The sequence below is a fragment of the Prunus avium genome, chromosome 6 (genome assembly GCF_965620075.1).
Source record: "Prunus avium chromosome 6, drPruAviu1.hap1.1, whole genome shotgun sequence".
NCBI classification, from domain to species: Eukaryota; Viridiplantae; Streptophyta; class Magnoliopsida; order Rosales; family Rosaceae; genus Prunus; species Prunus avium.
Genome location: NC_142289.1, coordinates 9,560,473 through 9,701,480, shown reverse-complemented (window position 1 = coordinate 9,701,480; position 141,008 = coordinate 9,560,473). Strand labels below are relative to the sequence as shown.

General features: G+C 38.8%; 12 protein-coding genes, 2 long non-coding RNA genes and 2 pseudogenes across 27 annotated transcripts; 7 read left to right on the top strand and 9 right to left on the bottom strand.

Annotated features, from left to right (window-relative positions):
• The first annotated feature begins 3,797 nt into the window (after positions 1-3,797).
• WIH1 (cysteine-rich TM module stress tolerance protein) lies at positions 3,798-5,226 on the top strand. Of its 2 annotated transcripts, XM_021974932.2 has the most exons (4): positions 3,798-3,951; positions 4,073-4,181; positions 4,322-4,499; positions 4,972-5,226. In XM_021974932.2, exons 2-4 carry the CDS (start codon positions 4,130-4,132, stop codon positions 5,015-5,017), a joined length of 276 nt encoding a protein of 91 aa, XP_021830624.1. In that variant the 5' UTR covers positions 3,798-3,951; positions 4,073-4,129; the 3' UTR covers positions 5,018-5,226. The 2 variants fall into 2 exon arrangements, with proteins under 2 accessions (XP_021830624.1, XP_088110201.1); XM_088254075.1 differs by lacking the exon at positions 3,798-3,951 and having other exon boundaries at positions 3,958-4,181.
• A 4,425-nt stretch (positions 5,227-9,651) lies between these two features.
• Positions 9,652-19,698, top strand: LOC110746285 (putative amino-acid acetyltransferase NAGS2, chloroplastic). 3 transcript variants are annotated; one of them, XM_088254367.1, is made up of 10 exons: positions 9,652-10,138; positions 15,324-15,411; positions 15,679-15,887; positions 15,993-16,144; positions 16,304-16,718; positions 17,161-17,258; positions 17,876-17,987; positions 18,077-18,236; positions 18,863-18,935; positions 19,297-19,698. In XM_088254367.1, exons 1-10 carry the CDS (start codon positions 9,782-9,784, stop codon positions 19,445-19,447), a joined length of 1,815 nt encoding a protein of 604 aa, XP_088110493.1. In that variant the 5' UTR covers positions 9,652-9,781; the 3' UTR covers positions 19,448-19,698. The 3 variants fall into 3 exon arrangements, with proteins under 3 accessions (XP_088110493.1, XP_088110491.1, XP_088110492.1); XM_088254365.1 differs by lacking the exon at positions 9,652-10,138 and adding an exon at positions 13,054-13,657; XM_088254366.1 differs by lacking the exon at positions 9,652-10,138 and adding an exon at positions 14,496-15,109.
• A 960-nt stretch (positions 19,699-20,658) lies between these two features.
• FRO1 (NADH-ubiquinone oxidoreductase-like protein) lies at positions 20,659-23,499 on the bottom strand. Its single transcript, XM_021949856.2, has 5 exons — positions 23,185-23,499; positions 22,802-22,890; positions 22,077-22,206; positions 21,593-21,622; positions 20,659-20,961 (listed from the first exon to the last, which is right to left on the bottom strand). Exons 1-5 carry the CDS (start codon positions 23,341-23,343, stop codon positions 20,902-20,904), a joined length of 468 nt encoding a protein of 155 aa, XP_021805548.2. The 5' UTR covers positions 23,344-23,499; the 3' UTR covers positions 20,659-20,901.
• Positions 23,500-24,214: 715 nt separating this feature from the next.
• Positions 24,215-27,790, top strand: TRB2 (Homeodomain-like/winged-helix DNA-binding family protein). Of its 4 annotated transcripts, none has more exons than XM_021949840.2 (8): positions 24,215-24,445; positions 24,586-24,641; positions 25,083-25,280; positions 25,488-25,702; positions 26,053-26,137; positions 26,437-26,520; positions 26,840-27,182; positions 27,605-27,790. In XM_021949840.2, exons 3-8 carry the CDS (start codon positions 25,131-25,133, stop codon positions 27,631-27,633), a joined length of 906 nt encoding a protein of 301 aa, XP_021805532.1. In that variant the 5' UTR covers positions 24,215-24,445; positions 24,586-24,641; positions 25,083-25,130; the 3' UTR covers positions 27,634-27,790. The 4 variants fall into 4 exon arrangements, with proteins under 4 accessions (XP_021805532.1, XP_021805530.1, XP_021805531.1 ...); XM_021949838.2 differs by having other exon boundaries at positions 25,076-25,280; XM_021949839.2 differs by having other exon boundaries at positions 25,067-25,280.
• A 232-nt stretch (positions 27,791-28,022) lies between these two features.
• Positions 28,023-33,950, bottom strand: DG1 (Tetratricopeptide repeat (TPR)-like superfamily protein). Its single transcript, XM_021949836.2, is given in 10 exon segments — positions 28,023-28,251; positions 28,253-28,975; positions 29,276-29,713; positions 30,586-30,743; positions 30,827-30,920; positions 31,717-31,830; positions 31,928-32,119; positions 32,216-32,297; positions 32,975-33,166; positions 33,273-33,950. Coding segments are annotated over 10 exon segments (2,619 nt in total). The 5' UTR covers positions 33,857-33,950; the 3' UTR covers positions 28,023-28,209.
• A 1,808-nt stretch (positions 33,951-35,758) lies between these two features.
• Positions 35,759-38,783, bottom strand: ARLA1D (ADP-ribosylation factor-like A1D). Of its 2 annotated transcripts, XM_021949843.2 has the most exons (7): positions 38,547-38,783; positions 37,509-37,590; positions 37,382-37,414; positions 37,124-37,245; positions 36,326-36,487; positions 36,023-36,188; positions 35,759-35,863 (listed from the first exon to the last, which is right to left on the bottom strand). In XM_021949843.2, the coding sequence occupies exons 1-6, from the start codon at positions 38,582-38,584 to the stop codon at positions 36,071-36,073; spliced, it is 555 nt and encodes a 184-aa protein (XP_021805535.1). In that variant the 5' UTR covers positions 38,585-38,783; the 3' UTR covers positions 35,759-35,863; positions 36,023-36,070. The 2 variants fall into 2 exon arrangements, with proteins under 2 accessions (XP_021805535.1, XP_021805534.1); XM_021949842.2 differs by having other exon boundaries at positions 35,759-36,188.
• Positions 38,784-54,470: 15,687 nt separating this feature from the next.
• On the bottom strand, positions 54,471-72,923 carry LOC148293610 (protein NUCLEAR FUSION DEFECTIVE 4-like; annotated as a pseudogene).
• A 554-nt stretch (positions 72,924-73,477) lies between these two features.
• Positions 73,478-77,187, top strand: LOC110749692 (uncharacterized). 2 transcript variants are annotated; one of them, XM_088254383.1, is made up of 9 exons: positions 73,478-73,895; positions 74,178-74,374; positions 74,771-75,046; positions 75,228-75,286; positions 75,366-75,402; positions 75,490-75,561; positions 75,794-75,944; positions 76,053-76,217; positions 76,627-77,187. In XM_088254383.1, the coding sequence occupies exons 1-9, from the start codon at positions 73,716-73,718 to the stop codon at positions 76,984-76,986; spliced, it is 1,497 nt and encodes a 498-aa protein (XP_088110509.1). In that variant the 5' UTR covers positions 73,478-73,715; the 3' UTR covers positions 76,987-77,187. The 2 variants fall into 2 exon arrangements, with proteins under 2 accessions (XP_088110509.1, XP_088110510.1); XM_088254384.1 differs by having other exon boundaries at positions 73,758-73,895; positions 74,194-74,374; positions 76,627-77,186.
• A 10,983-nt stretch (positions 77,188-88,170) lies between these two features.
• Positions 88,171-92,444, top strand: LOC110759127 (Arabinanase/levansucrase/invertase). 4 transcript variants are annotated; one of them, XM_021961162.2, is made up of 3 exons: positions 88,171-88,581; positions 89,296-89,795; positions 91,292-92,444. In XM_021961162.2, exons 1-3 carry the CDS (start codon positions 88,539-88,541, stop codon positions 92,141-92,143), a joined length of 1,395 nt encoding a protein of 464 aa, XP_021816854.2. In that variant the 5' UTR covers positions 88,171-88,538; the 3' UTR covers positions 92,144-92,444. The 4 variants fall into 4 exon arrangements, with proteins under 4 accessions (XP_021816854.2, XP_021816853.2, XP_021816852.2 ...); XM_021961161.2 differs by having other exon boundaries at positions 89,211-89,795; XM_021961160.2 differs by having other exon boundaries at positions 89,190-89,795.
• A 1,062-nt stretch (positions 92,445-93,506) lies between these two features.
• On the bottom strand, positions 93,507-97,734 carry EMB1220 (pre-mRNA processing ribonucleoprotein binding region-containing protein). 2 transcript variants are annotated; one of them, XM_021961155.2, is made up of 9 exons: positions 97,525-97,734; positions 97,209-97,261; positions 96,998-97,063; positions 96,726-96,863; positions 95,280-96,172; positions 95,136-95,206; positions 94,517-94,619; positions 93,944-94,019; positions 93,507-93,828 (listed from the first exon to the last, which is right to left on the bottom strand). In XM_021961155.2, exons 2-9 carry the CDS (start codon positions 97,209-97,211, stop codon positions 93,721-93,723), a joined length of 1,458 nt encoding a protein of 485 aa, XP_021816847.2. In that variant the 5' UTR covers positions 97,212-97,261; positions 97,525-97,734; the 3' UTR covers positions 93,507-93,720. The 2 variants fall into 2 exon arrangements, with proteins under 2 accessions (XP_021816847.2, XP_021816849.2); XM_021961157.2 differs by having other exon boundaries at positions 97,209-97,252.
• Positions 97,735-100,816: 3,082 nt separating this feature from the next.
• On the bottom strand, positions 100,817-101,999 carry LOC110759131 (uncharacterized). Its single transcript, XR_002527057.2, has 3 exons — positions 101,895-101,999; positions 101,379-101,481; positions 100,817-101,247 (listed from the first exon to the last, which is right to left on the bottom strand). It is a non-coding gene; the product is annotated as an uncharacterized LOC110759131 (long non-coding RNA).
• Positions 102,000-110,475: 8,476 nt separating this feature from the next.
• LOC148293609 (uncharacterized) lies at positions 110,476-111,683 on the bottom strand. The gene is made up of 2 exons (XR_015836689.1): positions 111,490-111,683; positions 110,476-111,394 (listed from the first exon to the last, which is right to left on the bottom strand). It is a non-coding gene; the product is annotated as an uncharacterized LOC148293609 (long non-coding RNA).
• Positions 111,684-112,527: 844 nt separating this feature from the next.
• On the bottom strand, positions 112,528-114,618 carry SHR (GRAS family transcription factor). Its single transcript, XM_088255452.1, has one exon. It carries the CDS (start codon positions 114,355-114,357, stop codon positions 112,831-112,833), a length of 1,527 nt encoding a protein of 508 aa, XP_088111578.1. The 5' UTR covers positions 114,358-114,618; the 3' UTR covers positions 112,528-112,830.
• A 3,319-nt stretch (positions 114,619-117,937) lies between these two features.
• On the bottom strand, positions 117,938-121,993 carry PUB49 (plant U-box 49). Its single transcript, XM_088255352.1, has 11 exons — positions 121,659-121,993; positions 121,475-121,537; positions 121,255-121,358; positions 120,659-120,750; positions 120,471-120,560; positions 120,290-120,365; positions 119,813-120,180; positions 119,395-119,651; positions 119,011-119,299; positions 118,489-118,596; positions 117,938-118,401 (listed from the first exon to the last, which is right to left on the bottom strand). The coding sequence occupies exons 1-11, from the start codon at positions 121,784-121,786 to the stop codon at positions 118,192-118,194; spliced, it is 1,785 nt and encodes a 594-aa protein (XP_088111478.1). The 5' UTR covers positions 121,787-121,993; the 3' UTR covers positions 117,938-118,191.
• A 2,943-nt stretch (positions 121,994-124,936) lies between these two features.
• LOC110759124 (uncharacterized) lies at positions 124,937-126,508 on the top strand. 2 transcript variants are annotated; one of them, XM_088254225.1, is made up of 4 exons: positions 124,937-125,192; positions 125,384-125,540; positions 125,975-126,042; positions 126,153-126,415. In XM_088254225.1, exons 1-4 carry the CDS (start codon positions 124,995-124,997, stop codon positions 126,177-126,179), a joined length of 450 nt encoding a protein of 149 aa, XP_088110351.1. In that variant the 5' UTR covers positions 124,937-124,994; the 3' UTR covers positions 126,180-126,415. The 2 variants fall into 2 exon arrangements, with proteins under 2 accessions (XP_088110351.1, XP_021816845.2); XM_021961153.2 differs by having other exon boundaries at positions 124,940-125,192; positions 126,148-126,508.
• Positions 126,509-133,135: 6,627 nt separating this feature from the next.
• LOC110746957 (cytochrome b561 and DOMON domain-containing protein At5g47530 pseudogene) lies at positions 133,136-134,301 on the top strand (annotated as a pseudogene).
• Positions 134,302-141,008: the final 6,707 nt, after the last annotated feature.

Sequence of the window (141,008 nt, the reverse complement as noted above, 5' to 3'; positions counted from 1 at the left end):
CTACCTTTCTTCTTCTTTTTTCTTCCTTCTTCCTGTCACACGTTTTCTTCCTGTCTATAATCACAATTCATTCTGGTTGTTGCAATGTTTGTTTACTGGTGGAGCTTTGGTTGTTTAATATTGTTAATAAAGTTTTAACTGTCAATTTACTCTTTGAACTTGTACACTATTTTCAATTTGCACCCTCAACTTTTTTTCTAGAAAATTAGGTACATGAACTAATTTTTATTGCCAATTCCCCCTACCGTCTAAATCAACAACATCTCATCTAATAATCCCAGCGGTTTTCTTCTCCTCCCATTCCCCCTGACCACCACCCTTCCCTCCTCCCCCCATTCCCCCATGACCACCACCTGCAAACTCCAACCCCCAAACGAACCCATAACCCACAGACCCATCCCCCTCCCTTATCACAGACCCCCCCAGAAACCCCCCAAATGAACCCAGAACCCACAGATTGCTTCTTCCTCAATATCTCCGACGCATACTTGTAGGCTCCTTAAGCAATATCCATGTCCATCAGTTTCTAAAGCACCATTTCCAATGTTGTAATCACCCAACTCAAGCATTTTAAGGAAATCAATTTCTGATTAAACCCATTTTAAGCAATCAAAAATCCAACTCGTGAAACCTAACTTTAGTAATATACCACCACATCTATCAACCAAACTGTTTAAATCTTGAAAAGTCAAATTTATTGCATAGTCAAAATAATGATCCAAAAAACTAACCAAGGTGGTTGGTGTGAGTGGTTCGGCACTCTCATTCCTTAAGAGAGGTCAGGGGTTCGATCCCTGCTCTTGTACGGAGTCACCACTTTACCCCTTACAGGCCGACCCGGTGTGAGTGGGGATTAGTCTGGGTTGTGGTTAAGGCTTAAAGGTGTCACCCATAGTTGGGGCCCATCTAGGACCACCTCATGGTTCAGACCAAAAAAAAAAAATAATGATCCAAAAAACTAGTTCTGATCCCAAATCTTAGCCGTTTTCCTTGACCTCGGTATTTCTTTTGCTCCTCTCTCTGCGGCCCCCACCCCAGAACCCAAGAACCCCAGCCCGCAACCACCCATTTTCTTCTCCCCCATGACCACCACCGCAAGCCACTCTCCACCCCAAACCCATCTCCCCCCACCAACAGACCTTCCTCACCTTCCACCGCCGTCGCCTCCCTTTTCGCCCTTCTCTTCCTCTCTCTCTCTCTCTCTCTCTCTCCCTTTCGATTCGAACTCCCCCCTCCCCTCTGTTTTTTGAATTACAACAGAGGGGAAGGCAGAGATGAAGTGGGCGGGCCCCTCTGTTTTAAAAAAATGATTTTTTTCATTTATTTTTTAACAAATAAAATGACCAATTTGCCCTCATATTTAACGGCAAATTGGATGAAATGTGTTGATTTAGACGGTAAGGGAGAAATTGGCAATAAAAAATAGTTTATGTACCTAATTTTCCAAAACAAAATTGAGGGTGCAAATTAAAAGTAGAATACAAATTCAGGGGGTAAATCGACAATTAACCCTTATTAATATTGAACTCGATGCCACCAGCTATGCTCAAGTGTGTCATCAGAGTCGACAAATATGAAGGAGCTCCTCCAATGAAATGACCAATATGAACAAGATGGATCCATAAAGAAAAAATCTCTCAACTATTTTATGTAAAATATATATTTTTTTTTTCTTTCTTTTTGTGTGTAGAAGTCCTCGTTTTCTTTATTCTTCTTCGTCCTGCTTAAAGGCGTGGTAAGATGGCATCTTACGTAGATATCCATGGAAAATCCATTGCAGGTCATGTTCCCATCTATCAAAAGAACAAAAAGCAAACTTATTTCCCCATATCCTTTGATGTGACCAGGCTGGTTGAAGAAAAAAAAAATCCTTCGTTGTTTTCTTGGATAAAAAAAAAAATTACCTTTCAAGACCTGGACATTGGGATTGTTTTGTAAGGTCTATTGATTGATAAGTTATGGTTATTTTCTCAAACCAATGGATATGGAAAGATTTTTATTTTTTATTTTTTGGATAGAGGAAAGAGAAGGGATTGTGATTACAAAATTTTTGGAGAAACGAAAGCTTGGTGAGAGATAAGATTTTGGGGGCAGAGGCAGGAAGAAGACGTGCTAAAGTAAGAAGGTAGGAAAAAAAGGGGAGACGATGTTAAGTTTGATGTTAGTTGGGTTAGAGTATTGTTATTCTTTTTTTAATTAGGTGTAATTTTTTGTTTGAAGAATGATGTGTCAACTTTTAAGTCATTTAGATTAAATGTTAATGAGGTGCGTGTGGAAGACAAAAAGCAAGCAAATCATAGTAGAGAAAATCAGAGCAGAAAATCTAAGTCCATGATAGAGACCACAATTGACTTTTGAAATTGAGTTACTTGAATGTGAGATAAATTCAAAGAATTTGTATATAATGAGAATATCATGCAAAGAATTTGTATCTAATATGAATATCATTGTTTTGTTATTCTGACCAATTACATTCCCGCTATGGGGGAAAATTATCACATATATAATGAAACGTTGGAAATAACAAAATAGGTATATTCCCACAATATAGAAGTTTTTATCCTTTATGACCGAAGCTATTCTATTTGTTTTCATCAATATTCTCCTACTCTTTGTTTAGATGGAGGAAAATAATTTGGAATTTAGCTAAAAGTCAGAAATTGAAAAAGAGAAATTGATATTTCCGTTGTTTGGCAACTTAAGCATAAAACTTATTAAATGACTAGCACAAAAAATCGTGGAATTTGGGGATCAAGATTTCTGAGTTGAATTTCAGCCAAAAAAGACATCATTTGGCAATTTATACTGAGCGTGAATTTGTTTTTTTCCCGTAATTTCTTTCATTTATAAAATTTGACATACATAATAAATCCAAACACTTTAAATTATTAGTTGTCAGAAATTTAAACGATGGAGATCCAAATTCTGTAATTTAAGAATTCTATACAATTTTCAATTCCTTCATCCAAACGCATTGCTAGTTCTTATCTTCCATTATTTTCTTCATTAAAAAAAGAGAGATTCACTATTATACCAAATATAGGGGCCCAAATTAACCAAGGTGGTTGGTGTGAGTGGTTCGGCACTCTCATTCCTTAAGAGAGGTCAGAGGTTCTATCCCAGCTCTCGTATGGAGTCACCACTTTGGCCAACACTTTACCCCTTACGGGCCGACCCGGTGTGAGCGGGGATTAGTCTGGGTTGTGGTTAAGGCTTAAAGGTGCCACCCATAGTTGGGGCCCATTTAGGACCACCTCGTGGTTCAGACCAAAAAAAAATATAAGGGCCCAAATTATAAAAATACCATATATGAAATGGACTTTAGAAACACACCAAAAGCCCATTTACAACATAACAAAGAGGTTTTTAACTTCTTATTAATTACAAAACTACCATCGATTTCTTAAAACTTGCCCAACCCCAAAAGCTCATAAAAAATTCAAAACACTCAATAGGGCATCAAAGTAATTGAATAATCAAAATTACATTCAATGATGCCAGCTATTATTTTTGGGTTTGTTTATAAATTTTAAATGGTGTAGAATTTATTTATATTTGTTGGTATTTGACTAAATATCTCTTAAAAAAATTTACCATTTTCGTATAGATTAACACCAAACAAGAATCTTTTATCTTATAACAAGAAACCCCTAATTTTTCTGATACAACCAGTGTAAAGGACTCAGTCGAGTTGTTGCTGTTGTTAGGTTTATTTATCTATTTATTTGTTATAGAAATTAGTAGAACGACGGTAAATATTTGGAAAAATAAAAGAAAACATTCTTTCGAATCCAACCACTACGAAAATTCGCAGTATTTATACTTCTGGAAACTTTACCTTTCTCTTCGCCTTTTGTGTGCTGTTAAAGCAGCGTGGAAACCGCGTCCCTCACCGCCTCTAAAGAATCCGTTTCTTGAGCTTATTGGTTTTCGGAGGAAACTTGGTTTCAGGTTCAGTCCTCAAGCTTTAGCCGACTCTCAAAAGTCTTATAAAATCTCTTAAATCTCTCAACTTTTTCAAAATTCAATCAAAACCCAGTTGCTAATTTGTTCTCAAAGTCTTAAAAAGCAGGTCTTTTTGGTTGTGAAATTGACTCAACAGAGAAATACAGAGAGAGATTCAGAGAAGATGAGTTACTACAATCAGCAGCAGGCTCCAGTTGGTGTTCCTCCTCCACAAGGTCTGTATCAAGCTGCATGTTGTTTGTTCCTTTGGGATCATTTGATTTTGGTTTTGGTTTCTTCAATTTTGTTTTTCAGTGATCAGTTTTTTGTTTTGGTTCTTTCATAATAATACTAACAACTATTGATCATCAAACAGGGTATCCTCCAAAGGATGCTTACCCTCCAGCAGGGTACCCTTCACAGGGTTACCCTGAGCAGGGGTACCCTCCTCCACAGGGTTACCCACAACAAGGGTACCCACAGCAAGGCTATGCTCCCCAGTATGCTCAGCAGCCCCCTCATAGGCAAGAAAGTGCCGGCTGCCTTGAAGGATGGTAAGGCTCCTCTCTCCTCGCTCCTCTCTTAGCTTAACTTAATAAATTGATGTAGACTCGTAATTATGAGATGGCACGATTTTGGTGGTTAAAGATTGACCCTTTTGTTTGTGTGTTTGATTTTTAAATTTTTTTTTTATTAGTGATTGTTGCCTAATAGTCTAAAATAAGGTGTAATTTTTATGCCTGAAGAAATTGATATTTGTTTTGATGGTAAAAAATTTCCTATTTTGTTTGTTTGTTTAATTTCTTTGTAATTTTTTTAGTGAGTGTTGTTGCGTGACAGTATAGGAAAGTGCATTTTATATTCCTGAAGAAATTGATGCTTGTTTTACATGTTGATTTTGAATTGGATATTTGGTGGAGCTGAAACTTCAACATCCCGTTTTTGTTTTGTTTTAAGTTGAAGCCTCATAAGGACTTTATATATGATCCTTGACATAGTTTGTTTTGATCTGAATGTCTCTTGCAGTTTAGCAGCACTTTGCTGTTGTTGCCTTTTGGATGCGTGCTTCTGATGGAAATCTTGACGGTTTAAACTTTGATGATTCGTTCGCGATTGCTTTACGTTGGGGTAAAGTCTCATTCAAGTTTAGGATAAGCTGTAGTGTCTGCCAATATGTTTAACAATGCTGTTTAGTTTGGCAATATGTAATGCAAACTCCAGGAATTATATGATGGATTTATGTAAGGATATTTTCTTTCTGAATTGAATGTTTATTTTCGACGTTGTCGTGCTATTGTTCATCAGCGAAATGAATTTACTACATTGTCTAGAGTTAATGGTTCAGATTCAGAGAGTATGTGCATTAAGTCTCTGAGGATTTTAGAACAATCCTCATGAACAAAATCTGAGAATTCTATGACTTTCTTGTTTGTTCAGAATTCTTGTTTTTGGATTATCTTTTGGGTTGGATTTCATGATTTGTTGTAAAATGGATGTAGCATTCAATTTCTATGGATGGCCCTACCACTCGTGTCATTGGGATACAGCTCATAGTCGGCAAGTATAGTGCTTTGCTAATGTTTAGAGATGCTTTGGTTTGGTCTCTTTCTCCTTTATTGTTAATTAAAATCGATTAGAGATTATTTTAGCCACCTGGCCACTCCACCATACTCGCTAATTTGGGCTTAATTACAGTGGTTGGGGAAGATTTAGGGTTTCTTGAGTACTGTTTATTAACGGGAACACGTCTTCCAATTTGGTATGAGCTCCCAAACATTAAAAATGTGTCAATGTTTAGTCAAAAGAGTGCGACAAATTTGGGCGTAAGCTGTAAAAGTTGGCAGCTTTAAAAAAAGCCAAAAAAAGAAGAAAGAAGAAGTCATATTCGCGTGTATCTATTTTCCGTTATTAGAAATATCAACTAAGCTAACGGTGTCTAGCATGGTGAAAAAGGGTATTGACTTGTATATTTCTGGTCTAAAATTCAAATCCTCATGACATTTTGATAGCTTGTGAGAAACACCCTCCTCATGACATTTTGATAGCTTGTGAGAAACACCCTCCCCTTGTAGTTTAGACTATCACCTACATTCAAAAGCCCATTTGCGACCTGTATTAAAAAACCTATCTTCGCCCTGCCATCCAAAGTCCAAATCTACACAACACCCCCTTTACTAGTAAAACAAAGCAAGCCTAAAAGGGAAAGAGAGACATGTCCAAGGTTGGAACAGGCTCAAAGATCTCAAAGAGGGCTTAGGCTATCCAATTCATTATGCAAAAAAAAAAAGAAAAAAAAGAAAAAAGAAGATGATAACCTAAATAAAAGTTATTGAGTTATTAATGATTAACCTTGTCATTTATTCAATAAGTTTTTATAAATAAGCCCATTTTGGCATGACTAAGCCCTACACCATCCAACAAAGTAAGGAGAAAGTTCCTTAAATCAATGACTAATTGGCGACACCGGACTCTCCCTTGGATGGGAGGGAGCCAATGGAACTTAAAAATTTAGAAAGCCAATGGGACTTTATCTTATCACTCACCCACAATAGGCCTGAAAATGGGGATCTAACAGAGGAGGCCATTAGAATTTTTATCTCGTTGGAATTTGAATTTTTTTCAATTTGAGGGATCTTTCAATCGAAGCTCTTTATATATCAATCCCATTCTATTGAGGGACATCCTTTAGGGTCCCCTACGAATTTTTTTTCTTCAAAGATCCAAACCATTTTTTAAGTCTATATTCATAGATCATTCTTGCAAAAAATTAGACAAATCGCAAACCATTTTGACATCCATAGACGGCTTGGATTAGTAAAATACAATGCAGAGTGGACCAACACAAAGGTGCCCCTCAACGGTGGGTGATCACAATCTCTTGGACTCCTGTGGTCCAAGAGATCAGGACTGTTCGAAGGATTCCTCAACCAAAACTCTGTGTGTATATATATAACACAAATTAATTCAAAAAAGTTATAAAAATTAGCACCTAATTAAATTATTGCGTAAAGTATTACGACACTCCAAATTTAGCAACCCTAGTGTAACAGAAAAACTTGTATGAAATTGGGATAGTACTGTTTTGCTATTTTCAACTAATTATAAATTGCCATGTGAAAAAGTTATCACGCGTTGCATGCCGTGATTGGTCATAAATAGCAAAATAGTGCTATCCACATTTCACACAAGTGTTTCTCCTAATGTAGAGTCCTCGTTGGAGCAAATATGCATTTGTTAGTTTCTAAAGGGATATGTAAAAGTGGTGATAGAGAGTGTCCCAAATTAGAGGTTCATGATAAATAAATAAAAATTATAATTTATAGTTTTTTTATATATATTTTCCTCTCTCTTCCAAATTCACTGCTAGGGCTCGTCAATGGGCCGGGCCGGGCCAGCCCGGCCCAAATTTAATGGGCTTGAGCCGGGCTGAGTCGGGCTTTAAAGAGGAGAGAGAAAATAACGGGTCGGGCCGGATCGGGTTTTTTTAGAAAATTCAAAGCCCAAGCCCGACCCATGAGCCGGGTTTGAGAAAGCCCATCGGGCCGGGCCAGGCTAAGCCCAATGGGCCGGGCCAAAACGGGCCTACTTCAATCGAAAAAAATCATAAACTTAATCATAAGGGCATTTTAGTCCAAATTTGAGATTAAACTCACTTAATTCCAATATTTTCACATCAAACCAAATTCATAAAACACCTAATAAAGTCACACAACTTAATAAGATTTTCTACAAAAATAATAAAACAAAGTATTGTTTTTGAGGTTATTACATAATTAGACCGTAATACGTTTTAAAAAATAATTTTTAAAATTAATAAGTATAAATTTTTATTTTTTTTTAAAGGATGGTATGAATAAATATGCAAATGTTTGGTGATGTGTTCAAAAAGCATGATTATATTTGGTGGTACGATTATGTTTCGTGATATGATTATATTTGGTGATATGATATGTTGTTCATCTTATTTATATATATATAATTGTTGTATTAATAATTGACACAAATTAAATTAATGTGCTAATCATCCAATTATAAAACTAGGAATGAGTAAAGAAAAGTAAATGAAATGAAACAAATTATATATGTGATTTAAGTGATATAAACCTAATCCTAAACTCTTATTTATACATAATTATATATGTATACGGGCCTAACGGGCCGGGCTTTCTTGGGCCTAATCGGGCCGGGCCTATGGGTCGGGCCGGGCCTATGGATCGGGCCGGACTTCAAACACTCAAGCCCAAGCCCGGTCCTGCCCAAGGCGGGCCGGGCCATCTCAAAGCCCATAACGGGCCGGGCCGGACTTTTTTTCGATGGGCTGGGCGGGCCCCCATCGGCCCATGAGCCCGCGGGCCAAATGATGAGGCCTATTCACTGCCAACAAATTGATCTGATTATTTTTCACCACCACAATAAAACATGTACATTTCTTTTTCCATGATTAACAGGAGCACCATTTTGGGTTGCCTGTCTTGTCTGAAAAAAACAGCGAGTAGGCTCAGCACAATGATGAAACCAGTGGACACCTGCATGTATAGATAGCTAAGTGGAGAGGTGTTCGGTCCCAATTGAATTGATGATGAAAGGACTTTTACTTAACTTTATTCTAGAGATATCAAAATTAATGAAGATATTTACTTAACTGGGTCCAAACAAATAGGACATATTCCAACTAATAATCATACGAATTAAACAGATACTTATTATATGCCACTGCAATCTGGTCTCATAATTCCATGTTCCTTCCTCATCTTTCTTCTATTCTGTAGGATGGTTCAAACTTCATCCTTCTCTGCAGTGACAAAGCATATTCCTTAGAAAAAGGAGAACGACAAGAATCGAACTTTCGTACAAATGTACGTAATGAAAAGTAAACTACCCACGGAGTCACCACTTTGGCCAACATTTTACCCCTTACGGGCCGACCCGGTGTGAGTGGGGATTAGTCTAGATTGTGGTTAAGGCTTAAAGGTGCCACCCATAGTTGGGGCCCATCTAGAACCACCTCATGATTCAGACAAAAAAAAAAAGTAAACTACCCGTTGAAGTATAAGTACTAAAATAGTAAAAATACTTCCCTTCTCTAACTTAAGCATAGCATGAGGAACTCTATGCTAGATGTATATGAACAAAATTGAGGTGACATAAATGGTCCCAGTGCCGGAACCACATGTGACAATATATAATACAACTTTATTATTATTTCCTGGCCAGGTGACCAATTTACTGTTATTTCAAAATATCTGCATTGTTGAACTTTCCCACAATGGGGGCCAAATGCAGTGAAGTTCAAATCTCATGTAAATTTATCACTTAAAGCTTGATAGAAAGAAATATCAAACATGTTAAAAGTGAACATGTTTGTAATTTTACAGACATATATAATTCCTTCGGGTTTATATATCTTCATTTAGAAGTAGGAAAATCACAATTTGATACGTATATAATTTTTTTAATATTTTTAATAAATTATTGTAACATGTCAAATTGTGATTTGCATAAAGGACGAAAATGACGAGCAATGACTGAAATACGAATGAGATTTCCGACAGAGACATGAGAAGACAAAAATTCCAGCCATTGAATAATTAAAAAGAATTGAGTTCCTTTCAACAAAACCTACTGTTCTTGCAACAGCAGGGCCACCGCGTCCTCTTGATATAAAAAGGACAAGTGTCCTTCAAACTACCGAGTCCAAACTCAACAGACAAATTTTTATTATTTTTTATGTTAACTCTATCGTTTTGCCGCGTTTCTGCCCTGTCTCTGTAACCAAAATATCTTCTGTTTTAAAAACTTGGGTTTTGTTTTGAACCAAAAAGAAGAAGAAAAGAAAATGGCTGCTTTAAGATCAAGGCCATGGAATTACCACCAAACTTTGTGTTCATGTCACTGCAAACCCAGAATTTTCAATTACAATTTGAAGGTGAAAAATCAAAGGGTTGGGGTTATTGGGTTGGCTTGTTTGTGGCAGGGAATGGGAAAAAGAAAGAGAAGGTTAATGGAGGCCAAAGGGTTTGGGTGGGAGGGCCATGACTTGGGGGCATATGTTATTTCTGAGGAAGATAATAGATTTGTGGAGGCCCTGAGGGAAGTTCAGCCTTATATTTTCTTAAACAGAGGCAGAACTTTTGTTGTGGCCATAGCTGGGGAGATTGTTGATATACCTATTTACTTCGATGCCCTACTGCAGGTACTCTCTCTCTCTCTCTCTCTCTCTCTCTCAACTTGTCTTACAGCTTATTATTAGGATCCGTCGGTCGGTGCATAATAAGCTTCTTTTTTATTAGCATTCATGAGATGATAAACGTGGATATGTGGGTCATAACAAAATTACATACTTTTACGTGAATTGATAAACGTGGATTAATAACACTACGTTGTAACTGTAACACTAAAAACTCTTTCAAATTATTAAGTGACGTTTAAACATGTGACCGTTGAGTTCAACACGTTAATAGTATTTCATAAACTCTTTTTGCCCCATTCATGACGATCAAAACACAAGACTTATTTCCTCCTCAAATTTTTTAAAATTTCCTCTTGCTAACATCAATTGATAATAAGAACGTCCTAACCTATAGACACATGAAGCACCATGGGTACCGCGGCTTATCCTTCATCCTTAAGCCAAAACAATTAACAACTTGCAATTTAATTAACTTGTGCCAAAAAGTCAGAGCTGGATCAATTCTAAAGAAATACACAACAAGAACACAGGTAGGTAAGACAAATTTGATGCTTGCATTTCCTATGGCTATAGGGTTGCTGCAATTGGTTCTATGTCATGTCTAAAAACAGTCATACAATGATACAATATCGATAAAAGTAGTATTAATTTCTTATCCTAATTGGTGATGAAACGACCTTATTGGAGAGATCAAAATTAACAATTTTCTTAACTTTCTTTGGTCGAAAAAGAGATTTCATATCTGCCTAAAGGCCAAAGATGCAACAAGGGAAGCCCAAAGGCTAAGTACAACAAGATATAATTTTGAACCAAAAGAATAAAAAATAATAAAAATTGTTGACAAATATCTCTCATGAATCAACTGTTGTATTTTCATTAGTGAATTTATATATCGGATATCCTCTGTGGGAGCACAAAAATTCTTCTATACGATAAAAGAAAGCTCTTGAAACTAAAATTTTATACTTAATTCCACAAGTGTTGCTATTTGTACCACATTAAGTGAAAATGTAAGAAGCACCATCACTCAAATATAAACAATTTTCTTAACTTTCTTTGGTCGAAAAAAAGATTTCATATCTGCCTAAAGGCTACGATGCAACAAGGGAAGCCCAAAGTGACACATCTCGAGATCGGCTCCGCCGTAGCATGATATTATCCGCTTTGAGCCCCCCTCACTACTCTCACGGTTTTGTTTATAGAAACTCACGAGCAACTTTCCAGTGGGTCACCCATCCTGGGATTGCTCTGGCTCCAGCTTGCTTAACTTCGGAGTTCCTATGACTTCGAAGTCAATGAGCTCCTAAAAGGCCTCATGCTAGATGGAGGCGGGTATGTACATATAATGCACATCACCCCCTCTTCGTTGGTCAATGTGGGATGTTACACAAAGGCCAAGTACAACAAGAGATCTCATAATCAAATGACTATATGAGGAAGCAAAGATTTAACAAAGATATAATTTTTCTTAACTTGGTCCAAAAAATAGAACAGATTCCAACTGAATATGCCACTGGAATCTTGTAATCTAATTAAGCATCATTATTTGTACCTTCTTCCATAATTATGGAGGATGGTTCAAACTTTATGGTACACTTTTCTCTTGGAGGATTACAGAGTATATTCCTTAGCAATGCCTTGTAAACATTTGTCAAATTTACTCCATCCATAACTTACATGAGGATATATTTCAATGACCCGACTGTCAATTTTTTAAAGTTTCACTGAAAAGCAGTTCGAATTGTTGAAAACAGTCTTCATCAACAACGTTTCAGAAAAACAATGCCAAGTGAGTTCCACAAAGTGTCAACGAAATAACATTATTTAAAAGATCTTTCAATAAGATAGGACTCTATTTATATATATTTATGGTGAAATATAATTCGTACTTTTTTTTATATAGTTGAAATGTCTAAACTCATATGGAAATAATTAACATGGCACATTTTGCTAAGTGGTAATCACTCATTCTAATTTGTTTATTTGTAGCACAAAACCTAACAGATAAAATAGAAGGAAAATGACCAGAATCAAACGTTGCCATAAATATATAATAGCTAATTTTTTTTCTCTCTATCTTAAGCAAGCATCAGAAACTTTAATGGTCCCATGAATCTTGCGTTAGATATATCAGGGTTTTCTTGTTTCTCCTTTTTCTCCAATCAAACAACCACTTGGATATGTGAACAAAATTGAGGTGATTGTTGTGGTCCCTCCGCGTGATACATCCATGTCACCAACCAAAGGCACAACTTTTTTAAATCACCTGTCCTATGAGGTACTGTTACTAAATATATACTCTAGTTTGAAGCTTTCTTGTAATGTGAGAAGAACTTACGTGCAAAAAGATGTCGATATTTCAAGTCGAACGTATTGTCATGTGAGAAAGTTAAAACTTATGATAGTAGGTGATTAGTTTGAAATAAGATGTCATTGTGGCGATATCTCAAGTCAATCACGCACTGTCATGTGAGAGAGTTAAAACTTATGACAATGATGAGTGATTGATTTGAAATACCGACACAATGATATATATTTTTGATGTAGCTAAGTATTTTCTCCTACAATGAAGGCCAAATGTAGTGACACATTCTCATGGTGTATATTTAATATGTCATGCATACCAATGAGGTCACATATAGTGCTGCTGGTCATAAACTTCGAAACAAATCTTTAGACAAGAAAAATCCCATGTAGACCTGACAGCTTGATGGAAATTACAGAAATGTCATGCAGAGCCTTCCCTTTCATCTTTGATCATAAAATAGTCGAGACGCATCTAACAAGTTCTCAGAAGATAGATTCTTAGGACTTCCCAGAGAATAACTATTTATGAAAATTATATATATATATATATATATATATATATATATATAGAGAGAGAGAGAGAGAGAGAGAGAGGGAGAGAGAGAGATAACATAAGAAAAAGCCACTCGATAAGTGAGAAGAATGAGTTCCTTTTGATTTCACAATCTACAGTTCTTTGTTTCTTCAACAGCAAGTCCACTACCTTTTTTGCTTGATATAGAAAGGACAATATCCTTGCCCAGTTGCTTTACCAATCTCTCTACACCCTCCTCTTAACTCTGTCGTTTTGCCGCGTTTCTGCCCTGTCTTTGTATCCCCCTGCAAGTTTACAGAATGGCTACTTTAAGATCGCCGCCATGGAACTACCTTCAAAATTATATGTATGGTCCTGTTCAAACTTGGTCTTCATGTCCCTGTAAACCCAAATTCTTCAATTACGGTTTGATCAAAGCAAAAAATCGAAGGGTTGGGGCTGTTGGGTTGGCTCCCCTGTGGCATGAAAGACGGAGAAGGTTAATGGTGGTGGCTAAAGGGTATGATGGGTGGGAAGGTCATGACTTTCAGCGATGTGTTTTTTCGGATGAAGACGAGAAGTTTGTGGAGGCCCTCCGGGAAGTTCAGCCTTATATTTTCTTGCACAGAGGCACTACATTTGTTGTGGTCATAGCAGGGGAGATTGTTGCTAGTCCTTACTTGTTGGATGCACTACTCCAGGTAATTGCAGCTTTTTCAATCTCTCTCGGTCTCTCTCTCACTCACTCATAACTACGTCATGTGATATTTCTAATTTACGTGTTATAATATGAGTGGGCTACGGATTTATACCATAGACGCATTTCAGTTGTGTTCAAGTGGACATGGAAAGTTGTTAATCTGCAGCTCTTTTAAGATGTTGTTAATGGCGGGTATTAGTGTTAACAACTTAAGCTCCATTTTAGTTTTTACCACCCCTGGATCAATAACAGGGAAACAAGAAAAGAAAATCCGAGCAAGATGTGAGTCTGTGAGCAGAGCTACCAATCATTTTAGTGTGTCCACTGCCACAACACACCTTTATCTAACTTATTGGACTGCTGCAGTCAATCCATGAGTCTTCAATGATGCACCATGGTAGTGACTAGGGGTGGGTATTTTAACCGAGGGCCGACTTAAGTTGAAAAAAAACCTTGATTTTGACAAAAATTAGGTCCAAAAACTGACTCGAACCGGTCTACCTATTTTATTCATTATGTTAGGCTTCTTAAATTATTTTTTTAAAATTTAAAATTATTTCTTTATTGAGTACAAGTGATAGTCTAAATTATATTGAAGGGATTTCTCACACACACGACTTGTTGTGATATTTATCCCTAATTCTAGGTGTGATGTTTTTCTTACACGACTTGTTGTTGGGCATATAAACCACGTATTCATACAGGAATTAAACTTATCAAATCTTTTAGATTCATGATCTCACAATCAAACAAAATAATTATGTATTAAAATATTAATTTTTATTAAAGTAAATTATACAATAAAGGACATTTATCAGAGATAGTTACATTAAAAGTAAAATATAAAGAAAATTAAAGTATTCTTCTTACATGCCGCGCATATAATCGGTGCGGAATCTGGGCCACAAAATCCGAACGACCGAAAATAGTGAACCGGTGGGCGAGTATTCAAACGAAACTTCTGTGTGGGGTCAGCTTCGGCCATGGCGTCTTCCCAGTTTCACACCACTCCACCCTGCAATTCCAGCATTTCTTTTTGAATTAGGTCACGATTTCTGTGTCTGTCTGTGTGTCTCTCTCTATCAAACCATCAATGGCCGCCACGTACAGCTCTCTAGGAACTCACAGACGACTCGCCGCCATAACCACCAAGCTTCCCTCTCCCCACCACTGTTCTCTAACCATCGCCGAAAAATCCTCGCGGCTAGCGATGGTGAATAACGGAAGAGCGAAGGGCAGGATGGGAATTTCGCTCAAGTGCAGCAATGCGTATGGCCCTGTGATTGAAGAGAGTGACAGCGATTGTGAGAACTACAATTGCATGGAGGACGAGCAGTTCGTGCGGTGGTTTCGGGAGGCTTGGCCCTACTTGTGGGCCCACCGCGGCGGCACCTTCGTGGTGATCATATCGGGTGAAATGGTGTCTAGCCCTCACTTGGGCCCAATTCTCAAGGCAGGTCCTCTGCCTTTCGTAATTTTCTCTTTAACTGTTTGGTTGCTGAGAAAATGCAACAAACAATGTCAATCGTGGGAAATTAACATCTTTTTATTTCATCTCTATTGTTAGACTAGCGAGCCGCCTTTTCGTTGAAGCAAACGTCTTTTTTGTTATGATTTTCCCTTGCAATCGCTATCGTATATTTATTTATATATTGGGTTTTGTGCAGGATATAGCTTTTCTCCATCACCTGGGGATCAGGTTTGTTCTTGTGCCAGGGACCCATGTGCAAATTGATGAACTTTTAGCTGAGAGAGGTGAGTGTTTTATTGTATGCGTTTCTTCTTACTGTATATTCTCAATAAGCATGATATCCTAGAGTGGAGCACAAGATGTAATTTTGTTAGTTTGTTAAAATTCTTTATGTCCTTGGAATTATTGGTATTATTTTTTGGTTTGGGCTTCGGGAGGAGAAGACTGAGTTCTGAATGTGTACTGTAATTATTGGTATTTTTTTGTTAAGCCATTTGAAGTGCTATAAGGCTGCAACTAAGCAGGTACATGTTAGTTGTTACTTGTTGCAGGAAAGAAGCCAAAGTTTGTTGGTCCGTACAGGGTGACTGACTCAGACTCTCTAACAGCTGCGAAGGAAGCGGCTGGGGCGATATCTGTGATGATAGAGGCAAAGCTTTCTCCAGGACCCTCCATATGCAATATTCGTCGACATGGTGACAGTAGTCGATTGCATGAAGTTGGTGTCAGTGTAGAGAGTGGTAACTTTCTTGCAGCCAAGGTAAGAATGTTACTCTTTCAAAGGCAACATTAATTACTCAGTTGTCTGCTTGAGTTTCGATTGTTACCAAATTCTTGAAAGTATTGCTGCTGTTTTGTTTTGCAGAGAAGAGGAGTCGTTGCAGGCGTTGATTATGGGGCAACAGGCGAAGTCAAGAAAGTTGATGTTTCTCGCATGCGTAAGAGGCTCAATGATGATTGTATTGTGATTTTGAGCAACCTGGGTTATTCCAGCTCTGGAGAAGTTTTAAATTGCAAGTATGCTATATAGACACAACTTCTAATATTTTTTGGTCTCTCAAATAAAAAGTTTACACAATGCTTATTATCCGGTGGGTTTATTATTATCTGCTCCAATTATTCTTATATATAGTGTAGTGCGTAGTAGCTGATGATTTATGCTTTTATGAATTTCAGCACATATGAAGTTGCAACAGCTTGTGCCTTGGCTATCGAAGCAGATAAACTTATCTGCATAATAGATGGCCCAATTCTTGATGAGAGTGGACGCCTTATTCGCTTCTTGACTCTTGAAGAAGCAGACATGTTGATTCGTAGGCGTGCTAAGCAAAGTGAGATAGCAGCTAGTTATGTGAAAGCTGTTGATGAAGAAAATTTGTCTTTGCTTGGACATGATGATCCTAATGCTACTAAACAGAATGGAAATGCTCTCAAAGGAAAGTACACCACAACGTTTCACAATGGTGTTGGCTTTGACAATGGGAATGGCTTGTGGTCGGGTGAACAAGGTTTTGCTATTGGAGGTCATGAGCGGCAAAGTCGATTAAATGGTTACCTTTCCGAATTGGCTGCTGCAGCCTTTGTTTGCAGGGTAAGCCCAGAATATACCCCCTTTTTGTTTCTGGTTTATGAACTTCACTAACTATGATTGTTGAAGGAATTTTTTCCCCAAAAACGTTCTTGGAGTTGTAAGGATGTTTTACTTATGTTTTTTTGCCTCTATTTGGCTAAATTGCAATCTAATCAAAAGTTGAGAGGTTTCAGAGCTTACTTTTGATACAGTTATATATAATATTATATTATATTTCAAAATCCAAATTTTGAATCACATGAGCTTTTCCGATGCAAGTCAACAAAATTGACCAATTGCTGATTTACATTTCAATATGTGCATGCACACATATAACTATGAGAAATCTCAGGTCTAAGGAGACCACATCACATAATCTGTGCCTGCATAGTTTGAAGTTTCAGCTGCTTTATGTGTTGAGTCTCAAGAACTCAGACAATGGTAGTTTCTGATTTATTTCCAGGGAGGTGTTCAAAGAGTTCATCTGTTAGATGGCACTAAAGGGGGAGTTTTATTGTTGGAATTGTTTAAAAGAGATGGAATGGGGACTATGGTGGCTAGGTATGCTATTTTTTGCAGTAAATGTCTCCAAATTTTTGTAGTAAATGTCTCCGAATTTTTGTATACTTTGGTGGCTTTCTGATGTCAGATGCTGATCAACTATATGGTGATGATAAGCTATGCTGAGAGTCCCCTGATTGCTACGCTTTTTATCCTTGATGTGATTATCTTCTATTTACATTTTCCTGGTTGATGCTTATTTCTAATTTTGTGCCTGGTCAGCATTTTAGTGGAATTCCAAGTGGCATTCTTCAAATCACGCTACAGTTATAAAGTCATTTGGTAGAACTGTACGAGTTATTAGATCCCATTTTGGTCTCATCTGACTTGGTTTGGGCATAAAGTTTAAGTAGTAACCATTCCTGGATTTATATTTATCTTTTGTATCTGCAAATCACTAGTTCAAGCATTTTTTTGTGCCAAAGAATTCTCATCATCATGGCTAATCGTGCTAGGATTGGATACTAGGTATATGGGGCTAGCTTCTTGGTTTCAATTAAAGTCTAGCTTCAAGAATGACTTTACAACAATTATGAAGGATAAAAAGTTATAGTTCTAAATATGCATAAGTTTTCCTCCATCTATCCACTCACTTGTGCATTAAATGTTATTTTTAGTGACCTTTATGAAGGAACCCGGATGGCGAGGGTATCAGACCTCTCTGGAATAAGACAAATTATACTACCTTTAGAAGCATCTGGCACATTGGTTCCGAGAAGTGATGAAGAGGTTTGAATTGAAAACTGATCAGGATTCTTTTTGTAATGTTTTCTTAAATTGAACTGAATTTTATGCATTCATTTTTATTTGTTCGATAGCTACTTCAAGCTTTGGATTCCTTCATTGTGGTGGAAAGAGAAGGCCAGATCATTGCATGTGCTGCTCTTTTTCCTTTCCAAGAGGATAGATGTGCAGAGCTTGCTGCTATTGCAGTTTCTCCTGATTGTCGCGGTCAAGGGCAGGGAGATAAGTTACTCGGTAACATACTGTGCAAACTTGAATAAGCATGGATATAGCTATGCACTTGTTCCTTTTGTTTTTTCTTTCTATAATTTTAATGCACGTCTACGTGAACTTTTTGAAAGGGTTTAATTTATTAACAATAGCTGCAAAATATGCATTTGTTCTCTTCCTCACTGATGCGCCTCAAATGATTCTACTGTTCTTACGGGAAAATAAAATGATTTTACCGTTTCTGAAAAGTTCCACCTTTTTTTTGGTTGCGATATAATATATTCCTCAAAAGTTGCACTGCATATTGAAATAGATTTACATAAATAGGATGAAATATCAGTAACAGTTCAGGGCACACATCTCTGGCCTCAGCTACATATCATCTTTTCTTTTTCTGTTTTGCTACTGAACATCTTGGATTCATTTACTCCAAGATGTTTTGCAACTGAAATTTGGAACCCAATTGGAAAAAAGAAAAAAAAAAAAGAATTTGACATAATGCCAATTGACCATGGTCATTCCTAGTAAGAGGTTCTGCTGAGTTCGTGTTAAATACAAATTCTTTGTTTATTTTAATTATTTGTATATCTACCAACTGTATTGTCCTTACATGTGCACTCCATAATTTCTTAGAATTTTAATATCTGCAGATTACATTGAGAAGAAGGCATCTTCTCTTGGATTGGCGAAGCTTTTCTTGCTTACAACCCGCACTGCAGATTGGTTAGTTCCTACTACTTGAAATACATGCTATATATGCTCATGGATAGTTCACTAGTTAATGGAGGATCGTTGCAGATTCTTTTATATGGAGGGAAAAAAAAACTGTAATGTAGTTCAGGTTTTTGGTTGGGGAATCAGTCCCATTTGTTGTAGTTATGTGGATGGTTAAAACTTACTTAGGTTTGTAGCCAGGAAGTCATCATCTGTGGACACAAATTGTGGAGGGTTAGAGATGGCTAGTGTACATATTTCTTGGGGTTTATACTGGTGCTTTATGTCCATTTTCTTTATTTATTTTTTAAAGAAAAATAAAGGTTCAATGATCAGTATTGAAGAATGACGCCTGTTGTTTGTCACACAGGTTTGTGAGACGCGGTTTTTCAGAATGTTCAATTGAATCGATACCAGAGAAGCGTCAGAGGAAAATTAATCTGTCTCGTAAATCCAAGTATTATTCGAAGCAGTTGTTACCTGATACCAGCGGAATTACTGTTAATAGGGCGTTCACTTGAGGTTAAAAATGATGCTGGCAACTTCCCCTCAGGGGGTTAGCAGCTGAATTATTGAAGTGTTTTTGAGTTGCGAGTTTTGTATCTTGACTAGAAGTCCGGAATAATTTAATAGGGCGTTCACTTGAGGTTAAAAATGATGTTGGCAACTTCCCCTCAGGGGGTTAGCAGCTGAATTATGGAAGTGTTTTTGAGTTGCTAGTTTTGTATCTTGACTAGAAGTCTGGAATAATGCAAAATATGATTTATCCTAATTGTTTATATTAAAAACGGAAAAAAGAGGCAGTGGGTTTGTGGGGTTATTCGTGCTTCTGATGGGGATTGGGTCAGTGTGTTTGTTGCGAACCTAGGGAAGGGACAGATCCTGGAGGCTGAAGTTTGGGGGTATTTTTTTGGGTTGAAGCTTGCGATTGACAAAGGTATTAGAAACCTTGTGGTAGAAATGGATTCTGCTATGTTGTTCACTTTATTCAGAAGCCTTCTTTGCTTGCTCATCATCCCCTTGCTGCTCTTCTCTCTAGTTGTTGTGAGATGATGAACCAGATTGGTAATTGCTCAATCTTCCATGTTTACAGAGAGAAGAATGGGGTAGCTGATTATTTAGTCAACTGGAGTTATAATTTCGATTTGGGGCTTTGTGCGTTGGAGTCTGCTCCTACTTGGATTGTTTCAAAACTTGTTGATGACTTGCTGCTGTCCCTAGAACTCGGATGGTTTGTTTAACCCATTCTGAGTAGTTTGTTTTGTTTGGGGTTTTATCTCCCCCATTTCACCAAATAAAAAACGGAAAACAGAGAGTTGGATTTGATTCATTATAAAGCTGCTGCTCTAACTCGAATCTGGAAAAAATCAGAGGTGCCATATTTTCTTTGTTGAGGATAGTCTGGCTACGTGGATATTGTTTGTACCATTTTAGGTTAGTCATGTAGCAAGAGGCATCGAAGCAAGTACATTTCTTTGTTTCTGTCTCGTCTTAATTATTTCTCACCAGTAAAACGGTAAAACTTATTATATGGTATTAGAACGCGACTAAAACGGGAAATTTTTTTATGCGGTATTTGGAACACTGTCACATGGTATAATGATAAATAAATAGGCAAAAGCGAGGGAAATGACAGAATTTTGAACTGCACCACCACATTGTAAGCAAAGCTATCCATTCTAACGCATTTCTCAAATGGGGCTGGAAGATACATAAAGGGAATACAATGAAATACGATGCAGGAATACGAAAATTGTATAATAAAAAAACAATCGATGGATGCAGGGAATACATATGTAACGTCATCTAACAGGCAGAGATACTTTACAGCATGAATCCCGTTTATTATCATAATCAAAGAGTTTCATTTGGATCAAGTGACTTGTTCAGTGAAATATGACAGAGGAAACTGCAAGTTCTGTTGCACAATTTCCCTCTTGAGACAGAACCAAGAAACAAAACCATCGAAACAAAATCAAGCCTCCTCAGTTTTAGGGAGGCCCTTAAACTTGAAGTTGTCTGCATATGCCTTCACCTGAAACATGAAATACGGTTAGATACTTTCTTAAATTCAAGGGAGAAAAAATAAACCAAATTATTATATAGAAAATAATCATTTTGTGCATAAAACATTCCAAGAATGCAAAAGGGAATTTTAAAAAAAAAGCCCTAATAGAAGATAAAAAATATCTTGAGGAAGCTGGTCACCAACTAAGAAAATTTCCATCTCAAGGACAGGAAACTCCTCATTACTCCATTTTTTCCTTGACATATTCCGCGAAAAGAGGGAAGTAGCCAATTTCCAACTACTAAACTTGCAATGGACTACACCACTCACATTTCTGTCAATGCCATCAGAAAAAAATTATCTACTATTCCATACACAAAGCTTGTGCCAAACAAGTTTGATCTGTTTGGCCAAGAAGGTAACCATGGCATGAATTGGCAGAAAGAAAATGAGAGAGAACTGTACAACTTCAATTAAACATTTCGTTTAGGAAAATGATCACTTAAGGTCGCTAAAAATCAACGGAGTCAGAAACTAAAATTTTTTACACAGGTCCTTCAGGAAAAAGCTAAAAACGAAAAAGAAGGAAAATGAGAAGAAACTGTTATCGCATGAGAGGGGAAATAGCTTCAGAAAATATGAAGAAAGAATCACATACCCTCAATAATGGCGTTTGCCGCTTTTTAACCTACAGATGAGTTCAAGAACCGTAGTTAATAAGTCAGAGGGAAGTCAAAGTTTAAAATTTAGAGATAAAAGAACTTGCCCCCATCATGAAAAAAATGATATGTTCTGAAAGTAAACTAACAGTTACAGTGCTACTAGTCTTCTCCAATAACAAGATATGCAAGCACAAAACCATTTAGAGCTGGAAGGTAATATCTGTAATTGACTGGATATATCATATATGCCTAGCTCTTTTTCCCCCTTTTGGAGGATGAATATATGCCTAAGTTCTCAAGAATCGAAACGAAGGCCTAAAATGGTCAGTTTCTGTTTGTGTTATACTAAAAATAACTCGGACAAAGTGAGGACAACTGCATGAAAGTCAAGCACAAGCTGGGAAAAACTACAAAATATATTTAAGTCAAAAGACAAGGAAATTCATTTAAAGCAGCATAAAGAAAACAAATAATACATACCACGTAATCCCAACCATGTCTCTCTGCAAAGGACTTTGCAGCTTCTTCGCTGTCAAAACCCAGTGTTGAATCGCCAACATGGGCATATGGGTCACCAGTTGAAGTCCAGCCCATCAATGGATTCTCCCACCTACAAACATATCATGAAGAGGAGCTATTAATCATCTAATTGTGGTAACAAAATAATCATTGAATAATTAAGTGAGAACAAAAATAAGTTTATTTCAAGGCTTGACTGCGAGAAGACTTGAAATATCAGAGTCCAAGAAAGACACCACCTAGCTAAAGCAACACAATTTTCAGGTTTTACAGTAGGACTGCTCACAAAAGGTTCAAATTTTGAAAGAAGTGTTATCAATGAACATAAATTCACTGATAATCTGAAAATCATTAGCTGGTTATTATTGTAATTTATGCTTTATAAAAAAATAAGTAGCTTGGTTTGATATTAAATTTAACAAGATTAGTTTAAGTCTTGTCAAGGTGCACAATTCAACATGAAACCATTAGCATAAGTATCACTTCCAACGCAAATTCACATTGTTCAGCGAAAAATCCTGGTGCACAATATTACACTCAGTAGAAACTACATAATATAAAACCTATCTACCCACTATGAAAAGATACAACCCAGAAAACTATTATAATCAAAAGCAAATCCAAAGTCTATAACCATGAACACAAATCTCTTTCATTAGGAACTATAACAATGAAAAAAGCCATACTTTTGTGTGGACACAAAGTTGATTTTCCACTTCCCAACTTTCCCTGATCCTTGCTGACTCGCAGTTCTTGCAGGTGAGTATATTACAACCTGTCATGTATGCCCACAAACGAATAAATTCACAGCCATGATCAATTTAAAGTAGAAAAATACTTGGTAACCATGTAAAGCTTGTGGCTTTCAATAAAAAATAACAAACAAAAAGTCCAAGCCTCAAAATTTGCTATTTTCATACAAACTAATGAAATGGACATATGCCCGGTGCCCTAAGTCGATTGATAAACCAAAACTTCAATTGGGTTATGTGCTCCCGTTGAGAAATTACTTGAAAATTATGAAAATAATCCAAATTGAATTTCAGAATGAAAACGAAAAGGAACGTACCCTCCTGCGAAGATGCTCGTCTGGAATGCCAGAGACCTTCCCGATCTCGCCGGGCATGTACTCAACCAAAGCGTCGGCCGAGAATGGTCTGGACCCTGAGGCAACCGATGTTCGGAGAAGACGAGCATGGCTCGATAAGCGTTGCAGAGAGCTCGCCATCGCCAGTTAATCGAATCTAACGGAAGAACCAAACTCGCGCGCCCTGTGAAATGTAAAATGGCAGCTGAACAACGAACACAAAAATGAAAATAGAATGTTTTATTGACAGTGTTGTGTTGTCTTTCAACTATTTTGATAAAAATTGCTGCTTCACTCCTCTAGTTTTCAGTATACAGAAACTACCCATAGCTTTATTGAATGGTTGTATTTATGGGTACCCCAACATTATTTTGAAAATGCTTGTGCCATGTTTGTGACTGTTTTTTCACAACTAAAAGCCTAGTATTTGATAGAAAACTTATAAGTGCTTAAGAATTACAAAAGTTTTTTTTGGATTTAATAAAAATTTCAACATTTTTCTAATTAAAGCGCTTCTTTAAAAGGCGCATATGAGCATGAGTGTTTTTATAAAATATTCTCTCATTCTTACAACTTTATATGGCCCAATAACATCACATTTACAACTTATTTTGACCAAATTTATTGGGTTCCTATTTTTCAAAAACAATTTAACTTTTTTATTTATTTATAACTTTTATACAAATAACACAAAATTTACATCAGCTAAAATATGAGACTTATGTTTGTCACGTCATCAAATAACAGAAACAGAAATGTAACATTACTACTAAAATATATGCTTGTGTATGACATTGCAATGTCTTAAAGATCATATACCAAACCAAATCAACGCATGGTGCAAACTTGGATGGTGTAAAATGTGATTTGATAAAAGAAATAACACCACACACAAAAAATTATAGGGGTGTAAACCTACACACTGTGGAAACCCGGGGGTCTAAACTTAATTTCCAGAAACTGAAGATCCATTGGTATTCCCTTAGCATTTACCATTTGGTGGGTCCCATCCCCGCAGGTCCGTCTGTCCATCTCTCAAAAGGAAAGGCCGAGGCACACAAATCCAATGGAACTTAACAATTTCTTCTTCTAATATTCATTTTCAGACAATATCTACACTTGAAGAACAAACAAAACAATTTATAAACTCCGCAAAATTCCCAATTTTCGAACTTTCGAATAATTCAATCATTCTCGGCTGCCCACATTTCCGGTCAGCTTCTCAGTAATTTTCTCCGATCCGGTACACCTCTGCTACCCATCTCTCTTTTTTATTTTTAGTTTATGTTTATCTGCGACTTGCCATAATTTCAAATTATAAAATTTCACACTCAATTTATTAAAGGAATGATGAGCTTTCGTTTCTGTTATTTTTGGGTGCAGGATTTGCCGATATGCATTGCCAATTCATTTCATGGATTTGATGTGAATTTGCTTAGGTGAGGGACTTGAAATTGAACTTCATTTACAAATTCAGAATTTCATTTGATTTACACAAAAATAAGAAGATACAATTGAGGATAGCTTAATATGATCAAGTTTTAAGCTTGTAATTGAAATTTTGTTGGATACCCAATTGGAAAATGTGTTTCTTTTTTGTGTGAGTACATTGATAGCTTGTGTGAGCATATATAGGCACTCTCTGAGTCAAAATTTGAACTTGAACATGTGGTGCTTTTTCAAGTAATGGAATATAAGTTAGTGAGGAATTCAATTCAAGGTAACCTAAAGCAGGGCTTTTAAATTTTCTTATTTTGTTTTTTGTTTTCTTTTGAGAGAGGTGAGAGAGGTGAGAGAGGGGGGAGGCGAAATTACGGTGAAATGCTATTTTGTTGGTCTCTTAAGCATTTGATCATCTATGAAGTGCTGACAGGGTGCAGAACTTAACTGGGCAGATATCCTTCTGGAAATATTTTGGACTTTGATTGATGGGTGCTCCTAAGCAGAAGTGGACTGCGGAAGAAGAAGCAGCTCTTAAAGCTGGAGTACTTAAACACGGGGCAGGCAAATGGCGCACAATACTCACAGATCCAGAGTTCAATTCTATCTTGCATCTGCGTTCAAATGTTGATCTCAAGGTATCCATTTTCAAAGCTTTAGCTTAGCGGATGTTGTCAAGCTACTATAGAAGAAAATAGGATTGGAGGGTTTATTATTTGATCTGGTTAAGTGCTTCTGTTTGTTGCACCCTAAAACTGTACTTTACAGCTTCACGCTTGATTTGGTTGCCAATATTAGATTTTGTATTTTTGTTTATTCATGTTTGTAGTTGTTTCCTTGGATAGGACAAGTGGAGAAATATAAATGTGACCGCAATATGGGGGTCTAGACAGAAGGCTAAGCTTGCACTTAAAAGGAACCTACCAAATCCCAAACATGATAATAACCCTTTGGCCGTGAGCACTGTGATTCAAAGTCATGAAGAAATTGTTGATGCTAAGCCTCTTGCCATATCTGGTGGAAAATTGCAGACTACTGAATCAAAACAACCAATTGCCAGGTTAGATCACCACTGGTTATATGGATATTGTTGACTTTACTTCTTTCATTCTACGACAATAATTGGATCTGAAAACTCTTGAAGTAATTGGATATCGATTAAATAACTGGTTAGCACTAAGTGAAGTATCGATGTGGTTGTTACATGAGGATGTTCCGCATACTATTTTGTGTGGCAATATTATGATTGTGTTAATTCCCCCTACATTTACAAAAATAGATTCCAATAAGAGTCCGTATCTCGTCCTTAATTTAAAATGGCCAAAAATATTATAGTGATGTCATGCTATCATCTTTTTCTTAACATGGTTATTGACTAGTTCTATTGGAAACTCCTCTGGTTGGTTGTAGGTTGGATCACCTTATATTAGAGGCTATTACAAATTTGAAGGAGCTAGGGGGTTCTGACAGAGCTGCCATTGCTATGTACATAGAGGTATATATATACATTTTGTGAATTCTTCGAGCATAGTTTTGGAAAGCTTTCCTCATATTTGCTGTATTATTTATTATTTTGTTTTCAATCTCAACTTGCTGGGATTTGAAACTCTTTACATATTCCTTTACATCAATAACTTATTTACTTGATCGTTATCAGTCTTTTAAAAAACAATGACAAAATCTCACCCAACTGGACAAATCAATGGAAAACTGGGAGTGTGTGTTGTGTATGTATTTGTTATGTTGCTTTGTTGTCTTTGGAGACATTTTGACGTATCATTTTTAATGTTGTAGGAGCAATATTGGGCGCCTCCAAACCTTAAAAAGCTACTCTCATCAAAATTAAAGCATATGGCAGCCAACGGAAAACTGATTAAGGTAATTAGTCTCTCAAGTTTAGATATCTTTTAGCACATTTACTGTAGTATGTGTGGACTGGACTGAGATCTTATTTATCTAATTGAATGAAAAAACGCCTGCGAGCTTGCAAATTGGTTCATTTCATTATTTGTTAGCTTTTAAATACTGAAGCTCTATTTAATATGACAGAGATATTTAGGTGATAAGACTGACAATTACGGATAATTAGGACTTGAGAATATTGGTATGTGTACTAAGGTACTTAATGGGAGAGAAGTTTATGATAAGGAATATATATCTCAGGAATGGATCTTATTTTTTGGTCTGTGTGTTGAAGGTAAAGCATAGATACAGAATTGCACCGAGTTCAGCTTCTTCTGAAAAAAGAAGAAGCTCTTCAATGTTGCTCTTGGAGGGAAAGCAGAAGGATTCTTCAAGAGCAGATAAGAGCAATGTCAACATTCTTACTAAATCTCAAGTGGATGCAGATCTAAGCAAGATGAGAAGCATGACTGCACAAGAGGCTGCTGCTGCTGCTGCCCAGGCTGTTGCAGAAGCAGAAGCTGCCATTGCAGCAGCTGAAGAAGCAGCAAGGGAGGCAGAGGCGGCAGAAGCTGAAGCAGAAGCAGCACAAGTTTTTGCCAAAGCAGCAATGAAAGCATTGAAATGTAGAAGACTTGGTAAAGTTCTCTTGTCCGATTTCACATCATATGTTGACCTTTAACATACAATGTCAATATACTCCATGAGTTTTTCTTTTAAGATGCTATCCTTGCATCCTGTGAACTTGAATTTTGAGAGAGCTTGGCCAATATTTGGACACATGCCCCTACGTAAAGGTGGTAGTTGCTCTGTGTAACGTCCCCGCCAATGCTTACTGTGCAGATGGATTTTTCTTCTACTATATATTGTGATTTAAGTTCAAAAATTATATTTTTCATGCTAAAATACTTCAAGATTCATAATTTCTCGCTTATATTATCATATAAGGGATTCATGTCAATCTATATGGAGATTTATTTTGGTAAAGCTTCATCTAATGCTCCTATCCATGCCTTTTTATACTTGTAATTCCTATTGACATCTTTGCAAATTTTTGCAGACCTTGACATGAAACTCGCACATGGGTAACTTCTTTTTGAGCAAGAACTGTGCATGGGATAACGATATGCTGGTGCAGCAATGGCTTCATGTGTCAGTTAGTGTAAATAGGTTGTGTTTGTAAATGCGGGACATGAGAGCTCCATCTGTGAATTTCCTTTTTTACATTTCCAGGTATCATTTTGTACGGAGCTTATTAGGTGTCCTGATATTCAGAATTAAACAATGAGGTAAATGAGTAAAAACTGAAGGAAAGAGAGATTTTGCATGCCAAGGTAGGTAAAAGTACGCTTTGCAATTGTCGCTGTTATTTGATTGAAGGGAAAAAGTGCTTGGGCAAATGTACTTCAATTTTCATGGCCATCTCTCTCTCTCTCTCTGCATAACATCAAAATAATACACAAGGAAAAAATAACATCAAGTTTAAGTTGTTGACTTTCTTTGCGACGTATTTTGGTATTTACATTAAGAGGCATCGGCGGCAAACGAGACACAGCAGAACCTTAGTAAATACTTTTCCTATATACACAATGACAAAAAGGGGCTAAATTGGAATATGAGTTGCTTACCCCTCTAAAGGGATCTGGCTGAAAAAAAAACCTCAATTTACTTCGGCCCAAGTTGAAAGAGGAAGACTATCCCTTGCTTATTTCCTTCTTTCCTTCCACACTTTCAGTATTTCGGGTGCTGAGGGCAAATCAGAGTCATGAGAATCATCAACATCTTTATAAATCAGTGCTTCAATTTCCTCATCGATTTCTGTTGAGTATTCACCATCTTCATCAGAAATATAATCTGATGACCTAGACACTGTCCTTGTAACAGCATCAACATCTCTTCTGGTGTTAGCGTGATTAACAGAAAATGCATCCAAAGGAACATTGGTACTCTTATCAAGAGGCTCCCTCCTAGGGTTATGGCTACCATCAATCGATTCTAAAGAATGATTTGGCATAATTCCATTACCATAAATTTCCTCATTATCACCATGCAAGGATGATGTTTCTGTGGCTCCACTGCCGAAAGGGGTGGAACTTGAGAAGCCTCTTGATCTGTAAGACTGACAAAGACGAAGCAATGATCTTGATAAATTTAAGACGGTTGCTTCCGATCCTACATCACTATTGTGTAAAGCATCCAACAGTTTCTCTAAGCCATCCTGAGTGATTCTGTCTCCATTTTTCTCGAAAAGGTCTGTCCACTGTCTTTCGCTGACTTGAAATGGAGCATGAGCCATGGCATTGACCAGGGTTACAGCTCTCTTATAATCATGTTGAGCTGTAGCTTGAAATACCATTTCAAGAAAGATCAATGTATGGGGAATTTCTCCAGCTTCCAAACTCGTGTCAAATGCATGCTCTAGTAGATAAAACTGCATCAAAACAAAATATGAACTATAATAAACTCTGCTGACTCATCCTATAAACATTTGTCTACGTATTTTCTTTTTTGTCCCCCAACAGTTATTATATTTACTAAATACCTTACCAAGTTCTTGGCTTTCATTGGAAACAAGGTAATTTAGCGAAAGGATGAACACTATCACTGGACACTAGCAAAAATATTTAACAGATATACTCTTTTGATCCTAAAGAAAGAAAAGGGTTCCAGTACAATACAATAGGTGGATGTAAGAAGAAGAAATAAAAAAACTATTAGCTATATAGTTTACCTTCCCACATCTGGATGCTTTCACAAGTAGCGATGCATGTTTAGTTTGATCTACTTGATATCCAGATAGAGCCATCTCCTTGTACACATATTCAAAGTATTCCCATTGCAGAGCGCTGGCAGATGCCTTGAGCATTGAGGTATATGTGTACTGATCAGGGGCAACCAAAGTACCACCACCTTCTAGTGAAGAAGCAGACTCAGCTCTAACAGTCTTGATTTCTTCAAACAATTCTTTAGCTTTGAAAAACATATCACTACGTCCAAAGACTTTCAGCATTGTATTTATGGTCCCTATGTTGGGGGCACAATGGTTTTTCATGTGTTTAAATATAGATATGCAACTATCAATATGCCCACCCTCCATGGAAGACGTTATCATGCCTGTGAAAGTGACCTCCAAAGGTTTAGTGTTAGATACATTTTTCATCTTCTCAACCTGCAGGCAGATAGGTCCACCATAAGTACAAATTCCAAAACAGCTAGATAGGTCACGACCTAACATAAAAGAAACTATTTGACCCAAAAATATGGAAACGTCAGTGGCCTAACCTTTGACAATTATCACAACATCCATTACTATCCAAGTTCAGGACAAGAAACAAGTAAATCAAAAGAAACAAAAATACTGAATTCTGTTTTGGACAACTGCAAATTCATGAATAACCTTCAAATAATACAAGTTATCTAATGCCATTTCTTTATGCCAATATCTAGCTCAATAAAGTTTGAACGCCTCACTCCACAAATGAAAACTTGTTAACAAGGTAGACATTGCTTATGATGTAGAACGACATATTTCTAATTAAGCACCAAAAACCTCTCTTTGTAACTCACAAAATGATCACTATTATAAACATACGTCCTTTAATAAGAAAATTAGAAAAAATTGGTTACAGGGGCAAGTCCACTTAAGAATATTCAAATTAGGTACACAGGAATAACAAATAAGTCTGACGGGTAGGTTTCCTAGGCAGCTCCTTAACTTAAAATACTAAATGCAACAAAGTCAGCTTAAAGAATGGCCATCAACTATATTCATGACAACTATGTTATAAATTGATTGTCCATGCTTTAATTCTTGATTCTCTGGAGAGCATTGATAGTTGATACAAACATGTATGAGTTGATACAAGCATTGATAGTTGCAATAAATCAACCATATGGCAGGAAGTGAAAAGAAAACAGGACAGGAATGATGCAAGTAACCGAAGACTCTTTACAGATTGAATCAGACATGGTTAGTATACCACACCTAAACAAATCAAGCCAGTCACAGTAGATCCAAACTCCATAGACAAAGACACTTACCTCTACCAGAGCATCCTGCCACCTACCATTGTTGCAAAGGCAGCAAGCTAACTCATAATATACACTGCCTGTTCCAACCACTCCCCTTTGTTCCATATCTCTAATTGCTTCCACAGCTTCGTTGACTTTTCCTTCACACCAAAAAGCTCTGACAAGAACTGGGAAATAGCGTACCGTTATGTAAGAGGGACCAAAAATCATACATCCATCTCAATATGAGATGATATACTAACATAATTACCTTTGTAGTTAAGAGCTTTTGGAGCTTCACCGCTGTTTTTCATTTTCCTGAAGAGCTCGTGCACAAGGTCATACTTTCCAGATTGCAGCATTACCTTCAACAACAAGCACCTAATGTTAGAGTCGAATACAAATATCATTTGAGGACACAAAGATACATGTGTGGCAATATTAGAAAGAAAAAAAAATAGATTAATTATTTTTCAGAAGAAAAAGGATAAGATGAGAATTGAGATTTGAAAAATATCCGTTCAAAGGTGGGTAGCACTAATAAGACCAAAGATCCAGAAAGCAATCTGGAGATGATTTAGTTATGTGCATCGAAGACTCAAGGATGGTCCAATAGAGAAGACTGCAATGGTAGCAAGGGTATGATAACTAGAGAAGTAATGCATGACTTTGGACAGATCCTAGTGGCAGAGGAAACTAAGCTTCTTGAAGTAGGATTCATATAGCTGACCCTAGTTATTTTTGGGATAAAGTTCAGGTTGAGGATCCCAAGTTCCTCATAGCATGTAATTCCAAAGGCACAACGGAATCTTAATTTTAAATTAAGATGATACATCAGTATATAGTTCTTTCACAATTACTTATTTTAGTTTACACCATATATAACACTTTTAGATTGCATTTGGATGTGTGAATTCAAAACAAGGATCTGGATTTGACCACTTAGTTTAAGGTTTAGCGTAATACATATATTTTACTAGCAGTATAACTGATAGGTAATACAAGTATTTTAAATACAAGACTGAAATTTTAATGTTTAATATACTTTCATGGTTTGAACCTCTGAATCATATTGTATTTATATATTCACGAAAGTCATAACAACAAAGACCTATGTTTGAACTATTATGTGTTGAGACATGTTGCAATCCAGGTTATTACCTCCATAGCAAGTCCATAGGTTGCTCCATTAGGTTTCAGACCACTCTTTCTCAACTGGTTAAACACCCAGGATACACCCTTCCACTGATGGGACTGAGCACAAGCATTCAGTAGCTGGCAACCAATTTGAAAGAGAAATAGAATTGCATCAACGTGCGGATTAAAGTATAACAAGGAATGACAATTGAAATACACAAAAATACTCTCTTACAGCATTATACACAATGACATCGGGTTCAACGACAGGGTCCCAGTTCTTGGGGAACATATTTTTATTGCTTCTGAAAGGTTTCTGTCTCATGCTTTCAATAATTTTCAACAATTCCTTCAGAAGACCAGTTTGACCAAGTGTAACCGTAATGCTATGGTAGGCAGCAGCATCAGGATATATGTGGAAATCTCCCTGAATGAAATGCATGTAAGAATTTATCCAACAAAAATTGTATAAACTATCAAGGAGGATTTGAAAATATAAGGTTACAAAAGAACAAGACATCACAAGCATCAGATTGAAAATGTGAAGAGCTTCCTGGGGCCTTCGTGCCTTCCCAAGAATTGCCAAAAGTTTTGTGTAAACAAACCTACAACATGCATCAATTTGTCAACAAGATGAAAAAGAGTAGTTTCAATAGGTCTGTCTAGAATTGTAACTGAGTCAATAGCATTATATCGAGTCACACACCAATATGCACATTAATAAAAAACAAAGTTTTTAAAAAAGTCTGTAGAAAACAGATTATGGAAGCTTTGTTGGTATAGTTCATGGGCCAATAGTTGTTGCCTATATCAAAAGCACTACATTATTGCATCTCATCCTATCCAATATATAATTATAGAATCATCAAAGTTCTACCAAACCATGAAAAACCCACTTGAGTGTACTCTAATCTTACGTTGAGTTTGTGTCTGAATAAAAAACAATGAAGTTTATTGTTTGCGTGAGTGGATTGGATAACAGGTGAAATCCCACTGCCAAACCTTATTCAGTAGCAGCTTTGCTTCTCAATGTGGCTCAGGGCCAAGAGAAGTATTTGCTTTGGAATCAAAGAAATGACAGAAACAAGGGCAAAAAAAACTTTGAGATGTTGAATGACATCATTGGCAAGTATGATAATCAAGTTTCTTTCCACTATTCATTTTTTAGAAATTCCAAGACCCTTTAGTAGTCCAATTTGGGTGACATTTGCCAAACTCCCAAATGGAAACATTTAAATAGTGCTTGAAACATATAACCAAGGTTTTCACCACATAAAAATACCTGCTTTTGCAATGTTTATTGCCCTTATCATTGTATGCCCATTCCACAACAGCCATCGCATGTTTCCAACATCCATTAGCACCGAGCCCTCCAAGAATCTTAAGCATCTGACCCTCAGTGAACTGCAACCCTGATTGTTTCATCATTTTTGAAAGCTTCCAGTCCTTCATGGAAAACTCTGTAGCACTAAGTCTGCACCACAAAACCACCGCCACACACACAACCAACCAAAAAAAAAACCCAATTTAACAAAAGCCCAGATTGTACAGCCTTCTAAAACCAAAATCCCAATACAAACCTGTCAACCAGAAACTGAATCACCTCGCCCTCGCCGCGTCTCCTCCGCTTAGCCGGGTCCCAGACCCTATTTTCACCATCCAACCAGTCTTCTTTCAGCTCAATATCATCATCCAAGACCCATTTCAAGTCCTCAAGCTTCCGAGCCTCGAACATTTCCCTCAATGCTTTCAGCTCCTCCTTCTTCAGCTTCTCTCCACCATACTCTGCACTCGTACTCGCAAGCTCTCGGAACCCAATTCTCTCAATCCCCTCCCATGGCCGCCCAACCATGGATTCACCGTCACCAGTCTTCGCTTTGACCGCTTTGGTGAAGTCCCTGTACTCGCGCTTGAGAGTATGGAAATGGGTTTCGTCCGCCAAGGCTTGTTTTTGGGACTGAGAGAGAGGTGGAGAGGACGGGTCGGCCTTTGCGAGGCGATTGAGCTTGCGGTTATGCTTTTGAATTTCTTTCTTGCGGATGGTGTGGACTATCTTGGGAGTTGGGTAGACGCCTCCATTGTTGAGCCTGCGTTTGATTTTATCAGTGTCTGGTTCGAATTTGGTATGAGGGAGTTGAGGGAGGGATCCTTGCAGAGCTTCCATGGCTGAAGTTGTGACTCTATGAAAGTGTAGCGAGTTGTGAGCGTTTAGGCGCTAAGGTTTTTGTGAGCGGTTTGGACAGCACCGATGCTTTTTGACCGTTTATACAACATGGCGCCAACTTGGCTTACATGTCAGCAAACAAATGAGTCCACCATGCCACATCACCAGGCTCAGACGGATTCTTCAACGGAGTTGACTGACGTGGCTTAAACGGAGAGTTTTTCAATACCTAAATTGAAATTCGAATCATAATTCGAGGAGCAAAACAATAACTAAGCCATAAGAACTTGTAGCAGAAATGATCCACATTGGGCTCGTTTGGTACACAGGATTGGCTTGGACTGGCTTGGACTAAATTTAGTACCATGTTTGTTTTATCTAATCCTAGTCTTAGATGGGATTGCTAATACCGGGCCCACCAAAAACACCTCCTTAGGAGGGGACTACTAATCCCATGTGGAAAGGGAGGATTAGCTAGTCCTAATGATGACCAATGTATAAAATGCATATATTATATTGTAAAATTAATAACATATATTATTATTATTAAACTTACTTACACATATACTATAATGTACATATATACATGTATATACACATAAATATATCATATATGTATATATGTATATATATACATACACATATATACATATATAATATATATAATATACATATACATATATACATGTATATTATTATTATAATATACCCATATACACATATACATATTAATATTATAATAATAGCATACGTGTATATATGTAATATATATTATAATATAATATACATATATTATATATATAATATAGCATACGTGTATATATATATATATAATATACATATATATATATGTATATTATATATATATATATACATGTATATACATGTATATATATACATGTATATGTATATTATATACATATACATGTATATATGTATATTACAATATATATAATATATTATAAAATACATATATATATATATATATATATTATAAAATACATATATATATTATAAAATACATATATATATATATATGTATGTATTATACCCATGTATATATTATAATATACATATATACACCTATATACACATATATTATATATGTATAATGTATGTATATATATATATATATATATATATATATATATATATACATATGTTTATATTATTTATAATATACATATATACATGTATATACACATACATGTCACATATATTATAAAATACATATGTACACATACATAATATATGTATTTATACATATATACATATACATAGATAGTTTTGAAATAAAAAATAAAAAATCTAGTCCTAGTCCAAGCGTACACCAAACGCAGGATAAGTGTTATCCAACTTAGACCAAGCCAAGCCAAGCCAAGCCAAGCCAAGACAGTCCCGTGTACCAAACGAGCCCAGTTTATGGTCGTACACTACATATTTTTTTTATTTTTTATTTTTCTAGCTAAGCGATATTCTAAACTATTTTAATGTAGGAGAGAATCAAATTTGAATCCATGGCCAACTAACCTAACCCACGTTTACTACTACATAATATATTGTGTTTCTCTACTTAATTTTATATTAAACGTTCGATTTGTTCACCTATTTGACTTAGTGCCATTGTGCCATATAAACATAAGATACTTTTTTGGAGGGTAAATAAGCCCACAGATAAAAACAGGAGCAATTCAGTTTTAATTTTTCAGTCCTACTCACGGAAATAGCTTTTGTATTGTTTTATTAATATACATCATTTGTAGCTGGTTTTCCCATGTATCTCCAAACCATTCAAGCAGCCATAGACCGTAGAATACAAATTACAATAAAACTCTGGCAATTTCAATAAAAAATAAAATCCTCTTATCGATGCACATGGTGCGGTTTAACTTTCAACACGCATAAACGAAAATGCTAGTCTCAAACTTCCATGAATTCCAATATGTGAATGGAGGCAGATGCCTGGGGGAGGAGGGGAGACTAAGAGCACCAAAACAACCCCAGAGTCTGCAATTAGAAATGATACAGTAAAATATAGAGTACAACAACAAAAATAATCAGTAAACAAGTTAGACAAGTTGAAGCCCACCAACAACAACCAATCCATACATGAATCCTTTATAAAAATAATTATATCACACACAGATCAAAGGCAGAGAAGCAAACCCTCTAAGCTTTCAGACCAAAAAAAGAAGAAGAAGAAGAAAAACCCTCTCAGCTTTTTGATTTGGAATGCTTTACAAGCCAATCGATAACTGAGTCAATGTTGGTTGAGTTCTTGCATGAGATCATGAAGCAGCAAACTTCTCTATCAGTAATTGACTTCAGTCCCCTGCACAGCACAATTCCATTATCAGTACCAAAACAACATGTCTTCTTTTCCTTTTTGATCGGGAGGTATACGAAAATACATGCCGCAAACAAGTTTAGTGAAAAAGGTTTCAATAACAAAAGCATTATGTGCCTTACATTTCATCAGTCAAAGCCTGTTTACTCAGAGCCCCCGGCTTGTCAATCTTGTTGCCCAGGACCAGCAACGGGATCCCGCTTAGTGAGCTTTTGCTCAGCAAATCATGAAGTTCACTTTTTGAGACGCTCAAGTTATCAGGATCCGCTGCATCAACAACATAACTGCAGCAAACAAGAGGTTGGAAAACTTTTAGTCTTCATAATACAAGGATTATTTCAACTGAATCATTAGTCAATGTATTGTTTTGAGTCTTTTGACACTTGAACTATCGACACACATGAGGCCATTAACCAGAACTTTAGACTATCAGCTAAAGCTTTTGACAAACACAAGAAAAGATTAAACAGTATAACAGCAGTTACAAGCAAGCAACCAACGCAGGAGAGGCAATATTTAAGCATGAGAAAGGAGGCGAAGGGGAAGGAGGGAAGAACGGCAGCAGCAACAAAGACAGCAACCCATTGAAACTCATAACTAGTGACAATATAGTTTAAGCCCACAATTCCCAACAGATATTCGTGACTTCCTTATCATCGTATCACTGCTCATGCTTGACATTATTGAATGAGACATCTAGCGTACTAAACAAGCAATCCGAACTGGTAACACAAAAGAGAACATCAGCTTATAAGAAAATGAAGGTTCGGGGACAAGGTATGCAATTTTAACACAAACATGAAAAAGGCCATCCCATCATCAATCTTTTGATTTGGAAATTTTTTCCACAAATAAAGTTTATGCTCATTTAGAGAGTTCTCCAAAAGTAAAGTCAATTGAGATGGGAAATTGGTTCATACACTATAGCCGAAACGGCACGACAGTATCGCTCCCACATGCTACGGAACCTGGGTTGACCTCCGAGATCCCACAACTTTATCGTAACATTCCCTTTGGTTACCTTCTTCATATTGAATCCTACCTGAAAATTGAATTGCATGACCACACTGTCATTAATTAATTCAATTAATCATAGAATCTCTTCATAAGTGGTACAAGCATTTGGTGAAAGAACATTGGTTAATTGCAATTACAACTCTTTCGAAAACATTACTCACCGTAGGAATCATGTCTTCGCTGTATCCGCCCGTCTAAGAAAAAAAATCCATTTCAACACATCAGCCCAAACAAGTAGACAACTAGGAAAGAAACATTAATCCAAAGTAATTGTGCTTATTTACTTACTGCAACAACATTTACAAGAGAAGTCTTTCCAGCATTCTGAAGTCCTATCAAAGATAGCTCCATTTCCTGCTTGAAAAAGAGGCTGTAATCACATGCAATAACGTAAGTGTAGGCAGTGTGAATCACTGATACATTGAGGTAAGACAAACAAATTTAAATATAGAACACACAATGTTTCCAGAAATTTATACATAATCGCACAAAAGGGTATTTATATGGAGAGAGAGAGTTTTATACTTATCAAGCATTTGGTAGGTATATAGTGATATTATTCAACGCACATGATATTGCTAAATCCAAAAAAGCTCTAATTTCTATCATTCTGCAACATCAGAAATCCAACTGTCTTTTCCCTATACCAATCCTTTAGCAGCTAAATTCAAGCATCTGTCTCAAATTCTGGAAACTATAATTGCCTCAATGCCAAAAAGCAGCATAAAGCACATTAACATCCTCTACAATAACCATCACGATGCTTCAAGCATATTTCTACAAAACTTGGTACCTATTTCAGCTCTGTAATTCAAACCAAGGCAAAAATATATATATACACAAATAAACAGCAATCATTCCTAGGCTCCAAGCCAAAAGACACAATCCAGAATATACAGTATCAAAAGGGAAAATTTTGAGCAGAAATAGCAAAAGGGAAGCAAACCCACAAGTAAAAACTTTTCAAATATCCGTTTGGTTATCAAAAGACATTGACAGAATTCCCGCCGGGGGGGGGGGGTGTTGGTGGTGGGGGGAACAAAAGGCTTGGTAAAAACTAAAAAAGAGCAAAAGGAGCCAATTTTCAGCTTCTTTCTTTTGGGTTTCCTTTCCCATCATCTCTTTACAAAAACCAAAGCCAATAAGAATTCAAGCCAAATAAATTAACATATTGAAATCAAAGTTTCATTCAAAATTGCTACTTTTAAACCCAAGCACAAGGATAAGCTAGAGCAAAGTCCAAATTCCCGAGACAAATGTATGAAAACTGGATCACATAACAACCCAAAAAGATTGAAAATTGAAGAAAGAGAGGGAGGAGCTAACCTACGGAGCCAGTTGAGAAAAGCTTCCCACAAACCCATTAACGATGAATCTTTGAATTCGCCCAGAGAGATAATAGACTGAGAGAGAGAGAGAGAGAGAGATCTATAAACACACACACTCAGCCTTTATATTATTGGGAAGCTTTCCCTCCCTGGTTTGGTTTTCCTTCCTTTCTACCAATCCCACTTTTTCATAAATACAAATTATATGATTGCTCTGTCCCCTCTGTCTTTGTTTTCTATCCGAATTCCAAATTTAATTCTACCCGGTACCCCAATGAATGAATCTGTGAGAATTTGCTTGTCTAGTGTACAGTGAGATCTTGGCCGTCTAGATATGAAGTGGGACCCGATTGTACGGACGGACGAGATTGATTTAAGACTGGCCAATCGGTGGCCGTACGTGCCGGTTACGAGGACCAATCAGATGAAGATTCCACGAAGGGTTTTACTAACCGTGCTGTCGGTAGTTGCGAGTGAATAATACGGACCAATGGGAAGGTGGCTTGGTTTGACGTGGCGAAATATTAGTGGATGTAAAGCCGGTTGTTCAGCATATAACTGTTGTTATATATATATGCGCGGGCCGATGTCGAGGAAGTTTCGAGTGGCAGAGAGAGGCAAATAGGCCACCCGGTTCAGTTGTCTTGTATGTGTTGGGTTTTGGGACTATACTTACGGCTCAAAGCACAGCAGGTACTGAGAGCCCATTGTTTTGGGATTCATCATCCAGGCCATATAGTTGCTGTCGATGTTATTTTCCTTTTAATACAGCTGCCAATTTTTCTTCTTCTTCTTTTTTTCTTCTCATTTTTGTTTGCAATTGAAAACTTCATCAATAAAAGGCTTATTTACTGTAGGACCCCCTGAAACTTCGGTCAAATCTCACTTAATCATCATAAAGTTAAAATGACCCACTTAACCCCATTGACCGTGGGTTTGTGTTCCACTTTCTCCATACCGTTAACGCCATCCAAAACTATGTCAAATATGATGACGTGGCATGGGCTTTTTGGTAATTTCATCCATATGTTCCCTTTTAAAATAATTTAAAGAAAATTTTATAAGAGGTTAAATTAAAATAAAAATTAACACCACCACCACCCCATTAGCAAACCCAACCGCACTAGCCCACCCCAAATTCAAGCCCTATCACCATCGCAATCTAATCTCAACCATCGACGCCCAACTTCAAGAACAAGCAAGAATCAAGGGGCATATAATCCAAATATGCCGCCCCTCAATCTCTCTCTTTTTAACTTTTCTTCACAACCTCTCAATCTCCTCTTTTGGACTATGGTGAGGGGCCTACGTTGTTGAGTTGTGGGGATGGGTCACCTGTGATGGGAAAAAGAGATGAAGAGGAAGGGATGGTGCTGCCCCATCTCTCCTATTTCGCTCCCACTTCTCCCTTAATTGACATGCTAATCTCCTAAAAGGAGATAGCATAGATATGAGGTTTTTTGCTTTTGGGTTCTGGGTATTCATGGGTTTTGATCCATTTGTTGTGTGGCGAATTGGTTGTGTATTGGGGTATGCTGTGAATGATTGGGCGGGTTGATGGTGGGGATGAAGTTCAACTTCAAGGTGATGTGGGCAGCTTGGGAAAGATTGGGGGAGATGGTGGCTGTAGGGAAGAAGGTCGGGGCTATGATGCCATTTTTTTTCCTTACTAATACTTTAATTTTTAAAATTTTTGTTTCTTTTTTCTTTTGGATTTTTGAATTTTTATTGTTGTGGCATTTACCATAATGACCCTGCAACGTCAGCTTTTTTGATGGTTTTTTGGATGGCGTTAACGGTGGGGGGAAAGTGGAACACAAAACCATGGTTAAGAGGGTTAAGTGGGTCATTTTAACTTTGGGGGGTTAAGTGAGATTTGACCGCAGTTTCAGGGGGTGCTACAGTAAATAAGCCTTAAGAAAATAGATCTCAAATCATCACATAAAAAGGAGACAATAGAACAAATATATAATGAGTAAGTTAGAATGTTGTTTTAATAACAAGGGTCGAGGATTCAAATTTATAACTTTTCCAATATTTAAAAGAGAAGTAACATTAAATTAGAAATTGGTTGATGATAGATAAGATTGACAAAAACTGAATTTTGTTCAAGCAGAGGCCCACCACAAAAGTAGGGAAACAATGGCTCAATAAAACAAGCCAAACTGCTAATTCAAAGAGATAAGAGCATGTTTGATTCACATAATGAATTTTTTGGAGATAAAACTCTCATATCTAATTCAAAGAGATAAGAATGGAAGATTTTCATTTTCATGTCTGGAATGCCGGAAAATAGGATTCTCATTCCCATATTTAGTTTGCACAATGTAGGAATTAAAATTTGTTTGTACCATATCTGACCCTCCACTCGTACAACGACACGTGGATCTCATAAACTCGCCCAAGCACCCAAGGCCTCGGACAATCGGCATATGCTACTGATGATATTGTCTCAAAGCAGCAAAAGATCATTACAAGCCGGACACAACCTACAATCGGTATCCCCTACCGATTCTGCAGAATCAACCTCGAAGCACCCGCCTGAAATATCTAAGGACTCGTGTCAACCTCATAGGGCCCTCCCACGAGTCCCACATCGAAAATGAGCACTAAGAGCATACTAAATGCCCTCTATAAATATGCCCCTCCCACTACAATACAGGGGTAAGACTTTTCAGCTTGACTTTTATACTTCTATATGGTCAACAGCAAGAGCTCTTAAAACAACAAACTTACTTCAGCATCGGAGGGTCTTAGGCTAGTTCCACACCGGTTCCATAGACCTTACGAGTCTCGACTTCTTTCTATTCAGGATCAGCATCCAAGGACAGGAAGAATCGGCATCCAATATTCAATCGATCTCTTGATCGTCCATCCCATTTGTAAGTTGCACTCATCTCTATCTATTCAAGATTTAGCGCCAACAGATTGGCGCCGTCTGTGGGAATCGCTTATCGATCAACCCATATCTCAAAACAAAGAACTCTGAGACCAAAAAATGAATCCATCTTCGGCCCTCCCTACCGATGGCCCCATCCTCGGCCTCGTTGGCGAGCCAAATCCAACTCCCTTGCTTCAGACACCTGCTCGACCGACCACCCTGGAGGCTCGCATGGAGACCCTACAGCAGGATATGGCAAGAATGCAGGAGCACAACAATGTTCTCGCCTCCAAACTGGATGACACCCAGAGGCAACTGCATCAACAACAAACACTCTCCGCCCAGTTGCAGAACGACCGGGAACCAACCACACAGCTTCGGCAGGAGAAATCGTTTAAAAGCGTACGGAAGCCCACTTTCCAGGATAGAGGGAAGCAGCAGGCCGCGAACGGACCAACTATCTCCCGAAGACTGTTCGTGCCCACTCCGAAGGAACGCCATCCCGAATATCGCGTTTATTCTGATTGCCGCGAGAGGATCAACGATCGGCGCAGGGAACGGCAGTCATCGCCCATCCAGGTCCGGGCGAAGCTAGACGATCCACGCCTGGAGGTACTTGGACCAAAATCCCCCTTACGCCAGAGGTACGGTGCGATCGGCCTGGAAGAGACGGACGAATCAGATTATGTTCCAACATCCCCAGGAACCACAATCTCATCAGCAGGGCCCTCTGCATGACGCCACAGCCACTGATCAAACCAAGACAACGATCGGCGAAAAGGAAATTACGAGAGAAGCCCCAGCCGAACGGCAGACCAAGGAAGGCGAGGTCACAATACTGACCAACGCACAGGGAACCGAGCGGTCGAACCCTTTGGTGACGATCTTCCATCTACCGATCCGACTATTCGTCTCCTCCTACAGAAGATGACTCGCATCGAGAAGGAGCAAGACCAGGCTCGGACACCAACATGGGGAACGGTACAGCCAGGGCCGTTCACCAATCGAATCCGGACATTCAGACACGAGAAGGAGGTCCAAGCACTCCGCATATCGTTCTATTCGGGGGTCGAAGATCCCGTTACCCACATTCATACCTTCCAATCAGCTCTGGGTTGCAAAGGACTGACGGACGAAGGCCAATGTTTGCTATTCCCCTCCACCCTGACCGGAGCCACTCTGAATTGGTTCTATCGGATGGAGCCAGACACGGTCGACAATTTCAATCAGTTGAAGCAAACCTTCCTCAACCATTTTATGATTCAGACCGATCGCCTATATTCCGCCGATGATCTATATACCGTTCGGCAGCAAGACGATGAGCCGTTGAGGGAATATGCGGCTAGGTTCAGCCATGAGTACTCCAGATGTCCGGAAACTGACGACAGGGCGGCCTTCGGTCGTCTCAGTTTCGTTATTTGGTCCACAGCAGCAACTGGACCACCTACTCCGAATTAATGAAACAGGCGGCTATCCACGCCAAGGCTGAGCATTTCAACTCAAAGGGATCGGCTTCGACCCCAATAAACAAAACGGCGTTGACCGATCAGCCTCCAACGCAGAACTACGACCGATTTCCGATCGACCGATCGGCAAACCAGGCCCCCTACCGAACGGCACCCCCTGTCCCTGCTTTTTCCACTCAGCGAAACAAGCGGAAGGACAACTTCCGGGAACGGCAGGACAACAACAAGAAGGGCAACCACAAGGGGAATCGGCCAGACGAAATCTTCACTTTGCTCAACACCACCTATGAGCAAGTTCTCCTGACCGAAGGGGATATGATACCGAAGCCGAACAATCGGAAACTCCCTCGCCAGAGCGAAAAAGACACCGGTGTCTTCTGCCGGTACCACCAATACAACGGCCATGATACGGAATCATGCATCGCGCTGCGCAAAATCGTTGAACGCCTCATCAATGACGGAAAGCTGGATCAGTATTTAAACACCAAGCCAGCAACGGATAACTCATTGAATCGGCAGATCAATATGATCAGTGGAGGGGCGCCTATTGCCGAAGCCAGCAACCGATCCGTTAAAAACTACGTTCGTGCCGTACGGCATCCACAGATCCTCAGCGTGGCGGGAGGACGCAATGACAAAATTCAACGAAACGGTTGGGAACCTATCACCTTTTCTGAAGAAGAAGAGCGAGGCATCATCTTCCCCCACTCTGATCCTATGATCATACAGGCTGATATATCGGATTTCGACGTAGGTCGAATCCTCATCGACACCGGCAGTTCGGTCATCGTGCTATTCGCCGACGCTTTCAACGCCCTCGGCGTGGACCCTCGGCATCTAAACAAGGATATCACCCCTCTCCTGAGCTTCTCTGGCGACGTGGTTGAACCAATCGGCAGTGTCCAGCTCCCGTTCGCCGTCGGTACCATCCCCAGACGAACGGTCCTCTACACTCATTTTCTAGTGGTCGACTGCCCAACGGCATACAACGCTATCATCGGCAGGACGGCGCTCACAAAAATGAAGGCCATGCTGTCACCACACATGCTCCTCCTCAAGTTCCCCACACACGCTGGCGTCGGCCAAGTGCGAGGGGACCAATTGAGTGCACGGATGTGTTACGTTTCGGCAACCAAGGAATCGGCAAGGGCTGCGCTTCGCGAAACATACTCGGTCGCCACCAGCTTGGGCGTACCGAACGGCAGGGGGACGGACAAACCAGACGACCCCCGAGATGAGGCTGTAACCCCGCAAGCGCAACCCGCCGAAGATTTAGAATCAGTCACCCTCTCCAAAGCACAACCGGACAGACAAGTTCGAATCGGTACAACCTTGAGTCCGGCACTGAGGGCCGATTTTGTCACCTTCCTGCAAACCAATGCAGAAGTCTTCGCCTGGTCATACGACGATATGCCCGGCATCGCCCCGAGTGTCATCAGCCACAAGCTCAGCATCTGCTCCACTTTCAAACCCATCAGGCAGAAACGGCGGGCCTACGATGCCGAACGGTATGAGGCAATGAGGCTCGAAGTAGACAAACTGAAGACCATCGGCTTCATCCAGGAAGTAACCTACCCAATTTGGCTGGCAAATTCGGTTTTAGTCAAAAAATCAAACGGCGCCTGGAGAATGTGTCAAGACTATACCGATTTAAACAAGGCTTGCCCAAAGGACAGCTTTCCTCTGCCACGGATCGATCAGATGGTGGATGCCACGGCAGGCCATGAACTTCTCAGCTTCATGGATGCATACTCAGGCTACAACCAAATATTCATGAGCCCTACCGATCGCGAACACACGGCATTCATCACCGACAAGGGACTTTACAGCTACAACGTCATGCCGTTCGGCCTGAAGAACGCTGGGGCGACATACCAGCGATTGGTCAACAAAATTTTTTCCGACCTCATTGGCACCTCGATGGAAGTCTATGTGGACGATATGCTGGTCAAGAGCAGAACGGCCGATTCTCATCTCCACAACCTTTCGCTCATGTTCGGCGTCTTAAAAAAGTACAACATGCGCCTCAACCCGAGCAAGTGTGCCTTCGGCGTTTCCTCGGGCAAATTTCTCGGCTTCATGATCAGCCAACGAGGAATCGAGGCCAACCCTGAAAAAATCAAGGCATTACTCGACATGCAGGTCCCGAAGACACAAAAGGACATTCAGAGTCTGACTGGGCGTGTCGCCGCCCTAGCCCGGTTCATCTCCAAGGCTACCGATCGGTGCGCTCCATTCTTCAAAGCCCTCAAAGGAAGCAAACGGCAGATTGTCTGGACTGCCGAATGCGATCGCGCCTTCCAAGATCTTAAGGCCTACATGAGCAGAGCACCCCTATTATCCACTCCTCTCCCTGGCGAAGAACTCATCCTCTACCTCTCGGTTTCGGCAACGGCACTTAGCTCTGTGCTCATTCGCAAGCCGAACGGCATCGAACTCCCCATTTTCTACATTAGCCATGCTTTGCAAGACGCTGAGATTCGGTACCCCGAGCTCGAAAAACTCGCCTACGCTCTCGTCCTTTCAGCACGCAAGCTTCGGCCATACTTTCAGGCTCACAGTGTTACCGTCCTCACCAATCAGCCTCTGCGCCAGATACTCCAGAGACCGGAGACATCCGGTCGGCTAGTCAAATGGGCCATCGAGCTCGGCGAATTCGACATCCGCTACCACCCTCGTCCTGCTGAGAAGGGACAGGCTGTAGCCGATTTCATCTCTGAGTTAACCGCGTCCGAGGGGCCAGTTCCGAAGGACGCCGCATCCAATTCATCTTCGACGGTACCAGTCGCTCACCCGACCGAAGGAATCTTTAATCCGTCAATTCCACTTTGGACTCTCTACGTGGACGGTTCGTCCAACCGACAGGGCAGCGGAGCCGGCTTGGTACTCAAGGCCCCTGACCAGACAACCATCGAATATGCCATCCGATTCCAATTCCGGACTTCCAACAACGAAGCCGAATATGAAGCTCTGTTGGCAGGCCTTCGGCTCGCTAAAGAAATGGGCGCTCAGCAACTCAGGATCTGTAGCGACTCACAACTTGTCGTGAACCAGATACTGACTGAATTTGAAGCTAAGGACACTTCGATGGTTGCCTACTTGACACACGCTCGCCGATTGCTGCACCACTTCACTGCGTACCAAGTTCAACAGATCCCCAGATCCGAGAACAGCCACGCCGATGCTCTATCACGCCTTGCATCAGCGATCGACGACAACATAGGGCGCCATGTGCCGATCGAGGTCCTCACTCGGCGCAGTACCACCGACCTCGAAGTACATGCCGTTCGGCAGGATCCAAGTTGGATGGATCCTATCCACGCCTACCTCGCCAACGGCACGTTGCCTGACACCAAACCTGAAGCAACGACTATCCGCCGCCGATCGGCACGATACCTCCTTCTGAATCAGATTCTCTATCGGCGTGGTCACTCCTTACCATTGCTTCGGTGCATGACCCCGCAGCAGGGAAACTACGTCCTACGAGAGATTCACGAGGGGGCCTGTGGGGACCATTCTAGGGCTAGATCATTGGCTTTCAAGACCATTCGGCAAGGGTACTACTGGCCGACTCTCCATGCCGATGCCACCACCCTGGTCCACAAGTGCGATCAATGCCAGCGTTTCGGCTCCGTTCCAAAGCTTCCTGCCGAACCACTCTCTCCGATTGTTAGCCCATGGCCCTTTGCCCAATGGGGTTTAGATCTTATCGGCCCTATGCCCCAGGGCAAGGGACAGGTCAAATTCGCCATCGTCGCCGTCGACTACTTTACCAAGTGGACCGAAGCCGAAGCTTTGGCAACAATCACTGCAGCCAGGGTTGAACATTTCGTATGGAAGAATATCATTTGTCGATTCGGCCTCCCGAACGCAATAATCACCGACAACGGAAAACAATTCGACTCCTCTCAGTTCCGGCACCTATGCCACCGATTTGGCATCAACCTGTTCTTCGCCTCCCCAGCACATCCACAGTCGAACGGCCAAGTCGAAGCCATCAACAAGATCATCAAGAAGACGCTGAAGAAAAAGCTTGGGACAGCTAAAGGAGCATGGCCCGATCTCTTTCCGGAAGCGCTATGGGCCATCAATACCTCCTACCGACGGTCGACTGGCGAGACGCCATTTTCCCTTGCCTTCGGTTCCGAAGCCGTTGTTCCAGTCGAGATCAACGCACCCTCGTGCCGAACGGCATCTTACGAGCCAGAGCAAAACGAAGCCCAGCTCACTCTCAACCTGGACCTCATTGAGGAACACCATTCCCAGGTGTTCGGTTCATTTTTACACATGATTTTTCATGTTATTCACCCACTATTTTGAGTTAGTTCTTGACATTTTATAGCTTTTTACTTCTTTTTTGTGTTTTAATAGGTTTTACTTTGGTTTGTATGAAAATGAGCTAAAAGTGCATTATTTGATATAAATTCTGTTTTTGTTCATTTTCGTAGGTCAACTTCGTGGCCTTGGATCAGCATGTTCCGGTCCTTGGATGAGGTGATGATCTTCATAAGACTTGTTCCAATGGATGTTGACTACAACATATCCAAATTTGAGCTCCATTGGATAAGTATTGCCTATCCAACCAATCCAGCATGTTACCACAGCTCTGGAAATCCGAGTTGGCCAGTTTTCACCTCCACTTAGTGTGATCTTACTTCTACTTGTTACCATGCCTTTCGTAACAATATTTTACTTTAGTTAAGTGGAATTTTCTGAGAGTATATTTGTGAGGACAAAACTTCATCATGAGAGGAGACAAGAAAACAAAGGCAAAAGTGTGCCATGATGAAAAGGAGGAGAGAGAGGAGCATAAAGAAGAAGTCAAAGGGCAATCTGATTTGGGGGAGCTTTGCAACGGGAGAGAGAGGCGATTCCATCATTCTACACATTGAGAGCAGATTTTGGAGAGCTTGGAGCTAAGAGAAAGCCAAGGTGCAGCCAAGAAAAGTGGAGAAGAAGACTTCCACCATTGATGATCTTGAAGCTTTCATCATTTTCTGAAAATCTGTAAACTCTTTCTAATTTTATTTTGAGTTTGTATTTGGAATAAGTATGAGCAACTAAACTCCATAGCTAGGGCTTAGGTTGAAGCCCTAAACATGATTACCTTATTGTTTTGATGCTTGAGTGTATGAATTTCTAAATATTGTTGATGAATTCCAATTCACCAAATTAATCTATCCTTGATGTGTGTTTTTCCTTGGTTGGCCATCTTTGAAAGCATGCCTCTTGAGATTGTTGGGATTATGTGTATCTTCATGTTTTCCTAAGCAATAGATGGATGGAGTAAGAACCATCCATGTGAATTGGTTTCTTGAATACCTAATGTAAACACCATGCTATTAGGATTCTTGTGATGTTCATATTCTCTTTGAACTTAATGGGTTTTCCTTGTAATCGAATCGAAGTACGAACCATACCTAGGTTTGGTTATGAGGAGAGCACAAGTATTGTAGCACGAACCATGCACTTTACGTATATTAGAGAGAATCAATGCGTCTTGAGCCACGACCCATGGTCTTGATTGCGAACATCTTCATCAACACGTTTAGAGAGTTCATCACTTGAGTATTCATGAACTTTGGTAGAATTGTTTAGGGTGGATTCCGAAACCCTAGTGTGTGTTACATTTTAATTTCACATCTTGATAATTCATCTATGCCATTCTTGTTAAATTCAAAGTCCATTTACTTTCATGCAATAGAAATAGATCACTTGAAACAAATCAAAACCCCCCCCCAATGTGTGTGTGAGTTGTGAGTTCGACACGTGGTGTGTATTTGATACTGAATTTTATTTGTTTCCGTAATTGTTTTGGACTTTTGGTCCGCGTTGTGTTCTTGCATTTTCTGTTCTGAATCCAACCGTATAAAGAACGTGAATTTTCGACGTACGGTTGGAAAGTTATAGGCAAAACACTGGACAGAGGTCGAAACTGAAAAACAGAGAAACGAATATGCCCAAAAACGACCGGTCGTTACTGTTCACGACCGGTCGCTCATCACACGTTTATTGAAATTTCGACTCTGCCGAAAAACGACCGGTTGTCACTGTTCACGCGACCGGTCGTCACTGTTTACTGTTCACGGCACTGTTCACAGGTGATAAACAGGTGATAAAATGGCGATAGAAAATGCTGTTTGTGTTTTTCTTTAGTTTTCTTGTGTTGTTTCAATTCTTTTGCACTTCTTTACTTATTTTTAGTTTCCATTTTGCATTTGCGTATTTGTGGTGTGTCAATTAAGTGTTCTTTACGTACTCAAATTAGAACTTATAGGGAGCCGACAAGTTCTTCGTGGGATCGACCCCGTACTTGTATAATCTATACTTCAATAGACTCGTGCACTTGCGGGTATTTTTAATTGGTTGTTTGCACATTAATTTGTGTCCTCTTAGGAATGCAACACCAGGCTCAGCTTCGGAGTGCCGCCTACAAACAACGGACTTCCCGCTACTACGACTCGCGCTTCAGACGCCGATCGTTTAAAGTAGGGGACTGGGTACTACGCAAAATCTCCCTCGCCACCAAGGACTCCAACGACGGCACCCTTGGTCCATCTTGGGAAGGTCCTTACGAAGTTGTCACCATCTGCCGCCCAGGCACTTACCGTTTGCGAGGTACCGATGGTCAAACCCTCGGCCACCCTTGGAATGTAGAACATCTCAAATATTACTACAAGTGAACGCCCCTTCGGTCATCACCTTTGTACACAAAGGTCATACCTTCGGTCGTCACCTTCGGTCATCCACTTTTGTAATCGGTTTAATTTGGAACTCCCTATTCTATACATACGGCACTACCATTCAGCAATATTATATCAAACATATTCTACATACGACATGCACACATACAGAATTAAGGGACATAGCACATTAACCCGAAACAAACTGAACATTGATAAATAAAAGGCCACAGAAGGGCCATCTGTCTTTACAATACGCCATTCGGCACGCTCAAAAATGTTAAAAACAAAAAGTCTACGAGGTGGGTGGATCGGCTTCGGTCGCTACAACATCGGCATCAGCTGACGCAGGCACAGGATCAGTCGACGGCTCGGCAGTAGACGCAACGGCAGCCCTCGGCCCGGGATGACCTTCTTCCTCCCCACTGCTTGAATCGGTGTCGTCGGTTTCCTCGGCCTCGGCATCCTCGCCCTTGTAGGCCTCCACCATCTCTTCGGTCACCCCTTCCGGCAGCGGTGGTGGATCCCGGAGGAAGTTCAGGTTCAGCTTCTTGTCAGCATTGTACCGTTTGACTCGATAGAGAAAGTCGTCACATTGCTCCATGACCTCTCTATCCACCAAACGCGTAAACTCCTCCGACGATCGGTAGTCCACAACGGCCTTCGCCTTCTCCTCTACCAGCTCCCTGGCATGCGACCGCTCGGCCGCATCCATCGCCACCTCTACCGCTGCCTTCGCCTCAAGGGCAGCCACCACGTCCAGCTCGGTCGCCACCAGCTTCGACGTCAGCTCAGCAATTTTGGCCGCATTCTCCTCGGCACGCTGGTCCGCCTCCTGCAGCATCTTTCCGGCATCAGCGATCTTCGAACGGCCCTCTTCAAATCTCTTTTGGTACCGTTCGGCAGCATTCACAGCTCGCTTCGCGCAGAGCCACATGTCCATATTAGCCTGCCACACCAACGGACACATTAATACATGCCGAATCAAAGTATCCTTAAGCTATAAATCCTACACTTACCGCTGCTTGGAGACGGAAGGCCCGACCGGTTTGTTCACGCAACGTCTTCGTTGACAGTTGCTCCAGCTCAGCCAGCTCCATCTGGGCACCGTCAATCATACAGTTGATGAACGGCACAGCCTTCCGAGGACACGCGATGTTAACCGGTCCCTCCTCCCCCTCCACCTCATCATCAGGGATCAACACCGATGTCCCCTCGTTCGGGCCCCTTGGCCGTTTCGGCAACGGCGTCACATCGATGGGACCCTCGATCTGCCGTTTGCCCGTCATTTGGAGGTGGGCCTCCCGAACGACCTCTGCCTCCGCCGCCCTCTTCTCCCTCCGGCGGTCAGCCACCGTCTGCTCATCAGCCGACGTCCCTCCCGCTGGCCCTGCCGTCTTTCTCTTCTTCGGCCCGGGGGACTGAACCTTCTTCGTCTTTGGCGCCCCTTGCCCCTCCAGACGCCTCCTCGTCGCCTCGCTCATAGGCCTCCCTCCTGCCACTGCAAAACAGAAAAAGCACGAAGTCAGAAAGGAAACGGCAGCATCGGGAAATCGAAAACACCGACCTTGCCGAACAGCATCTCTTACTTTGCCTTTTTTCTTCTTCCTCTTCCTCCTTCACCCTCCGATCGTGTTCGGCCCTACCGATCAGGCCTGCCTTGAACAGATTCCGGAAGTAGAGCAGCTCCTTACAAAACCGATCTTCTTCGGCAATCTTCGCTCTCACCCTATCGATTGCTTCAATCTCTCTGATCGGTGCGGCCGGCCGTTTCAAGGACACTGAAACCAAAATACCAACGGTCAGTACCACCAAAAAAAAAAAAAAAAAAAAAAAAAAAAAACCACTATTAACCCTGCCGAACGGCAGGTTCTACCCTACCGACTGTCTGGAAGGACGTAGGAATCCTCCTATCAACGATAACTCCGGGTGCCGATTCCCAATCACCGGAGACAATCACTCGACGCTTGCGCCACGTCTTTTGAGAGCTCGGCACCCCCACCACAAAGTGCCCACGCTGCCCTGCCGAGAGACAGTTGGACTGAACCCACCCTCCATGATCGGCACTCTTCGCCCTCGTCACACTATACAGCTGGGCGAACTGTTCGTAGCTTGGCTCCCCCTCACCGGCCAAGCTGAACGCCGTGATCGTCCCGAGCAGCGTAATCCAAAAATTTGGGTTATACTGCCCTGGCGCATAACCGATCGCCGCCAGGATCTTCTGCACCGAATGCTTTAACGGCAGCCGAAGGCCATGCTTAAACACATCCGCGAAGAAGACCACCCCCTTGTCATTGTCACTAAGCGACTCTAAGGGCTCCGGAATTCGCATCCTTACCGATTCCGGAATGTTGTACTCCGACCGAATCTTCGCCAACTCGGATTCGGTCAGTGTGTTCGGCTCTAAGTCATCTACTCCGAACACAGGTTCCGTGGGCTTCGCCATCGGGATCCGTTGCCTACCCCTGACGACCCTCAGCACCCCTTCCCCTGGAACGGCAACAGAGACACCACCCCCATCGGCCTCACGACCCGAGGTCGAAGGCTCATCACCCCCAGGCACCCTCGTTGAAGTATCCCCAGCCTCGGCACGCCCTCCTGCCCCCTCCACTATCTCACAGCTCGAAGAGCTCGCAGATTCAGAACTCCCACTCTCTTCGGCAGAACTCCCCGAGGACGACTCATCCTCGTATGCCCTCGGACTACGCCTACGCTCGGATTCGGTATCTGACATCTACAAACAACACACGAACGTACACTAAGGGCTGTGCTAGAATCCAAATCCTATTCTACCTCCTAAAAACACTACGTTCATACGTGTTCATGCGTGTTCATGCTTGTTCATACATTGTTCAAACATAAATTCTTGCAATTTAACACTTTGATCCATGGGAATACGAAAACACGGCAACATACCTTGTTTGCACGGTGGCTCAAGTTCGCCGGAAATCGCCTCCGCCTTGTTTAAACTTGCCGGAAATCGCCTGCTCAGCCTTAGCACGGTTGCCGGAAATCGCCTCTCACAAGCTCTCTTTGCTCTCAAAATTTCCAAGTATTTGTACTCTCGTCTTCTCCTCACATTTATAAGGCCGATTTAGCATCGGGAAGCGAAGCGACGCATCGGGATACGAAACGACGCGGCTCTTCACAGCCATGCCGACACGTGTCACGCATGCATGGGAGAGACCAAACGTCAGTTGCAACGCTTCCAATCCTCGGAGACGCTTCAACTTCCCGAACGTGGCAGATCTAGCCACCTTCGAGCACAACTTCACTAACCAACGGCAGGCGCACATTGATGAGTTCTCACTCAGCTCTCGTGCCGAACGGCAGGCGCACATTGATGAGTTCCCACTCACCTCTCGTGCCGAACGGCAGGCGCACATTGATGAGTTCCCACTCACCTCTCGTGCCGAACGGCAGGCGCACATTGATGAGTTCCCACTCACCTCTCGTGCCGAACGGCAGGCGCACATTGATTAGTTCCCACTCACGTCTCGTGCCGAACGGCAGCCGCATATTCATGAGTTTTCACTCACCCCTTGCAACAACCGGCACATCATGCCGTCTCCTATCCAAGCTCACTCCATTGGGCACTTGGGGGACTACATACCACCATCGGCAATTATGGGACCATTGTGTCCGGGTCAGAACGCCGAATACACATTCAAGTCCCCAACCGAGAAGCTTCTCAATCGGCAACTTGGGGGACTACTGTTTGTACCATATCTGACCCTCCACTCGTACAACGACACGTGGATCTCATAAACTCGCCCAAGCACCCAAGGCCTCGGACAATCGGCATATGCTACTGATGATATTGTCTCAAAGCAGCAAAAGATCATTACAAGCCGGACACAACCTACAATCGGTATCCCCTACCGATTCTGCAGAATCAACCTCGAAGCACCCGCCTGAAATATCTAAGGACTCGTGTCAACCTCATAGGGCCCTCCCACGAGTCCCACATCGAAAATGAGCACTAAGAGCATACTAAATGCCCTCTATAAATATGCCCCTCCCGCTACAATACAAGGGTAAGACTTTTCAGCTTGACTTTTATACTTCTATATGGTCAACAGCAAGAGCTCTTAAAACAACAAACTTACTTCAGCATCGGAGGGTCTTAGGCTGGTTCCACACCGGTTCCATAGACCTTACGAGTCTCGACTTCTTTCTATTCAGGATCAGCATCCAAGGACAGGAAGAATCGGCATCCAATATTCAATCGATCTCTTGATCGTCCATCCCATTTGTAAGTTGCACTCATCTCTATCTATTCAAGATTTAGCGCCAACAAAATTTGTTCAATTTTCTTATAATACCCTTGCATTTTCATTCAAATATATTTAAAACTTACAATGGTCTAAAGTGGTATTTGAAATTCAAAACATGAGTAAGTTAGTCTTGACTTACGAACCAGTGATCTTAGGTTCAAACCCCATGACTAGAGATGGATTTATGTTGTGGGCTGTATGGGCTACAAAATTTTTTTGCTACACAAATGGGACAGATTCATGTACACCTATCTATCACCCCACAAATCACAATTTTTTTGCTAATCAATTAACCCGGATATTGCTTCCTTCCTTCCCTTCCCTGTAAGGAAGCATTTATACTTTCTGTAAATCACAATTTGACACATATGCAAAAACATAAAAAGAAAAATCTATACACACATATTAAAATGTGATTGGCAGGAAAATAGGAGCTCCTACTTCCAGGAAAGGAGGCAAGTATTTTCCAATTAACCCAGCAATCTGTTTTATGTAGTACATGGTATTCAAACTGTAAAATGACTGTCGGTGAAAGGTAATTACTCTGTCACTTAAAAACATATTAATGATCTGAATGATAAGGTTTGAAGAAAAAGAAACAAATATTTGCTGAAATATAACAGAGAGATCAAGATTTTTCCTTGGTAAATGGTTTCCATAGAAAATTACAAGAATATTCTGAGCAATTATGGTAACAAGCAATCATCCACTCACAGAGCAATCAATTAGCTACCTCATTGTTTTCCCCTACCCTAAGTTGGTCTCTGATCCTTGTGGTGCTGCTGAGGAGGTTGAACTTTGAGAAGCAGCAGCAGCAGCAACAGCTGCTTCGGCCTCTATTTCTGTCAAAGGCACCGCCGTGCCACTTGAAGCAGCTACATCAGATTCAGCTGCCTCTCTGAACTTTTTGTGAATATCACCTCTATAAAATTTCCTTGTCCTAATCACCAAAATAATTGAAACAAGGCTTCCAAACAAAGCCACTGCAGCCATTATAATGAAGGCCAATTTGTAACAATTCACTCCTTCACAAGTCAAATCCTCCCCTGCTTTCCTAACCCTACCCAAAGCTTCCAATTGCTTCAAGGCCTCTGCATCATATAAATTACCAGCCACTTTGACATTCAGAAGATAAGCCCCAACAGGTCTTGCAGCACCACCAACATTGATCAAAGTGGAACGGTATTTGAGGCCAAAGATTTCTGATACGATGGCAAAAAACAATGGCCATTGTGCCCCAAAACAGAACCCAATAATCACAGAAGCAAAGTAGAGAGAGTTGGGGATGCCAAAGGCGATTAGAAGATGGCCAACGCATGATAAAAGAAGCACAAGAGTGAGCAAGGGGACGAGGGAACTTGTACTTTTTCAAAAGCACTTCTGAAGAGAAGCCAGAGGTAACTCTTCCAAGGTAATTCCAGATGCTTACCAAAGATATAAAAGTGCTTATGCTATGAGTTGGGTAGCCTTATGCTATGAGTCGGTGGTGGTTAATGTCCCACCAGCACCACAGTTTATAACAATGAACAAGATCAACATGTCAATGCTGAAAACTGCTTGCAATATGGTGTAGTCCTCACCTCTGTCCGGTGCGTTGAAAACATTTTTCAAGCAAGAACTTGGCTTCTGCTCGCTTTGTAGAGATGGTGGTACTGCAACAGGTGGCAGGGCCACTTGAACAGGAGGAGCTGGATTCTCAGCTACTACTTTGAGCTGAGATTGATCATTCAATGCTCTCATTTTGCTCTTCCAGAGTTTGAATTCTTCAAAAATAACAACGGCGAGGGGAAGAAAGATAACACGAGCACGACTGAAGCACTTCCAATGTACCCAATTCTTGAAAATCTCAGCTTATGTTCTATGATAATGAAAAACATGAGAAACCCAGCTAAGCCAAGAGTAACGTAGAGAAGATTGTAGAAGACCCTGAGCTCATTACAACCTTCAACAATCGGATTATTGGAAGAAACAACATCGAAACAGTAGCTGGAAGCCAACCAATCAACAAGATAAGAGCCTTTGAGTTGCCACCATAGAAAGCAGAGTAGAGCTATGAAATAATTGCACCACTTAGGCCAACAAGTCCCTTCAAGAGCCCCAAAAGACTGCCTCTACTTTCCGGGAAATTCTGAACACAACTCACTACAGCACCAGTGTTTGAAAATGTCTGAGAATTGTTAGGATCGGATAGTGCTAGAATAGAAATCGCCACAACTCAAATAACAGTATAAGCAGAAAAATAAAGAACACCGGGAATTAACGTGGTTCGGCAATGCCTACGTCCACGGGCAGCAATATAAATTTCTTCCACTATAACAAAATAATGGGTACAATAAGAAAGGTCTTACCAAGCCAATGCCCAGGGCTTGATGATACACACAGAGAAAGTACAATGACACCACACTATACTCTCCTGTTTTACCTCACTCACACACTTGGAGTGGTACACAATTAACTCTCTCACTCTCACAGAATTGGAGTGGAATACTGATGGCTGTTTGGATGGTGTTCTCTCACTTCTCTCTCTTGCTCTCGGCTTCTCCAACTCTCTCTGACTCTTCAACACAACACACACACCACTTTCTTCCGCATGCACACTTGCATGTCCTTTTATATTTGAGAAAGGAAAAGTTTGGAAGCTTTTAGATTTTTCTTCCAACGGATGGCAGCATCATTTGCTTGAGACACCATCATTGGCTAAAGACACCATCATTAGCTAAAGACATCATCATATCATGTTGGCTTCATCATTGTGTTGGTTTCTCTTTTGACCACCAAAAGAATGTTTTTCCATCATGGGCTGGACCCATGGTATTATGCCAACAATCTCCCCCTCCAGACCATGAGGGAGGAATACCGTGCATGACCCCAAATTTAATTGAAGTCCATTCCAGTAGCTTTGATGCAAAAATTCAGCTTCTGTTTAGCGACAATCTTTGTCAGCATGTCTGATAGATTCTTGTCAGTATGAATCTTCTTTAACTGCAGCAACTTGTCTTCAATGGCTTCTCTTATCCAATGATATCGTACATCAATGTGTTTGGTGCGGGAATGATATGTTGAATTCTTGCTCAAATCAATAGCACTCTGACTGTCACAGTAGACTACATAGTCTTCTTGCTTCAAACCCAATTCTTGAAGGAACCGCTTCATCCATAACAACTCCTTGCATGCTTCTGTAGCTGCAATGTACTCAGCTTCTGTTGTGGATAAAGCAACACACTTTTGCAACTTGGATTGCCAAGATACAGCTCCCCCTGCAAAAGTAAACAAGTACCCAGAAGTAGATTTTCTGCTGTCAAGGTCTCCTGCCATGTCAGCATCAGTAAATCCTTCTAGAATCGGTTTGGAACCACCAAAACACAAGCACATTTTTGATGTACCCTTCAAATATCTTAAAATCCACTTGACTGCTTCCCAGTGGTCCTTTCCTGGATTGGAGAGATATCTGCTCACCACTCCTACTGCATGAGCAATGTCTGGTCGGGTGCACACCATGGCATACATAAGACTCCCTACAGCAGAAGAATAAGGAATAGAAGCCATTTTCTCCTTTTCTGCATCTGTACTTGGACATGACTTCTTACTTAACTTGAAATGATTTGCTAGAGGTGAACTCACTGGTTTGGCTCCTTTCATGTTGAACCTTTCAAGCACCCGTTCAACATACCTCTCTTGTGACAGCCACAGCTTCTTGGATTTCCTGTCACGAACAATACGCATGCCCAAAATCTGTTTTGCTGGTCCTAAATCTTTCATGTCAAAGTACTTGGACAGCTCTTCCTTTAGCTTCCTAATCATATAGGCATCTTGACCAACAATTAACATGTCATCAACATATAACAGAAGTATTATGAATTTACCTCCCGCGAACTGTCGGATGTAGACACATGGATCTGCAACTGTCCTGTTGTATCCATGACTCACCATGAATGAGTCGAATTTCTTGTTCCACTGCCTTGGAGCTTGTTTAAGTCCATATAGACTTTTCTTCAGCTTGCAGACCATGTCTTCCTTCCCTTTAACTTTAAACCCTTCAGGTTGCTCCATATATATCTCCTCTTCTAAATCTCCATGAAGGAATGCAGTCTTCACATCTAGTTGTTCAAGTTCAAGATCCATGCTAGCTGCCATACCCAAGATAACGCGGACAGAGGTCATCTTCACCACTGGTGAGAAGATTTCGTCATAGTCAATGCCTTTCTTTTGACCAAAACCCTTCACTACCAAGCGAGCCTTGTACTTCGTCATCTGCTCATCCTTTTTCAGTTTGAATACCCATTTATTTTTGAGTGCCTTTCTCCCTTCCGGTAGCTTCACCAGCTCATAAGTATCATTCTTCAATAAGGAATCCATCTCAGACTCCATTGCCTTCAACCATTTGTTACTGTCTTTGTGATCTATGGCCTCTTTATACGTCTCGGGCTCTCCATCATCTGTCAGCAGGATATAATCCGATGAAGGATACTTGGTAGTTGGACGTCTGTTTCTGGTGGATCTTCTTGGCTGAGCTTCAGTCTCTTGTAAGGCTGAATGCTCCCCCTGATCAAGCTCCTCATCATTTCGCTCTTCCTGATCAGGCTCCCCCTGATCAGTTATCTCTGATGTCCCTTCAGCAGCTTCTTCTGGCATGTCACCGCGTGCTTCTTTATTTGAAATTAAAGGGTCAACAGCCTTTTCAATCACATCTTCAGGTTGAGCCTTCTCCTTAGGATCAGCTAGTGTTTGATCTTCATAAAAGATCACATCTCTGCTTCTTATGAATTTCTTTGCCTTTGGGTCCCACAATCTATAGCCAAATTCTTCACCTCTATAACCAAGGAAGACACACGGTGTGGCCTTGTAGTCTAGCTTTGATCTTTGCTCCTTGGGCACATGCACAAACGCCTTGCAGCCAAACACCTTCAGATGAGAGTAAGACACATCTTTTCCAGTCCACACTCTTTCTGGAACATCAAGGCCCAAGGGAACTGATGGGGATCTGTTGATCAGATAACATGCTGTCATCACGGCTTCACCCCAGAACTGCTTGGATAATTTTGCAGTCCTTAGCATACACCTGACTTTTTCCATGATGGTCCGGTTCATTCTTTCAGCTACGCCGTTGTGCTGTGGTGTACCAGGAACTGTCTTCTCATGCCTTATGCCATGCTTTGCACAGTATTCTCTGAATTGTTGAGATGTATATTCCCCACCATTATCGCTGCGGAGACACTTGAGAGATCTCCCAGTTTCTCTCTCCACCATGGCATGGAACTCCTGGAATGTCTGGAACACCTGGTCTTTGGTTTTCAACAAATGCACCCAAACCTTTCGTGAAGCATCATCGATATAAGTAACAAAATATTTATTCCTTCCTAGTGACTCCACTTCCATGGGACCACACACATCAGAGTAAACAAGTTCCAACAAATTTTCTTTCTTTGTAGATGGTGTAGAAAAACTAACTCTATGTTGTTTTCCAAATAAACAAAACTCACAAGAATTTTTATGCGTACCTTTGGCAAAGGGAATGAAAGACTTCTTTGCCAGAACTTGTAGGCCTTTCTCACTCATGTGGCCTAACCTCTTGTGCCACAATTCTGGTGAAGAGTCCTCCACTGGGTTCAACTCATTTTTGCAGACCTTGGCATATGACCTGTATAAGGTGCTACAAAGATTTGCTCTAGCAATCACCATGGAGCCCTTGGTAAGCTTTAATTTTCCTTGGCCAATATAATGCTCAAAACCTTGTCGGTCAAGAACACCAACAGATATCAGATTGAGACGCAGCTCTGAAACGTGTCTCACATCTTTCAGCAGCAACTGGCATCCAAGATTAGTCTCGAGACAGATATCACCAATTCCAAGAATTTTGGAGTAGCTATTATTTCCCATCTTTACTATGCCAAAATCTCCTTCCTTGTATGTACTGAAGAACTCTCTTTCGGAAGTGGCATGAAACGAAGCGCCATTGTCAAAAATCCATTCGGTGCCTTGATCATGATGACCCATGTTTAGGCATTCTTCAACAGAGAGAATCTCAGTTTCATTGCCGCTTAAGACTGCTGCGGTGTTGTTGCTTTCTTCTCTCTTTTGGTTGTCGCCTTCATTTCTCCTTTGGTTGTGACCTTCGTTTTGCAGTTTCTTCCATGCACGGCAATGCTTCTTCATATGGCCCTCTTTGCCGTAATGATGGCAGCTTCCTCTAAATCTTGATCTGGAGCGACTTGGGTTCTTTCCACGACCTCTTAGTCCTCTACTCTTGCTCCTTCCTCTGTTTTCTGTCACATGTACTTGGCTGCTTTCGATGCCTGAAACTTTTCTCCTTGTTTCTTCATTAAACATGCTATCTTTAACACTATCTATAGTAAGAACACCATTGGGAGCAGAGTTACTTACAGTCACCACAAAGGTTTCCCAACTATCTGGCAAGGAACCCAGCAGCAAAAAAGCTTGCCACTCAGTGTCAATCGTCATTTTCATAGTTGCCAATTGGTTGACCAGATTCTGGAAGTTGTTCAGGTGCTCCGTCACACTCAAACCGTCCTTGTACTTCATATTGATGAGCTCCTTGATCAAGAAGGCTTTCTTGGCTGCGGTCTTCTTCTCGAACAAGGATTCAAGCTTCTCCCAAAGAGAGTGCGCATCTGTTTCATTAGACACATGGTGAAACACGCTGTCATCCACCCATTGTCTAATGTTGCCGATAGCTTTACGGTTCAGCTTTGTCCATTCGGCATCAGACATTGTTGCTGGCTTGGCCTTTGCACCTTCAATTGGTTCATGTAGGTCTTTGCAGTAAAGAATATCCTCCATCCTTGGTTTCCAGGTCACCCAATTGGAGTTGTTGAGTTTGATCATAGAGCTTCCTTCCATTCTGCACTATTCACGAGCACTGTTCACGAGCACTATTCACGATGGAATTGCTTCCGGCTCTGATACCACTTGTTAGGATCGGATAGTGCTAGAATAGAAATCGCCACAACTCAAATAACAGTATAAGCAGAAAAATAAAGAACACCGGGAATTAACGTGGTTCGGCAATGCCTACGTCCACGGGGCAGCAATATAAATTTCTTCCACTATAACAAAATAATGGGTACAATAAGAAAGGTCTTACCAAGCCAATGCCCAGGGCTTGATGATACACACAGAGAAAGTACAATGACACCACACTATACTCTCCTGTTTTACCTCACTCACACACTTGGAGTGGTACACAATTAACTCTCTCACTCTCACAGAATTGGAGTGGAATACTGATGGCTGTTTGGATGGTGTTCTCTCACTTCTCTCTCTTGCTCTCGGCTTCTCCAACTCTCTCTGACTCTTCAACACAACACACACACCACTTTCTTCCGCATGCACACTTGCATGTCCTTTTATATTTGAGAAAGGAAAAGTTTGGAAGCTTTTAGATTTTTCTTCCAACGGATGGCAGCATCATTTGCTTGAGACACCATCATTGGCTAAAGACACCATCATTAGCTAAAGACATCATCATATCATGTTGGCTTCATCATTGTGTTGGTTTCTCTTTTGACCACCAAAAGAATGTTTTTCCATCATGGGCTGGACCCATGGTATTATGCCAACAAGAATTTCCACCTATGCAAATGTACAAACACATCTGCCACACCCGGGCTTTGACGTTCAACCTGTCACTGCTAGCCATATCATGAAGTGCCCGAAATAGTTCATGACCGCACCGATTAACAGGACCACCCACGGAGCTGTGAACTCTGATGAGGCCGGCTATGACACCAACATTGCCCCCCAAGTCCTTGAAGAAGCTCAGCAAATTGACTGTTGTTTGGCCATAGCCTAGAGATGTTTTGATGTCAGTGGAGTAGAGGCCAAACATGTATGTTGCTCCAGCCACTGACAAGATCAACATTGAAGCAAAAACCATGAACCATCTTCCATGGAGAACTTGCAAGCTGTTGCGTAGATTCAGCTGCACCAAAATGGGTTCAACTGCATCCTCAACTTGTGATACTCGCAAGTGCACGAACCGTTGATAGTTTAGCGTATGTAAGTGCGAGGTCGATTCCACAGGGATTGGTGATTGAATGATCCAATTCAGTTTTCCTACACAAAACATAAATAAAAACAAAAGAAACAAAACAAGAAGAAAGAATGTACATTACAAGAAAAATAAATTACAACTACGAAAACATTAAGGAAATTAAGAGAACTTTGAGGAAGAGAAGAAAGTGTTGAGAACTTTGAGAGGGAGAAGAAAGTATTGAGAACTTGGAGGATTTTGGAAGAACATGTGTTTGAGAGCTTTGAGGATTTTGGAAAGGTTGAGACATGTGTTTGAGAAGTTTGGAGAATGTTTATGAACTTGGAGAATTTGAGAACTTAGGGAAGGGAGAGAAGGGTGTTTGAGAAGTTTAGAGAATTTGATGAAGGAATGGGAGAAGTGTTTGAGAACATGGGGAATTTGGAAGAGAATGGGAATTGTGTTTGGGAACTTTGTGGATTTTGGAAGAGAGAGTGTTTGGAAAATTGGAGAACTTTGAGAACTTTGGAAGGGAAGAGACATGTGTTTGAGGAATTGGAGAATGCTTGGAATAGAATAGAGAAGTGTTTGGGAAGTGTTTGAAGATTTAGTAAAAGGATCATATTACAACAATTGAGAACTACAAAGGGAAATTAAGAGAATTTGAGGGAGATAAGGGAAGGGAGCTCTAGAGAAGTGCTTGAGAGCTCCCCCCCTTGGGGTGTTATTACAAGCTTAGAGAACTTCCCTATTTATAGGCCTAGGGGAAGTGAAAATCAGAATTCAATAAGACTAATGCATACAACACTTGAATTATAAAATCTGAAATGGTTGATGCACTTGTATTAGAAAATCTGAAATGGGTGATGCACTTGTATTAGAAAATCTTGAATTGGTTGATGCACTTCACCACTAAATCCCACCAGCAGCCCTAGCTCATCTTCATGTCACCATGACCAAGCTTCCAACCAGAAATGATAGCTCATACCTAGCTCACCATGACCAAGCATCCAACCAGCACATGCTGAGGTCAGCATGACCAGCAACTTCAAGGGCTTACAACTTGGGCTTCTCTTAATCAAATTAGGACTTTAAGCACTCTAAATTGAAGTTCAGAATGTCTTCTTTCCAGCCATATGTTATTTGGGCCAATCCAAGGTCGGAGGAAGAAGTTAAGGCCGAAACAAATTGCTAACTCATTTTCCGCGCTGATAAGATCCATCCTGAGCATGGCTCTGTGTTTGCTAGGTAACAGACTCCATATTTATCCAATGCGGCTGAAATTTGGATATGTTATAGTACACACCCATTGGAACAACTTTCATGAAGAATGTGGCCTCATCCGAGCTATGTAGGTTGCTGAAACAAAGCTTGCAATATGACCTACGGAACTGGACTGGCAGGGGGCTGTAGCCATAATGAATTTGTCTTTAAGCTCTTCATCAATTCATCCAAATTAGGCCTTAACATGCTTGAATTGCATGAATTATGTTCTCCAAAGCCATCATTGTTACCTAAAGCTCAATTAACTGAAAGATAAACACAAAAAGGATTAAAAGCACAAGTTTAACTCAAAAACATAACCAAATCATAAGCTAGAAGGGTAAGAAATAATATACAATTATGAACCGATCAAATACCCCCAAACCTAGATTTTGCTAGTCCTCGAGCAAAACAACACAAAACAAAGTTAAAAACAAAACTAGAAGTTAACTAAACCACTTTCGTAGGTAACTCGATTGCATTTAGCATATGCAACAAGCCTTTAAACCTCTAGGCATCCCTAGTAGGAGGAGTTGTGTCTCCTGAGGGTTTAACAGATACGATACCCACAAACGTTTTACTGACTCTGTAAAACAAAGTAATTAGAAAACTTAAAGATTGTTAGTCCTTAAGCAAAACCAAAAACAAAAACAAACACAAAAACACAAAGAACTTAAAACAATTTTTCCGAACATTTTCTGAAGAGAAATGACTCATGCACATGACTTAAACGTTTTAACAATAAAAGCTCAATTTTTAGACATTATTTACAAAGCGGCAAAGTTCTAAACACAATATGCTCAAAGTGTAGTAGTGTGATAGCCAAATGCAACAAATTCCCCAATCTTAGTTTTCACACAATTTCAAAAATCATACAAAGCATAAGTTCAACTTCAAATCTCACCAAAGTTGTCCTCTCACAAATGAATCACTCAGAAGAGGGCTATAATGCACACTCAGTTATAAACATGAGAATAGAGTTAAACCATAAGGGACTTAACTCGCAATAGAAATATGAAGAACTTGCATTAATATGATCTCAAGAAGGATGTCAAACACTTAAAAGTAGAAAAATGAATGCAATTCAACCACATGACATTTAAGATCAATTTAGGTCTTTAACATGGGTTGTAATGGGGCCAAGGGTGTAAGGTGAGTAAGAAATGAAGGATATGGATAATACAAAGTCCAAGGAACTCGCAATGCAAGAGCATAAAATAATTGTTTACAAGACTTCGAATCATCACGATTAGATTTTTTTTCTTTTACCTGATCAAAACTCCTTATACCCTTCATTTACATTGATTCACTCCTTTCCTGAACAACCACCAATTTATTTTGAAGGCCCAAAAATGAAATTTCATTCAACCACCACTTAATCACAACTTTTCTCTTTTCTTTCACCAATTGTGTGATTTTTTTTTTCTTCGAAATTCCCAAACTTAGTATGAAAAACACATCCCAATTAAAGCTCATGAGTTCCTTAGAAAGGTAAATATTTGTTTTTCAGGCTAAGGCGAGGAAATATAATTGGTTAAATGAAAGAAAAGGTTTACATGTAGGCTCAAAATGGTTAACAATGGAAAATCATGCTTAAGCATGCATAAGGTTAGCTTGAAAGGCACAAACGATCCAAAGAGGGCCTTAATATCACTTCTTAAATGTCGTGAAGTCAAATTGCATAAGAATGAATGACTTTTAAGTGTTCAACCAAATCAATAAATAATGAGATCAAACAACAACTTTGATGACAAGAAAATAAGAGTATGTATATAACACTCATGAATTGAAGTACAAGGCTCAAAAGCTCACTTTATATGGTTATATAAGTCTAATTTGTGCTTGATACAATTCTTTGGGTCATGCAAATCCTTTAATTGGAAAATTATGAAACAAATGGCAAGTGTAAAGAAGGTTTCAAACATATCATGCTAGAACAATGCCAAATTTTTTTTTATTTTTTAATAAAGAAAAAAAACACTAAAATAAAATGAAATCCAATTTTTATTTAAGTCATGCAAACATTTATCACTATCTCATCATAAGTGTTCGGAAAGTGACTCAAAACAAAAACAAAACAAAACAATACTTAAAATAAAAACAAGCAAAGACATAAATATTTTTTTTTTTCAATTATTATTTTTTTTAAATTTTAAGAAAAACCAAATTTACTTGCTAAACTCCAATACCCCCAAACCTAGAAATGAACATTGTCCTCAATGTTTAAAAATTAGCCACAACCAATGTCATAACAACAAATGAAGGGTATTAAAGCAAATAAAAATCACAAAACATACAAAAATAAAATAAAACAATTACAAAATAAAAATTACAAAACAAACAATAAAATAAAATAAAATAAAATAAATAAATAAAAAAACACGAAACAGTAAAACACTCAAAACAGTAAGCCCTAACAGATAGTCTTACACAAACTGAAACCCAAACAATTGAAAGCCCAACCCAAAATGAAATTAACCCAACAACGGTAAAACCCGACCCAACATGAAATCTGAAGCCCACACGTTTAAATTTAATTTTTTTCTTAAAAAGATAAAACGTGAATTATGAGCGCAAAGCGGGATTTCTAAAAAGAGGGAATGTGGTCCCTGATGTCGTTTCATGGATAGTCACGGGCAGAAAGCAGGAGCCACGTGTCGACGCATAGAGGCGCCGCAGATCCACAAGCGAAAATTACGGGCTCATGGAAAGGCGCGACAACTTTGCTGAACGCGTCCGTTCAGACAAAGCAAGTCGTGACAAATGAGTTGGAAACGGTTGGAAAGTGAGAAGGTTGTGGGACTCGAGGAACGCTGGATATTCAGAAAACGCTTAGACGCTGCAACGGCTAGGGTTTGTTTGTCAAAGACTACATCTATAAGAAGGAAAAAGAAGGGAAAAAAACAAAAAACAAAAAACACACAAACTCAGAAACACAAAAGAGAAAAGAAGCAAGAAAAAGAAAAAAAAAGTGAGAAATCAAATGGCTTCTTCCTACCCCTTTTCGTTAGATCTCAACCTAGCTCCACCGACTCAGACACGAGGCCAAGCAGTAGCACCAGTATGGATGCCCTACTTTGCCTCCGCACGGGGGCCTGTGACTGTCAATGACTCAATACTCCTGGACAACGATGTTGCCATTGGAGTTTGCAGAAATTTAGTGACTCCCAAAGATATACGTGTGTTCGGGACAAGGGATGACAACCGGGTCACGAGTGATGCCCTGGCACTGAGCGTGCAGAGTACAGCATGTGTCGCAAGTTTGGGTCATCGCCTACTTGCGAAGTCCCATGAGGTAGAGGTGCTTAAAGCTCAGTTGGCGGCGGAGCGAAGTTTGGTTGAAGACTGTCAGAGTGCTATAAAAAGCTTGAAAAGGGAGAGGTCAAGGATTGTGGAGGTGAATCGACACCAGCTAGAAGTATTGCGAGACGAGAATAAAAATCTATCAAAGATGGTAGAGTTGTACTCTCGCGACATGAGAAAGCAACTGGAGGACCTAGACCGACCGGGTAAACGCAAGCAAGCGGATCGCGAGAGTAGTTACGCTCAAGCTAAGATTGCGATCTTTGGGAGCTCAAGTGATGAGCCCCAAGAGGCTGTGCGTGAAGCCCCGGAAGAGGACAGCCAGAGGGCCAAACTCAAAGCTCCTATGGTCGAGACACCGAGCGCCAAGAAGAAATGATTTTAGTTTTTATTTATTATTTAATTTTAAAGTGTATGTGTGTTTTTTTTTTTCTTTAATTGGGAAATAAAAATGTTAGCTATTTCAAAGAAACGATTGACCCTAAATGTAAAGAACGACAATCAAACAAAAACACGAAGACCCAAACAAGATTTTTTTTTATTTTTTATTTTTTATGTTTAGTTAAGTAAATACACAAATAACTGCTTCTTCTTTTAAGAGAAAAACTTAAGGATGACCAGTTAAGGGCCTCAGAAAACACAGCCAGGGGTTCCGGGAAGGTTGGAGGGGTCACAATGGTCCCGCTTAAAACCCTAACTTCTTAGACACCGAAGGTGTCGCCTTAAAGAACTCCTAGACACTGTATAGACTGCGGTTGCTCACTGGAGTTACCAAAAATTTAGCTCCTTCAAAGAATATCCTATGAGTTTTAAATTATACTACCTAATTAAATAAAAAACAAAATAAATAAATAAATAAATAAACTGAAATAAACACGCAATTCAAACAATAATTTAAAAGAAGAGTTGGGATTCTTGCACCAGGTGTCCAAGACGCATCTTTAATTTTGTCTCTTCTTCCAACTACATTATTAAGAAACCAGTCAAACAAGAAGAAAATAATTGAAAATAAAATAAAATAAAATAAAATAAAATAAAAACTGAAAAAGCAAAAACACAAACATCAGAAAACAGGGAGGCAAAAGTAAGTGAAAGTGTAGACATGCTCCCTTTTAAAAAAAAAACGTGCTCGCAATTTGCGCCAGAAATGAAGGGATCCGAGAGAAAAGAGCACAGGATAGCACCCTCGAGATCCGAAGTGCTTTCGGCTCCCTCATCTGCATAAGTCTATTTAAACTCATCTCGGTGAAGTAGAAGAGCACCTCGCATTTCTTCCTGCAAATTTAGAGAAAACATCAAAAAATCCAAAAACAAAACAATGGCATCCTCATGCACTCACCTTGATGATCTTAGCCTTGAACTGTCCCTTGCACCACCGAATGCGCAGATAAGGGCTCCTCAAAACCATGTCTTCCCAAACTCCACATATCATCACGGTACGGCCTCAAACTTTGCTGAGGTAATACCGAACTTTTCTGAAGCAATGCCGAACAGAGCAGCGCTGCTTGGAGGCATGATTGGCAGCAAGCTCACACCGACAGATCATCTGCATGTGGCACAGAGGTCTGACAAAGCAGCGGTGGAGGAGTCCAATAATTTAACTGTTCTCCATGCGGTCTCGGCTACCAATTTGGGTATGCGATTGCTGGCGAGAACACGGGAGTGTGCCGCGATGAGCGAGGAAATAACTTCCTTGAAGGCTATGGTGGCGGACTTGCAGAAGCGGCTCTACTGTGCCAATCAGCACGTGGAAGCACTGCAGAGAAAAAATGAGGACCATGTGGAGCTGCTGCAGATTCTGCAAGTAAGAGACAATAGAGGCATGCCATGAAGATGAAGATGAAGATGAAGAAGTTGTTTTTATTTTTAATTTACTTGAATGTTTTTTTTGTTTTTTTTTTTTTTGTTTTACTTTTTTTTTTTTTCTTTGTTTGTAATGTTTGAAATGAAATAAAAATGTGTTTTTAACACTCAGAAATAAACTAACTAACCACACCACGTAAATAAATAAACTAACCTAACAAAACAAAAAAAAAAGAACATAAAAGAAAACAAAGAACTTCCAAATTGATTTTTTTTTTTAAATTTATTATTATTTACAACTAACTGACCACACAAAGAAAAATAAATAAATAAATAAAAAGAAGTTCCAAATTGCAATTTACAAGGATTAAAAAAAAAAAAAAACTCAAATTTCAATTTTTTTAAATTTTTTTTTTTTTGCTTTTTTTTTTGTTTTTGTTTTTTTATAAAACACACAAATATACAAGCAACTCATGGATGACCAGTTAAGGGCCTCAGAAAACACAGCCAGGGGATCCGGGAAGGTTGGAGGGGTCACAAAGGTCCCACTTAAAACCCAAACTTCTTAGACACCGAAGGTGTCACCTAAAGAACTCCTAGACACTGTATTGACGGAGACGCTCACTGGAGTTACCACGAGTCAGCTTATATGAAAAATCTTTTTAAATTTTTAAATTTTTAATTTTTTTTAAATTAAAAAAAAAAAAAAAAAAAACATAAATAATAACAAGTAAAGAGAAAGGATTGAAATGCTCCCCCTTGAATGCGATTAGGTCGAGCGTGATGCATTTGGAGGTCGCGACTTCTCCCACTACTCCACACTTCCTATCTTTGAAGTTGCCATCTCTCTCCATTTTTATTGAGCTATTTACATTGCTAAAACAAACACACACAAAAACTTGAAACGGAATTAAAGGATTACGAAATATATAAAAAAAAAACTAAAAATGAAAAGGAAAAATCAACACAAGTCCAATTCCATGCTTCAAAGCAACAAGCACCAATGGGTTGTGTAAGCTGGGACTTAAACCCAGTTCTCTTGCTTGTTGGGCAATTGTCCTTTTCTGTTGGACTACAAACACAACTTGTCCATTAACGTCATTAACTTTAAAACTTGAAATTGTCCAGTTAAAAAAAAATAAAGTAGGAAAGCCAAATAGAATCAAACAATGTTACCGATCCCCGGCAACGGCGCCAAAAACTTGGTGCGTAGATTCAGCTGCACCAAAATGGGTTCAACTGCATCCTCAACTTGTGATACTCGCAAGTGCACGAACCGTTGATAGTTTAGCGTATGTAAGTGCGAGGTCGATTCCACAGGGATTGGTGATTGAATGATCCAATTCAGTTTTCCTACACAAAACATAAATAAAAACAAAAGAAACAAAACAAGAAGAAAGAATGTACATTACAAGAAAAATAAATTACAACTACGAAAACATTAAGGAAATTAAGAGAACTTTGAGGAAGAGAAGAAAGTGTTGAGAACTTTGAGAGGGAGAAGAAAGTATTGAGAACTTGGAGGATTTTGGAAGAACATGTGTTTGAGAGCTTTGAGGATTTTGGAAAGGTTGAGACATGTGTTTGAGAAGTTTGGAGAATGTTTATGAACTTGGAGAATTTGAGAACTTAGGGAAGGGAGAGAAGGGTGTTTGAGAAGTTTAGAGAATTTGATGAAGGAATGGGAGAAGTGTTTGAGAACATGGGGAATTTGGAAGAGAATGGGAATTGTGTTTGGGAACTTTGTGGATTTTGGAAGAGAGAGTGTTTGGAAAATTGGAGAACTTTGAGAACTTTGGAAGGGAAGAGACATGTGTTTGAGGAATTGGAGAATGCTTGGAATAGAATAGAGAAGTGTTTGGGAAGTGTTTGAAGATTTAGTAAAAGGATCATATTACAACAATTGAGAACTACAAAGGGAAATTAAGAGAATTTGAGGGAGATAAGGGAAGGGAGCTCTAGAGAAGTGCTTGAGAGCTCCCCCCCTTGGGGTGTTATTACAAGCTTAGAGAACTTCCCTATTTATAGGCCTAGGGGAAGTGAAAATCAGAATTCAATAAGACTAATGCATACAACACTTGAATTATAAAATCTGAAATGGTTGATGCACTTGTATTAGAAAATCTGAAATGGGTGATGCACTTGTATTAGAAAATCTTGAATTGGTTGATGCACTTCACCACTAAATCCCACCAGCAGCCCTAGCTCATCTTCATGTCACCATGACCAAGCTTCCAACCAGAAATGATAGCTCATACCTAGCTCACCATGACCAAGCATCCAACCAGCACATGCTGAGGTCAGCATGACCAGCAACTTCAAGGGCTTACAACTTGGGCTTCTCTTAATCAAATTAGGACTTTAAGCACTCTAAATTGAAGTTCAGAATGTCTTCTTTCCAGCCATATGTTATTTGGGCCAATCCAAGGTCGGAGGAAGAAGTTAAGGCCGAAACAAATTGCTAACTCATTTTCCGCGCTGATAAGATCCATCCTGAGCATGGCTCTGTGTTTGCTAGGTAACAGACTCCATATTTATCCAATGCGGCTGAAATTTGGATATGTTATAGTACACACCCATTGGAACAACTTTCATGAAGAATGTGGCCTCATCCGAGCTATGTAGGTTGCTGAAACAAAGCTTGCAATATGACCTACGGAACTGGACTGGCAGGGGGCTGTAGCCATAATGAATTTGTCTTTAAGCTCTTCATCAATTCATCCAAATTAGGCCTTAACATGCTTGAATTGCATGAATTATGTTCTCCAAAGCCATCATTGTTACCTAAAGCTCAATTAACTGAAAGATAAACACAAAAAGGATTAAAAGCACAAGTTTAACTCAAAAACATAACCAAATCATAAGCTAGAAGGGTAAGAAATAATATACAATTATGAACCGATCACAAGCCAAATCTCCTCATCTCCTTGTAGCCAAGACCACCACCACCAAAGCTAAACTCAGCCACCTTCATTTTTTTTCTTCTTCAAAACAAAAAGTCTCCAATACAGTTGGGGTTTTAGTGTTTACTCAGTACCATATGTATATATGTGTGTGTGTGTGTGTGCAGATACATGAACAATATAGACTGGCTGAAAGGGAGTGAGAAATGAATAAGGAGTTTCACATTGACTAGTTCACCTGCCTCACGAAATATTAGATGAAAGGCTTTCACTCAAGAGTAAAAGATAAGGTGGAGACTTAGGGTCCTGTCCACCTTTTGAGGCATGTGTGCTGTTAGAAAAGCACTTCTTGACTAACGAACCAAATTCATACACAAATTTGATGTGCATCATTATTTGATTAGTTGATCTAAGTAAAAGGAATTACAAATTTGATGACTGGTTTAGTAGTTACATCAACAGCCATTATGAACCTTGACCAAAAAAATAAAACAGCCATTGTGAACAGAATCATATGACTAGTACTGGTGTAGCACGAGGAAGGAAAATGAGAGGTGCATATAACTGAGCATCTTGGAGGAGTTATGATGCAGTGGTACTCGAGCAAAAAGATGTTGGAAAACACGAACCACAAATCACCAAGTCCCATTTAGTCTCAAAATACTCAGAACTAGGCAAAAAGACAGAATAAACACTCAAACCCGCATTATGAGCAAAAGATGAGAGAACACTCTCTTTAATTTCAATTTCAATTCTCAACAACAACTGATTTGAGAAGTCTATGCATACAATTATTTAAAGTCTTAATCTCTCATCCCATACATTGAATTAGCACTCAAATTAATGAACCTCATTAATCTAGATACATTGAGAACTCTAAGTATTCCAAATACATGAAATTTATTAAAAGCCAAACTATATATTCCAAATTCATGGATCTTATTAAAAGCCAAAATAATGAGCTAAGTGCTTTCTATCCCAATGCTTAAATTTAATGCTTCCTTATCTTCATCACGTTATATGTCCGTAGAGAAATATTAAGGACAATTGTCAACATGATTATGGCGGCTGTAAGTGAATCTCATAATGCATCAACGACTCACAACAAACCATATTTACTTATTTATCCTCATTATGCATATTACTTCTTTATATGGTTTGGACATGACCCTTTTATGACCCTTTTATCTCAATTTGATGCACATTTTTTGTGGAGTTCCTAAAAGCAAAAGTCAGAATCAGCTCAAGCAAAGGCCTTTCAATAACCAGTTAGGCATTGCCTAATGGTGACATAGCTAACTGCGTCATACCTTTAAAGAGCGAAGAGTCGAAGACTATTGTTGTGTAAAATTCCAAGGGAAGATCCGTCTTTGAGGAAAATGACATGTTAACCATGACAAAGCTTTTTTTTTTTTTTGTTTGCCTGAACACCACCCTTCTCATGCACGAAAAGGAAGCTTCCCCTTTTTCCGCGAGTGAGAATGTTCCACCAAACCAACCAAGCATAGTGAGCCAAATTTATCCTCTTTGTTTTTTTGTTTACTCTTTCGGGTGATAATTGGGTTTGTGAGTACTTTATGCCTGCAGTACTCTTGTGTGTGTGATATCGAACCACATGTAAATTGTTTATGTTTTATGAGATATTAATATACTCAAGTTTTCTTGGTGTCTCAGGTCCATTTATTTTGTGCTCATGTCATGCCATGTTTGATTGATGGATCAGATACTTTGCCGTAACACGACCCATGTCACTTGACATGCTCATGCTGCGCCCCCTTCAACAATTCATACCCTAAACCCCGCCATACGTCTAACTTGTACCCTTGAGTTGATAACTTAACCCACCAAACCAAGGCATTGCCTTATATAAAGGGAGAATTTCAAATACATTCCTTTGGGATGAGGATACTTCAATTCGGGCCCACATTTTTCATTTAGTCCACGTACACTCCTCTTTCTTTTTTGTATAAAGGGGATGGACTCCCTATTATGGACAACTGACCTAACTCACGTCTGCTTTCAGAAACGATCAAAGATAAGACCGTCTAAAAGTTCTCTTTTTTAAAATTTATGATAGCCCATCTAGGTCCTTTTATCATATTTAAACTAAACTTGAATTCACCAATAACGTTCTGCCACACCCAAGAAATTTGCATGGGAAACATGTAATTTGTAAACATGCAAATGCAAATGCTAAAAAAAAAAAAAGGAAGCATAAAAGGCCAAGTCCCTCGATCCAGAAGTCATCCTTTGCGAAAAGAGAGGCTTAGGCAGAAAGATAGACATGAGAAAATTGAAGCACTAAAAAGATGGTCAATTTTCTCTACTCTAGAGAACCATAAATATCGCCCCATGATTCGTTACCTCCCTCTCTTGCTAACGCATTTGTTCTTTTTCCGCAAAAACCATGGCCACAAGCTATTCTTACCTTACTCACTAAGTCACACCAACATAACACCACCTTTCTCCCTCTAAAAGCTACCAAAAAGATTTAATTTCAATTCATATGATCGGAGGCAAGATCGTTTTGTATTTTTTTTAATCCATTTCATCTTGCACCAAATTTAATTAGACCAGCTTATTAATTTTTTTTGGGTCATGTTTATCTCCAATAATGGAGTTCTTGTACCCTTTGTTGTGTTCTTGGTTTCAACGTCTGTGTTTTCACCAACATGGGTTGTTTTTGGGGAGCAGAGCAGCTTCAAGAGACCTGATCCTTTGCGCCACTTAAAGTCTTACAATGGAGGCTACGATTTGAAAAACAAGCATTACTGGGCTGTAAGTTCCTACCCATCATCCTTCTTAATTAATTATACTCGATCAATAATGTTCTCTTAGATATTTAGTCTAGCTAGCGTCGAGCATTATTCATAGTAATCTTGATAAATATATTAACAATCTGATAACATAATATGTTTGATCGTCTAATAAGAGAACATCACCTCACGTATATGTATATAGAATTCGGGGGGTTCTAGTAAAGAAAATGAAAAAAGGAGGAAAATTGCACTTGTAAAGAAAATGGGATTTCTTATTGTTTGTTTTTCTCATATTTTCCAGTCTGCGGCCTTTACAGGAGTGCATGGATATGTAATTGCGGGAGTTTGGTTGATATGTGGGCTTGTATTTATGATTTGCATAGCCTTCTTGAGGAATTCCAGCATTAGGAGTACTTGCCCCATTAAAGACTTCTTGGACAGTCACTTCATCTTCATCTTCATCTTCATGCTCGCCCTTCTCTTCACAATTCTAGCCATGTAAGTGTCTTCTCTTCAATATTTCAATTCTAGCCCTTTTTTTTTTTTCAAAGCCATGGGTCGGTTTGGTTCCACAATTTGAAGAAATTGAGTCGGGCAATTTAAGCAAAAATTTATGCATTTACTTTAGTAGAGTTGTTCTTGTCACATTGAGGTCTAGTTAAAAGGTGACACATGTGCATAATAAATAAAAAGTACTTATTAACTTTGAACACATACAGTCACCAATAGAACATCATGCAATATTTAAACTTGATATTTTGCCACTTACCACGTAGCAACCTCACATCTCCAATTAGAGTCTCAAAGGACAATGTCTTCGTAATAAATAAGTAAATTTATTGATTTAGACAGAGGACATCTATCTAACATGCATACTTGGTTGTTAAATTGAAGAGTTGCATCAAGTTTGGCGCTGGTAGAAAACCAAAGATCTATGAAGACAACGGATAAATTGAAGGGAGCCATATTGAGCCAGGCTCAAAATGCTCGGAGAACCATCAGAAAAGTAACAAACGCAATGCGACATATGCAATACCTTTTGCTGCCTTATGATCCAGCCTTGGCTATGAGCTTTAACGTGACATCCCGCCAACTTGGAAAAGACTCACAAAATATTCAACTTTTTTTGGACAAAAATGGGCGTACAATTGATCGAGTTATTCAAACCCCGTAAGTAATCTTCTGTCATATTTTTTCGCATTCAACAACTCTTGTCTATGACATTTGAATTCGAAACATACGTCCTCTAACAGCCGGGAGCTACCATATTAAATTTTGATTAGCATTTCTAATTCGAAAATTTTACTAAGGTTACATTTAAGATATTCTGCTTTTTGCGTGTGTGTTCTAGATACGTGGTGCATCTTGTGGTTGTAGCTGTCAACTTGGTGTTGTTGGTTTCGGCATTAGGTAAATTTTCTTTTATTATGATTTTTATTGCTCTTAATATATATAATATTAACTAATGATGAATTGCTGCTTTGGTCAGTTCTCCTCTTGCTGCATTGGTACCCAGGACTTGTTGTGTAAGATTTCTTTTCAGCCTTCTTGCTCTTCTTGTTAATTCTTTATTGGACTATGCTACATGGACTTTCTTTTTTCTTTCTTTTCAGTGTAATCTTTCTTTGCTGGATATTAACAACTCTAATTTGGGTTTTGACTGGCTTCGATTTCTTCCTTCACAAGTGAGTAACAATTTTCCTTGTCCTTCTTTTCTCATTTTAGAAAGAACTCAAGTATATATGATCTCTAAACTCTAAACCCCACGTGACAAATTGACGTGGTGTTTCAGTACCGTGACATACCGACGTGGTGTGTTTGTGATCCACCCAAAATTATGACATGTATACTAACTAATGGTACTAACATGTGTATTCAAGTATGTGAATGTTTCTCAAATTTTTTGTTGCTACACAGTTTTGCAGAAGATACATGTTCAGCTTTGGAAGATTTTCAACAAAACAGCCACAACAGTAGCCTAAGCTCGATCCTACCATGCTTAGATCCTGAGCGCTCAGAGAAGCTGATGGGTCAAATTGGCTACACTATACACAGTTTCATAAATCAGGTATATTATATATTAGTCAAAGCAATTATAATCAACATACTAACAATTTATTTTTATTATGTATTTGATTATTTTTAATGACAGATGATTAATTTCTTTGTGTTGCAGTTGAATTCTAAAGTAACAGAAATTGCCAATTCACTTGGAATAGACGAGCAAAATGATGATTTAGTTGGACTTCTGCGTATATGCAATCCTTTCTCCGGGCCACCTAACTACAGCTACATACCCAGTAGTTGCTCAGATGCCATCCCAGTTGGAAAATTACCAGAAGTAAGTAGATTTACCCATTGGCATAAGTACATAAGAAAACTAACAATTTTCAAAAAAAAGATTTAACAAGCAAAATTGTGTGGGATTGAGTTGAAGGGTTAAGATGAGATTAGACTTACTCGAATCTTGGAGAAATATATGCGACTTCAACTGTATTGTATGCCGATATGGTGCTACTAATACACCTGGGGTTATAATGTGATTGGCGATGAATTTTTATGTTAGAATATAATCATAATAATATACACACATATTATAAAATGAGTTGATTAGTAACACGTTCAAATTCAAAACTAGTTAGTTTTCTATCCAGTTATTATTTATATAAGGGGATTTTTTTTAACCTTTAATTGTTACCTGAACTTTGACTCTTGCAACATTTACTTAGATTGAAAATTCATATGTGTAGGCCATTTCAGGAATCACTTGTTACCTAAACGACATGGAAACATGCAGAAAAAATGGAAAACTAATCTCCCAAGCCTCCTACAACATGGCCTGGGCTTACAGCCACTCCGTCCAAGATTTTCTAGACATATATCCAACTTTGCTGAGCTTATCAGAATGCTCCTTCGTCAAGGATGGAATTTCCGATGTGGTTTCACAACATTGCAGGCCATTTAAGACTGCATTCAGATTGCTATGGGCCTCCATGCTATCCCTAGCCATTTTCATGGTATTTTTAGTTACAGTTTTGGTGACAAAGGTTTTTCAAGATAGGGGAAGAAGCTTCAAGAAATTTGCCATCACCCCTTGCCCGCCACCATAGGAGAAAGTTATAATTCAATTGGGAAAAAACAAACAAACAAACAAAGAAATAGGAATATATATATACTTTTTCTTTTCTTTATATTCAGTTAGTAAGCCCAAAAAGAAAAATTGTAGTTCATGGTGGTCGTAAGACATTGTTAATCCATGGACATCAAAGTGTATATATGCAAAGATTCTTAAATGTTAATTTCTTTTTATCTTGGAAAGATGCAATCCAAACGTGACACAGCCTAAAAATAACAATTAGTAGGGGTGGACAAGAAACTGGTGAACCGGTAAAATCAATCAAAGACCGGTTCAGTTCGAATTAGCTTGAACCAGTTCTTAGCTGTTTTGATTGACAAGCGATAATGAAGTCATTGATCAATACAGATCACTTTAATCAATGATCTAATGTGTAGAGAAATTTTCAACCACCAAATAATAAAACGCACCATGCTGGTGATGATGAGTCAAGGAACACATGGTGAAAAGTTCAAAAATTGATTCCCTATTAATGCATCAAACCTTCCAAATGCAAATAATTAGTTACCTTTCATCCAAAAAAAAAAAAATAAATAAATAATTAGTTACCAAAGTCAAAAAGGAAAAGTTGCGGTGGACTGCTAAAACCCGACATTTGGAATAATTAGAATTTAGAAGAGAAAAAAATATGCGACTGCCTTTCTTTTGACGGTTTACAAATTTTGTGTAATATCTTTTTTCATTGACGGAGAAAGGGATTCGAAATTGAGGTTTCTAGTAATTAGTTTTGTAATATAAAAGCTGAGAGAAGAAATTAACGCGACCTAATAAGTCAGGCTCGAGGCCCATCAAAATCTAAGAACAAGTCCCTGTAATCTCAGAAGAAAATTAATAGATCGATGAATTACCTAATTTGATGGAAGGAAACTGAGATAGGTAGAAACAAGCAATTTCCTAACACCTAAGCGAAGAAAACAACATTCAAAGAAGTCTTGTATTATTTTACAAAGTCACATTTTATTTTCATGTTGTTATTAAAACTACTTTGATAAATACTTTTATCACTTATCAAATGGGTCATTTATATAATTCCCGAAGCTCTTCTCATATTTGATCTATTACGCTTTTCATTTGAGGTTAGTGTTAAATCTGATTATTGTGAGTGCACACGTATGAGAGGATCAAGTTATTGTATATTCTTGATGAGAATTTATCAAAAATAGCCAAAATTTGATCCTTAATTTTAAAAATGTCATTTTTTGTAAAATATTTCAAATATAGCAAAAAACTCACCTAAATAGATACAAATGCCCTCAAATTTAAAACCCGTATAAACCTAAAAAATAAACCTTATTAAATAAAAATTTGGAATATTTTTAACCCACGTTTGTATAGAAGAACAGAAGTTGAAATATATCATCCTATTTATTGATATTAGTCAATTTAAACTTAGTCCCAATTCAAGCATCACCAAACACCGGATAAGTGTTATTCAACTTAAGCCAATTCAAGCCAAGACAATTTCTGAGCATAGTTCATGCCAAGACAATCTTCCAAAACAAACGAGGCTGAAGGGACCAACTTGGCAAATGACTGAAAGACTCGTTGCCGGATCAATTGCGCAAGTCTGTCCGAATGACACCATTATTTTGTCTTCTCTGATGGACCAATCCGCCGAGTGTTCCCCACACGTATAAATGCTACACTGGCTTCTCAAAGAAGCTAATAAGTTTCAAAATTAGCAGCCCATCCCACACGTCACGTTGCCTTTTAAAAGCCACACAAACATATTTGTTCAATTTGAGTGACAAAGTCAAAAGAATTTTCCACATAAAAGAATTGATTTGCAGGTGTTTCCCTCTTTTCAGCCGGGTAGGCCGATTGAAGGAGTTTTTGGTCCTTCTTCTTTTTTGAGTGTGGGGCGTGCCACCACCAAGCCCCAAATTTGGGCTTGAATGGAATGTGAGTGGATGGATGTGTTGCGTCCGAGATCTAACTTTAATCAAACGATTGTTCGGCCGAGTAAGGAACCTCCTCACGGCCTAGGTTCTTTCACTACCTCGGGGTCAAGGCTTTATGTGAGCGACCAAATGATGTGGAGTGGGTGGAGATGAAGATTGAAGGTGAAACGTAATGAAACGAAGAATAAGTGCGTAAAGTAAAGGTGCTTAAACTTAAATATAATTTAAAGACAAACGCGTAAAGTAAAGTGCGAAAGATAAATAACGTAAAGACGAGAATTAAAGTGCGATAAAATGAATTAAAGCAATAAATAAAGCAAGAATGAAATGAAAGCGACAAGAACGATAAAGTAAAATGAACTTGAAATTAAACTTAATTGAAGTGCGATAACACTGAAAAGTAAAGCAATTGAAATAAACTTGAATTTAAATGACAACGTAATGTAAATTGCAAGAATTTAAACTTACACTAAGAAAAGGAAGAACTTGCTACACTAGGTGCATGAAAAGTAAAATCCTAAGTCTAGGAAAAGAAAAGTGCGAGACGAAAAATAGGTTTGTCTGTCTGATATTGTGTCTTTGATGTCTTCGTCAAACAAGGTTTATATAGGGCACTCGTCAGCCCATGGGCTGGCCATTGAATGGCCAAAGGTCAACTCTTTATGAAAATCTTTCCTTTCGAAGCTCCCCTAAATCCGTGGGATTGCACTTGCTTGAAATATTCTGATATGCTTGATTCTTTCTTGCTTTGGAACATTCGGAGTTACTATCAAATTCCTTGATTTCTTTCCTTGTGAGACTTCCGTCACGTGCACATAATCCTCTGAAAATCTGGGCTGGAATTAGTGGCTTGAACTTGGGCCTCCGATTTCTCTTATATTGCTGCTCATATAATATATATTACATTTCGAATATATATATATATATATAATAGGATGAGGAAAGCTCCAACTTGAGAGCTTGGCCGCACATGCATCAACCCAAGGCCATTGCATCCATATATACAATATGAATACAAAATTAGACCAAGGAAAATCAATAAAGCCCCGGCCGCAATTCTTGAAGCTCCAACTTCATTTCTTTGAATATCCATATAATAAAAGCAATGAACTTATAACCCAAAAGCCCCCAATCTGGCCCATCAAAAAGACCCCGTCACATATTCATATTTGTTTATATAAATATATATATATATATATATATATATATATATATATATATATATATATATATATATATATATATATATATATATATATATATGAATTTGAATAAAGGAGGGCTCAAAGAATCCCTCCAGCCAAGCTGCATATCTTGACGCTCTAGCCCCACGTCTTTGAACTTATTAATTATATATGTATAATAATACAATTAAACTTTTAACTCAACAAAACCCTTCAGCCTAATTTGCGAAAGATCCTAGGTGCTCCAGCCGTAGCCATTCTAGCACTTTAGTCCAAAAACTTCGGCCGCAACTCATTCTTCTCAACAACAAAAAAGAATAAGCCCAGCCGCACCTTGAACGCAAATTGGTCCAACTCTTTGGCTGCAATTCCAGTTTCTCTCCAGCCCTCCTAACTCCATCTTGGCTGCCCCAGACCAAGGATCCGGCCGCATCCTCTTTGGCACCTCTGGCCGCAACTCCAGCGCTGCCCGGCCACGAACATTCCAAGATTCCGGCCGCAACTCCCTTACGAAAATTCGGCCGAGATTTTCCAAGATCTCCTCCAGCTGTCCTGGCCGTAACAAACTCTGAGCCCGGCCATATTTTTTAGTTCCTAGCCCCGGTCGTATTCCAACAAAACCCGACCGCTCCAGCTCTTCAAATCTCGGCGGCCACTCTGCAAGACCCCAGCCCGGCCGCAACTCCATTCTAAAAAACCCGGCCGAGATTCGGTGAGTCTAGCTGCCCGGGCCGATTTTCAACAGCCCCAAACAGAAGGCCAAAGAAAAATCTGAGTGACAAAGTCAAAAGAATTTTCCACATAAAAGAATTGATTTGTAGGCCAAAAAAAAGTCAAATCATGATATAAGTAAGTATTCCCAACATATTCGACTAAAAAATTTATATTCTTATTGCTGAGCTTAGTTGGTTGGATTTTTACTTTTTGTTGTATTGTTGTGCCCTTTTGTGGTTTCTTAATAAAATTTAGGGTTTGTCCAATATAAGTCCCTACAATTTCTACTTCCTAGACATATAATTCTATAAATCTATGTGTAAAACCCAATTTTATACTTAAATGACCAGTAAAATATAAGCGGTTATAGTATTCCTATGTTTTTACATCGCTATCATCAGACTTTATATTTTATTTATAATGTCTCTAAAAAAAATATATATTTATAATGTATTCCAAGCATTTCATTAACTGCCATAATTGTAATTAAAACTCCCTATTAATACCTAAAATGCAAATTAAATATAAAAGGGAATTAAAAACCATAAGGAAGTTTAAAGTGCAGTAATCTGTAGATAGAGAAAACTTTTATCTTGATGTGAATGGAAAAAGTCTAACTTATTATGCTTCACAATGCAGATTCACTGTATACAATTTTCTATTTGATTCAACAACAAAAACAAACAAAAAATTGTTGTTTTTCAATTGTTTTTGGATGTCTACCCTACATGTAATATAATATAGTAAGAACAATAGACGAAGAAGAAACTAAATGAAGAACCAAGGAAGAACTGCACTTACTGTTTGACTAGGGCAGCAATACGTCTGCAAACGTATGTACAAAGATTCCCAATCTAATAGGGTTTTATTTTTTAGGTTTATGTGGGTTTTAAATTTGAGGGCATTTGTGTCTATTTAAGTGAGTTTTTTGCTATATTTGAAATATTTTATAAAAATTGACATTTTTAAAATTGGGGGTCAAATTTTGGCTATTTTTGATAAATTCTCATTCTTGATAGTAAGGCTGACATGTTATTATAGTGAGACGGATTACGAACCGCTACATTTAGAATTAGTGCATTTACCTATATTTCGTGAAATTTAAGCCACCCAAATTAATCTAACCATCGAACATATGACACATTATCAATCTTTCAGTCAAAGTTTTTTTTTCGTTTTAGCCAAAACTGATGTTGACTTGTGGTTAACGTGCTTGAGTTTTTTTTTCTTCATTTTTTTTCATCGTGCTTAGATTTCACGATGCCGGAGACTCTGACACCACTAAGCAATCCACACCCTGCCCTTTCGAAGCTCTTTGACGGAGATACGGGCAAAAACATCATTCAAATCATATTCAAAACCCAGTGGACCGATCTCAACGGCGCTGTTTGGAGGAGAGAGTTAGGGACAATATGTGCACCGCCGACTTCACTGCTCAACTTTTGCTTGCTCAAAACCTCTGCCATTGATGAAACTCCTCCAATTATCAATATTTACAGCAAAAGCCAAAACAAATAATTGGAGTTTGATTTGTTTGACTTTAGATTTGATATTTCAGAGAGAGAAGAAGAGAACTTGATCAAAGTTGTTGTAATTTGAGATTTTTTTTTTTTTTTTTTTTGTCGAAAGCTGAAATTGGAGAAAGTTCGGGTTGTAGGGCTGTGAGAGAGTAACGACGTTACCGTCATTTGGAAAGAAAAACAAAGAATATCTTAGCTAGCTGATGTGGACTGATTTAAGCCATTAGATTATTTGGGTAAAAGCAAGAATTCTAAATGCAGAGACTCATGATTCATAGTGAGACAATGTCTATGATGATGCCAATTTTTTTGATGAGAATGATGATGCCAATTTAGTTTTAATGGAATCAACCTAAAATTATGTTCTAATCAAGCATCCGCCAAGACCAACACCAACCAAATCTAGCGAGGTCTATGATGATGATATTTATTTATTTAATTTGTTGTGACAATCTTATTTTTATCTTCAAATTTTTTTTTGTTTCTTGTATGTTTTATTTTTAAAATAAATCAGCATACCTATTCAATAATAATAATATTACAAATTTAGTTATATACCCAATCTTAAATATAGTCTTATAAAGAAACTCTATATCATTTAAAAACTATTGTTGGGGTCTTTTTCCGTCAGAAGGCTCGTCCGAACTTGTTGATTCTTGAACCGTCATAGAGTAGTGAATCAAGCTTTTGATCGGTTCATAATTGTATATCATTTTGTACCCTTCTAGCTTATGATTTGGTTATGTTATTGAGTTAAACTTGTGCTTTTAATCCATTTTCTGTTTTGATAAGTCCATAATTTCATACACTTGCTTGCCTTCTTTACTTAGTGATTTTGCTTAGTTTCTCTTTATTTTGAGTCACTTACCTCTATTTGTGTGTTTTGTAGGTTAAGATAGCAAGAGATCACATTTGATGCAATCCATGCATGTTAAGGGCTGATTGGCAAAGAGCAAGAGCTTAAAGACAAAACCAAAGTTGGGCCACACTTCTTGTCAGTCCAGTTTCGTAAGTCACCTTGCAGGTCTCATTTCAGCAATCTGTACAACTCGGATGAGGAGACATTCTTCATAGAAGTTGTTCAATTGGGTGTCTAGTATAACATATCCAAAATTCAGCCCAATTGAACATATGTGGAGTCCTTAGCCCGTCCAACACTGAACCATGCTCAGGAGGATTTGCAGCTGCCAGCTTTGAGCCTTGTCTCCTCCTTTAAGCCATGTGCCTCACCCATGCTGCAACTGACTTTGGATCCAACATAATGAGTGAAGTGGGGAGGCATTCCAGCTATGAAATTCTAAAGGAGCAAGTTGGTACATGCTGGAGCTATTATAGAGAAAGCATGTGCATGCATGTAAAGCAAAGAAATGAAATGAAGTCAATTCCAGTCTCTGTTCGGCTGCCAATTTGCAAGGCCCAAAACGCACACTTCTACTGCTCCGATGGGAATACTTTCTTCATATAAGTTGTTCCAATGGGTGTCTAGTATAACATATCCAAATTTGAGCACCATTGGATACGTTTTGAAACCTCTGGCCTTCCTACACCAAGACTGGTTCAGAAAACTCGTTTTTCAGCAACCAAAAGGCAACCACATGAGTTGGCAGCAAAGGCAGCCACATCTGATCACCTTTGAACCCATGTGAAGATGCTTGAGTTGCAGCAAAAGATGAAGGATGGTGTGGGAATCCATCATGGTGTTCCTCCCTCTTAGCCCTATAAATAGAGAAGCCTTCAAGCTTCAAAACACACCCCAAGGGGGGGAGCTCTCAAACACTTCTCTAGAGCTCCCTTTCCTTCTCTCCCTCAAATTCTCTTAGTTTCCTTTCAAGTTGTCAATTGTTGTAACAAAATGAGTTTACTAAATTTTCTTTCAAGTTTTCTTAGTTCCACTTTACTTTTATTGTAATGTACATTCTTTCTTAAGTATTCAAGTTTAATTAGTTTCCAAGTTTCAATTATGGTTTTTGTTCTTATTCATTATGCTTATAAGTTAATATGCTAGTTTGAATGATTGATCACCATTTAGGCTTGCATATTAGCTATCTTGGTTTGAATTAAGAGTAGACACCATGCTTTAATTCGAATTGAACTATGGATAGGAAGAGTATGTATGGACATTCGACAACAGGGATTAGATACATACTTGGTTGTTTAAAATGTTCTTCTATGCTTAATGGGTTCCTAATGCTTAGTTTTAGGTTAGACAACAAATGATCAAATTAGGGAATTAGGAACATAAGGTTTTGACCAAACACCATGGCTTAATCATACTTTAGCTAGAATCAATCCATTAATCTAATTGAACTTGGGAACTTATTTGCTTGAGTTATTTCCTTTTTACTTGTTTTATTTATTTTCTTTTTCATTTCTGTTTTATGTAGGGGAAATGAATTGGATCATTCAATCACCAATCCTCGTGGGATCGACCTCGCACTTACATATGCTATACTACCAAACGGCTCGTGCACTTGCGAGTATCACAAGTTGAGGATGCAGCTGAATCTATTTTGGTGCAGCTGAATCGATGCAACAGCTTTCATTGCCCCTTTTTCTGAGTTAGCGAGAACTAGGCCCAAAGCATCCTGAGGTAGAAGCAAGTCCCAGGGGAGTACTCTTTTCTTCTTTCAGCGACTGCATGTTTTGTGTTGACGTTTCCGGCAGCTAGATGAAGAGTTGGAGATGGTGCATTGATGTTGCACAAGCTTGGCATGAGAGTTTGCTTTGGTGAATTAAGATACTACTAGGCTTGGCATGAGAGGCTTGTGGCGTGGGAGCTAAGAGAAAATGAGTATAAAGAAATGATTAAGGCTTGAGATTTTGGGTGTTTTCGGCAGTTAGACGAAGAGCTTGCAATGTCTGCATTTTCTTACCAAAAAAGTAATGACTATGGTTTCAACTTAGCTTGAGAGGATGGGTGTTTCAGAGTTGGGATGGAGCTTTTTGAGAGAGACAAATGGAGATAAAGGATCAGTGGCTTTAGCAGATTCCAGCAACTTGACGAAAGCTTCGTTAGGCTCTTGGGTGGCTTGCCAAAAGAGAAAAAAGGGAAGAAATGGAAGAATAGAGCTTGAAATCCAAGGGTTCTAGAGATGAAAGGTGATGTTTGCTCTCTCTGTATGTGTTTATGGGAAAGAGAGGAAGAAGATGGAAGAACACAGCTTGAAATTGAAGTATCCAATAATGAGTAAGGATGTTATTAATTCCCGAAACTCATTAGGTTATTATTAAATCCGATTATTATAAGTGCACACGTATGAGAGGATCAAGTTATTGTATATTCTTGATAGTAGTAAGGCTGACATGTTGTTATTGTGAGACAATGTCTATGATGATGCCAATTAGTTTTAATGGGATCAACCTAAAATTATGTTCTAATCAAGCATCCGCCAAGACCAACACCAACCAACTCTAGCAAGGTCTATGATGATGTTATTTATTTATTTAATTTGTTGTGACAATCTTATTTTTATATGCTAATTTTATTTTGTTTCTTGCATGTTTTATTTTTAAAATAAATCAGCATACCTATTAAAAAAAAAAAAAAACAACAATATTGCATCATGTGCATGCAAGAACGTGTATAGAAATACCAATATTATCGTATTAAAGTATTTTATTTATTCATCATTTTACCATTTAGTTTATACCTTTTAAATGTCAAAAGTGTGATAGACTAATTGAAATAAAACTATCATTTCCATAAAAAAAAATGTAAATAACACGGGACCAGTTCTTTGCATGTGATAGTATTTTATATACAATCGAAGAATCAATTGCTTGAAAATATAGCACGTTTTCAAACATCAAACACAACTTAATTTACCCAAAATACTTAAATGTTGAGGTATTGAAAGAAATTAAATGTGTAAATATTGAGGGGTTCAATACAAAATTTATTGGAGATACTGGAATTTCCTCCTATGTTGATCTTAGCAATTTACAAAGAATATCAGCTGAGTTCCAGAGGAGGTTGTGTCTCTGTCGAAGAAGATGAGCATGTAATGGTAGACATAATAGTATTAAACTATTAATCACCAGCCTACAAATAAAAAATAATATTTATGTATATTGCCCACCCAATGGGCTAAGTTTCTTTATTAAACTATTCTTCATAAGGGTTTGCCCACAATCAATCTATGGGGATTATTATTGTTTAAATTCTAAGTATATGTAGTTGTCAGTTTTATTTTTATTTTTATTTTTTAGCTTTAAGACTTCTAAATATTGCACCTCTCCTGAAAAATTCATAAATCCGTCACTGGTGTTTCAGCTTTAATCTTTTGGCCCAATGCCAATATATTTTTATAGGAACTCAATTCTCGAAAAATCCAGAGGCTGAGTCAAATAAGTCTGCTAGATGATGATGTTCGGTGGGGGTAGTATTCAGTGGTGAACTCAGACTTTCGTTTATTTGGGGGCTTAAAAAAAAATTCAATCGATATATAGCCAAATAAAAAATATTTTGGCTTAAAGTGAATTTGGTGGCTGAGTTCTCCATAAAATTACAAAATGAGTGAACTTGGTGGGATCTCTATTCTTCTTTTATAACATATGGTTTTTCTTTTTTAATATAAGCTTTGGGTTTAAAGTGTATGTATTAGATGGGCCATGTGGGAGCTCCACCTAAGAAGGACCTAATTTTTTTTAAAAAGATATGAGGTTGGGTGGGATTATACATCTGCAACTTTTTTGTCCCACAAGCTTCTCAGGAAGTCCCACAATTTTCAATGTAAGCAAAGTGCTCATGTTTCCTATTTGAGTTGGTAAGAGTTTGTTGCTCAACAAAAAGCTCCATCTATAAATTATAGACATCTAACGACCTTCTAGTAAGCAAGCTTAAGAAAAGAGCTCCATCTATTAAAAAATTTGTTAACAAAAATTTGTTCAAACTCAAGAGTTGAGACATGATCTCTACCTCCTTATTTTGTTACATGACATAAACACATAATTAACACACCGTCACAGTTTGCTAAACTATGATTTAGCTGTACTTCATTCAAGTTTGTGATCACAAGTTATTTTCTTGATAAAAGGAAATTTTTATCACTAGAATGAGTATAATTTCACATTTAAATATTTTTTTCATTTTGCATTGACATTCTATCAATTATTGTTCTGCATTTTAATACCCTTTTTATTAATTTTATAGCTTAAAACATGATTAGGAAAGTTAGGTTAATATATATATATATATATATATAAAGCAAAAGGCAGAGAATGGTAAAATATTCAAAATCCCAGAAAATGTCATTTGTGAATGCAAACATTAAGAATTGAAATTATTAATTAAATGAGGATAATATGATAAATTCACACTTTTTCATATTAAAAAAAATTAAAATTAAAAGAAAAATCAGATAATAAATCCTATTTTTATGAAACACAACTACCAATTATCTTTTTTAATTCTAAAATAAATTTAAAAATGTTTTAAAAAAAGTATGATGATAATCGTAGAATCTCTTGACAACGTTATTATATATTTTATTTTGTATCATTTAATTTGTTTTTGTTTTTTAAAGGTGGAAGGGGATATTGACACATCAAAGACAACCGCTTGTTGTTTTGTTAAACAACAAACACAACCATTGGTCCACATATTGAAAGACATCAAGGCAAGAAAAAAAGAATTATAAACTAAACATCATGACATGTGTATTCATATTTGAATTTGCCTAAAAAAATTCTGCAGCTGTTAATGATTTTGTGCGTCTACCTTTTGGTTTTTTTTTTTCCTTTCTTATATATATTTATTCTATATTTCAATTATTATATTTCACTATTTTGTGTTTTTTTTTTTGACTTTCTAATCCCACTCCCTTGAGTAATATGAGCCGCGTGAACTTGGTGTGTCACGTAACCTGTCCTGTTACGGTGATGGAGTGTAGGCGAGATATAGTGGCGGCCCATTTAATCAACTGTCAGAATCCAAGTAGTTGCTCATCAAGTAAGAATTAATTCAGCATCCAGGAAAGAAAAAAAAAGGGAAAATTTTCATTTGAAAAGCTTCCAGATATCTGTTTTCTCAAATATCAAAGACCTTTGGTCCCAAGTCAATATCATCAACCTCAGATCCAATTGAATCAGAAAAAACAAACAACCCAACCTCTTCTGTGTTCCTGTGGACTGTTTTTCTCTGCTCTGGATTGCTTGGTCTGCCCAGTTTGGTTCAAGTATTGTTAGAACAACATCAGTAGCAAACCCATGTCTGGAAATTCAGTTCAACTCATGCTTCAGCTGTTCTCAGGTAAGTCTTTTCTTTGACTCTTATCACTTTTCTGCTTGTGGGTGATGAAAGTAAGAGATTTTTTTTTTTTTTTTTTTTTTTTTTTCCATTTTTAAGAAACCCATATCTGGGTTGTAGAACTGTGTGGATCTGTCAAGTAGGTTTTGGACTCTGATACACAAGTTTTGAGCTTTTTTGAGTGATTCAATCTGTTACTGAAATGGGTCTAAGTCATTGGTTAATTCCTGGATGTTTCATTTGCAATAAACTCTGTTGCTATTTGTTGAACTGTATTCCAGTAAATTATATAACTTTGTTATTGGCATATTTTATTTTTATTTATTTGTTTATTTCTAACTATCAAGACTCGTTCCCTGATTGCCTACACAGTTTGGCCGAGTAGTATTCAGTTATACACATTCAGCCGTTGACAGCGGAGTTTTCTAAAGTTAATGACTGTATATCACTGACGAAAATAGTGTAATTTTAAAACATTTGAGACTGTTGTAGTCCTAATTTGTGCTGAAGTTTTTTCTTTCATAAATGGTGATAAAATTGACTACTTCCGTTCATTATAGGTTAGCGTGGCGGTGACTTATATTTGGTTGGGTTTTATTGGATATCCATAGGTTGCATTTTGTTAATTGCAGCATAATCTTGGAGATAATTAAAAGGAAGAGAAAATGAGGATGAGGAACAAATACAGGAAACCAACCACTTTCCATTGCAATGCAGGGAGCAGATGTTCAACGTCTGCTGTGGTGTGGAGCTTGGTGGGATGTTTTCTTATGTTTCAGCTGTACTCCCTTGTTCACCAAAATGATAGGATGGGAGGAGAAATGCAATTTCGATCAACTCATCACCCACAGTTCCATGAACTTGAAGAGGTGGAAGAGGAAAATATCCAAATTCCCCCACCAAGAAAGCGATCCCCACGTGCTGCAAAAAGAAAACCTAGGCGACCAACCACTCTGATTGATGAATTTCTTGATGAAAATTCTCAAATTAGACACGTATTCTTTCCTGGCCAGAAGCATGTTATAGATCCAATGAAGGATACAGGGAATGATAGCTATTACTACTACCCTGGGAGGATTTGGTTGGATACTGATGGAAATCCTATTCAAGCTCATGGAGGTGGTATTCTATATGATGACAAATTGAGGACATACTATTGGTATGGGGAGTATAAAGATGGGCCCACATATCATGCTCATAAAAAAGGAGCAGCCCGGGTAAGTGATTTACTTTTCCTCTGCATCATCTTATGCTCAACTATGTTTTGACTCTAAAATATCAGTCCTTAAGGCTGTTGAGGATGAAATCGCTATTTTTTAAGTTTTTCACTCATTAATTGTTTGCTTTCTGTTTAGAAGCTTTGGGGTTATATAGTTTAAGCTAAATGTAAGTCATTATTGCATATGTGGTTCGTTTCTGTTTCCATAATCCAACCATGAATACCAGTTGTTTTCTGTGCTGACCTCAATGAGCCTAATTTAGTGTGTTGCCTTCATATTACCTGATATCAACTCTAGATTGTGGAATTCAGTTTCTAGTTCCTATGCATTTTACCATTGCTATTTTGTATAAGACTTTATCCCCGGCATACCGTACATACTTTACATGAATAAAAATCTCCTTGGAAACCTCTATACAAATTGTTCTGGCAGGTAAGGAGAAAAATACAACTGAATTATCATTTACAATTGTATAACATGCCTTCTTAGTGTGAGCTGGAGTGTTAAGTTGGAGCTTTATTTTCTCTTCGTGGGTCTTGACATGCCAATATCAAAGAGGCAAAGTTCTGGAAACACAATGGTCTGTAGCGATTCCATAGTTGTTGCTTCTTGAACTGTAAATTGCGTTGAGGGTAGTGTGCATAATTGGAAACTTGTTATAGTAATGATGCGTATTACAAAAATAATGACAAAGAATAAGAATGAAGCCGGGGCGAATGCCTAGTAGGCCTTGCTTAGGGCTTTCACCATCGGATAATGTGCTTTCAAGTTCGATAGGTATCGTGCTTTTTGAGATGTAGGGTTTCTTGTTCACCTATCCCATTGAGATTGGAGTCAGCCATGTGAATTCTTTTCAATCATCCAATTGGTTAGTCCTGATGAAGAAGTGTGTCAGGAGCCTCATGGATAATTGCCCTTTTTGGTTCATGTTGGAAACGATGCACAAGAAGAAATCTCCTCCATTTTAGTTGAGAACAACCCATGTCAGTGAAAGATCTGTCAGTTAGATTTTCTAAGTGAAGTAGGTGATTTGTGGATCAGCGTCATTTAAAGAGTAATGAGAACTATCTTTCCAAGAAGTGAAATCTTAAAACTCCGTCGCCTTCAATTTGGAAAGAACGGAACTTTTGGGTACAACTTAATTTTGCTGTCAGCTAAAAATGACATCTGGTGTTTAAGCCTACAGGAGATTTAGTTGTTCGATATGGATTTTGGGGATTGAAAAGGAATGCTTACTCGATGGGTGTTGAAAATATGTGTATGAACTGGGTGGTTCTCTGAGGGATTTTTTTTTCCCTTCTTCCAGCAGGCGCTGTTTTAAGGCTTCCAGTAACCCATATGTTGCTGTTATGGACCTCATCATATTGCATTACCATTAGATGCATAGTTTTTTCACCATTGCTGCGCTTGTGAGTGTATTTTTTTAATTCTTCTCTAATTTTTGTCAGTATTCCTTTTTTATTTCAAGCATTCAATTTCTGTCTTATATGCAGGTTGACATCATAGGAGTTGGTTGCTATTCTTCCAGAGACTTATGGAAATGGAAAAATGAAGGCATCGTATTAGCAGCAGAAAAAACAAACGAAACACATGATCTCCACGAATTAAATGTTCTCGAGAGGCCAAAAGTGATTTACAATGAGCGGACAGGGAAGTATGTTATGTGGATGCATATTGATGATGTTAACTACACCAAAGCTGCTGTTGGTATTGCCATTAGTGATTACCCTACTGGTCCTTTTGATTATCTCTACAGCAAACGACCCCATGGATTTGACAGTAGGGACATGACAATCTTCAAAGATGATGACGGTGTTGCATATCTAATCTACTCCTCCGAGGACAATAGTGAACTTCATATTGGGCCACTAACTGAAGATTATCTTGATGTGACAAACATCGTGAGAAGAGTTCTCGTGGGACAACATCGGGAAGCCCCAGCTCTGTTCAAGTATGAAGGAACTTATTACATGATCACTTCAGGATGCACTGGATGGGCTCCAAATGAGGCACTGGCCCATGCAGCAGAGTCGATCATGGGGCCATGGGAGCCTATGGGAAACCCCTGTGCGGGAGGGAACAAAGTGTCCCGACTTACTACATTTTTTGCACAGAGCACATTTGTGGTTCCTGTGCCAGCATTTCCTGGTTCATTTATTTTCATGGCAGATCGATGGAACCCAGCAGACTTAAGGGACTCAAGATATGTCTGGTTGCCTTTGATAGTAGGGGGACCGGCTGATAGGCCCCTTGATTACAATTTTGGGTTCCCATTATGGTCAAGAGTGTCAATATATTGGCATAGGAAGTGGAGACTTCCTCGGGGGTGGAGTTCTTTGAAATGAATATAGGTTTCCCTCATATCATCTGGTGTATCATACATGAAGGCTATGCTGATTCTTTCACTGGCTTGCCATGGTTGTTGTGTTACTGTAAATGAAGAGCATTTGCAAATTGCATATAGTCCACTTGCGCATGGCACACAAAGGCGTGTGTAGGATGATCAATCTCAAGCACTGCCAATGAACCCCTCATTTTTTTAGATTATGTTAATATTAGCTAGCTTTGAGGCAGAGTGTATGCTTGCAGGGAAAGATTACTTATTATCTAACAGTTTTGCTAATAATCACTTGATGTTGTCCTTAATTGAAGTTCATTATGTGCATGAATGGTATGTATGTCTTTATGTGTGACGGGCTGAGCCACAGATGGGTCTTTGGACCTTTTGCCTGAAGCATACCGAGTGTTTTCTGAGAAATGTCCGGACATCAAAGATCGTATACGTTTGGCAAGGGTCATTGAAAATGTTGTCCCAGAAAAAAGAAAAAAAAAGCGGAAATGTTGTGTCCCCACCATTATTTTTTTATTTTTTATTTTATAAAAGTGATATTGGGAGAGGGAAATCGAACTTAGGGCCTTGTTGGGTGCAGGGGTAAATACTCTTAACCACTTGACTATAAGCCCTTTGCCTCTCCATAATTTACATTAAGGTAACCATCCGATGTCGTAGGTTCGATACTCCCTTTCCCGAATATCGCTTGTATAAAAAAATAATAAGAATACAAAATTTTGATTTCAAGTTCCTCCCCAAAAGGGTGTAGGAGTATCAACTTATAAATTACGTTATTAACTAGCGCTTGGCATAGTTTTTATTATTTTTTGAATGTTAGAAGATGTTTCAAGTGCAAATCAAAGGGGTGGCCTTGGTGTGAAACTCGCATGTAAGGCCCACTCATCCGTGAGAGATCTGCTAGGCAGCCCTACACAAGAATTTCTCCAGAGGAACATGTTGTGGTAGTTAAAATGGTCTTCTATTTATTGTCAGATGATTAGTTGTTAGACGTTATTATGAAACATGGCTGATACCCTATGTAGCAGTTACTTAAGAAAATAAATTGACATTAATAAGTGAGGCTCATCATTAGCAGTTCATGAATTCTGTAAGGTATACCAACTTTGATTGGGACCATAATTCCTAACCAACCAAATGTGCTTCCAAATTTGGTCCCCACTCCCTAAACACTTGCTTTCTCTATGACTCAACTGAACGACTGATTCAGTCCAGCAGCAAGTGGTTAGCTAAACTTTCAAAAAAATAAAAAAATCCACAGAAACTATTTTTTTGTTATTGCAGTCTGAAATATGAATAAAACATTGTTCTGCTAAATGTTACCCATTAATCCAAGAACTTTGTCATGCACAAGAAAGTAGTGTAGAAGGTATCAGTTTAGTTATTCCCAAGAGCACACGTCTCAGCTCGAATCAGTACATCAGGAACAGTTTGGTCTCTGAAGCATGAGATAATACGGCGATGTAATACAACTTCATCTAGTAAAATCATTTACACATTCAGACTGAGGTTATCCATGGCATTGGCAACTGGAAAAATCTCATGAATATAAGAAAATTTCTCCTGTATAGGTCAGATCCTCTTGATTTTTGAAAATGTTCCTGTTTCAGAGAAGTAGGTGCTTTGAGTTCCACCGCCGAGCTGGTGTGCATGTGCCTGTGGATTTGAGAGCTCGATCCCCTGTAGGAAAGAATTTTCCAAATGTAAGAAGTAATTTTCTATGTCACTAGCTTGGAAACCAATGCATTTGTGAATATGAGAGATTTTTCAAGTGTAAGGTAAGAAGTGAAGTTACCTGCACAGGCGTAAATGCTAAACTTGAAGTGAGTCCAGATGTAGCACCACTGCTTCCATAATTCTTTTCCTTGAACCTGAAAATAATAGAGATATTTAGTCATATACCCATTCTTAGCATCATATAGATAAACCCTACATCATTTAATTTCTATAAACAAACCCAAAAAATGACAGCTGGCCCTATTGAATTTAATTTTGATTATTAAATTACTTTGATACCCTATTGAGTATTTTGGGTTTTTTATGAGGTTTTGAGGTTTGGCTTGTTTTAAGAAATTGATGGCAGTTTTGTAATTTATAAGAAGTTAAAAGCCTCTTTGTTATGTTGTAAATGGGCTTTGGGTGTGTTTCTAAAGTCCATTTCATATAGGGTATTTTTATAATTTAGGTCCCTATATTGGGTATAATAGTGAATCTCCCAAAATAATATGCAGCTCATGATATCAGGTCAAGGATCATTATCTCATACTTTTAGACAAATAAATCAGCACAGAAACACAAATGACAATCCATATTAAATCACTGGGCCATAAAAGAAGACAATAATTAAAACCAGCAAGGGAAAGTGTACTTCTTAGCGACTTTGGCAGCAAGTTTGCTCTGACCCATTGATACACGCAGCTTGCCACTCCCAGCTTGACCAAGCATTCCATAACCTTCACCCAGTCCATCACCTATTATCAAGGAAGAAAAACATGAGGATTAAGATTAAGAATGTAAATGGTAAACATATTCCATGCAATTGCACAGATCCCAACCATTCATGTAAATGGGAACCCCACTACAATGGAAAATTGAGATCCTCATTGTAGGAAGTGTAAGAATGTAAGTGTTATTGGAAACTCCCAGTCTCCTGTAGAACTACACAATATGCAGCGCAAAATATAATTCAATTTTTTCCTTTTCTTATTGGGATATAAATCAAAATTAGAGATAAGGCGCACCCTCTGACCACAAGTTTTAACCCCAAAAAACAAAATCCTTCAATATAAGACGTGCATATTGGACCTGTGCATTAAGGATAAAGAAAGGAAAGATCTCAGGATGCCCAAATTCTTTTTCCCCGTGTAATTGGAAAATTAATAATGATCACTCAACAGACCATAGTGACTCAACACAGATGTATAAAATAAAAAGGCAACATAAGAAAATCTACAGATGAAATTTACTAACAGAAGACAGAAAAATACCTAAGGAACTCTCTTCAGGTATACCAAATTGCATCCTATTTGCCAGCTTCCTCATGTCCGTTATTGCATATCTGTAAAAGTAAATATCAGTATATGAATCAACAATTACTAAACAAAGGTAAAACAGTAGAAACACTGCACTACCTTTCCTTCATCTTCCTTAGCCGACGACCACCTCTCTTCTTCTTAGGTTCAGAATCTGGAACCGGAAGTGGTTTAGGTTGTTTTGCTGGAGGAGGCTCCTGCCATTTCTCAATTTTCTTACGTATCTCCTCCCGGAATGCCCTTCCAGTGTTTCCAGATGGATCTCCTCTCGTTGAATCCACCCGTGCTGCAAGTGTTGATTTTGCAGCCAAGAGCCGGCAAGCACGCATCCTCAAAGAAGGGGGTGTAGTTTGAAATATTTCTGTCTGCTCAACATAACCAACACGAAATTGTGATGTTGCAGTGGAAAACCCAGCAAGGTTTTTTCTCTTAGCACCAAGAAGCTGAACATTACAAGCAGGCATCTTAGCTAAGGATACGAGACCGCCAGCTGTCCCCATTAGTTTCGCCGCAACAGCACTCCCAACTATAGCAGAAAGATTTGGTGCAATAAAGCCCATTCTACTTTCAACGAAATCAAGAACCTTCTTCTTTGATGAATCAAGAGCAAGGGCTCGATCGCATGCCTCATTTGTTTTTGTAAGGACTTCCTCTGGAAGCGGCTTGCCACTTGTAGTTGATGCTGTAACTGACACAACCATAATAATTGCCGAAGGTAAAAGCCCCTCCAGATCAACAAGGGTTACATCCATTTCATTCCCAATTTTCTTAACAACTCGGGCGTAATCAATCGGATGATGCACAAGTGATTCAAGCTCTGGAAACTTTGGGCGATACTTATCACGAATAAAATTGTGGATGATTACAATTTCATTCTCAATGTCAACAGACAAAGCATTACAGTCCACAATCAGCTGGTATTCTGGATCATCTTCTAAAACCATTCCATGACTTGACATATCAGAACCCTTCTCCAAAGCCTCTTCCACTTTCTACAATTTAAACACCGTATTCCAATTACATACATGTCATTAAGCACATTCCAGTAATAAAAATGGAAAAAGATGATGGGGCAGGGGGGGCATAGAACGGTACTGAACCACAAAGGAAGAACACATATAAGTACTTTTAAAATAAACACCAAAATTAGTTTCAATGTTGAATGGTTTTTAGTTTCAATTTGATCTACTCTCACTCTTCTCTTCCTTACCTCTCTTGTATTTCTTCTATAAATTATCTTTTTTAACCTCCTCCTGTCTTTATTTAAAAACCAAAACCAAAAACTTCATCAAACAGGGCACACAATACATGTTTAAAAAGCCATGTCCATTAAGTTAAACCCCCACCCCAACAAAAAAAAAAAACATGTTAACTGCAACAGTAGTCATCCTAAATGCTAATGCATCAAAGAAAAGGATAAGCATTAAGAATATATAAAAACAGTAAAGAAGTCAAAAGATCATGTTTGAGCACAAAATAATATAAAGATTTCAATACTAGAAAGTACTCCATGAAGAAAATCGGGACATTCATATTATAACAAACCTGCATTATATCAGTATATCTTTGCGTTTTCTGCAATTTTGAAACACTATCCAGATCATCGTAATTAAGCGTTTCCAAGTCTGCCAAGTCCCCATCAATATCTTCTTCCATGTTTCCCGCATCAGCATCATCTTCAACCTGCAAAAAGAAAAAAAAAAAGTAAGTACTTATAGTGCAGAGATTGAGAATTTGATATAGAAATGAAATTTTAACATCTAATTGACTAGCTTTGTAAATGTTGGTCGTCATGATTTAAGGAAGAATATACTCACAACAACATCAGCTTCATTGTCAGATAGTTCATCAAGGTCTGCAAGAAATGAATCAGCGAGAGTCGCCTGCAATTACCCCAGAGGAATGTCAAAATTATGTAGCTTACTCCTAAATTTGTTACAGCATCATTAAACTAAGAAAGTAGATTTTAGTGCAACTCAGAAACCAATAAAGCTTAGCAAGGAATACAAAAGCAAATAAATAACTCACCATCCTTTCAGGTTCAAGCGGCGTGAGCTTCCAACAGTTAGTGCCTGATAAAACTGAAAATTAAAACTCAGAAATTCAGAATCTTTATAAAGAAATTAAACTAAGCAGAAAACCCCATTTAATAATCATATTTATAGCTCGAAAATTCTTTTATTTGAAAAAGAAAAACAGAGTTCTAGCAAACAGAAAGCACACCAGACCCAAATTCTCAAATTTTAAATAAAAATCAAATCAGAAAATGAAATGTGAAAGAAAGTAGATATGAAAAAACATACCGTAAAGAAAATTCAGAAATTAAACCCTAAATTAGACATACCTGAGGAAGTAGAGCCGATTAAGAAGAACAAACTGGGGTATGAATTGGATGAGAAAACGAAAAATAAGAAAGGGATGGGCCGCTGGGACGAGACTATGAGTTACCGAAGAAGTTCAGGAATCAGAAGAGGATTGGATGAAGAAGATGATGAACGAAAATTAGAAGAAAGAGAAAAGAAGCGGGTGAACTTAGACGCGCAGCAGAAGGGCGGTGAGGGATGGGCTGCGCTGGGCCGAAAAAAATACAAGTTCTCTGAATTTTATGGGCTGAGGCTAGCCCGCTAAGAGCTCAACTTCGGGCCTACTAAAAGAAAGAGAAGATTAACATGACATTTATCGCTAAGAACGGTAGTGTGACATCTACGTGATGTTATTAATTTACTCATATTACACGTGTATTTATATATTAATATTATATTCTAGGTTCATGACATATGAACTATATTCTTTACTCATATTATAACATGTGGCAGTATGCAGTCACACATTAAAATTTATCCTCAGAATGAGACCGAAATATATACCATAATATATCGAAGTATTTACTGAAATATTAGTGAATCCGATACTAATACTAAACTACCACCAATATTGCTAATACTTCTAATATGGATTGTATATATTAGCGAGTTAGGTCTTTTGTTGAGGATGCCAACTAGGGAGATTCACTATTATACCCAATATAGGAGCCTAAATTATAAAAAAAAAAATCTATATGAAATGGACTTTAGAAACACACCCAAAGCCCATTTACAACATAACAAAAAGGCTTTTAAATTACAAAACTGCCACTGATTTCTTAAAACAAACCCAACCTCAAAACTTCATTAAAAAAAAGAGATATTTAGTCATATATCCATTCTTAGCACTAATAATATAGATAAACCCTACACCATTGAATTTCTATAAACAAACCCAAAAAATGATAGTTGGCCTTATTAAATTTAAGTTTGATTATTAAATTACTTTGATACCCTATTGAGTATTTTGGGTTTTTTTAATGAGGTTTTGGGGTCGAACTTGTTTTAAGAAATTGATTGCAGTTTTGTAATTTATAAGAGTTTAAAAGACACTTTGTTATGTTGTAAATGAGCTTTGAGTGTGTTTCTAAAGTCCATTTCATATATGGTATTTTTATAATTTAGGCCTCTATATTGGGTATAATAGTGAATCTCCAAAAAAAAAAAAACCCAAAACACTCAATAAGGCATCAAAGTAATTTAATAATAAAAATTAAATTCAATATAGCCAGCTATCATTTTTTGGATTTATTTATAAAAATTATATGGTATAGGGTTTATCTATATTATTAGTGCTAAGAATGGATATATGACTAAATATCTCTTGTTAAGGAAGCTATGGGTATTGCCAAACTCACATTGATCTTTTGTATATATTCATCACGATACTGAAGCTTATGACCATGATACCTATCCACGAACAAGAACCTCTGTATGCCATACTTTCTGAGGTTGTAAGAAATACAAACAAGAGAAATGATTTTAACAGTAGTACCGCGTGGCTATACTCTATGAATAGAATATTTTAAATATTGGCCAAAGTCTTTGGCCAATATTCAGCAAGTAATGTATTATGTAGGAACACTTACAGATCAAATATGGCTTTAAATATTGGCCAAAGTCTTTGGATTGCATCTGCCACAGCTTCTGCAGGATTTACATATCTTGAATTGATATTTACTAGCATGTTTAGCACATCTCAACAAAATAAAAAGAAATAAGGGGCATAACAACAAGATATTGATCATAAGTACCTAAAGATATACCCAAATCGATCAATGTGAACAGTAAAATCACGAGCAGGCTTGCTATTTAATGTGTCTGGGCCTTGGCTGACAACTTCCTGGTTGTTGACAGCATTAATTCAGTATCATCACCCACAGAAGAATTTATATGTACACTTTCTTCTGGAAATGAATTGACCTGTAAAGGAGTAACGACGGGCAAGCACAACGCCTCCAAAGCCCTCTTAGCGTGGTCACTGGTCAGGTGGAAGTTCAGTAATGACCTTGCTGCAGAAGAGAGTTCAGTAGATGTTCAGATCATCAACAGCATGGTACTAGATTGATCACGCAACGTCAGAAGATGCAGAAGATATAGTTTACCTTAAGGCTTCAACTAGATGCAACGAGTCCTCAGCTGAACCATCCATGACAGATGAACTATAAGTACTAAAAATACATTACCTGTCTGGAGTACTTGAGGATGTTGAGGTAGTTTTAGAAGCCTATCCATAACCTGTTCAAATAAAATAAAAAAACCCCAAAAAAGTGAGTATTATTAGATCATACACCTTGGGAATTACTTCATTCTCAACTACTATATATCTTCTTTGAAAAGGATCACTCCTTCAAAGAAGATATATCAATCCTTGAATATTTCAGACAGTGCCTTTCAAGCCTGAACATTACTAGTACTAAAGAACTGGCGCAAGCTTTGGCCTCTGATTCTCCTTATGAAGTTCCAATATCTACCATTAAGATTGGACATCTGCATTGCCAGAATGCCAGGTCAGTTCTAAGTTCTGACTATTGATCAACTCCTTGCAGGTATACCCTTTAAATAGAATATTTAAAACGTATAGCCGTACGGCTATACTATATAAATAGAACATTTAACGGTATAGCCAGTCGGCTATACTCTTTGAATAGAAAATTTTTACTCTATACTCTATAAATAGAATATTTTAACAGTATAACCGATCGGCTATACAATTTGAATAGAAAATTTTTACAGTACGGCCGCATGGCTGTCCTCTATGAATATTTTTTTTTACTGTATAGCCGTACGGCTAGACTATAAATAGAATATTTTAACAGTTTAGCCGTTCGGCTATACTATTTGAATAGAAAGTTTTTAAAGTATAGCCGCGCGGCGATACGCTAGCTGGGCGGTTATACTTTGTAAATTTTTAACAGTATAGCCGCCCAACTATACTCTTTAAATATAAGATTTTAACGGTATAGCCGCGCGGCTATACGACTTAAATTAGAAAGCAGGCATGCCTTGCACATCTTTCTTGTGGTTGTGACAAATTAGTGCAATAGAAGAATGTCCAAATGGAATGTAATGTGGTATTTCATTGCTTCCTCCATTGAGTTGAAGTTCAGTTGTATGATAATTATTAGAGATATTTAGTCATATACCCATTCTTAGCACTAATATTATAGATACACCCTACACCATTTAATTTCTATATACAAACCCAAAAAATGACAACTTGCCCTATTGAATTTAAGTTTGATTATTAGGGAAACAAGTGCATCAAGGATCTTGATTGAATGATGAATTTCAAACTCTCTCACAGACAGATATACAGTAAACATAAATAATGTGGACACAAAACAAAAACAAATAATGTGTGGAAAGGTTGTGCTTCACCCGGCCAGATTTCAATTAGGCTCAAACATAGGTTTATCTTACAAAAGGCTTTACATGATCGAATTCTGATCAGAAACATAACAACTGTGACTTCCAAGATCGATTGCATTTATATACATGCTAAAGAACATGAACAAGTTGATGTGTTGAATTGGAATGCAATGCTCAGCAAGCTTTCCTTTGTTTGAAGAAGTAAATCATAATTTAGATGAACGGCTAGATAGAGCATGACTAACGAGCTCCCTCCTCAAGATCTTTCCTGCTGGAGATTTTGGAATGGAGTTGATAAACGATACATGTCAAATCTTCTTGTAGGGTGCAACCTGCAATAAGATACCAACTTCAATGTGATGGCCTGTAACATACAACTTCAAGAGAACTGGAACTTTGGATGTATGGATGTTAATTCTGAAAAGAATCAATTGGATTTTTTTACAAGTATTCAGGAGCATACTTGTTTTGCAACAAAATCCATAATTGCAGCCTCAGTGATATTGCTTCCAGGCTTTCTAACTACATAGGCCATGGGAATCTGCCCTGCTTCTTCATCAGGATACCTGCTTCAGAAACGCCAACGGGCAGAAATCAGAACTAGTATACCTTGAGGAGGTAAACAAATAAATGAAATATACTGCAAATTCTTTCAGAAACTATGATCTTCTACCATGTAACCATGATACTAACTATGCAAGAAAGTGGAGGCAAAAGACCAGATTTCTCATAAAGGCAAACTTATCGGCAAAATATCCGTCAAAATTTTCTTCAATGATCTCATAAGTTCTTGAATTTCTTTTGTTTTTTGTTTTTTGTTTTTCTATGGACCAGTTTCTTTTCCCAGCTAAATACTTTTAAAAATTTTCAAAAGTGACAAATAAGAGATTAAAGTCGTCAATTGATAGATTGATGCCATAGAGCATGGAAAGAAACTAGCTTTTCACAAGCAAAGAATGTCATAGTACTAGATACATACGGAATCACAGCGGCATCGGCAATGTCGGGATGGGATTGAAGTATAGGTTCCAACTCAGCTGGGGGTACCCGCAATTTGTTCCAGACATAGGGAGACCAACCAACACATTACTCAAATGGACTTATCAAATACTTATACAACCATCTTTGTTATGAGTTTAACTCTCAAAGGATCTCTCTTGCAACCACCTGATAGGTCTTGTACTTGATCAATTCCTTTAACCTGTCAACAATGTAGAGGAACCCTTCATCATCAAAAAAACAAAGATCACCCGTCTGAAACCACCCGTCTGAGTCCAGTTGCCTTATTAACAGTATAGCCGCGCGCCTATACTGTATCAATAGAATATTTTAAAAGTATAGCCGCGCGGCGATTCTCCGTAAATAAAATATTTTAACAGTATAGCCGGCCGGCTATAATCTGCAAATAGAATATTTTAACAGTACAGCCGACCGGCTATACCCTTCAAATATATACGAATTTGTTTAAGAAATATTTCCATATTATTCCAATTACATGTTTCTTCCGTTTTTGTTTTTACCTTTCTCTTATTTGCAAAATGTTTGCTGGCACTTGTTAATTTACGCATTTCAGACTAGTTGTCTTGATCATCAATGGCAATTTCAGCTTTCTCTCTCTCTCTCTCTCTCTCTCTAGATGTAATTTTAGAACTAAAAATTTGGGAAAGAAAAATTATATTTAGAAAGACAACATAAGAACAGAAAAATCATATGCTCTTGGTTTTGGATCCATACATGAAGCAACAACTCTAGTGAAAAGAGAAACTCTAGGGGACCTGTCTCTTCAACCGGTGCGAAATGGAATCACAATCTGCATCGTTTGGAGTGCTCCCGTCAACAGATTCTAACACAAAATCGCTACGTTTTTCAAGGGGTGATTTCCTTGACAGGTATCACAGTTGAATCACATAACGAAACACACTGGATTCAATATATAAATTTAGCAAAAACCCTCTAGAGTAGCTTTAACGAATTCATATTAACATTTTAGAAGGGGGATCAGTGAGTGAACTCACAGCGTATTTGCATCTGCACAGAGACTTCATTGTCCCAAGCACGACTTCACCAGAAACATCAAAACACGGATTAGAATAAGGAAAGGAGACTAAGATATATTCAGCAAGTAATGTATTATGTAGGAACAAGACTTACAGATCAAATATGGCTTTAAATATTGGCCAAAGTCTTTGGATTGCATCTGCCACAGCTTCTGCATGATTAACATATCTGGAATTGATATTTACTAACATGTTTAGCACATCGCAACAAAATAAAAAGAAATTTATCATACCTGTCCGAAGTAGTTGAGGATTTTGAGGTAGTTTTAGAAGCCTATCCATAACTTCTATAAAGGACAATAGTAAAATTCGAATCGATGTAGAAAAGAAATTTGGACAACATCATACCCTGGGCATTACTTCAGCTGCGATTGCTGAAACATAACTTGATATAGCCCGGAGGCCGCACAGCTAAATAGAATATTTTAAAAGTATAGCGGTGCGGTTAGACTCTATAAAATTGGGATATACAAAATTATGATCTCACTGCTGTATTAGCTATAATAAATCATGGAAACAAGTTGTTCCCAACAATCAATGAGTGTGAGACAACCACGAGAATAGATAGATAAACTTTCCTACCAAAGTAGTTTACACATCCAGCAAGATGAAAAATTTGTGCTAAATGCAGAATCTTGAACAAGGTTTGATAATTGATACAGAATGAGTCAAAGGGAGAAACTGACAGTAAACTGTAGTAAAAGTTTTTGTTAATTTAAGTTTCAGGTTCTGTTTTCAACTAAAATTCATTTTCACATAACCTCAACTAGCCAATACATACAATTACATCAACTCAACTATCTGCATCAAGTTTTTATCCCCCAACAGTAGAATTACTCAGGTAGAAATATAAAGCATAAAATGAAAAGGAAAGAAATTAAATAAGGGAGGTATGGGTATACATTGATCTTCTGTATATATTCATCACGGTACTGAACCTTATGACCATGATACCTATCCACCAACAAGAACCTCCTATGCCATACTTTCAGGTTGTAAGAAATACAAACAAGACAAAATGGCGGCCACTAAGAGAATATTTAAAGATATTCGTATACATTTAAAGGGTATAGCCGATCGGCTCTACTCTAAAATAGAATATTTTAACGGTATAGCCGCGCGGCTATACTCTAGAAATAGCATAATTTAACAGTATAGCCGAGCCGCTATACTCTTTAAATATAATATTTTAACAGTATCGCCGGGCGGCTATACTCTTTAAATATAGAAATATTTAAATAGTATAGCCCAGTGGCTATACGCTTTGAATAGATAAACCCAATCCTAGACATGTATTTATAAAAAAACTCACGCACTATTTAAACATAGAAACACACCCAAAATCAACAATTGTATATTTTTTGGGTGTGTTTATAAATGGGTTTTGAGTGTGTGTAATGATGGGTTTTGGGTGTGTTTATAAAGTGTTTTGGGTGTTGGGTTTTTTTATAATTTCAGCCCCCATTTTGGGTGTTTTAGTGAAACTCCCATATTTTAACGGTGTCACCGCGCGGCTATACTCTATAAATGGAATATTTTAAGAGTATAGCCGTGCAGATATACTCTTTAAATAGAATATTTTAAAAGTACAGCGCGGCAATACTGTATAAATGGAATATTTTAACAGTATAGCCATGTGGCTATACGCTTTCAATAGAATATTTTAAAAGTATAGCCGTTTGGCTATACGCTATAAATGGAATATTTTAATAGTATAGCCGCGCGTCGATACCCTTTAAATATATACGAAAAACTTGTAGGCTTCTATTTCTCTCAGCTTCAATGGAAGATTCATTGACAAACGAATACGAATCCCTGGAAGAGTAGAGTTACTATAGTCAATACTTGTTTACGCAGGATCAAGTAGGCTGTAGTTCTAGAATGACTGACCTTTTGGTTAAGTTCACCTGAAGACTTCGCCAAAAATTGACTGTCATGGAGGCGATATAGTACTAGTGGGTGTGAAGCAACTTCCAATAATGCATGTACAATCAACATTGATTCATCTGAACCTGAATACCAACTAAAAACAAATAGATCAGAAACAGTTCAAGAGATGAAGTTCAAAATATTGTAAAAGTTTCTTGAACTGTATAAGCATTCAACAGTAATGTTGAACTTAATCTCTTGAACTATTTCTGATTTATATAAACGAAAATTTAAATAGTACAACAGAGCGGCTATACTCTTTAAATGTATACGAATTGTTTAAGAATTATTTTCATATTCCAATTACGTGTTTCTTCCGTTTTTGTTTTTTCATTTCTCTTGTTTGCAAAACGTGAGGTGAAAATTTAAAAATTCAAAGAAGGTGTTATGTTTTGAATCTGTTGCTAATTGAGTTTTTCCTTTTCTTTTTTTGGTCAAAAATAGATTTGACAATCCCACATCTGAAGACACCGGAGAGGTGTGAATTATATATTTGCTTTATTATAAAATTTAAAAAAAAAAAAAAAAAGGGATTTTATGGACAAAAGATTTTCTCAGCCCAATAAGGTATTGAGTTGTGAATTTGCTGAAGCTTCATGGCCCAGCTTGATTGCTTGATCCTCATATCAATGGGCTTTACCTTCCTTTTGTGCATTGGGCTACGATATAACTTGTAGGTGGCTCCATCCATATCACACCGAGTAGAATTCTATAAGCGCTCACTATAGAATGACTCATCAAACTGAATATAAGCGATAATATAATAAGGGGTTCTGAAAGCTGAAAATATGTTTGGTAACATATTGGTAACATATTTTGATTTCAATTTTCATGAAAGTGAAATCTAGTTGTCAAAATCACCCTTATTTTTCAAAACAACTTGAAAGTGTTTTTTGTTTTTTGTTTTTTGCGTTCTTTTTTCATTCGCTAATTTTACATCACCGAACATGAAATGCACTCCAATTACCAAAACTCGATATTTGGGACCTCCCGACTTGGACATGGCCCCTCAATTCTTGCGTTCAACCACAGGACCATCAAATCCAAAATTCACCCAATCTAATTCTTAAAAACTCATCAAAAAATACAACAAACTCTTTTCAACGTGCACTTCTTAGCTATTATTGATGATGCTTAAGTATATTATTAATGGAAGATAAAACCAGAAAACAACCCAACACTTCTTGGCAAATGCTAAACTCAAGCTGAATTTGTTTATAGAAGAGAAAAATAATTTGAACATTGAACATTGCCAAGCTTAATTAATCATTTAATTGCCATACTAGTCTGAGACGTTGAGATGTCTACTAGTTCTGTTTTGTTGCCTTTTTATTTTCTTTGGAAAAATGGTGAATTGACTAATTGGCATGTTGTAGCATTTACCAACTTTGATTGGGACCATTATTTCTTATCAAATACGCTACTAAATTTGGACCCCCCCCCCCCCCCCCCCCCCCCCGGGCGGCACCCCCAAATATTAGGACTATATTACGAGTTCATTAAGACCCACATGGAGTGGTTAAAAATAGATATTAACAAACCAAAAAAAAAATTAAAATTTTCATAATACGTAATAATTTTAGTTTACATAGTTGATTAATAAGAAATAAGATATCGAACTTAAGACCTATTCTAATATTAGGAACCAAAATACCACTAGAATATCAACTAGCTAGTTGGTCCTTATAGTTTGTAGGTTCAATTTTCGTAATTTAACACATTAGTTTACTAATTGTTGTAATATAAGGATAATAGTTTAATTTATTGGTTTTTGTTTTTCAATGGAGTTGGCATGAGGGGGGGACACGTATGAAAGGTAACACTTAGTAAATTACATATTTTAAATCGCAAAAATTAAAACTTAAGTAGCAAACCCAAAATTTCAGTAAATTTACTAGACAATTAAATTGTCTCCATTTTGGGCCAATTATACAGACTTAGCACTTGATGATCGGATATCTGACTGTGAAAGAAGAACTATTTACCAAAGGGGGGCTAATGGTACTTTTGGACCACGGAGGCCAGGGTCAAGTCAGGTTCTCTCCCGTCTCTACTTTTAATTGGTCGGGCACGGTCAAGGTCTCAGAGCTCAAATGTCTTTCATAGACTCATAGTATAGCCCATAAAAAGGGCATATGCTATCCTCAATGACAACATTACTTTCTTGTAACGAGAATAACATTGTTTTGCTATCATCGGTCAATAATGCAATAATATGGAGAAAATTTATCTCATGTGTCATTGAGCTATTGGCAAAGAATAACAAAAAGTGTTATCCCCGTTGCATTAAAGTCTCTATCCAACGACATACCTGTAACAAATCCTCGTATTATGTTTAAAAATAAGAAGTTGAATTAATTCATAAAGTTGAACTATTGGCCTGTTTATTAACTTGAAATAAGAGAAGTCATAAGTCAGGAATATCGTGAATAAAGAAGAGAATCAATTGGTAAGGGATCAACTATTACGGATTGTAATGTAGAATTCGTATAATTTTTTTAGGCTTTTTATCACAAATGGTCCCTGAGGTTTGCGAAATTATCACATTTCGTCCCTAACGTTTTTTTGTGACACTAATGATCCCTAAGATTACCCTCCACACATCAAAATGGTCCCTGCCGTTAGCTTCCGTCAAATATTTTGTTAAATTGCTGATGTGGCACATGTGAGAGCCCACGCATCCAATGGTATAGAGCCATGTGGCTTTAAATATAATATAATATATTTTAAATATTTGTAAAACTTAAAATCCATAAATAAATAAAAATTAAAAGAAACTTAAGTCTTTTATTAAAAAAAACAAAAACTAAAAGACCTGTACCATCCTTCTGCGTTCTCCTCTGCCAACGCCTTCCCCCCTCCCCCCCCTTGGTAGACCCACTATTTGCCTCTCTCTCTCTCTCTCTCATACTGGCCTTAAATTCCTCCTCTTTCTTTGAAGTCCCTACTGTGCCTTATAAACCGGCACACTTCCAAAGGGTTTGAAACTTTCAACTTCGGAGGAAGAAGAAGAAGAAGAATAAGAAAAAGGTAAATGTTTTCTATAAGTAGAACAATACCAACCCACGTCTTGACCGTCTTAAGGTTGCAAGAGTTTTTTATCAGGGGATTTGGAGAAGACCCAGGTGGCTGTGACAGTTTGTTAGCAGCAACAAGTAATTAAGGAGAGAATTATCTAGGGTTGGAGGATCCAGAAGATTGGGGTTTGAAAGAAAAATCCAATTTTTAAGGAGGAAAAATGAATAGTTGTATTGCAAGGAACGGTGTTGTGAGGCACTGGGAGAAGAAGAGAGAGAAAGAGAAGGGAGGAAGAGGTGGGAGAGAGCAGTGGGTCTGCGAGGGGGTTGGCGCTGGAAGAGGGAGAACACAGAGGGGATGGTGTACGTCTTTTTTTTAATTTTTTTTAATTTATAAATTTAAATTTAAATTATTTAATAAATATTTATTTTTTTATAAAAAGACTTAAGTTTCTTTTATTTTTTTTAAAAATGGATTTTAAGTTTTAAAAATATTTAAAATATATTATATTATATTTAAAGCCACATGGCTCTATACCATTGGATGCGTGGGTTCCCACATGTGTCACGTCAGCAATTTAACAGAATATTTGATGGAAACTAACGGCAGAGACCATTTTGATGTGTGGAGGGTAACCTTAGGGATCATTAGTGTCACAAAAAAACATTAGGGACGAAATTTGATAATTTTTCCAACCTCGGGGATCATTTGTGATAAAAAGCCATTTTTTTATTTCTTAGGCCATCCCCAATGGGGCCTTAAATGGGGCTCAAGTTTGTGCAAAAAAGTATCACCAATGGAAGATATTTGGGCCCCTATATCATAAAGCCCCACTGGAGTTGTCTCTAAATCTATGGACTCTTATAGAGGCCCTAGAGCCCAAGCGGGTCCCATATTTTGAAAAGCCGCAGCATACATCATGCTTTGTTTAATGTTTTTTTTTTTGCTTAATATCACAAAACGTCCCTAAGGTTACGAAACTATCAGATTGCATCCTTAATATTTTTTTTATGTCATTCGTGGTCCTCAAGGTTAGTATGTGTGATCACAAATGGTTCATACCGTTAGGTTCCATCAAAAACTCCGTTAGTTTGCTGACATGGCATATATATATCACAAAACATCCCTGACGTTCACGCACCTATCACAAATGGTCCATGCAAATTTGTTAAAATTTTTAATTTTAAAATTTATAAATTTTTATGAATTTTAAATTATTTAAAAATATATATTTTATTTTAAATACACGTGGCACTATATTATTGGAGATATGGGCTCCACATATATGCCACATCAACAAACTAATTGAGTTTTAAAAAAATAATTTAAAATTTATAAAATTTAAAAATGAAAAAACCAAGGGTTTAGGGTTCATAAATGGTCCTCAAGGTTAAAATCCTTCTATAAATGGTTCTTTCATTTTTAAATTTTATGAATTTTAAATTATTTTGTTAAAAACTTCATTAGTTTGTTGATGTGGCATATATGTGGAGCCCACATCTTCAAAAATATAGTGTCACGTGTATTTAAAATACAATATATATTTTAAATAATTTTAAAAAGAAAACCAAAATTTTATGAATTTTAAATGAAAAATAAAAAAATTTCGTATGGACCATTTGTGATAGGTGCGTGAACCTGAGGGATGTTTTGTGATATATATATATATATATGTCATGTCAGCAAACTAACGGAGTTTTTTTACGAAACCTAACGACATGGTCCATTTGTGATCACACATACTAACCTTGAGAACCACGAATGACAAAAAAAAAAAACATTAAAGATGCAATCTGATAGTTTCGTAAACCTTAGGGACATTTTGTGATATTAAGCCTTTTTTTTTTTTTTTCTAACAGCAACCAAATAAAAGGTTTGTCTAGCCCTTTTGTTTTTTGTTTTTTGTTTTCTTTTTTCTTCTTTATTCTTTTTCTTTTTTGGGTTTGATATTTCTTCTCTTTTTTTTTTCTTTTTTTTTGCTTTCAATTATTATAATTTACCTTTAGAATTACTACTTCAATTTTTCTATGTTTCCTTTAATTTTCTTTAATTATAAATTCAGTAGAAATGTTGATTTTTTTTTTTTTTGGAATTATGATTTACCTTTAGAATTACTACTGCAAAATTTGAATTTTTATGTTCATTAAAAAAAACTAACATAACATAAACAAACAATAAACCAAACTAAGTTAATAACAACAAAAATTAACACGTAAAACAAATTACATCATAAAAAAAATTCATATAGAGCTCCTGATGTAGAGCCCTCATTGTGGGAAAGATATTTTTAGAGCCCATAATATTCCAATGGAGCTCTAAATGGGTCTCCATCCACCATTTTTAGAGCCCCATTTAGAGACTATGATTGGGGATGCCTTTATGTGTTAGTAAATACAAGAAAAGTCTACATACATGGGCTTAGCCAAATTGACTAGAGCGGATGTACTCCCCCACTATGCACCCGAGTTTGAATCCTCCTCGTAATATTCTATAAATTCTCGTAGTGTAGAAAGTAAAATATCACTTGCATTTAAAAAAAAATAAATACAAGAGAAGTCAAGAATTCCAATAATTCCAACAATCATAAGGGATAAGGAAAGAAACTATTGTAGTACAAAAGAAGCTACGGAAGCATGCTAAAGAAAAATGAATGATGAGGTCCCGATCGATGAAGGATGTTCATCGTTTCACATAGTTTCTTTCACAATTGTTTTTGTTTATAACAAGACATTGCTTTACGCAATTGACTTATGAAGTGTGGAATTCATAACAAAATAAGATATGTCGGTTTATATTTTTATTCTTAGTATTGTGCTTTATGACTAGGATTCTATTGTCTCAGGCATCTACTTAAAATATCGCACTATAATATTTTATGTCCTTATCATATATTAAACTATTTACCAATGATTTAAATCACACACTAGTATATATACTTTTATCTCACATATTCTTTCTTTTCTTCATATTCTGCGTTTATATGTGATCTTTTTGTTGCATTGTACACGCATCGCATGTAAGTGATGTTCTAGTCTTTCTACCCCTAAATCCAACAATAGAAAAGTGAACCCGTCGCTCTAATAAATACAAATACGTTTGCGTGGTTACATCAAAGTTTAGTCTACCCTTTCAATATTTAGATGAAAAGTATATTATCCATATATGTATAAACTCTTGGCCAAGAGAGCTTGGCAGGGTTTGCCCATATGATCCTCTTCAACATGCATGTTGCAAGTTGAACCTGGTCCCGTTAAAAGTTGAAAAGGGAAACAGCTGGCCATTGGCGATGTGATCAAAAGGAAGAAAATTGAAAGCGTAGGCTAAAAGACGGGCATGGGCCAGCAACAACGCCAAGCAACTCTCTGTAAAAGCACCCCAAATGTGAAAACACTCATAAAAGACTAGACATGTATGTGGCCACTCCATCTAAAATAATCAGATATTGTCTTTCTTCTTCTTCTTTTTTAACAAGCATCTGCATCTGCGTTACAAGGGGAACTTTTAGTAATAATCACGGAACAAGAGTAACGTAAAAGAGACATCATGAATAAGATCAAGAGCACCGCATACCCGTCAAAAAAACTCATCACAAAAAAAAGCAAGCAAGTCGATGGGCAATCCTATTTGCTTTGCTGGGCAAAAGGACAACCTTTATCACCAATATCAAATCTGATCACTTAGTACTATTGAACTCAACCAAATGGTACCAGATTCACTATATATATATATATATATCTTCTAATCGCCTCAGCTACGTTGGTCTCACTCACTATATTCATCCTAATTTTTTAGGGCTCATGTGAAAATATATATTGAATAATTTGATACTTTGTGAGAGAGAGAGAGAGCATATATGTGGACGTGGAGGGGGCAAGTGTCATCAAAGGGATTAAGATACGCAACTCTTAAAAGGAGTTCCCACTTTAAAGTCTTGTTATTTCTTTAGTAACTTTCACATTTCTTGTGTTTGAATTTGCCTGCCGTGGGCCAAAAGTACGCTAATTTATACACCACCACCACCACAACACCACCAACAAAGTGTTTGATTTTGATGGAGCTGGTGGCTTTGTGGCGGGGGCCATGCCTCGAAAGCCTAGACTCTGCAAAATCACCAATCAAAGTATTTGATTAAAAATTAAATAAATAAATAAAAACTTTTCTAAAAGGAAGGGAGAAGAAGAAGACCATATCAAAATCATAGACAGCGTGCTGGCCACTAAAACCCTTTATGCCACTATTGACCAAACCACCTTTCCATGAGATTCCCCAAACCCATCCCAACTCCATGGCCGTCCTAAGATATTCTATGCCACCAATAAATTAGACAACGACCTTTTTTTAATTATAATTAATTAACCCATTAATTTATTTAACACGCTTCCATTTTTTTAATTAGCTCTTAATTCTTTTTAGCTGATCTCACCTTGAACTAACTAAGACACCAAATACCAAACCACCCCATTTCAAATTATTTTGTACTTTTGTCTTTTGATTGACTAATTGTGGGTTAAGCAAAGAGACAATGTCGGTGCCCAACTTTAGTCAAAGTTAGACATTTGAATGATTATGGATTAGCGGGAGTTGATTATGGATGATTTGAAAGTGAACTAAATTAAATTAGGGCATTTGCCCACAAAGATGATATTCAAAGATACAAAACCATCATTAAAACAACCTATTCAACTTTCAATAAAAATCAAGAGAAAAAAAATCACAAATAATTAATAACCCATGAAAATTAATTTACTTCATTCTATTCAAGCCAAGCACTATTATCTCCCTCCCTCCCCTCTTTCAAACACAAGAGGACTCCTTACTCACAAACTCCATAATGCACACGTGCCACAAAAAACCAATCACACGTGTGAAAATATATATGATCACCGATCACCGATCACCGGCCAGCGTATATCAAGGCCTCCAAGCGCTGGCCCAAACCACGGGCTGATCCTTCCACGAAAGGAATATTCCAGCCCCGACTTCCGAGCACTGTGTCATTGCCCAACCTTCCTTGTACCTCCTCAACAAGGCGCGTACGTCGTCGCACACCTCATCACTAAACGTCACTGGGCTAAACCCGGCCCCATGCATTCTCCTTGACCAGCGAACGGCGGTCTCGCGCCTTTCAACTGACTCTGACGGCGCGCAGGCCACCAAATCGACGACGGCTCGACCGGCTGCCCGCTCGAGCATCAACCGCTCGTTGCTGGTCCTGGCGAAGCTCTCGTCCAGCGCCTCGAAGTAAACCCTAAACCATCTCAAGCACTCTTGAAAGCCGTGGACAAAGTCAAGCCCGTCAACCCCAACGTCGAGATCAGCCTCTTCCTCCACGACAGTGATGATCCTCGGTCTCAAGCTCCGGAACGCAGACACCAAATAATCACGCCGGTTTCCAACGGCTTGGATTGAGTGTAGAGTGCCAACACAGTTGACGGCCAGGGCCTCATCGTCTCTGATATCCAGCTCTGATAAATTCAGCTCGGAGAGGTCGCCCGAGTGATGGACGGCGTTGAATTTGAAAGGCACGCCCATCAATCTGGCGAACTTCTCCATTCTGGCGCCAATTTCCTTCATTACTTTCTGCGCTGGTGCACCAGAGCCGTCGCTGGCTCTGGTGGCGACCACAGTAGTGAGGCGCAAGTGCGGCGTCTCATCGGTTCGGGTGGCCAGGGCCTCGAGCAGCGTCGGCCACTGGGTGCAGTATGTGTTGCTGATGTCGATTATGTGGAGCTTGGGCTCTCCATCGAAGGCTTCCATGATCGCCCCATTGCACGCCACGTGTCCGAAAGTGGTCCAAGGGCTGACCTCCTGGAACTTGAGCACCATTTTTCTGGTGGACTCGAAGGAGCATGTTTTCTCCGAGGCGGAGATTAGGGTTCGGTAGCAGCGGTCACCGGAGTCGGTCATGCGGCTGAAAAGAGCCTGGAGGAAATAGGAGGTGAGCTTCTGGTCGGTGTCGCCGTACGGGCTGCCGAGCTCGTTGAGCATCCACATGAGCTGCTGGACGCGGGAGCTGTTCTTGTCGGCGATGGCCTTGGCGGTCTCCAAGAGGAGCTCCTGGGCCCACTTGCCGTTGGAGAGCTCGAAGTTGATGAGGGCGGGTGAGAAGGAGAAATCTGTGGGTGTGGGAGTGGTTGTGGTGGTGAGGAGAGGGTTTGGGGTTGGAGGGGTTGGGTGGTTTGAGGGGTAGTAGTGTTTGGAAGAAGACGAGGAGAAGTCTTCTTCATCCATGAAAAAGTTGAAGCATTCTTCGACGTCGTCGTTTTGGTGGGGGTAATTAGGGTGAGGGTTTTGATGAGGGGGGCTGAGGAAGGAGGATCTAGAGCTGCTGGAAGTAGTGGTGGTAGTTGTTGGTGTTGAGGTTCTGGTGGTGGTTGAGTTGTTGAAAGATTGATGGTGATCGGATTGGAGACTGACTAGCCTAAACAAGGTATCCATTTAACCTGCGAAGACCCACATCAATAAACTTAACTTTGAGAAGGAGAGAGAGAAAAGAGAAGGAGAGAGAGAGAGTGTATGTGCTTTGGGTTGTTCGGGGACAGCAGATAGATGGGTCTTTGTGTTTTTAACTGTAGGAGACTGGGGGATTGAAAATGATTAGGATATCTTGAGGTTGGATTTTAGCTGGGTTAATTTCAATAACATAGGTTATAGGTAGGAATGAGGAGGTTTTGTTGGATAAGTAAAAAGAATATTGGCACCAATAAACTAATATCCATGACAACATTGAAAAAATAACTAATTATATAATATGTTATGCTATTTTTATACTATTGATTAGATGAAAATTTGTAATTAAGTGTCTCACAACTTGACATGTTTTACTAATTAAGCTTTACATGAAATGTAGGAAATTAATATGATTAGTGCATTATCTTGCCAAGAGGTGGATGATGAAGGTAATTGGGGAATCTTAAGTGGGTAACATTTGCTTTGCTTTTCTTTTGGTGTAATCGATGAGGAATATGTAGTGGGGTTGGTTTCTTTTATAGCTTAGCTTATTCTTCTTTATGGGTCTTTTTTTTTTCTTTCTTTTTTTAACATGTATGGATGGACCAATCCAAGACTGAGTGAAATTATACTTATAAGTTTTTGGGTTGAACACAGAATGTGGAATGGACTGAGCTATAGTGTTTAGAAATAGAATTCCAATCTGACAAAAAGATGAAAGAAGTCTGAAAAAAAGTTAACAGGGTCTAGATCACCAAATGGCTAGTGGATTAGCTTTTCATACTCTCTCTCTCTCTCTCTCTCTCTCTCTCTCTCTCTCTGGATTGGAATAGTTTTAGTGGGAGCAGGCGTGCCATTTGGGTTTTGGGGGGAGAGAGATGGAGACATAAGTAAAGCTGCCGGCGTGCATCATCATCATCATCAAAGCCACCATCACAAACCTTCAAAAAAAAAATAATTAACCCACTCACATTCACATTTCCTTGCCCCCCAAGTTCCAAAAAGCCTTTCCCCCTTCAAACCCCGCCAAAACTCCCACCACTTTTTCCTTTCTTAGCTGTTACATTATCAGCCCCATACACCAATGTCTCATATCTTAATCTAGGTAATAACACCAAAATGTACCCTTCACCAAAATCCAGGGGGCATGCCTTGCCTTCCACTTCTTTTCCCCACTTTTCCTTTCTTTTTTTTTAGCCACTCATGATGAGATGTACATTTGATTGTTTATAAGCACACATGCTCTCTAATCTCACCCACCCCATAACACCACCAGGCTAGCTATAGCCTTGCTAGGCCTTTGATTTCTCTAGATTACCCAACCATCATTGTTCATAGATTTACTCATTGTATAGTTTGGTACAGTTCCAAAATCTCAAGAACAAAACCCGCTAGGCCAATCTGGTTCTTTATATACATACATCTATATATATATATATATATATATATGATACCCAAGTCCCCAAGTCAAGTCCCATCTTGATTTTTCCATTGTCCTAACCTTGTTGTCTTCAAGCTCAAACATAATTCCTTCTAGAGAGAAAATCTTTGTCTCCTCTTGGCAGAATAGGCTAGCTAGTTCCTCAAGTAATATTTATTAAAGATTAAGAAAATTATATAGTTCTTGTTCTTATGTCAATTGTCAAGGTGAGTTATAATTTTCATATGTGGATTCTTCTTGTTCCTGGTTTTCTTTCATGAATCATTAGGAAAACTCCATGCTTGGACTCTGTCCCTTGTTGAGATTGAGAAGTGGGTTTAAGGAAGTTTTCTTGGGAGCCATCATCATTTTTTAACATATAGCAAATAGTGGATTTTTCCATCTTGGCATCTTCCCCTTCGAGTGTGGCCAACAGTGGAGAATTTGCCTTGGGAAAGCCACTCAATTCCCAAGAATTAACAGAAGATAATATTCCCTCTGAAGAATTCCAACCCCACTTGGCAAACATATGGTAAAAAAAAATTTAAAATAATAATAATAATAAACAATGAACATGATTTAATATAGAATTTTCCATAAATAATTATTTATTTGCTTGGCCCATTACGGTATATTTCTCATAATATAAATTAGTAAGGAGAGAAGGGAAGAAGACAAACTTTGAATTTGAAGGCTAAAATTAAGGGATGTTCTGTTTTGTGATACCTCATTGTTTGGTTTTAATTAGTATTATTTGTTATTATTACATGACTAATATAGATGAAATGTCACTGCCACAATAATAATTCAAAATTAGTTTCGGATTAGGATGGCGATGTGGCAACTTGTTATGTTCTTAGTCATGAGTTTAGAAAACCATTATCTTTTCTAGTAATTTAAAAAAAAGACTTGAACGTAGATTATGTTTGTCATGACTCACGAGTTTATGGAAATTAAAAATAATTATAGCTCGTCGTCCGTCTCCGTCCATGGACCACAGTTTAATTATCGTGGTAATTAAGGTGACGATTTACAATTAAGTGGCATGAGACAACTAGTTACCAAGTTGTTGTCATGACCATGTCTCGGTCTTTTTCCTAGTCATTCTTCGGAACTAAATATTTTAAGAGACTATTATTCTTTTTCTTCTCTTTGTTGATGATGTTGAGTGACCCTACTTGTCGGGTACGTAATTGTTATCAAAATTGAGTTTGATTATTATTATGAAGTCATGTGGGTAGTAATTTAACTACATGATTAGTCTCTTGTCACGTTCACGGCAAATGATTTTTTTGTTTGTTTTAAAGACATTTATTTATTTTATTAGAAGAAATGTAAAACTTAATGAAAACAACACCCAAAATAAACAAAGAAAAGAAATGAATGTTGTGACCGAAAAGAAAAAAAATTACTTGCGTGTCGAGTTCAAATTAATTACACGTACTCTATGTTATCCAATATAACTAATTTTGTATCGAATTATTTAGAATTTTGAGTCTCTTAACTTGTTATTTATGCATTAACAAACACAATTTGTAAATGCAGTAGATGCATTAGATGCTTGAAATACGATATCAAATTGCAGAAATGCTTTGATGAATTCAAGTGCTTTTCATTCTCTCTCTCTCTCTCTCTTTCAAGTTCTAATATATATCTTGAGCTCTGCAACTTTTATCATCAATTTATGGATTCGTAATTCTGAAAAGGAGATATTGTTTGAGCTCCATGTAGTGATTCAGAGATATGTTCCCTGCTTCTGCCCGCTGTCATCAGTAGAGAAGCAGCATGCATGTACTTAATTATTAGACCACCCTTCTCAACAATATTTTAATATCCTAAAATCAATTAGTTCTTCTAGCTAGTTTTTTTATTTTCATTTTGGTAATATTAGTTGCAGGTAATTTGTTGTAGCATAGCTAATGAGTGGTTTTTCGAGAATGGAGAATTTGAACTTGAGAAATCTTTTTAAGATTCAAATTTGGGTGTAAGGGAGTGGACACACTAGCCAATGTCATTTCACCCAAGTGAACGAGAAACACTTGCCTGGACGGGTGTAGTCTCTCTCTCTCTCTCTCTCTCTCTCTGTGCGGATGTAGATAATGCTCCAATTGAACACCTAACGGAGAGAGGAAGGGAGAGAGTTAAAAATCCTTAGACAAAATCTTAGATTGATAAATATTTCAATTTTGATGGATGTGTTCATGATTTAAACAATGTCAATCCTGTAATTCAAAACTTCTGTTGTTGCTTTGAAGTACAATCATAAACAGTTTTTATCCCTCCGCACGCTCCACATCTGCTCTTATTATACCTCAAAAGAACAGATTACAATGCTCTTCCTACTCGCTCATCCAAAACATTATCTACATTTGGTACAATACAACATTTGGGACATTTACCAATTACCATGCAGAAAAATTATTGTAGTTTGTTGTGGAAACTCCCAATTTCCTTTTCTTTGTTGAAGCAAGCTCCGTCGAACCAGCATTAACTGCAGCAGATTCAGGTAGAGCACTCCTTGCTTTCAAGTACTTCCCAACACCACCACCACCGGCAGATCCAGATTCTACTGTTCCTGTGGTCGGATTGCTATACCAAGACCCAATCTTGTCCTGAGTAACAACAAATGAGTTGCGTTATTATTGTAAAAGAGGGAGTAAGATACGCACCAGGACCAATTTAAGGATCTAATAACAAACCTTATCTTCATCCTCAGCTTTCTCCTCAGCTTTGGCCTCTTCTTCCTCTTCATCAGGCTCTGTGTAAGGATTAACAAAAATTGTGACGCCTGTTATCTTAATTTCCTCCTGCACAAGACACAGCAGAAAAATGGAAGTGAGGCCTGTGAATGCAAGAGCTTTAACATAGTTGAAACAATATTCAGCAAGTTGTATGTTGACCAACATGATTGAATGATTGAAACCCAAGGAACTCTTTCAGCTACTACCGATAATAAGATGAAAATATATAGATATTTACACAGCCGTGTGCATAAACCCATGCACGTTCAACGACAGATACACACACAAAGTAGGCAATGATGGAACTAGATTTGGACCATATATGTTATAAAATGGTATTGAGAACCTACAATCTTTTGTTGTGGCTTTCCATACCGTCTATGCCAGTATAATTAAGACCAAGAGTGACAATTTAAGAGAGTCAATTTTAAACACGTATAGGTATCTAGTGTTGAACACGAAATTAAATAATAAACTTACCAAAGGTTGGTCATTGTCATCAACAGGAACCTTTTCCATTGTTGCCAGTGTTGTCAAGCCACCAACGACTCCACCAAAAACCGTGTGCTTAAAGTTCAAATGATTTGCAGACTTGTAAAGGATGAAAAACTGGGAGCCATTAGTGTGGGGCCCACTGTTAGCCATACTGACAACACCCCTTCCAGAGTGAACTAACTTGGAGTTCAATTCATCATTAAAAGGCTTTCCCCATATAGATTCTCCTCCTTTTCCGGTACCAGTAGGATCACCACCTTGAATCATAAAATTCCTAAATAATAAAAGAGAATAATAGATGTTTAACTGTGGTCATATTGATCAACAAAGGACAAAATATAGAACTTAAACTAGAACACTCCACCATACCTAATGCTTCTGTGAAAAGCTACTCCATTATAATAGCCACGTTCACAAAGAGTTATGAAGTTCTCGCAAGCCCTGGGGGTTATATCACAGTGTAGCTCAATGTTCAAATCACCATGTGTTGTATGTAGCTGTACATATCCTTTCTTTTTCGGATTCTTCTCAACTTTGACATATTCAAATTCATTTTCAGTAACAGGATCAAAGGCGGTAGAAGTAAAGGATCTCGAAGCAGCACCGGTAGTGAATTTGCTCTTTACCTGGAATTAATACTCGTGTTATAACAGACATATAGCAAAGATAATTGATGCTGGAAGAAGAGTATTCTATTAAAAGTAGAACTGAATTCATTTTCATAATCGTACTGGAACTCCTACCATTTAGAATTGGGTAGAAGATATTATAAATAAAATTCACTGACCATCTTTGCATTCACTGGTGCCCTCTCACCAGCCTTGTGCATTGCTATTCGAGCTGCAGTTTTATCACTTGATGTGGCTTTTGCGGCAGCAGCACTTCTTCCATGCACTGAAGCAGAAGCAGCATCTACAATACTGTACGCCTGAGGAGCCTCCCCATTCGAATTTGACTTAGGATCCTCTTTAATACGTGATCTTGCAGCTAAAATGGCTTCAAGTGCAGCAGCCCGTTCATTTTGTGCCTTGCTGCCACCTCCTCCATGCAGAGCAGTTTGCCTTCCTTTTTCAGTTCCAAGCTCTTTGAGCATCTGCTTGATATCTCCAGTTACATTTATGTTATAGGTTGGGTCGGAACTCATTCTCTTGAATTCTGAAGAAGAGAAGTAAAGAAACAAAAAATAAGATAACACAATAAAAATTAATTACAAGAAAAAGAATACCTCAGTTGACCCACAATGGTAATGAAGCCTCTAGCTCACCTTCATCATCAATTTTCAAACTATTTTTAACATGATCGAATTCCACAAGAACCTTGCTATCAAGTGCATTGGGATTCTGCAAAGACCATCCATAAAAATCTGTGAGATATTGAAGCATAAAACAAAAACTTACAAGAATTTAGTACAACAAAACAGGATTTATCTGAAACGTATCATGTACCTGAATGGTTATCAGATCTTGCCTAGAAAATGGTTCATCTGTGAGGAGCTCCTTCCAGTTCTTGGTCTTGATGTTTAGTTCTTTAACTGCCTACAAAGCAAAAGCAAAATGATTAAAGTCTACAAAACAGCTATATGTATGACATACACAGAGAGAAAAATACATTAAGCAAGACCAACATAACAAACCTCATAGCAGAAGACATTTCCTGTTGTCTTCACAGCAACTATGTGTGTAAATTCAGTGAAAACTTTGTTTAAAACAGGGCACTGAAACTCTCCTGCACAAAAAGTGAGAAAAGGTTTACAATCATCTAAGACAAGATACCAAAACAAAGATTGAACTGCCAAAACAGGATTATAACACTGGTGAAGCGGACAAAAAAACCATCTAGCCAACATAGTCACATGTCTGTACAGAGAAAAACATATTTGGAAAATTATGCTGATCTCCAACTCACAGGTCTGAGATATGCGAAGAAATTTCCAGCACGACTTGATTCAAATTATGTACTTTAACAGACTTGGCCCCTCTTGAATGTCGCACCTAAAAAATTTTAAGCTTGGGCTTGTTTCTTTTACAAGAAAAGCTCTCAACATAAGATTGAAAAAATGAACCTCAATCCACTATGATAGTTCCAGTTTAGATTGAATTCCAACGTCACCTAAGCTAAAGGCGGTCTTATCCCATATTTTCTTGCATCATGCATGAACCACTATCAACTCTATCATTGAGTGCATACTTCGTAAATATGTACTGAAAAGTAGAGTTAAAAAGCACAAACCATCAGCATTCTTGTGGAACGTTAGTGGTATGAGCTCCTCCTGCTTCAATGGAGTTCCAGTGACGGGATGCTTTCCATACTTTCGGATATAGGGAATTATATTCCTGCACCCATTTCCCAAAATCCAAAAACGACATACATGTCACATTTAACCTCCAAAAATAAATAGCGCTAATGAAGTTTGAAACAATCACAGGAAAAAAGAATCAGATGAACTCACAGTACATCGAAAACGCTGCCGTCTGCCGTGCACACTGGGTCTTCAAAAGGCGTAAACGTAAGCCTGCATAAACAGTTGAACAAAAGCACCAACTTCAAAGAGGGCAATGAAAAAAAAAAAGAATTTACATATACAAATATACGAATTTATGAGAGAGAGAGAGAGAGAGAGAGAGAGAGAGTACGCGCAGCAATAGAACGGGAGGCGTTTGAAAGGAGTGGAGGTAGACTTGGCTTTGGCGCCACCCCATTCGGTGGCCCACTCCGTGTTGGTGATGAACATTCGATCTTTGCTGTGCTGTTTCTTCCCCATTCTGTACTATCTGTACGGAAAATGACCTTACTAGGTTCAGATTTCTACTTAGGGTTCTCCTGATTTTCCCAATTGAATCTCTCTGTTATCTCTGGGTAATCACAACCAATCAGAATCTGAACTCCCCTAGGGTTTCTGTTTTGAAGCTGCAACTGAGGCGGTGTAGCGGAGCCTACGCCTATTTCCCAGATTGTGAAGAAAATCGTTTTGCCGTTGATGATTCGCGGTTACGATAAAAACTACGTCGTTTGGTGTTGGCCTTTTTGGTCGAATGTCGTTTCTTTTAAAAGATCAGTATTTTGGGTAAAAATAAGCATGTCGTATAATTAAGGGCAAAACAATAGTCGTAGTCCCTGTGGTTTCCAACTTTTACCACTAAGGTCCCTGTGGTTTCAATTTCGTCACTTTTGCCACTGTGGTTTAAGAATCCAAGCAATTCGAGGACACTTCTCAATTTCCGTCAGATTCCTTTTAGTTCTGTTAGGGCATCAGCTATTGCCGTTAGTTATTAAATAAGTGGAGGGGCATTAAGGTAAAATCCCCTGTAATTACAAAAACAGTAAAATATTAATAATATTAATAATAACAAAAATAATAAAAAATAAAAAATGAAGAGCCTTGCATTGCTCTATAGTAAGTTGCAGAGTGAGTGACTGCGTCTTCTCTGAGAAGCCAGCACCCAAAAATATTCAGAGAAAAAGAAAAGCTTTGAGAGAGCTCAGATTGTAGTAGAATACAATACAAGATTCAATAATTGCCTACTTCTCCAAGCCAAAGCCATCATTTTTGCTATTTGGATGCTGAACCTCATACTGGTCATCATCACCACACCAACTCCATACTTTTTCCATTAAAGCTTTCACGCCATTTCCCATGAGAAATTTGTAGCTTCCTCTCACGGAAAAGTGTTTTCTCCAACCTCTTCTTCCCTAAAAGCTCAACCTTTCTCTCTGCTATAAAACCCACAACACAAAGCCCTCTTCTTTCACACCAAAGCCTTTTCTCAACCAATCATCCTCTCTCTCTCTCACTCCTTCTCAGCCAGAAAACCACAGAACCTAGAAAAACGAATTAAACCAGAAAACCCAGAAAAAAGAATTAATCAAACCCAGAAAAACAAAATAATTAAAGAAATAAATTAACGAAACCCAGAAAAGAAAAAAAAATCCAGCTTTGGTTTGATTTCGAGGAGTTGAAGAAGAATGGCTAATGGGGTTTGAAAAAGGAATGCACAGCTTTGATCTCTTTCTCCATTTCTCCCCAATCCAACTTTGACCCCACTCTCCCTTTCTCCCTTCCTTAACCCACCCTCCACCCTCTGTCCTAGGCCTGGAAAAAAAGCCCGGGCCCGATGGGCTGGCCCGAACCCGGCCCTATTTTTTAATGCATGGGCTTACCCGGCCCGAAGTAATGGGCGGGCTTGGCCCGGCCCGAAGTCTAATGAGTAGGGCTTGGGCTTCATTTTTAAGCCCTTTAAAAGCCCGGCCCGGCCCGATTATAATTATTTTATTTAATTAATATAGTTATATTATATATAATATTAATAGTTTGAAAAGGCCCGTTACTTTGTCTCATATCTCCCCAACACCTTCATTTTTTAAGAGCATGCTTTGTCTCATATCTCATCTCTCCTCCCAACACCTTCATTTTTTATTTTTTTCCCTTCTTCTTCCTTCCGTTACTTTCCATCTCTCCCTCTCTCTTTTATTTCTTTTTTCCTTATTCTTCTCTCCCTCTCTCTTTCTATTTTTCCTCCTTCTTCCTCTGTTAGTCTCTGCAATTTTTTTTCTCTTCTCCCTCTTTTGCGTCATCTTCCATATCTTTCTCTTTTTTCTATTTTTTTCCATCGCTCTCTTCTCTTCCTTCGTCTCCTTCTTCCCGCTCTTGAAAGGAAGAAAGATAAAGTGGAGGAGGCTGGGAAGGAAGAAAAAGAAAGAGTAAGTGGGGGTGGGTGTCTATTTCTGTCCCACATCGACTTCACACATCAACACAATTATTTTTTCCTTTATAAATAGCTTGGCAGGGTCAGTCATTTGTATATGGGCCTTCCATTTGAAGTTCTTGCTAGATTGCCGAAATCCTCATTTGGATTATTGGATTTTAGCATAAATCTTAGTTGAGATTTTTGATAAATGCCTTGGCATTTATAGTCTCTAAATATTATATTGATTTGAAGATTTATTATTGTTTTCGGATTGGAATTGTGTCTTAATAATGTTATATATATATATATATATATAAGGGCCATATAGGCCCGTCTTGAAAGCCCGAAATAGTTTGGCCCGTGGGCAGGGCCTGGGCTTTGCATATTTCATAGTGAGCTGGCCCGGCCCGGCCCGATAGTTGTCTAGGGCCAAAAAAGTCCGTTAAAGATAGGGCTTGGGCTCACACTTCTTAGGGCCGGGCTGGCCCGGCCCGGCCCATTTTCCAGGCCTACTCTGTCCCGTCAGCCTCCAGCCATTGCCTCCCAAACAATCGCGCCTCACCTCAAGATCTCCTCGGCTCAACCCCAGAAAACAAATGCTGGATCGCTCCTCACCTCTGTGCGACTTCTCGGAGGCGAAATCGTGAATTAAGAGCTGTGAATGTCGTCGACCACCAGAACATCCGACGGGTCGAACTCCGCGGGTCCCACACCCCCACCCACCCTGACGCACCTCTCGTCTCTCTCTTTCCCACCCCCGACGCACCTCCATCCCCAATCAACCCCAATCTGCCCCCATATTTGGAAACCCAGATTTGGAACCGAACTTAAAAAGTCAATTACAACTGGATTTTAACTTGAAATCCAAATTTAAAACAAAAACAAAAGAAATTGATTAACTCCGGTAAATTGAAGTGTTTTGGTGAGAGTTTGGGAGAGAGATTGGCTGGGTTGGTGGGGTGTGGGAGGGGGCACTCGTTGCTGGACGAAGAGTTTCGATTTGACCGTAATGCCCCTCCATGTGAGGGGGACGTGCTGATGCCCTAACAGAACTAACATAAATCTGACGGAAATTGAGAAGTGTCCTTGAATTGCTTGGATTCTTAAACCACAGTGGCAAAAGCGACGAAATTGAAACCACAGGGACCTTAGTGGTAAAAGTTGGAAACCACAAGGACTACAAGTGTCGTTTTGCCTATAATTAAGCCCATATTTTGACAGCCCAAAGGGTCTAGGCTTATAAGCTCAAGACCAACCTGAAACCCAGAATTTGTATCAGTAGAAATGGGCGAGTTTAGCAGCAGCAGCAGTAGCGAGGAAGATGGAGATTCGGAGTGGAAGGCAGCCATCAACTCGGCGGCTGCGGGTGCCTCCTCTGTTATGTCTTCGTTTATGAATGGTTTTTCCGCTAATGAAAATGGCGGCGGCGGAGATTACGACCAGAGTAAAACCCAGCAGCTGCCCAAGCACTACCAAATCAAGGTCAGCCTGCCCAATCAGTCCCCAAATTATCTGTACTTTGTTTTTCATCTCTTTCAATTTAATGGGTTTGTAGTTTCTTTGTGAAATAAACATTTTGTGGGATAATAATTTGAAGTATATATATGTGCATGTGTACATGTGCCTCTTTGTGGCCAATTTGTGCAAAACTAAAGTAGCAAGCTTGATGGCAGGCACAAAAACTTTTGGATGAAATCATAGGAAAGAGTTTGGAGATTGTGAATGATCCCCTCATTCATTTACCAGATGATGAAGCTGTGGTTGATGAAGATGAAGGTTGTATTCGCTTGTTCAAAAATGCTCCTCCTGGGATAGTGTTTGATCATGTAGGTATGTAATTCCCATCAAATGTTTTATTTGTAAACAAGGGATTGGGAGATAATCTTGATGTGTCCACCTACTGCTTTATTATTGTTGAGATAATAGCTGAGTGAAACTGCCTGAATAAGACCTGACCTTTTTTTTTCCCTCTTCTTACTGAGGACCCAAATATTTGATTTCTAGATTTGAGTAAAGAGTAATCTTGGAGCAGAAAACTGTTCTTATAAATGAAATGTAATTGGGTTTGTGATATCATCCAGTTACTGCTAATTTTTAGCCAAGTTGTGTCAGGATAGGATAATTTTTGAGTTTTAACATGCCTTTTTTTAATGTTTGAATTGGAGAGTTTGCCATTCTCTGGTGCCATCCTACTGATGTATTTCCACACTGCCTATTGCCAAACTGTTTGCATGATTAACTGAAAGTTATGTGAATGCTTTCAGATGAACAACCATTGAGAAAGAGACCAAGAATTCTTCCTGGAAGAGAAATTAATGAGAAATCAAAGAAGGTTTGCTTATTTATCCATGAATCTTAGTTTGAGTCGGTGATTTCTTGTTTACACAATGGCTCTACTCTCCTTATCCATTTATGGTATTGTCTAAATGGATCGCAGTTTAGACGGCGACTCGAATCTGTTGTTGTTAATGGGAAAGACATAATGGCTGCAGCAAGAGATAAATGCCAGAGATCATTGTCTAGGCTAGAAGCTAAAGATGAAGCAGCAAAAGCAGCAGCCAAAAGAGAAGAGGAAAGAGTTGCTCAACTGAAGAAAATAAGGGGTGAAAAATGGCTACCTTGTATTGCCAGAGAAATGCAACTAAAACGTTGAAATACCTTGCTGGTTAACTTACTTTGATTTGTCGATTCTTGTATTGTCCTTCGCTTCGCTTCTTCTTCGTGTTTGATGAAGTAGAAATCCTAGACAAACAAATGTAGACTAATTTTCACAAGCAATGTGGCATGATGTTTTGCTACCTGAGAATTCACGAGGTCCATTTCGCAAGTTGAGCTAGGCACGGTTGGATTTAGATGAGTTTTTTCTCTAAATTCTAGTAAAATAAGTCCACAAGTCATTTTTAGCTCCTGTAATTTGAATTCCAACCAATTAAAGGATGATTTACAATTTTTGGTCAACTTACTGAAGTATGGAGGGGTATTTTGGTCCAATCTTACAGCCTCTCCCCAACCATTCCCACAGCCACCCAACAGACCCGACAAAGAGAACGAATGAGTTGGGGGGTTGGTCGTGCTCGTGGCTACAGGGCAGGGAGAGTTGAGTTAGAGCACCTCCAGCGTGGGAGCCCTGCCTGGGCAAAAGGCCCCCCGCCAGCCCATTTCCCTCTCCAGCGCAGGAAATCCAGCCCGGGCAAGAGCTGGGTCCCACGAGCCCAGGCAAGCCCACAGGCAAATTCAGCCCGAGCTACTGCCTGGGCAGGATTATGCAATGCTGATGTCATAATGACGTCAGCAACCAAAAAAATTTGCAAAAAAATGGGAAAAAAATACCAAAAATTCTAGAATTTTTTTTAATAAATACCTAAGCATATTCTTTACTTCCCACACCAAAAACTCTATACAAATTTATTTATTCATATCTCATGTGAATAGTATTTGCCCTTGCCCTAGCCTCCAAGGGTGGAACCAACTAAGGCAAGGCTGCCACTATTCATGTGAATAGTGGCAGCCCTTGCCTTGCCTTAGCCTTCATGGGTGGACATGCTCTTAAGAGGAGGTTGGGTGGGTAGAGGGAGAAATTGAAAATGCTCGTACGCACATGAGGGTGTAACTGTAGGAGACCAAATTGAAATTACCCACATAATTATTCAATTATTGGGAGGTGCTAACTTGCGATTAATTTGGGCGTATGCAAGCCTAGCATGTAAATGTGGACAAGTGTCGATTTGGATCAGCTTTATATTCAAATCCTAGTATCCGACCAAAAACAAATATTCAAACTCTTTAAAATTGAGGACGAGCTCCTCCTCAAAATAAATAGAGTTTTGATACTTATAAAAATAAATAAAAAATTAAAAAGAAAAAGTTAAAGGAATTTAAAAGAAAAAATTAGTTAGAGAAATATATGACAAGTTTCAAAACTCCATTTGTTTTGAGGATGCTCATTCTCAGTTTTAAGGAACCAACTTTTTTCATATTCAAATCCAAGTAAAATTATTTAGGGAGACTTATAAATAAACCCGAAATGGGTACAGTATTTATAAAGAATGACAAAATTAAAGTGTTTGGACAATAATGCCCTTATTCATTTTTATATTGCCTAAGGAGTTTTGCTTCTTCTTCTTTTCAGCTGATGCCGTATGGAGCCAAAGGGTTTGGATTTATCTTGCTTTGGAATGCTACATCTTTTTGCTGTGATGGTCTCTTCACATGGGATGATGATGCTGATGCTTCTTCTATCATGAGGGCTTCACATGGAGTTCATGCTTCCAACATGTTATCTATATTATGTAGATCTTTTTCTCCTAAGCTATTCCAGTATGCATTGTCGTTGTCTTCTGCTGTAATTTGTTCTGCTATCTGATTATAGATTCCATCAAAAACTTTTGCTCATGTTGTGCTTATCCTAAATTCATATGTGTCATCAGGTCTCCTTGATGTAGAATCTGAATAAATCTTGATAAACTTGGATTGATGAAGGAGGGTCAGACGATCATCATTGAACAATTGTTGCTCAGCTATAATTGATCCTCTATATTCTTGGTAGGAATCCCTGTTTTTGCTGATTCTGCCAGACTAAGCAGTTCCATAAAAGAAATAATAATTCTATGTTGTGCTCTGTCTGGGTAAATGTCATCCTCAAACCATTCTGGGGGTATGCTAGTGAAATCTAATTTTACGTTTTTCCAAAGAAGAAGATAAAAACTTATGACTTCTTTTAATTTTGAGGAAAATGAATCTAAATGATCACTATCTTCAATATAAAGTTGACCTAAATAACCATGCTCTGCTAAAAATGTTGGAGTAACTATGATAGTTTTTTGTTTATGCTCTAAATGCAGTTCTCTATATTCAACCATGTTAATACTAGCTAAGTAGATAGTATAATGAGAACTGCATTTAGAGCATAAACAAAAAACTATCACAGTTACTCCAGCATTTTTAGCGGAGCATGGTTATTTAGGTCAACTTTATATTGAAGATAGTGATCATTTAGATTCATTTTCCTCAAAATTAAAAGAAGTCATAAGTTTTTATCTTCCTCTTTGGAAAAACGTAAAAGAAAGATGGACCAAATCTTTAAGAAGTATGATAATTTTTGTAGTGTATATGTAGATGATATACTAGTTCATAGTAAAAACAAAAATATACCATTATTGTAGCGGGGTCTCGGTCAAGGTTAGATTATTGTAGCGGGGTCTCAGTCAAGGTTTCTAAAGGCCAAAATAACAACCAGACACCATGCCTAGAACATGGAACTGCAAAGACGCCAACTTAAAGGGCTATGAAGCAGAACTCAGAGGTTCCCTGACAGACATCCAATTATCATTATGGCAAATACAAAACATGACCAAGTGCTCAAACAAAGTATTGATCGTCAGTTTAGCAAGATAATAACATAATTATAAAAGTGTTTCCCTATTTTGGACAAGAAGTCTGCTAAGAAAACCAAGAAAATAAAAGAGAAAAAGACTTACTTAATTTCTTTTGTTGCTGGAACTGTTATAACCAAGTATTAACAGTGATCGGAGATATTAACAATGATCGGTGGTATTAACAGTGGTCGGGGTTAGAAAGTGTATGAAGAAAATAAGAGAAAGTATATGAACAAAGGAAGTTTTATTGATTTGAAAATTGAAGGAGGAAGTACTGAGATTTTTTCTTCTCTGGTGTTATTGTACTTTCTCTCTTCGGAGTTACAAACTATATACACTATTTTCACCAACTCTACTAAGAATGGCTAAGGATGAGAGGAGAAACCTCTCTATCTGACACCATCTCTATCTCTCTCTGGAGTTTCATACATCACATGCCAACTGATGGCAAACAAACAATTCTTCTATCTTTTAAGACACAATACACTTAAAAAAATGTACAAAGAGACAAAAACACTATTTCTGATACTGTCGTTGCGCAGTAAAAACTATTGAGCAGATGCAAAGTGACAACGTCTTCATATGGTCTGGTTACTTGAAGACAAAATATTTGCATGCAGGTCTGGTTTCTTCACATGCTGCTGCGGTTTTTGGTGAAGGAAAGAGCTCTAGAATTTACATGTCTTTGATGCTAAAGATAATGGTTTTTTCGTCATTTTGATAAGTTTTTGGGTGTTTTTGAAAGCTGCTTGCTTCTTTTGAGTTTTTCACTAAATTTCTAAATTATTTATTATGGAACAAATCTATTTGGGGTTATATTTTAATTAAAACCATCGGGTTAAAACAAACCAAATTAAATTGGCAAAAAACAAAAACCAAATTAAAGTTATTATGTTGAGCTGTTTGGTTAGGCTAGGTTGGGCCTAACTTTGCATCTTTTCTAGTTAGTCCAATTGGAGAGCCTGCTAAATCCCTTTCATTGTTAGGCCCAACCTACACTTTGCAATTTTTTGTAGTTAGTCCAATTTGAGAGCATGCTAAATCCTTTTCTTTGTTTTTTTTTTTTTTTTGGTCAAAGCTTGGAAGGGGGGCGAGTGAGGTGCCATTGGGGATTGAACATTAGACTAATGATCTGCATCCTAATCCCATTTTTAAAGGGTTTCTAAATTAGGGTTTGCTAAACTCTAAACTCAAAATCGACAGTCGTTGTTTAGGGTTTAGGGTATACCAATTTAAGTGCATTAAATGCAAAATCAAAAAGTTCGAAGAATACAATTAAAAATTAAATAGAACTTCATAAGCAAAGCAAGGCAACTGAAACGTCTTTTGATCCTTCCTCTCCTACTTTCAAGTAATCTGAGTTCTTTATTTCTCTTTAGTTTGCGATTTTGATAGGGGTATTTTAAGAAATTGTCATTGACGAACACATCAAGTTTCTTTGTCACAGATATGGAGGTTTCAGCTTTTATTTTATTTTATTGTCTCACATCTCATATCTACCTTGCATGGAACTGAAGTCCATGTTCTTTTTCTCTTGCTGCAGAGTGAAGGTCTCTCCTTGTGAAAATGGTTCGGACCCGTAAAGAGAGAATAAGATTTTATTTTTTTTCGGGTTCAATTGAGAGAAGATGATAATGGCCAGACATTTTGAAAAAAGAAAAGAAAATAATTAAAAAAACTAAAGAATATTCATTCAACCACAGCAACAAATCCAAATTATTTGAGACGATGAAAATTCATGTAATTGTGTTGATCATCAGAGTCTGAAGTATGCAAAGAGCAATAAAAGGCAGCAAGGTTCGATTTAGCTGTGGAAGAATAACGATAAATGTGTTTTAAGTTATCAAAGGCGTGACGACAACTCAAATTAATGTTTAATTCCTAAATCAGTTCTGATTCTGAGTCATTTCTTTGAAAAACCCAAATTAATTATTTAAGAAACATAATAATTAAAATATTACTTTTTTTTATTTTTATCTATATATATAAAGCAAAAGGTATAGAATTGTGAAACATTCAAAATACCAGAAAATGCCCTTGGTTAATGCAAACATTAAGAATTGAAATTATTAATTAAATGAGGATAATATGGTAAATTCACACTTTTTCATATTTAAAAAAATAAAAATCAGATAATGGATCCTATTTTTATGGAACACAACTACCCATGATCTTTTTTAATTTTAAAATAAATTAAACCTCTCGCAGGCACGGAAGCGTGTGCAGAGAGGCTAGTTTTTTTATAGTTAACAGATTGAATAGAAAATGTAAAAAACATATTCAAAAGACAGCCCAGCTAGTGTGGGAAGGGGATCGATGCAAGGGGTGGAAGTGGAGAAATTATACAATGATACTGTATCACCACGTCAGCTGGTGATACTTCCACTCAAAACTTACCACGTGTCTTTTTTGAAAAGAAAATTAACTTTTTTTCACTGTTAGACTTTATCTTCCAACTTTACCCCTAATAAAATAAAATAAGAACTGTAAAAACAGGAAAAAGAAAACAAGAAGACTGTAGCAGTTTCCCCTTTCGGCAATCTACCTACCTTGCACTGCCGCCGCTTGGCTGCAGTCCCCCTCCAATAATATCAACATCAAACATACCCTTCTTTCACTAGTGGGTTGTCGTCATAGGAGATTTTGAAGATTTTTGTTTTATGTGTTAATGGGTTTGCACTGATTTTCAAAATTTCTGGGCTTTCTAAATACGTTTAACTTTTTACTAAGAATGGGAGGCACGGAAAGGCCGGGTGGGTGGTGAGGGAGGAGGGAAGACGACTGGGTGGCGAGGGAGATGTTTAGACGGCTAGGTGGCGTCAATAGCACAGGGAAGAGGGGGGAGAGGGGTTAGGATAATTAATGTTGAAGGGTAAACTTGTAAGACAAAGTCCAGGTGTAAATTCTTTTTAATTTTCTTTTCAAAAAGGACACATGGTAGATCTTGAGTGGGAGTATCACAAGCTGACGTGGTGATACTGTATCATTGTATAATTTCTCGTGGAAGTGGATGGCGATTGACGAGAAATTATAGAGTGATACGGTATCACCACGTCAGCGGATGATACTCCCACTCAAAATCTAACACATGTCAATTTTTAAAAAAATATTTATATTTTTTTCATAGTTGTACTTTGTCTTCCAACTTTACCCTAAATAAATTTTATTTATTTATAGAGAAACATGAAAAAGAAAACAAGATTGTAGCAGTGTCCCACCCAGATCCCATTGGCAATCTGCCTACCACGCACTGCCGCCCCTTAGCTGCAGTCCCCCTCCATGAATAACAACATCAAACAACACCACCCAAAAAGTGGTTGATAAAATTAATAGAAAGATGAAAAAATAACTAATTTACTTGGTTGCCCATAACATCCATCATTACCTTTCTTTCAATAGTGGGTTCTCAACTTATCATCATAGGAGATGCTTTTGAAGATTTCTGATTTGCACTTATATATATTCAAGATTTTTGGCTTTTTCTTAATGCGTTTAACTTTTTTATCGAGAATGAGAGGGAGGGAAAGAGGGGTTGGGGATGTTGGATGAGAAGGGAGAGAAAGGTTGGGGTGGGTGGCGAGGGAAAAGAGAAGACAGCTTGGTGGGGAGAGAAGCGAAGCACAGGGAGGACGGTGGGAGAGGGGTTAGGTCTAATTAATGTTGAAGGGTAAACTTGGAAGATAAAGTCCATGTGTAATTGTTTTTTAATTTTCTTTTAAAATTGATACGTATTAGATTTTGAGTGTGAGTATCACCAGCTGACGTGGTGATACCGTCTCACTCTATAATTTCTCGCAATTGACGTTGTGGACTCGTGGGTGGAATGAAGATAATGTAGAGAGTTTCTAATTTTCTTTATTCTTTTTCTTTTTTAAATAGCAATCAAAATAGGAATTGGAATCGTGAAATTTTTGTTTCTTTTCCTAACTAGGAAAGTATACCAGAGTCACTATATATATAGACGCACCAACGCACAAACACAATCAACAAAAACCCTTCCTTTTACGAAAACACACAAACACAATCAACAGAAACCCTTCCTTTCAAAAGCAATCTCTTCCGATTCTATGGCTTTTTACAAGTGTCTTTTTTTACTCTCTCTCATATTTAGCTCAGTTTCCGTCACCATGTCACAACAAGCTTGCACACCCCATGCATTCAACCAAAAAACATTCAATGCATGCCAAACTCTACGAGTTTTGAACTCGACCATCCACTGGAGTTATTACCCATCCAAAGGCACCGTCGACGTGGCCTTCTCACAAGCTGTAGTGAGCGACTCCAGATGGGTTGCATGGGCCATAAACCCTACCTCAACTGGCATGGTGGGCTCGCAAGCCATCGTTGCTTTCAGAAGAACCGACGGAACCATGAACATTTACTCGTCGCCCATTAAAAGTTATGCAACTCGTTTGGAGCAAGGAAATCTTAGCTTCCCTTTGTTTGATGTCTCCGCCATCTATGAGAACAACCAGATCGTCATCTTCGCCACCATAGGGCTTCCCAACAACGTCAGCGTCGTCAACCATGTTTGGCAGCAAGGACCTTTGTCCGGAAACATACCACAGATGCACTCGGTTTCTGGACCAAACGTTCAGTCATTTGGAACTCTGGATTTTCTTTCTGGGAAAGTGGAAACAATCAGGAGGGCCACAAGTTCTGTCTTCAAAGTGAAGATTTCTCATGGAATTATTAATACCGTCAGTTGGGGCATGCTGATGCCTGTTGGGGCTATTGTGGCGAGGCATTTCAAGGCAGCTGATCCAGCATGGTTTCATGTTCATAGGGCGTGTCAAATGCTGGGATATCTTGGTGGGGTTGCTGGGTTCGCAACAGGAGTTTGGCTCGGCCATAAATCTTCAGGGATTGAATATAAAGGGCACCGATGCATAGGCATCACTCTTATGGCTCTAGCTACCCTTCAGGTGCTTGTTGCTTTGTGCTTGAGGCCCAAGAAGACAGACAAGCGGAGGGTGTTTTGGAACTGGTTCCACTACCTGGTGGGTTACGGAACCATCGTTCTCGGCGTTGTCAACATCCTCAAGGGCTTTGATATACTGCAGCCTGGAAAAATTTGGAAAATTTCTTACCTTATCACCATCATAGTGATAGGTTGTGTTGCCGTAATATTGGAAGCCCGGAAATGGCTTTCGCTTTGGAAAAGGAAGACGGCTCAAGCTGCAGAGGAGAAAACGGATATGCCAATTGAAGTTTGAAACATTGTAATGAATAACATTTATAGTTTTGTTCTTAATTTCTTTATGCATATTTTACTATTTAAAGTACAAATGAAAATAAATTGATATATATTTTATTGTTACCAAACAACTATTTACGTGTATGTAGAAATAAGATAACCACTGAGCAACAGTTTACTTGTGTATGTAACTAAAAATTACCAAACAAAAATTAGTAATTCAAGTTTAAAATACTCTTTGTTATGCTTGTGGATTACTGGGTCACTGTGAGAACGCTTGCAAGGGAAGTCCTGAGAGCAGTCCAAGCTTGTCGGAAACATCGTGGTATGGTCCATGGATGAAACGGCGCCTTCCTCCGGCCTTCCCCCCACCACCTTTGGAGCGCCTGAACCGGGCTGGCCGGAGGAGACCCCCATCCGCACTTATCTCGAGGGAGGATCCTGTGCTGCCTGTAATACATTCTCTGACACGCGAGGTTGATAACTCGGTCACCGCGCCCATCAAGTCCTTAGTGCAATCTGACATGGGTTCTGCTGTTCCCCATAATACTGCCAGGGTAGCAACTTCTAGCCACCTTATTGCTCACAACCTGAAGTTACTGCCGCAGCGATCACTCATGTCCCCTAGCTCTGAGGAGATGAGACATCGGTTTCCACCCGCTGGCTTTCCCAGCTCCAACGTCTCCACGCGTGCTGTGACCCCTAGGGGATGGAACCCACTATGCGACCAGGCCCAAGCATCTAAACGCCAGCTGGAGTGTGATTCGGGCTCAACCTTTTCTGTTTGTGCTGCGGGCCCAATATCTCTACAGCCACGAACTCTGAAGGCTTCGCTTTTGCAGCATCCTTGCGAGAATTCTTGTGGCCCACATGATTTGACACTAAGGGGTAAGGGCCTAATGCAAACGGACGCGGATTGTCAACCCGTTACCTCACCTCCTCTCGTCTCCTATTCATTCATGCAAACTACCCTCCCACCAGTATCTACAAAACGACGTGCTGTCATTCACCCTTACGAGGAGAGCCTTAGGACTTGCAAGGCGCGCATCCTGCCTGATCATGATACTATTGACGTCGATTCTCATGGGCTGGTGGCGGTCCCTACTCGGGTCGGTGGTAACTGGAACCGTGGTAAAGGTCGAGTTAGAGGCATTAGAGGAAGGGGAAAACGTGCCATGGGTGGAAGGGTGAGGCCCTGCGATAATGAATCTGCCTCCTACGTATGGGATTTGAACCTATGTAACTTCAATGAAGTACGGGTGGAGTTCGTTGAGAAGCTCCCTGTGGGCGATCCCCAGCTTTCGGATCAAAATGTGGAGGGGCGTTCCCACCTCCAGGGTTGTGGTGGCTGGCCCATGGCAGCCACAAGTCCTCAATGAGCCACCTCTCTTGGAACTGTCAGGGCTTGGGGCGTGCTCTGACAGTCCAAAAGCTCCGGGAGCTTATCCGCTCTCATGCCCCCTCTATGGTTTTTCTTATGGAAACTAAACAGAACTGCCATAGAGTGGCTATGCTCAGAAGAAAGTTGGGTTATTTCAAAGGTTTTTGTGTTGATCCCGTGGGTCTCGCGGGGGGCTTGACTCTCTGGTGGCGACCAGAAGTTGATGTCGAAATCCTTACCTCTGATAAGAATTTGATCGATACTATTGTGATGAATAGAGACGATGGAACCCACTATCGGGTCTCTTGGATGTACGGCCCTCCGTATCGGGAGGAGAAACCTCTTTTTTGGGACAACCTAGCCAGTTTTGAACTGGTCAACACTCCCCCATGGCTCTGTATTGGGGACTTCAACGAGATCCTGGGTAACGATGAGAAGGAGGGGGGCAACCCGTGGCCCTGGTGTCGCACTCGTTTCTTGCGGTCCTTTATGGATACTAACGGCTTACTGGAACTCAGATCCACTGGACAATTTTTCACATGGGAAAACCGTCAGGATCCCGCCTCCCTGATCAGAACTAAATTGGACCGTGGGCTTGTCAATGCTTTGTGGCTCCATGGGTGGCCTGACTCCTGTGTTCATGTGGAGCCGAGGATTGGCTCCGACCATTCTCCTCTGGTGCTTTTCCTCACTCCCAGAGTCAGGAAAAAAGGGAAAGATTTCAAGTTTGAAGCCTACTGGGCCGCCGACCCTGAGTGTGGAACTATTATTCAAAGGGGCTGGAACTGTGACCAGAATGGGGACTCTTTATCTGTTTTGTCTGCTAAGCTTGGCGCCTGCAGGTATGAACTTCAGAATTGGAGCAGAAGAAAGTTTCCAAATAATCTTTCTCGCATTAACTATTTGACGAAGGAACTGGAGGTTCTTCAGTTAGGTGTGCATGGGGATAGTTTTCGCCATCAGGAAGCTGCTATTTGGGATGAGCTTTCTTGCTTATGGAGCAGAGAGGAAATTTATTGGAAACAACGTTCTCGTTTAAACTGGTTGCAGGCTGGCGATGCGAACACAAAATTTTTCCATCTTTCAACCCTCCACCGCAGGCAACGTAATCGTATTGAGTCTTTACTGAACTCAGAGGGGGCTTGCATCATTGGGGACCAAGCAGTCGGGGATGAGTTTTGTCACTTCTTTGACGATCTCTTTAAGTCTCGAGGTCCTAGAAATTGGGGGGGTATCCTTCATTGCGTTCAGGGTAAAGTCTCAGATGCAAATAATACAAGGTTAACCGCTCCTTACTCTGTGGATGAAGTCCGAACAGCGGTCAAACAGCTTGGCGCACTAAAGGCGCCCGGCCCGGATGGCTTCCCGGGTCTCTTCTATGATCATTTCTAGGATATCGTTCAGCGCTCTATTAATGACTTGGTATCCGAGTTCTTTTCTGGTAATTGCAGGCTGGATCTCCTGAATCATACACACATTGTCCTAATCCCCAAGGTTCCTAAGCCGACCTCTGTTAATCATTTCAGACCAATCAGTTTGTGTAACAACTCTTACAAGATCCTATCTAAACTTATGGCAAACCGTCTCAAGCCCCTACTCCCGAATCTGATTAGCATGCATCAGAATGCCTTTGTCCCTGGGAGGCAAATTCAGGACAATATCCTGCTGGCCCACGAGGCTTTCCATTACTTGCGGCTCAAATCCTCCAGGAAGTCTTTTGAGCTTGGTTTGAAACTTGACATGAATAAGGCGTATGACCGCGTCGAATGGGATTTTTTGGAGGACACTCTTCGTAAATTTGGATTCGATAGCCGGTGGTGTTCTCTGGTCATGTTGTGTATAAAATCTGTCTCCTTCTCCTTGGTCCTAAATGGGTCCCCTGGTAATCGCTTCTTCCCCTCTAGAGGCTTGAGGCAAGGAGACCCCCTGTCTCCATACCTTTTTCTTCTTGTCTCTGAAGTTCTCTCACTCAACATTATTAAGGCTACAGATAACGGGGTGATCCAAGGTATCAATTTGAGTAGGGGTTGTCCAGGACTATCCCACCTTTTCTTCGCAGATGACTCTCTATTTTTTCTGCAGGCTAGGCCATCCAATTGTATCGCTCTCAAATCTATTCTGGACGATTATTGCGCTGCCTCAGGCCAGGAGGTGAATCCTCTCAAGTCTAGTTTATATTTCTCCCCCAACACTGATCACGGTACCAGAATTGGCTGTGGTAGTATCTTTGGGATCCCTGCGACCTGTGATCCTGGGCCCTACCTCGGCCTCCCTACCTTTTGGGGCCGATCGAAGGTTGATGCCTTGGCCTATGTTCGGGACAGAATTAATCATAAGATCGCGGGTTGGAAACTAAATCTGTTATCTCAAGCGGGCAGGGAGGTCCTTATCAAGTCAGTTGCTACGGCCGTCCCAGCTTACCCCATGTCTTGTTTTTTACTACCAACCACTCTTTGCAATACAATCAATGCCGACTTGGCTCGCTTTTGGTGGGGCCAAGATGAAGACCATGGCAAAATTCATTGGCACTCATGGAGGAAGCTTTGCACCCCCAAGGCCGCTGGGGGTATGGGCTTTCGTGATCTACATACTTTCAATAAATCCTTACTTGCCAAGCAGTGTTGGCGGCTCTTGCGCAATCCAAATGCTCTCTGGGCTAGAATCTTGAAAGCTCGTTATTTTCCAAATTGCAGTTTCCTGGACGCGAAAAAAGGGGGTCGTGCATCTTGGGCCTGGAACAGTCTCTTAGTTGGTCGTGAAATTATTGCGTCTGGTGCTCGCTGGCAGATTGGCAATGGCCTCTTGGTGGATGTTTGGAAGGATCGGTGGTTAACTGGCAATGGCTCGGGAAAACTCTCCCCTATTCCCACCAATAACCGCTTTACTCCTCTGCTGGTTTCTGATATCATCAATGCGGACAACGGTACCTGGAACATCTCCCACATTGAGCCTTTTATTCCTTCCTGTGAGGCTGCCAAAATTCGTGCTACTCCCATTGGCACCCCGTCCACTTGTGACCGCTTGGTTTGGCCTGATGTGAAATCGGGGGACTACTCTATAAAATCCGGGTACTGTCATGCCATTGGTGATTCTCCCCTTATCTCGATGGATAGAGCTTCGTCCTCTCATGTCGTGAATAAGGAGATTTGGCGGGTGCTATGGGGGGCTCACGTCACCCCAAAAATCTGTAATTTTATGTGGCGAGCTATTACGAACTCCATTCCCACGGGTGCAAATCTCTTTAAGAGGAAACTATCCCTCTCCCCACTGTGTCGCTTATGAGGCCTTTTTCCCGAGACTGTGGAGCATTTGCTTCTACTCTGCCCTTGGACACGGGCTGTCTGGTTCGGCAGCCCATTGGGGTACTCTCCTGACTTGGCGTCTATTTCCACCCTTGACTCCTGGTTATCTCGCCTTCTGAGTGGTATTTTTACGAACGATGATCATCTGAATTGGGGAATCTCCCATTTCATGTTCTGCTCTTGGGAGATCTGGAAGGCGAGGTGTCAGGCTATATTTAGGGGTCTCATGCCCTCTCCCCTACTGGTTCTCTCACAGGCCAACAGCCTCCATAAGGAATTTTCCCAGGCCAAGGATTTGGCAACTGCTGCTCCTCTCTTTATCAGGGGTGTTCCCCCCAGATTGCACTGGTCCCCTCCACTGTCTCCTTTCGTCAAAGTGAATATTGACGGTGCATGGGAGGCCAATTCTGGTTTGGGTGGGGTCGGTGTGGTCATTCGGGATCACAATGGATCTTTTATTGGCGCCACGATACAGCCTTGCAATCTCTCTTCTGCGGTGGAATGCGAAGCCCATGCTGCGATCGTGGGTCTTTCCTTTGCCTCTTCCCTGCAGTTTCAACATATTGTGGTGGAAACTGATTGCTTTGAGCTCTTTTCATGTATTAAGAATGATTCTGCAACTAGTAACTGGAGGTTCTATACTTTTCTTGCTGAGTTTCGTCGGTTGGAAGCTTCTTTCAGCCACTGTGATTGGAACTGGATTCGTCGTGAAGCTAACGGAGCCGCTGATGCTGCCGCCAAGCTAGCCAAACGGAGGTTGCGCCTTTGCAGTTGGGTTAATACTCCCCCACCCTCCTTGGTGTCTGTCCTATCGAGTGATGGCTTGCCTGCCCCTCCCTCTGGTTGAGGGCAATCCCGTGCAACCCGTGCTCTCCTTTTTACTCATTCCTACTTTTACTGTTCTTTTTCCTGGTTGTTGCCTTTGTTTGGCTTTTCCTTTTCTTTGTTGGCTGCTTTTGCGGTCCCTTTGCCTTTCTGCTCTTTTGAGCATTTGTCTTTGTTGGGTTCTGTTTGGCCTCTTTTTGGGGCTTTCTATGGAAGTATCCGTTTGACCAAAAAAAAAAAAAAGTTTAAAATACTCCCAGTTCGAAATAGTATTATTTGTTGCATCCTCTTGCAAAAGATAATGAGTCATCAATTTGACTATTCATATCAAATGTCAGTAAGGTGCTTGCAACTTAGAAGTAAAATGAAAACAAGAATTTCTATTTGAACTGGCTTTTTACCTTACTTTTGTTCATTTTGGCTAATGTTTTCTAAAGATAATCTTTCAATTATGACCTAAAGAATGATTAGTACTCGAACAACCAAATTAAATATTATTATTGTATAACTTACTAACTAGTTAACGCTTGAGCGCTCCTGTCTTATATATTCTGTCTTTCTTAAATCTAAAGTTTTACTTAAATAATCAATAAATAGGCTCCAATAAGGACACACTGATGAAGCTATCATCTTCCCCTAGTTCCCAACAGCCAATTGAACTAATTTTGGAATTAGCAAATTAACATTTTGTCGTTTTGATTCACAATTATATGACCGTTCAGTTTATCGTTCGGCTTAGTTTGAAGGGGATCAACCTAAAATTTTGTTCTAATCAAAGCATCCACAAAGAGTCCAAAACAAACCACCTCTAGCAAGGAAGGAAGTTTATTCATTTATTTAATTTGTTATGACAATCTTATGTGTATGTGCTAATATTATTTTGTTTCTTGTATACTTTATTTTTAAAATAAATTAGCATATATACCTATTTAAAAAAATAACAATATTACATCATGTATGCTCAAGAACGCGTATAGAAATACCAAATGTGCAAAGAGAAAGACTCAAGCTGGGCCTTTAACCTTGCTTTTTTTGTTGGGCTCATTTAATGGGAATTTATATTTTTGGACTATAAGAATAATTTGACCCAAAGAAAAAAGATATTTAGTTATATACCTATTCTTAGCACTAGTGATATAGATAAACTGTACACCATTTAATTTCTATAAATAAACCCAAAAAATGACAGTTTGCCCTATTAAATTTAATTTTGATTAT

Excerpts from the sequence above, each read along its gene's own strand:
- WIH1 (XM_021974932.2), top strand. The coding sequence starts at position 4,130 with ATGAGTTACTACAATCAGCAGCAGGCTCCAGTTGGTGTTCCTCCTCCA. Across the intron at positions 4,182-4,321 it reads TGGTGTTCCTCCTCCACAAG|GGTATCCTCCAAAGGATGCT; the intron begins GTCTGTATCAAG and ends ATCATCAAACAG. Across the intron at positions 4,500-4,971 it reads GCCGGCTGCCTTGAAGGATG|TTTAGCAGCACTTTGCTGTT; the intron begins GTAAGGCTCCTC and ends TGTCTCTTGCAG.
- LOC110746285 (XM_088254365.1), top strand. The coding sequence starts at position 13,277 with ATGGCTACTTTAAGATCGCCGCCATGGAACTACCTTCAAAATTATATG. Across the intron at positions 15,412-15,678 it reads TGAACTTTTAGCTGAGAGAG|GAAAGAAGCCAAAGTTTGTT; the intron begins GTGAGTGTTTTA and ends TACTTGTTGCAG. Across the intron at positions 17,259-17,875 it reads ATGGGGACTATGGTGGCTAG|TGACCTTTATGAAGGAACCC; the intron begins GTATGCTATTTT and ends TGTTATTTTTAG.
- FRO1 (XM_021949856.2), bottom strand. The coding sequence starts at position 23,343 with ATGGCGAGCTCTCTGCAACGCTTATCGAGCCATGCTCGTCTTCTCCGA. Across the intron at positions 22,891-23,184 it reads ACGAGCATCTTCGCAGGAGG|GTTGTAATATACTCACCTGC; the intron begins GTACGTTCCTTT and ends CATACATGACAG. Across the intron at positions 22,207-22,801 it reads AACTTTGTGTCCACACAAAA|GTGGGAGAATCCATTGATGG; the intron begins GTATGGCTTTTT and ends ATATGTTTGTAG.
- TRB2 (XM_021949840.2), top strand. The coding sequence starts at position 25,131 with ATGGGTGCTCCTAAGCAGAAGTGGACTGCGGAAGAAGAAGCAGCTCTT. Across the intron at positions 26,138-26,436 it reads CCATTGCTATGTACATAGAG|GAGCAATATTGGGCGCCTCC; the intron begins GTATATATATAC and ends TTAATGTTGTAG. Across the intron at positions 27,183-27,604 it reads ATTGAAATGTAGAAGACTTG|ACCTTGACATGAAACTCGCA; the intron begins GTAAAGTTCTCT and ends AAATTTTTGCAG.
- ARLA1D (XM_021949842.2), bottom strand. The coding sequence starts at position 38,584 with ATGGGTTTGTGGGAAGCTTTTCTCAACTGGCTCCGTAG. Across the intron at positions 37,246-37,381 it reads GCGAAGACATGATTCCTACG|GTAGGATTCAATATGAAGAA; the intron begins GTGAGTAATGTT and ends TTCAATTTTCAG. Across the intron at positions 36,189-36,325 it reads CAGGCTTTGACTGATGAAAT|GGGACTGAAGTCAATTACTG; the intron begins GTAAGGCACATA and ends TGTGCTGTGCAG.
- LOC110749692 (XM_088254383.1), top strand. The coding sequence starts at position 73,716 with ATGTTTATCTCCAATAATGGAGTTCTTGTACCCTTTGTTGTGTTCTTG. Across the intron at positions 75,562-75,793 it reads TTCGATTTCTTCCTTCACAA|TTTTGCAGAAGATACATGTT; the intron begins GTGAGTAACAAT and ends GTTGCTACACAG. Across the intron at positions 76,218-76,626 it reads CAGTTGGAAAATTACCAGAA|GCCATTTCAGGAATCACTTG; the intron begins GTAAGTAGATTT and ends TCATATGTGTAG.
- LOC110759127 (XM_021961161.2), top strand. The coding sequence starts at position 89,244 with ATGAGGATGAGGAACAAATACAGGAAACCAACCACTTTCCATTGCAAT. Across the intron at positions 89,796-91,291 it reads ATAAAAAAGGAGCAGCCCGG|GTTGACATCATAGGAGTTGG; the intron begins GTAAGTGATTTA and ends TCTTATATGCAG.
- EMB1220 (XM_021961155.2), bottom strand. Across the intron at positions 96,173-96,725 it reads GATATACTGATATAATGCAG|AAAGTGGAAGAGGCTTTGGA; the intron begins GTTTGTTATAAT and ends TTTAAATTGTAG. Across the intron at positions 94,020-94,516 it reads GCTGCCAAAGTCGCTAAGAA|GTTCAAGGAAAAGAATTATG; the intron begins GTACACTTTCCC and ends TATTATTTTCAG.
- SHR (XM_088255452.1), bottom strand. The coding sequence starts at position 114,357 with ATGGATACCTTGTTTAGGCTAGTCAGTCTCCAATCCGATCACCATCAA.
- PUB49 (XM_088255352.1), bottom strand. The coding sequence starts at position 121,786 with ATGGGGAAGAAACAGCACAGCAAAGATCGAATGTTCATCACCAACACG. Across the intron at positions 120,366-120,470 it reads AAGATCTGATAACCATTCAG|AATCCCAATGCACTTGATAG; the intron begins GTACATGATACG and ends TGGTCTTTGCAG. Across the intron at positions 120,181-120,289 it reads TTTGAAAATTGATGATGAAG|AATTCAAGAGAATGAGTTCC; the intron begins GTGAGCTAGAGG and ends TCTCTTCTTCAG.
- LOC110759124 (XM_021961153.2), top strand. The coding sequence starts at position 124,995 with ATGGGCGAGTTTAGCAGCAGCAGCAGTAGCGAGGAAGATGGAGATTCG. Across the intron at positions 125,541-125,974 it reads GATAGTGTTTGATCATGTAG|ATGAACAACCATTGAGAAAG; the intron begins GTATGTAATTCC and ends GAATGCTTTCAG. Across the intron at positions 126,043-126,147 it reads TTAATGAGAAATCAAAGAAG|TTTAGACGGCGACTCGAATC; the intron begins GTTTGCTTATTT and ends AATGGATCGCAG.